The sequence below is a fragment of the Nuphar pumila genome, chromosome 5, assembly GCF_984573655.1.
Source record: "Nuphar pumila chromosome 5, dmNupPumi1.hap1.1, whole genome shotgun sequence".
Classification (NCBI taxonomy): Eukaryota; Viridiplantae; Streptophyta; class Magnoliopsida; order Nymphaeales; family Nymphaeaceae; genus Nuphar; species Nuphar pumila.
Window position 1 is genome coordinate 321,782 of NC_143253.1, and position 144,179 is coordinate 465,960.

General features: G+C 35.6%; 3 protein-coding genes across 5 annotated transcripts; 2 read left to right on the forward strand and 1 right to left on the reverse strand.

Moving 5' to 3' along the window:
• The first annotated feature begins 34,016 nt into the window (after nt 1-34,016).
• On the forward strand, nt 34,017-35,970 carry LOC149836377 (uncharacterized). The gene is made up of 3 exons (XM_090006972.1): nt 34,017-34,677; nt 34,805-35,260; nt 35,412-35,970. Exons 1-3 carry the CDS (start codon nt 34,017-34,019, stop codon nt 35,648-35,650), a joined length of 1,356 nt encoding a protein of 451 aa, XP_089863098.1. The 3' UTR covers nt 35,651-35,970.
• A 17,595-nt stretch (nt 35,971-53,565) lies between these two features.
• On the forward strand, nt 53,566-79,853 carry LOC149836378 (uncharacterized). 3 transcript variants are annotated; one of them, XM_090005296.1, is made up of 3 exons: nt 53,566-54,134; nt 56,781-56,889; nt 79,111-79,853. In XM_090005296.1, the coding sequence occupies exons 1-3, from the start codon at nt 53,620-53,622 to the stop codon at nt 79,180-79,182; spliced, it is 696 nt and encodes a 231-aa protein (XP_089861422.1). In that variant the 5' UTR covers nt 53,566-53,619; the 3' UTR covers nt 79,183-79,853. The 3 variants fall into 3 exon arrangements, 1 of the variants encoding a protein (XP_089861422.1); XR_016431786.1 differs by lacking the exons at nt 53,566-54,134; nt 56,781-56,889 and adding an exon at nt 77,209-77,355; XR_016431785.1 differs by lacking the exons at nt 53,566-54,134; nt 56,781-56,889; nt 79,111-79,853 and adding exons at nt 77,209-77,355; nt 77,494-78,166.
• Nucleotides 79,854-91,799: 11,946 nt separating this feature from the next.
• On the reverse strand, nt 91,800-95,767 carry LOC149836379 (cyclic dof factor 2-like). The gene is made up of 2 exons (XM_090005297.1): nt 95,198-95,767; nt 91,800-93,769 (listed from the first exon to the last, which is right to left on the reverse strand). Exons 1-2 carry the CDS (start codon nt 95,471-95,473, stop codon nt 92,363-92,365), a joined length of 1,683 nt encoding a protein of 560 aa, XP_089861423.1. The 5' UTR covers nt 95,474-95,767; the 3' UTR covers nt 91,800-92,362.
• Nucleotides 95,768-144,179: the final 48,412 nt, after the last annotated feature.

Consider the following 144,179-nt stretch of genomic DNA (forward strand, 5'->3'; position numbering starts at 1 on the left):
ACAGGTCCCATCACGGTCGCCAAACCTGTTATCATCGCAAAAATGTTCCCCCTCTCTTGCGAGAGAGAAATGAATTTTGCGAGTCAAACTCGACCAAAGTTTTGAAAATGGTTTTTGAAAATTAACTCGCCTCCGTTTTGAAAATTTGCGGGAAAATTTCGTGGAATGGGATCTGCCTGTCGGTACGAGGTTCAACCGTTTCTGGCACCTTTACCAGGGGTAATTGAACCAAGGATCAATTACGTGCTTTAACTTGACTCAAATATCTAAATTATGCTCTATTTTTCCTAGAATGCACAGAAAATCGGGCTTGTGATATGAAATTTTGAAAATAATGCAAGTTTGAGAAACATGATGTTTGCTTTGGAAAATTGAAATGCATTTGGAAAATGACTGGAAAATGCTTGAAAATTGAATTCCTGGGAAAATCATTAAAGTTCATTGGAAATAAAAAATTTGCATTGGAAAATGAATACTCAGGAAAACTAGAATTCTGAGAAGATGGATTTCAGAAAACTTGGGATTTTGAAATTTGAGAATTTTAAAGCATAGGAAAATCTTGATTTGAACTTGGGAAATGCTTTGAAATGTCATTTGAAAACTTAAGATTTTGAGAAAATCAGATCCTGAGAAAGACTTGGAAATTCTTGAGAAAACTGAATTTTTTGAAATTGAAATTAGAAAATGAATTTGAAAATAATGCAATTTGAATGATATGAATGAATGAATATGAATTTGAAAAGGGAATTTCATTGAGGAATTGAGAAATCCTTTTGAAGTTTTGAAAAATGCAGTGCATTTTTGAAGTTAGCCTAAGTGTGTAGGTTGAATGTGGCTAATATGAAGATCATAAATCTTGGTTTTCTTCGTATTCTGACTATGGCCATAAATACGAATCCCACCGAGTTTATAAACTCCATAAGAGCTTGTGCACGTGCCATTCATATAAACCATAGTGAATTTGAAATAAATATGCATGAATGATACATTCAGATATTGAAATTTTGCAGAAATTAAACTATATGCAATGCAGCCCTATTCTAAGCAGAAAAGTAACTCTTATTCCAAATATTACATTGATTTTTACATTGAATTAAATAAAAATAAAGAAATAAAATAACTAAGTCTTCTTCTTGAATATTCCTGCAAAACTAGAAAACAAGGTTAGCACAAAAATGTAGGTTCTTCTGAATTTATCCGAAAATATGGGAAATTATCGGATATTATTCAGATATAAACCCAAATTCATACCTCCTTTGATATAAACATGATAAATAATGAATAAATTTCGAAAATAAACTTGAAAATTCGAAATTGGTGTCAAAATGACCAAAATACCCCGGATGACCTTGAAATCAGGGTTTTCTGAAAGAATTTTTGTAAATTTTGGAATGTTAAAAATCAGATGAAATAAATCAAACATAATATGATAAAATATGATGATATGCATGAAATTTTGGAGAATTAGAAATTGAAATTTCGAAATTTAGGTCAAAATGACCAAAATACCTCCGATAACAAGACTATGGCCTTGAAACCAGGGTTTTCTGAAATAAATTTTGTAAATTTGGAAAATCTGAACTGCAAATGACATTGAAATTAACCCTAATATGATTCTACATGCTAATTTACATGACAAAAACCTTAAAAAGGCAAAAATATCATAAAACATCAAATTTAACCTGATTTTCGCTTCTAAATTTAAAGATAAACTAACATATGACTCAAATGAACTTGGAATTAAACCAAATTTGGCATGGACACCTAAATTAACCCTAAAAACAAAATGGAGCTCGAAAATCTATTTTTTTGTATTTTAAAATATGAAAATTCAAATAAAAACCCTAAATTTTTTTATTTTTGCCTAAAATGTTGATTCTAAAGGAGATTTAGGATATCAAACTTCCATAAAAATTTCCCAAATTTTATGGGGTGACAAAGGACAGTAAGGAAAGGATTTGTGCCTTTTACACTTTCTGGTTTTGACTTATGGTCGGAGCTGTGCCACTCCGGCAAGTCGGATCAGAATCCAACGACTCTAGGATTTAAGGGAAACAGACAGGTTTCGGTAGAAAATGTGGAAAAAATAGTAAACAGATGAGAAAAAGTCTAAAATTATGGTAAAATATCCCTGACAAATAGGTAAAAGTTTTATCTTTTGACACAATTGGGATTCAAGTTACAGTTTGGAAAAGGGCACGCTGTTATCAGAGACCTAAATCTCTGGAATTTCGGGATATTGAAATCTGTCAGACAGAAAGTAAAATTTCGGGAAAAATACTGACACAGTTCCAAAAATTTCTAAATTTTGGTAAATGACAGAAATACATGTTGGGAATAAAATTTGTGTTGAAAGTTTTTGCAGACAGGCTACATATTGGGTGGACTCAGTGCATTAGAGTTTGTCTATACCCTGACAAAGGAAAATCAAGATTTTCACAGGGGTCTGAGAAATATGATTTTTGACAGAAGTCAAAACTAACTGAAAAAACCTCAAAATTTTCAGATCATCAGTAGATTCGATTATGAATCCACTGTGATTTTTGAAGGACAATATGAATCACTCACAAGGGTGGTGTCAGAGGTTTTTGTCTGCAAAAACTGGACTTGAAATTTTGGGAGTATGAAAAACCCGATTTTTGTTTTGATTTTTAAAATAAGGTTAAAAACTCAAATTGATCTGGGGTTTTGACAGGGAATCAAGGATAAATGAAATCACTCATAAACAATTTTTTTAACATTTATTGACAAATAAGTAGACCTAAAATAATGACTAGAATTGTGTATAAAATCAAAACCTACAAACTAAAGCAAAATACTTATAAAACAATGAAATTATCTTAATAAAACATCTAAAATGCATATTTAACCACGAAAATAAAATAAATGCAGGGAGGTACGAATCATATGTTATTTCTTTGGCTATGAGAAGGGAAGATCCGGTCCATTGATTGGACGAATCCTTTTCTTTCAATAGCAAATGTATGATATATACATATATATAAATGAAAACAAACATGTAGTATAGAATGAAGATCTTGATGTAATGGGGAATCTCACCTTGGGAGGGGTCTGCTAGGGTGTCACCAAGGAGGGGTTGTGTTGTGGAGATGGTCTGCCTTGGCGAGTTGGAGTTACCGTGGTGGAGGAGAAGGAGTTGATGATGCACCGCATGGTATGCTGCTGAAGGAGGCTGCAACTGGATGTGGCTGCACTTAGTGAAGGTGGAAGATGGCTGCAATGAGGTGGCTGAAGAGAAGTTGATGGCTGCCAAAAAGCTGTGGCAGCAATGGAGGTGTGGCTGGAATAATGGCCTGCGGTGGTGCTAAGTGAGAGGAGTGGCTGCTGAGTGAGAGGAGTGGCTGCTGGCTGGTGCTCCCCTCTGGTGGCTGCTGCCTTGGCTGGAAGAAGATGGAGGGTTGCCTTGGATAGAAGAAGATGACCTTCATGTGGCTGGAATGGTTGTTGAAGATTTACTGCAACTTGATGAGGTAGCTGCTTCAATGTTGGAGGAGAAGAGCTGCTATGTTGTGGAGCTGCAATGGCTGGGACATGTTGGCTGGGTATGCAAGAGAGAGAGAGAGAGAGAGATGGGAAGAGGCAGCCGTAGTTTTTTTTTTGTGCTTCTTTTCTTTTTTTGTTGGACTTAGGGCTTAATTCCATCCAATACTTAGGTCTTTTTAGGTTTAATGAAAAGAAAGCCCAAAAAAAGTTTACGTGAATGGCTGGGCAAGAGGGAAAGGAAGGGAGGAAGGAAGGGAAGAAGGAAAGAAGGAAGGGAAGGGAAAAAGAAAGGAAAGAAAGAAAAGGGAAAAAGAAAGAAAAGGGAAAAAGAAAGGAAAGAAAGAAAAGGAGGGGAAAAGGAAAAGAGAAAGAAAAAAAATGGAAAGTGGGGCTGGAGGTTTGGGTGACCACCTTGTGGGTCCCACCTCTCTAAAATGCAAAATAAATAATAAAAAAAACAAAAATGAACAAATAAAAGAAAATTGAAAGGAATAAAAGAATATTTTTTTTAATAAAACAGAATTGTAAATGAGTGGGCCATCTCAGAGCGGGTCCAAATTCCACTTTTGAAATTCATTTTGACGATTAGAAGGGTAAAATAGTCTTTTCAGAAAATTTCTACACGAAACGAGCTATTTTTGGCAGTTTTTGAAGCGAGCTCGGATTTTGAAGTTCAATACCCCGTTGCGAAGCAAATCCAATGTAGAATTTGAAAATATAATTTTGAAAGAAATCCATATTGTTTTTCTCGAGAAAATGCTTCCAACTCTATTTTCAAACAAAACGAGCTATTTTTGGCAGTTTTTGAAACGAGCTCGAATTTTGAAGTTCAATACCTCGTTGCAAAGCAAATCCAATGTAGAATTTGAAAATTTGATTTTGAAAGAAATCCAGATTGTTTTTCTCGAGAAAATATTTCCAAATGAAACGAGCTATTTTTGGCAGTTTTTGAAACGATCTCGAATTTTGAAGTTCAATACCCCGTTGCGAAGCAAATCCAGTGTAGAATTTGAAAATTTGTGTTTGAAATAAATCCAGATTGTTTTTCTGAAGAAAATATTTCCAAATTTAGAATCTCAGGGGTAAAAATGTCAATTTTGGAAACCCGAGGTTTGAAATTGATTTCTGAAAACTTTTAAAACTCAATCTGGATTGAAATTTATAAAACTGGAGTTCTGGACTTCGAAAATGAAATGAAATGTGATGAAATGCTTAGAAATGATATGAAATGATGAGAAATGACATGCGAAATGCAGACTCTGAATGAAAAATTTTGGATGTTAGACCCTGATTGACACTTGTATTAGTTTAAAAGGTGTTAAAATTGACAAAATTTGCAAAAAATGGTTAAAGAAATGATTTTCGAGCTCTACCAAGCTAGAGTGACACTGGAAATTAGGGTTTGAGCTGGATTAAACTGAAATGAGCTGGATTGAGCTGGATTTTAGAGTTTCAAAACTCAAATGAACTGACCAGACACTGACTCAACTGACCTTTCCGACTGAATTTTCAAGAAAAGCTGCCATTTTTAGAGAAATAGTACGAAATGGTAACTGAAATGAAGTGAATTACGAACTTGAGCTGGCTTTGAGCTAAAAAAAGGTCAATAATACTGACATGAACTAAAATCGAAGCTCGAACACTAGCTCACTTGGCTGAACTCAGCTCAATTTCAGCTGAAAGAGCTGAAATGGACTAAAATGAGCTCCTGAACACTTGGAAATGGTTTTGAACTGAAACTGGAGCACTTGAACAACTGGTGAGCTCAAGTTAGACTTTGGGGAATATGACTGACTGTAAATGACTGACTCGGAGACAATTGGCTTGGATTTGAGTGAGAAATGAGCTCATTTCTGAAGAAATGATCCCATTTTGGCAGGAATTGTCAGAAATGAAAATGATCTGTTCATTGTGAGCTCAGATGAGCTTGGAATGACTGATATTCTAAATGTTCTGAACTGACCAGTGAGCTTTGTTGACTCCGACTGACTGAGGTTCGGGATGACCTAGGGGTAAAATGGTAATTTTCCTAATAAAAATAGGTAAAATGGTGATTTTCTAAAACTGACTCGGGGTTTGACTCCTACACTGACCTAATAGGGCACTACACGAGGAGGGTTGTTTGAGAATGGATGAGAAAAATTTGGGGTGTTTACACCCCCCCTTTTCTCTGCTTCTTGCTGGTGGGTTCTCATCGAAAGGGTTTTCCCTTTCTGAATCATCAAAAACAGTAAGTAACCAACACCTTCTCCTTTTGCCTTCGATGAGATTTCCTTTCTTCACAGTTTTATTTTCTCTTATATTTTGTTTACCATAAAGCCTCCAAGGTGTGATCGACCTACAGATAGCAGGACCGATCCACCCGTGGCTACAGTAATGGAGTAGCCCCGATTTGGCACATTTCCTTCCATTTTCTTTTATATTTTGTATTTTCATACGATTTCTAATCTGTAGTTTATTTACTTGTTGGTTTCCTCTTAGTATTTACTACAGTTTCCCATTTGTATATGATTTTTTATGCTGCTATTTTGGTTCAATTTGAGTTTTCTTAACGCGACGCATTCTGGTTCCTCTGTCAGGATTGCCTTCCATTTTTTTTTATCGTTTCCCTTCATTTTTTTCATTTTCTTTCTCTCCAACCATCAACGCATCCTCTGCAAACTCGATTTGCATATAGCAATTCGAGTTGCAGACAAGCAATATACAAAGAACAATCATGTTCTAACATTTCTCTTCGTATTTTGGTTTATTTGTTTTATGATTTCATTTTTTTATTATTGTTTATTTTTTTATTCGACCATTGCACTTGGATCTTGCTAATATTGTAGTTCCCTCTGTATCTATCATGTGATGCAATGAATGAAGGGCTTCTCTACAAAACAGGCATTTCAGGATACCTCTCTGTTATCTTAATTAAGGACGATATTTGTTTCACAGAACCCCTTTCTAACCTCGCTGGCTTCCCTGCTATTTTAGACTTCTCTAGCAGGAAAGCATTCCTACTATTTCTTAGAACCTGCCTTCATTTATTTGTTTTGATCAGGCTTCTTGCAGTAAGTTGTGAGCTGCGAGGCTGCATTTCTTCTAGATGATATCATCATAGGTGCATTTATGCCTGGACATATGATGCTGATAGAGCTTTCAGGACATTGTCTTTGGATGTTCAATTGGTCCAACAACTATATAATGCTCAATATCCTCTGAAAGCATACAAGTCTGTGATTCAGACACCAGCAGTCTATGCCCTATGCGTCATGACATCCAAAATCTATGTTGCTCTAATTCATTTGTTTGTTTATCTTTTTCTTGGTTGTCTACATCATGGTGAGATTGTTGAGTCTTGATTGTTGATAACATTCAAATCAATATGTAAATCATACTGCAAAACGCTATATACCTTCTCATTTTCACACCTGCCTGTATTGATCTCTTAAGAAGTGGTTATTTGTCGCCATGAAAGACCTTGGTTCACTGGTTGGAGATCGTATTTGCCTTGAAAACCCATGGATTCAGAGATGAAATTTTGGGTTTGCTATGAGATATCCACTTGGTCGCCATAAGATTTTGCTTCGACTGGCTGGTGAAGCATGCAATCTGATGGTTTGAGAGCAGAGGCCTAGTTGGTCTAAAGCCAAGCTTCCAAAATCATTGACTGCCCTGGGACAATTTTGCTTCTGAAGCCTACAAAGGTGCCAAATGTGATTAGGATATCTATCAATTTGGCTTATGAAGTCATTGACTTGAATGGTCGCCTTTGGAATCAAGTCGGCAATCAATTTATCCCAATTGTATGCAACCTACATATCTATTTCAGGTACTGAGTTCCCCTCTCTGAATAGTGTCTTTTGTTAATATATGCATATCAAGGTAAAGTATTGCAACATGCTTATTATGTCATAAATTTCATAGTATAACACTGAAAATTATGCATTACCCTTATTTGCTCTGTTGTATCTTATACTTATTTTTTTTCTTCTTCTCTGTCATTGTATCTACCTTACTGTGATTGTTATCATTGAAAATTTTTTACTTTTGCAAATCAAACTGACCTTTGAAAAAGATTTTGAAAATAACTCGCCTCCGTTTTTAAAATGCGGGATAATTCCGAAGAATGGGACTCGCCTGTCGGTACGAGGTTCAACCGTTTCTGCCACCTTTAACAGGGGTAATTGAACCAAGGATCAATCTACTGCTCTGCTCTATTCAACTTATCTAAACCATATTCTAATTCCTAAATGCACAAAGAATCAGGCATGTGCTATGAATTTTTTGAAAATGCATATTTGAAAACATGATGTTTGCTTTGAATAACTGAAGTACTTGGAAAATAAACTCTTTGAAAATCATGAATCATGAATCATGATTGAGATACTGTATTTCAGAAAGTGAAAATCGATTTCTGAAGAAATATAAGGATTTTGTGAAAATCGATTTTAAGAAATGTGAAATTACTTTGGAAGACTTGATTTCTTTGAATTTAACTTTGAAATTGAAAATATGACTTAGAAAATTGAATTTGGAACTTGGGAAATACTTGAAATATCATTGGCAAATTCATATTTTGAGAAAATCGATTTTTGAATAAGACTTAGGAGATTTTGAGGAATTCAATTTTCTTGACTTGGATTTTGAATTGGAGTGGGCAAATGAAATGAATGAATATGAATTTGAGGATTTGAGAAATACTTTTTTGTATTTTTGAGAAATGCAGTGCATTTTGAAGTTAGCCTAATAGTGTAGGCTGAATGTGGCTAATGTGAAGATCATAAATCTAGATATCCTTCATATTTTGACTATGGCCATAAATACGAATTCCACCAAGTTTATAAACTTCATAAAAGCTAGTGTATGTGCCATTAGTGTAGACCATAGTGAATTGATAAAAATGTGCATGAATGATACATTCATCAGACATTTAATATTTGCAGAATTAAACTATATGCAATGCAATCCTAGTCTAAGCTGAAATTTAAATTCTTATTCCAAATTTAATTTAATTTACATCACTATTGAATTTAAATACATGAAAAATAAAGTCTTCAATGTACCTGCAAAACTAGAAAACTTGGTTAATGAAAATATGTTGGCTTTTCTAGATTTATCCAGCAATATCTGGAAATTGTTGGATTTTGCTAGATATAAGCCTTTTCCATGATTCTCTTAAATAAAAATTGATAAAATATGAAATAAGATTGAATAAATATGAAAATGGAATTTGAAATTTCGAAATTGGGGTCAAAATGACCAAAATACCCCTAATAACAAGACTATGGCCTTGAAATTAGGGTTTTCAGAAAGATATTTTGATAAAATGCAAGTTTTGAAATTCAAATGAAAATAAATCAAACTAGATATGATGTGACATGATTAAAATATGAAATTTAGGGTCAGGGATTTCGAAATTTAGGTCAAATGACCAAATTGCCCCCGATAGCAAGATTATGGCCTTGAAATCAGGGTTTTCTGAAATAGATTTTGGTAAAAACTTGGGTTTTATGCCCTAAATGAAATCAAATAACTACAAAATTAAACCTAAAGTATCCTAAGATGCTTATGAACATAATTAAACCCTAAAACGATATGCTTATGCACGAAAATTCAATAATATCACAAAAAATATGGTTTTAACAGTGTTTTTGGATCTTTCAGGTATCCTGTTTTGCAATTTTATTAATTCAGACATCAAATGGATTCCAAAATCCATAAAAATTGGTATCTGTACTTGTTATAACCTTAGTTTTGACTTAGAATTATAAAAATAATTTTTTGACATTAAATTAACCCGAAAATTGCATCAAACCCTAAAAATATGCTATTTTTTACCTAATTCATCAACCAGTTTCAGTCCAGGACCCGAACCAGGGGTCAATATTTCATGAAAATCTATGAAATTTTACAAAGACAAACTAGGAATAAAAACAGAGATTTCCCAATTTACAGATCAGAAAAATCATCTCCGGTTAGGGAGAAACCCTTCCGGCAATCTGAGCTAAAATATATCACTTTTAACAGGGATTAAAACGGCTACTTCAGATTAAAAATACAGACATAAATAGAAATCCTAAACAAAAATCTCTGAAATTTTAGTGGTGAATAGTAGACAGAAAAATAGCAATACTCACTTTTTACAGATCATGAATCAGATCTGTATTTTAGGATTTATGAATAACACAAGTCTAGTTAGGGTTTTGGAAAACCCTAACGAGTTTTAAATTGAAAATCAGAGTCTCTGATAGAGGAAAAATACTAAACAGTAATAAAAAATTCTGAAAATTTCACAGTAGATATATTTAATCAACATAAATCCATAGCATTTTACAGATCTAAAATCGGATATAAGATGAGAAAAATATCATCACAGCAAGTTACCTTCTTGATTTTAACAATGATTTTAAAGTTTTAAAAACTCGACTTGATGTCTGGTTTTTCTGATAGGGTTCCCGAGATCCAAAACCTCTGATTTTTCTACAGTAACTCAATAACTCATTCATGCATCACATATAAAAAAATCAGAAATAAACAATGAGTACTTCAATCCGAAATAACATTATCTTTACTGTTCTAAACCTAAAACACACAGAAATTTAAGAAACTTGAAAAACCATGCATTAACTAATGTAAATCAATAAAATAAACCATAAAACAGTAAATAAAAATTATTTCTATGCTATAGAACGTAAAACAAACATGAATAAACCATGAAAATAAAATAAAAATAGGGAATCAATGGCTGGAATTTGATATCACCTTTAAAACATAGATTTAACCCATTAAAAGGGTAAATCATATATTTTATTGGTTAATAATGTAAAGAATCATATTAAAATCAATTCTAATGGATTAAAATCCCTGTAAATCACCCAAAACAGGGTTAGATCACCTTCTTGGATCATTCTTGCTGATTCTTGATGGTTCTTGAGGTGAAACCATGGTTGAATCCATGAAATAGGAGGTATTAATGGCTAAAATTGATTTAAAACTATTAAAAACATGAAATAAAAGCTAAAAATTAAACAAAATAATTACCTTGAGGTGGCTGCAATGGAGGAAGGGCTGGAGAGGAGAGAGAATCTCCAAGAATCCCAAGGAGAGCAAGTTGGAAAAATCGACCCCCCTATGGAGACTATTTATAGATTTTTTTTAGGTTTAAAAATTGGGAATTTTGAATTTTTTGGACTCTAACAAGGGGGGGCGATTTTTGGGTGGAAAGACCTAACTACCCCTAGCCTAAATTATCCAAACTAGTGCCTAATTAACCCTTAGACTTTCCTAAAAAATCCCCAAATGTAATGCCACTTGGCATTTTCTACATTTGGCTTTTTAAAACACCTTTAAAAACCTTTAAAAACACTAGTTTTAAAAACTAACTTTCAAAAATGAGTTTTTCAAAATGGTTTTGACTCTTCTAAACCTCTAACACTAACCAAGACATCAACTAACCTTAGTCTAGCCCTGACTGACTCGAATATGGCACCACCCCGAGTGGGCCCTACTTGAGTTTTTCAAAAAGCGATTTTAAAACTTGAAATTGAAGGAGTTTTCAAAAGGATTTTCAAAGACAAACTTCAAAGTTATAATTTTTGAAATGGCATAGGGTCCTAACTAGGTTAGAACTCCTCTGGATATGGTGCCAACTGAGTAGGCCCACATCGAATTTTAAATTTTTTTGAAATAAACACTGAAAATGGCTTTGAAAAAGGGTTAAAATCGATATTTGAAATTCAAGATCTTTGAAAATAGGGTCTCAAGCGAACTGGAACTCCGAGTTAGAGTCCTGAACTCTTAGGACTCTGAGATTTTAAATTTTAGAATTCAAATGTAAAATTTTTTGAAAGATTTTACCAAGAAATGATGAAATAAGTCAGAAAACACAGTCAGGGTTAGACTCCTAACTCGACCGAACTCTAAAATAGAGTTTTAAACTAACTAGACTCTGTAAAATGACCTAAATTTTGACAATAATTGAAAAAGACTAAAAATGGAAGTAAAACAGATTTCAAAACAGACTCCTGACTGGATTAGGACTCTGGGATAGAGTCCTGATCGGACTGAAACTTTCAAAACTTTGAGAAATTTGATGAATAGAGGAATTCAGAAGCGACACCACCTCAATGGGTCTCATCTCTGAATTGAAATCGATTAAAATTTGAATTTGAAATGAAACCAGATTGTTTCCTTGAGAAAATATTTCGAAATATAAAGTCCTGGGGTTGGAAAATGACAGAGTATTGAATAAAAACCCAGGTTTTAAAAATTGATTTTGAAATAAAAGCTTTAAAATTCAAATCTGGATTGAATGTTTTGAAATAGGAGTGCTGGATCTCGAAAATGAAATGCAATGACATGCAATGCTATGCAATGCGATGGAATGATATGCAGAATACATGTAATGATATGCAATGACACATGAAATGGACAAACACTTGATGAGGGTGAAAATTTGGGGTGTTTACAGTGATGCACCTCATTTTGACACCATCAAATATGTCATATTGCACCCACTCAACCACCCACTTCTTGAATATTATTCTGATCTTCTTTTTGAGATATTACACAGACCATTTGAATGATTGACTTCCATAGTTCAATTTATGTCATGATCTCATGCTGCACTGAATATTTCAAGTTGGGGTCATTTCTTTCAAATCTCGAGTTTTGTCAAATAAGATGTTTTGTTGTGCTCGTCGAACAGATGGAAAATTCAATTCGCAAGTTTCTGAATCACATGGATCCCAAAACTAGAAGATACTCTGTGGATTGTTGTGCCAATTGCTATGATAAGCAGAACTTGTCTCTTGTCCCTCCATACATCACGGTAAGGCTAGACATCTGATGAAGGAAAGAGTTTTGGATAGGTATTTAAAGTCATTTGTTAGGCTTGTGGCTGACCTTATTTGAATTAAAAAGAAAAAAAGCAAAAAAAATGATGCCATTATTGCTTTCTTTCTTTCACTATATCCTGATTCATCATAAAATATTTTGTTCACCTCACTCTAAATGAGGTCTCTGATTTACTGCAAAATCATGATTTGTTGGGCTGAAAGTAAATGCATTGGTCTTGGTTCCTGATTTACCTTGAGACCTTGATTAGTTGAGTTGAAACCAAGCATGCGGTTGTGTTCCTGGCAGTGCTTTTGGCCATAGCCAGCTGGATTCAATTCCATCATCCTCCAGCAGTCTGATATGAATATGACATGCAGCATCTGTAGCTTCATTTTTTCTGTATAAAAGTAGTCAAACTGGAGGTGGTAACAGGAGTTGCTGGTAGTTAGTCTGGCCAAATCAGCAATGCAGATAAAAGCAAGAGTTCAGTGGAACATCCATTAGCCTGCTCCTGCTTGGAAAAAGGGAAACTCTCTGGCTTATTGACACGGTCCTGGCATGCCATAAAAGGGTAAGTTGAGTTATTTTAGCCATTGAATTCTCTGTTGTAAGATTGCATGTACATTCCCATAGTCATGTTCATTTGCAACCTCTTCTATTATCTTTTTACAAAAACATTTTTTTTACTGTATCTCTATCCCTCATTAGTTCATAAATATCATTCTGAGGCATGTTTTGTCATTTATATAAGATTTTCATTGGCATGCATGAGTATTTCATCAATTGCATCTTAAGATTAAAGTGATATTATATAAAGTACTTCCTATACATATCATGTACTAACTCAACTTTAGCAGGAAGTAGGTGAAAAATATTAGTTTCTTTCTTAGTTTAAAAAGTTGTATATTCCCTTTCAACAATGTAATAGTCAGATCATGATGAGAAATTTACATTCATTGCTCTAGATTAGAATGTAGGAGCATTTAAAATCATGAATTATGTGTTTCATGACATTTTCCTCTTTTATATCAAAAATTCGTGAATGGGAACATGAATGACACGTGCACCATTCTAATAAAAGGTGATTAAATCCTAAGTTGACTATTTATATCAATGGCCATAGTCAGGGTGTGAACAAAACTTATGATTTTTATCTTTTATAGAATAACATTGGATCCCCACTGGATCTTTTTCAAAAATCATCATTTCTTCTAAATATTTTCTCCCTTTATCAGAGTTTAACTTAAAATTAACCCAGAATATATATCAATGGCCATAGTCAGGATATATTCAGAGTTAATTTCATTTTAAACTTTATAAAGGCACAAAATGTGTTTCGTTCTTCACCTGAATCTAAATATGATTATTATATAATATGTTCAATGACCATAGTCAGGAATGTATTATATCTTCAATCTTATTTCAATTCACTTAAAGAATGAAATATGTTTTTTCAATATCCAATTTTCAAAATTCTTTTATTCATTTCATCATTTAGAATAGAATTATATCATATTTTCAAAATTCTGTTTCAAAATCAAGTGATTTTGAGACAATTCTTCAAATATCCTCTTAATTTCTTATTTATAAATTCAAACTCATCTTCACAATTCTATCTTAAATTCAAGATTCAATTTCAAAGTCCAATTTGACTTTGAAATTTCAAAATTCCATCTCCAATTCAAATCAAATTTCAAAGTTCAATTCAACTTTGAAATTCCAAATTCATTTCCAGGATTCAATTCCAAATTCAATTTAACATTTCAAATCAAATTTCAAAGTTTCAAATTAACTTTGAAATTCCTGATTCATCTTCTAATTTCAAATTCAAACTTCAAAATCAAACTTATTCTTCATCTTCAAAGTGCTATCTAAAGATTGAGTCTTGATTCTCAATTCGAAATCAAGGTTTTGAGATTGATTTTGAATCTCAAAATCTGATTTTCCCTAAAGTTTAAAAGCCCACTTTTTCAAATCAGGATTTTAAAAATCCAGATCCATCTCCAAAGTCCCATTTTGGATCTTCAAAAATCCAAATTCCATCTTGGGTTCTAAATTTAGAACCCAATTCCACTTTGGATTCAGATCTTCAAAAACCAATCTCATCTTAGATTCCAGACTTTGGATCAAATTCCATTTAGGATTCCAGACTTCAGATCCAACTCCATCTTGGATCTCAGATTTCAGATCCAATTCCATTTTAGGATTCGAGACTTCGAATCCAACCCCATCTTGGGTCTCAGATTTCGGATCCAACTTCATTTAGGATTCCAGATTCCGAATTCAATTCCATTTTGGATTCCAGACTTCGGATCCAAATCCATTTAGGATTTCAGATTTCAAATCCAATTCTATCTTGATTTCCATATTTCAAAACCAATTCCATTTTCAGATCCCATCTAGATTTCTTAAACTCAATTCTATTTTCAAACTCCATTTGGATTTCTCAAATCCAAATTCTAGCCTGATTCCAAAATCTGGAATTCAAATCCATTTCAAATTTCATCTCCTCTCCTAAATCCAGGTTCAAAATTCAAATTCAAAGTCCATTTTTTTGACTTTGAAACTTCATTTCTTTTTTTCTTTTCTTTCATATCTCAGCTTCAAATCATTCTTTTCAATTCAAGATTTATTTTTCCAACTCTGATTATTTCAAGACTTAGAACTTCAAATATCTTTTCAGATCTATTTCAAGTTCTAAGTTAGATTCAATTTTCAAAAATCATTTCTTCACTCTATTATCATATTTATTTCAGAATCACTTGGAAAATCTCAAATTTCCAAAAGTGTTTTCTGAAAAAGCATACATTTCTGCATTTGTATTACACAAGCATGATTCTTTGTGCATCCTTAGACTTAGAATAAATTCTTAGATAATATTTAGGCAAAGCAAAAAGGCATAAATTCGATCCTTGGTTCGATTACCCCTCGTAAAGGCGTCAGGAACGGTCGAACCTCCTACCGACGAGCGAATCCCGTCTCTCCATTTTTTTCGCAAATTTTCGAAACGGAGGCTAGTAATTTTTCTAAATATTTTCAAAATTAAGGTCAAGTGAGACCTTCGCAAAAGAGTTCCTCTCACTCTTCTTTTTTTTGCCTCATTCTCTCTTCTTTTTATGTCTTTTATTCCCCTTCAAAAAGGAAAATAGAGGCTAGAAAGGAAAAAGAGGAGGAAAAGAGAAAAGGAAACACAAGAGGAAAATTTTTGTGATGATCACAGGTACTTTTCTGAAACAACTCTCCAAATTTTGAGATCCATGGATTATAGGAATATTATCATTCTTACTTTCCAATATCAATAGTTTATTTTGTCGAAGAGAGGAGGATGAAAAGAGGAGCATCCTTCTTTGTGCTGAGATGATGTTGTTGTCATGCTAAATGATGGTCAAATAAAAAAAATAGCAAAGCTACTCTGATACCAAATGAAAGTGCTATAAGATCGAGGCAACGAGCACTAGAGGGGGGGTGAATAGTGCTTTATATATCGTCTCTGAAATTTTAAAGAATTTTGAGATTCGCAAAGCAATCACACAAAGAACACAAGAATTTATCTTGGTTTGTTTTTCCAGACCTACATCTAGTCCCCAAGCAAAACCCGCTTGAGATTTTCACTATCAACCTTGTGTAACTACAAGATCATACAGACCAAATCTGATCTCACTTTCAATAACAAACCTACTAAAAGCAAACAACTTCTTTAAACTAAGAAGTCCTTTCTTTTTACAGAAAAAATGAAATAATCAACTTACAATCAACCTACGAGCCCTTCTTATGAATGCAAATAGAATGCAATTGGCTTTTAAGGTTGTTGAAAAACTCAACTCATGAATTCACTGTCTCTCAAAAGAATTTGAGTGAAAAACTGGAGTGAAAATATCAAGTGAGTGAAAAAATAAATACTTGAATGAGTAGGAGTGAAAAGCGAAGAATTCAATCTTTGTAATTTAATGTAATTCGATACGATTCGATGTTTTTTAGTGTGGAATGCACTCATATTTATATTTGAAAAAATCCATACGTTGAGGGTATGAAAGGGTGTCAAAACAATCCATTTTGAATGATCAAAATGTTTGAAAAATGAAAAGACACGCCTTTTAAAAGTTACAAAAAAACAGCAAAATTAGTCGACTAGAACATTAGTTAGTCGACTGAAATTAAATATTAGCAGACTGACAGTTATCGTCGGCTGACTAATGTGTTTATCATAGCCATTTAAAAATCTGAAGTTTTGAAACTTAGTCGACTAAAGAAAAAGTTAGTCGACTGATAATATCATCAGTAGACTGAAAAATCTTTCAGTCGACTACTGCTAAATTTTTCTAAAAATACACATTCTGTCCAGTCCACTGATAAAATCTTCAGTCGACTGATGCTAAATTTTTCAGAAAACAGACATTTTGTCTGGTCGACTGATAAAACCTTCAGTCGATTAATTTTACAAAAATGATGTTTTTGCTTAGAAAATTTGGCGTGAAAAGGTTGATCGACTGATGAATCTGTTGGTCGACTAATAAACATGAAAAATTAAGTAAAGAGTTTTCTAAAATGATTTTCATGAAGGGTTCTTTTAGAAAAGTTTTTCGAAAGACTTTTTATGTGAAATGTAATCAAAATATGCACTCTAAGTAAAGCTCTTACAAGAATCTAAGACATTTAATGAATTTTACATTTGCACACTAGTCTTCAAAGATTCTTCATTGAATTCTTCAATTCTTGTCATCTTTCTTCATTGCCTTAGCTGAAATGAAATTGATTCACTTGTTCATCGTCAAAACCTTGTACTTGAAGTATCGTGTACGACTTCATTATCGTAACAAGTATATCAACGGGTGTCATTCTTGCATTAGGACAACTCCTATTCCAATGTCACAAGCATTGGTCTCTAAGACAAAGACTTTATCAAAGTCAGGCAAACCAAGAATTGGCACTTCTACCATCATTTGCTTAAGCTTTTGGAAAGCTTGGTCGGCTTCACTATTCCAACCCCATGAGTTCTTTTTCAACAAGGAAGCAAGAGGTTGAGCAATAATGACATAGTGTCGAATGAACCGACGACAGTACCCTGTGAGACCCAAGAATCCTCTCAATGCTTTGATGGTGCACGGAGTAGGCCAACTAGACATTGCTTCAATCTTGTCCAGATCGGCACTCACACCTTGGCTTCTACTATGTATTCAAGATAAGACATACTCTCTTGACCAAAGCTACATTTACTTTGCTTGGCAAAGAGGGTATGTTCTCTTAACACATTCAACACAAGTCGCATATGCTTGAGATGATCCTCCCAATTAGAACTATAGACTAATATGTTATCAAAGAATACCAACACAAACTTTCTCAACATAGGTATAAAGATGTCATTCATAGTTCTTTGGAAGGTAGTCTGCGCATTGGTCAAACCAAATGGCATAACCAAGAATTCATAGTGACCATCATGTGTGCGAAAAGTGGTCTTTTCTATATCCTCCTTAGCCATTCGGATTTAGTGATATCCGGCTCTTAAATCAAGCTTGAAAAAATACTTAGCACTGAACAACTCATCCAATAACTCATCAATTACTGAAACCTTGAATGTCACCTCGTTCAATGCCCTATAGTCGACACAAAACCGCCAAGTATTATCCTTCTTGCTTACAAGAAGAATCGGCGAGGAGTAGGCACTTGAATTTGGGTAAATGATGTCACTTGCAAGCATTTCTTGCACTAATTTTTCAATTTTACTCTTTTATGCAAAAGCATACCAATATAGTCTTGCACTAATAAGCCCTTGCCCCAGAATAAGAGGTATGTGATGGTCTTGAGTGCGTGAAGGAGGTAACCCTTTGGGTTCTCCAAAAACATTCCTATATGACTCAATCCATTCATTCATGTTCGGTGGAACAATGTCTTCCAACTTGGATTCCTCTTTTAGCGCCATAGGTTGTGCCACACATAAGAAAGCCATATGAGTAGCTCAAAAAATATTAATGGCCTCTTGGCTATCAACCACCTCGTCATCTTGTGTAGAATTGGCTCTTAAAACCATCGATGGGCCCGCTTTAGCAAATGACATTTCCATATTGGTGAAGTTCCATGTGACACTTCCTAAAGAGCAAAGCCAACATATTCCTAACACGATGTTGACATCGTGCATAGGCAATACAAACAAGTCAAGCTTGAAATGTGACCCTTGAAGATTAGTCTCCACGTTGGTACGTAATTGGCTACATTTGAGATGACTTTCATTTCTCACCATAACATCAAACTTTGGATGCTCATGTGAACAAAATTTGAACTTAGACACTAAGTCCTCTCTCACAAAGTTGTGGGTAGACCTCGTGTCTATCGAAATATCCACTTTTTTGTCAGATAAAGTGTCGAAGACTCGCATGAAATTAGGAGTTGATTTACTTTCTAAAGCATAACATTGGTCAATTGGTTCTTGAATTACTTCAATGTCCTCTTTGTCCAACTCTTCCATGATCTCTCCTTCTTTTGACTCATAGTTATCTTCATTGTCGGTTACTATCAAACACTTTAATGATTTGCATTTGTGACTCAACATTCAATTGCTCTTGCAATTGAAACATAAGCCTTTTCTTCACAATTCATCCATCTTCTCCCTAGAGATATGCTCCACTTTAGGGTGATTAGGACCCCAGAATTTAACCCATTTGTTTGGTGTAGGCCTCGGTATGGACTTGGAGTTGTGATTGCCATTCATGAAGCTTTTACGAAAACCATGCATTCTCTTGTATTTTTCTTCTATGATACAAGCTTGCCGATAGCACTCCTCAAGTGTATGCGGATTTTGAGCTAAGAGCTCATAACGGATATCATCTTTTAACCCACCAAGGAATGTGCTCAAAAGTGCATCATCATTCCATTCTCCACATAGAGAAAATAAATCTTCAAATTGCGCTTGGTACTCTTGGACGGATCCTACTTTGAGAAGTTGTTTCATTTCTACCTCATGATTAGTATATGGAGTTGGGCCAAATCGCTTGAGAAGCTCATGCTCAAGTATATCCCAAGTAGGATACCCGTGTTATTGGTCAAACCAACAAAACCAATGAAGAGTTTAGATTCAAAGCTCATAATTGTGCATCGAACCATGTGCTCAAGCCTCACATTATGACTTATAAAAAATTATCGCAACTTATACACCCACTCTATGGGATCTTTTTCGAAGAAGGTTGAGAATGGTAGTTTAATTGATCTAGGTAAATTATTCGCCATAGGTTCGACATCCCATCTCACGCTCAGGCGTGAACTTGTACCCATGTATCTCGTCACTTTGTTTGAGAACATCATCAAATTGGTCACGCATTGGAGTAAACACCCCAGTTCTGTCACCGCGTGCATAGCCAGGAATACCACACGCAGTGTGCGTGCATGACACCCTGTCACTCGTGTGGCACGTATGGTTGCCTGCCCAGACAATGCCGCACACACCATGCATCATGGCATAGCGTGTGTGCACTTTTGCTTGGTGCATCATGCACAAGTGCGTAGTGCCACTATGCACTTGTGCTAGGTGCATCGCACACTAAGGCGTTAGTGCCAGCAAGTGATCTGTCATGTGTATGTTGTCGCACACCCTGAAAGGGCCCGCTGCAGGCTCGATGTCACTAGGCAGTTATGCATCAGGCATGCGCCTGTTGGCAGAAAAGTTTGATTGTTCTAGCTTCTTACCCTTTGCCTTACACTACGATTTCAAATCCGCAAACAAGTCAGTGAGGTTATGTTGCAACGAGGCTATCTGCAGTTTGAGGCCTGTCATCCGGTCGTCTACCAGCTCCAGCTTGCCTTCTAATGAAGCGGATCGGGCCGAGCTCTTCTCAAGGCGTTCGTTAACTCGTTGTTGCAGTTGATCAAACACGATCTCCTTGAGTGGTGTTGCTTTCAGCAACATGGCTTTGATACCAATTATTGCACAGCACCCGAGATGCTCTCACTACACTCACTAAACTGTTGTGCTTTACACCAAGTGTTCTCAGTATTCTGCACACACAAGCGCACTAAGGCAAAAGCGCGCATAGGTGTTGTTGTGTATACGCATGCATAGGCGTTGTTCATGATTCACACACGTATGTAGGCGGTCATATACCCTAGCGCATGCATGTGCTTTGTGAAGGCTGGCACATGTAGGTGCGGATGCGATGGATCTATGCACTAGTCATGCGACTTGAGGATCCTGTAAACTCTCTTGTGCACAATAGTTCACACACTCTTCTCACAGATATGGATTGCTTCTGTTGTAGTTTGACATAAATTACCTAAGATCAAACACATAACAGCCTGCGGCATTATCTATGTTATTTGATTAAGCAAAGTTTAGGAAGTTGCTAATGCACTTAGCTCGAGCCACGGTTTCAGTGCATTGAGCAAATGCTCAGTGTCACTGAAAGCTTGCGCAGGTTCGTTCTGCTTGAATCAACTAAAGTGCAAACCGGTCTATGTCATGATCTGTAGCATTCTGGTTGCATTCGCAAGTCCTAACGTTCGTTCCTGTATGTGCATTCATATGTACTGAAGATACGAAATAACTAGAATTGAGATGGATAAACAAAGTTATTACACTCAGCTGAATTAGAGAGATCGACGATTAAGAGCTTGGTTGATGCTCTTAGATGCATTGGAAGCAAATTGAAGATCGATCAGTTGTGTGATGATCTTCGCACATCTCCTTGATCAGCGTCTTGCATACTCCGATCACCAGATCCATAGCTTAATTGAGAGAATGATAGGAAGGAAGATGAAAGGTGAAATCTTCTCAAGAAATCTAAAGATCTCTCAAGGAGCCGAATCCTCAATCATGAAGCCAATCTCCTAAGTAGGAGCCAAACAAATCAATTCTTATTTCACAAAAATTCTGATTACATGATTATTGATATTATAAAAGTTGGACTACTTATAGCATTGACTCTAGACTTTAGCGCTATGGCTTGGGCGGCCCAAGCTTCAAACCCCATTACTGACACTCCTAATCTGGTGGCTGACACCATGCCAACCATAAGTACTCTGGTAAGTTGTCCCTCTTGAACTATGCACTATTTGTCCTGTCCACTGAACCTTTGCCTGACCCATACTGCTATCGCCCTTTGTCCGGTGCTGATCACCCTGTCCAGCTCACTAGGTTGGCCGAATACTACTGCTACACACTCATATGACCGCGTGGATGTGAACATATACTCAACCAGACTCAGTCACGTTCCTTTTCCTTGCACCTCGGCCGGACTCTCTGACATTAATAGTTGGGTTTTCTCTTAGGTTTGCATCAACAATGTTCATGAGAGAATGGTGCATGTCTCTACTGTGGGAAGATGAGACACTTTATCAAGGAGTGTCGCAAGAAGTAAGCTAATGAAGCGAGGTGTGCGACTGGAGTACCGCAACAGCAGTAACAACCACAAGTAGCATAGAAGAAGGTGGCTAACAAAGTTTATGCAACCTCTATAGAACAACTAAAAAATGATGACTTGGTGCAAGGTATGGTGTTTGTCTCTGGTCGGGCGGATTTAGTTTTATTTGACTGCGGTGTAACTCACTCTTTTATAGCTATAAATTTTGCTAAACAATTGAAGGTACCTGCCGAGTCACTGAAACAAGAATTAGTAGTGTATAATCTGATTGGTGTTAACAAGATCATGCCTTATTCTTTTCAATAGTCCATATTTATAGCTTTATGTAAACTATATGCTGAATGTAGACATATAACTAGGAGAACAAAGTTTACCTGCTAATCTGGCCCTACTTGACATGACTGAGTATGATGTCATATTGGGCATAGACTAGCTATTTGAACATTATGCTAGGGTTCTTTATAGAGAAGGAAATGTTATCTTGTCTCGACCTGGTATGTTGAAGGTCAAATTCAGACTTTCTAGACCAGTTCTCAAACACTAGGTAATCTCTGCCCTTAAAGCTCAGAAGTACCTGCAGAGAGGAGACATTGCATTCCTAGTTAGCGTAACGGGAATGAAAACCAAACTAATATCAATCCAAGATCTGGATATCATTCATGATTTTTTAGATGTATTGCTGGAGGAATTTTCAGGACTCCCTCCACACCGTGAGGTAGAATTCAGGATCGAGTTGGTGCTGGAAATAACACTGATTTCTAGGATACCTTATCGTATGACACCAGCAGAGCTTGATGAGCTAAAGAACCAGATACAACAGTTGATGGAACAAGGATTCATGCAACCAAGTGTATCACCTTGGGAAGGACCGGTATTATTCATCAAAAGGATGGGTCCATAAGGTTAAGCATCGAATAAAAAATGCTTAACCAAGTTATTGTTAAGAACATATATCTCTTGCCCCATATAGAAGACTTATTAGAACAGTTGCAGAAGGCCAGGTCTTTTCAAATATTGACCTAAGATCCAGATACCATCAGCTTAGGATCTATGATGAAGAGATTCTGAAGACGGTGTTTTGAACGAGGTACGGGCATTACGAATTCATGGTGATGTCGTTCGAACTCACAAACGCCTCAGTTGCTTTCATGGATCTGATTAATCAGGTATTCAGGCCTTATCTGGATACATTTGTGATTATTTTTATTGATGACATCTTGTTGTACTTCGAGAATATAGAGCAGCATTAGGAACATTTGAAGATTGCCTTGGGAACCCTCCAAGCGCATAGGTTGTACGCTAAATTCTCAAATTATGAATTTTGGTTCTATGAGGTCATGCTCTTAGGACATGTCATCTCGAATAATGGAGTCTTAGTAGATCCAACAAAGGTGATTGACTAACCCTACTGAAAGTTTTCTTTTCTATTTCATCACCTTAATAAATCCTAATAGATAGATTTCAAATATTTTAATAGGTTGAAGCGATAAAGAATTGGGTACAACCGAAGAGCGTAAGTGAAATCAAAAGTTTTTTCAGCCTGACAGGGTATTACAGGCGATTTATACAAGACTTCTCTCCGATCGGTATGCCTAAGACGAAACTCCTAAGAAAGGGAGTAAAATTTGAATGAAATGAGAAATGTGAAGACATTTTTCATAATCTGAAGGTGAAGCTTACTACGGAACCAATACTGACCTTGCCATTAGGTAGTGGTGGATTTATAGTCTATACATATGCATCTAGTACTAGCCTGGGTTGTGTATTAATGCAACATGGGAAAGTTATTACCTATACGTCATGATAGTTGAAAATTCATAAAAGAAATTATTCAACTCATGACCTGGAATTAGTGGCAGTGGTATTTGCCCTAAAGATATAAAGACATTATCTGTACGGAGAATAATTTGAAGTGTTCACGGATCACAAAAGTTTGAAGTATTTGTTCTCACAAAGAGAACTGAATATGTGGCAAAGAAGATGGCTACAAATCATAAATAATTATGAGCTCACCATTTCCTATCACCCAGGGAAGGCGAATGTGGTAGTTGATGCCCTTAGCTGCAAGGTTGATTAGCTAGTCGGGTGAGTATAGGGTGGAAACTATTAGCGGACTTTGTTGAGTGAAAGTTGTTTTCAAGCAACCAAGGTGCGATAAGATTAACAGGTCTGATAGCTCGACCAAAAATCCAAGTAAGGACAATTGCTAAACAGAAAGAAGACCCACAGTATGAAAAATTGAAGGCACTTACCCAGCAGGAGAATACCTCTTTCTGACCCAAAGATGATGGAAACATATGGATGCGAGAGCGACTTTGGATGCCAAATGACTTTGAATTAAGAGAAGAGTTAGAAGAGACACACAAGAGTAAGTACACCATCCACCCAAGTAGTACCAAGATGTTTAAGGATCTACAATACGGGTACTGGTGGAATGGCATGAAACGGGATGTCGCTAAGTAAGTTGATTTTTGGATTAATTGTATAGTGATTAAGAAGTTCATTGTCTTCTTGACTCAAAATAACCGTATAAATCTTGAATTATACTTTTAGATATGTCTCAAAATGCTTGACTTGTCAACAAATCAAGATAAGAAAAAAATTTAGAACTATTATGGCAATTGATAAATCAATAGACCACTCACGATTATAGGAAAGAGATTTAACTAGGTGTTTTCAAATCAAAGAGTATGGAGGACAAGTTTTGGTAAGTGAAAAATAAACCACATGTTTTTGAAAGATGACTCATATTGAGAGGAAATAATAAAAAATCTAATCAACTAAGTAAATTGTATGGGTCCTAATGAGTTAAGGTAATTAAGGGAGCATAATAGTAAATATTAGCTAAGCTAAGATGACCCTTAGATAAGATGCCTATTCTCCCTCTTTCATTCCCCTTAGAAGAACCCCATCAATAGAACTGTTGTAACTATTGTAAGTATTGTTATAGCCACGACTTGAAGGACCAGAAACAATGATTCCTTTCGACAACCAAACCCTTGCACAGTTCCAGCTTCAGATTCTGGTATTCTAATGATTTTTGAGGTAGGTACATACAAGCCCTATGTGTGTACATCATGCTGAGTCAGAAATATGTAGTATGAAAATGTATATATATATATAAATCCATAAATCCAAAAAGATTTTGGTTAAAATTGGGTTTTGAAAAAAATCAAAGGAATCAAGCTTATTTGACAAAAAACCTTGTAGTGGTTTGATTTTACCCTGGATACGATGTTTCTATCTGTGATCTACACTTATGGAATGCAGGACTGTATTAATAATAAAAAATGTAGGCATTTAAAATTGGTTCATGATGTGTTTAAGTGCACTTTAGTTTGGTGTGTATGCATGGTACTAAGAGGTTGATACATGTTGTGGCAAGAACCCCATATGTGTAGCCATTGCACATATCAGCCATGCAAGGGCTGATATGATATGGATCTTGGTAGATGGATCTCTAAGATCATGTTCTTGGAAAAAAAAATCGATGTGGAGAAAACCCATGTCTAGGTTTTTGGAAAAACGTTTTGGTGTTTATATACTTATGTAAAAGTTCATGATCTGATTTGGTTTAGGAAGTAGATCCATATGTAAGTGGTTCTTGATTTTGATGCTCCTTTTCAAGGAATCGGTTCATGCTAGTATTCGTGTAGGCTATAAAACAAAACATATATATATATATATATATATATATATATATATTGATAAATTGGTTGTTGCCTTCGTATATGGTTTTTGTGGATTGTGGATAGATCGTGTGATATAGACAATTTCATTTATTTATTTAAATTTCAAGCCTATTCAGATATTTGTGGTTTCTATTTGTTCTCTATTTTATAGAATTAAGTGTTAGTGATGGCGAATTTAGTCTACCACTCTCATAGATTTACGAGTGTAGTTTTGTTTGTCCTTTGTTTATGTCAGTGCATAACACCCTGTTGGGACGTTGCATATAGGGGTTTGTCCGACCCTAGCCTATTTTATTTTCTTTGAGGTGAACAGCTAGTGCACGTCACCCTGTTGGGACGTTGTAGGTAGGGGTCTGTCCGACCCCAGTCTATGTTATTTTGGGTCGTGCAGCTAGTGCACGTCACCTTATTGGGACGTTACAGGTCTAAAACCCAGTGGTATATGGTATCTAGTAGGGGTCTGTCTAGTTGCAGCATGTTTTAGTTTTTGAGAAAAAAAAAGCAACAAAAGGGAGTTGAGTCAGGTCTAAAATCGCCCATAACTGGTGTTCACCCAATGGCAAGTCAGAAACAACACCATCATATTCACCACTCGCTATTTATTAAGGGTGATAGATATCGGCGGCCTGCTCCAATGAGATTGCAACAATCAGTCCTAACACAATTCAGGATAGCTTGCTTCACTTGGAGATCCGTGGACTAATGTGGCTTTGGTTTCTATGCACGTAATGCTCTGCCCATGATGTCACACATATGATGTATCACTACAAGAAAACCGTGGATTAGCGACGGCCTCTATCCATCGCTAATCCGTCACTAAGCCGTCGCTAAACTGTTTAGCGACGGCTTAGCGACGGATTAGCGATGGATAGAGGCCATCGCGATTTTTTGCTCGCTAATTAGCGAAAAAAATTATCTGTCGTTAATTCCGTCGCTAATTTGCGACAGATTAGCGATGGACATTATCCGTCGCTAATCTGTCGCTAAATTTTAAAAAAAAATAAAAAAAAATTGATCCTTGTCGGGCGGTATTCCGGCAGCACTAAGCCGGACTTATACCGCACCCGACAGGCATTGCATGCACATAACGATCGGTCTGCCTCATCGCGAACCGGCGTCGCCGTCCTCCATGAACCGGTGCTCTCCGGCGTCGCCGTCCTCCATGAACTGGCACCGTCATCTTCCGTGAACCGGCGTCGCCGTCATCCTCTGTGGACCGGCGTCATCGTCCTCCATGAACCGGCGCCAACGTCCTCCAGCGATCGCCGACCGTCCTCCGTGAATCGACGTTGTTGTCCTCCGTGAACCGGCGCCGACATCATCCAACGATTGCCGACCGTCCTCCGGCGTCGCCGTCCTCCGTGAATCAGCATTGTCGTCCTCCGTCAACCGGCGCCGACGTCCTCCAGCGATCGCCGACTGTCCTCCGGCGTCACCGTCCTCCACTCTCATGTACATGCTCTCCAATAAGCTCTCCGACGTCGCTCGGTTTAAATCGAGCGCGGTCGATTTAAATCGAGCGCGGTCGATTTAAATTTCAAATAGGGAGAGAGGGAAAATTTCGCGCTTGGTTTAAATCGAAAATTAGCGACGGAAATTTTCCCTCGCTAATCCGTCGCTAATTAGCGACGGATTAGCGACGGAAAATTTCCCTCGCTAAATCCCTCGCTAAAATGTTTTTCTTGTATTGAGAATTAGCGACGAAATACTTGTTGTCGTTAATTCGTCGCTAATTAGCGACGGATTAGCGATGAAACAACTTTCATCGCTAATCCGTCGCTACTTAGCGACGGATTCATTAAGAAAGTTTTCTCTAGCTAATCTGTCGCTAATTTGCGACGGAAAAAATTCGTCGCAAATTTCCGTCGCTAATTAACATTTTTCTTGTAGTGTATATATGTCTTTGTTATGCATTTCACTTTTCTTACACATGATGTCGATGTTATGTTGTTATTATTCTTGTATACAATGATGATGTTACGTATGATACATATGTTAAAGATGAGAGGTTGATAATGTTACATACCTACGTATTGAATATACAATTAAGAAATGCATGTGAATGTCATGCTCATGACAAGGGTATGGTCCACCAGATGATGGGTGCATGTCCTTGATACAATGCACGATAATGAAAAATGCAATATAATGTCAATACATGTGTCAACTTGAAATTAGCTTGCGATTCAAAAGAACCCTTGTGGTGCCATATGAGCACTCATGATGTGATATGTACGTGGCATGTTATGATTGTTCCGTAATGCATTGGTATGATGCGTGAAGATAGATCACTTTGGGTTTGGGCTTGGGGTTGCGATAATCCCTTGAGGTGTTATGACTCACACCAAGAAATAATCAGATTAATACATGCACACATAACCTAAGTTTCTGGATTTTGAGTATACCTGAAAGATGCTATATGTTACCGATTTTCCTAGGTTTTGGGTATACCTAAAAGACGTTATATGTTACCAGACCTATGATTTACCTTAGAGAGGGTAGATGGTACAAAATTTCGTGGAACATTTTTTTTTGTGAGAGCTAGGCATCTCATCCGACCTTCAGTCTTCGGAGTAAGGATGGTCAAGACTACCAATGTGTCCTAGGTGGTAGATCCATGTCTTCTGCAGAAGTCTCGGGTTGCATCATATTCTAGTTTAGCTATTGGAGAGTACTCTTTTGGTCACTGACCATCCCTTTTGGATATCTGTACAACTAGTCACTCGGGTTATTCAATAAAAGTATAACAAACTCTCGTGTGGTCGTGATCCGCTACGATGTCTCATTCTGTGCATACCCACAGAAAAGGTTAATAAGAGAAACTAAATAATTTCTTTTGTGAAATTAGATGTGTGTTTGGATAATATGGGTGATGTATTTTATTTCTGAAATATATATGAGAAATGCTTTGTTAAATGAATTAATAATTCTAATTGTATGTCCTATATACAAATTCCATGTCTTGTATAAGAATTGCATGTATCCATGATTGAATGCATTTATTGTATACTAGAATGATGAATATGTTGCGTACACTTGACATGATGAATATACATATTGCTTGTGTGTTTCTTACTCAGATTGGTTGTAGTCTGACCTCTCTAAATTATCATTTTTCAAGTAGCGATTTAAAAACCATAGAGCAATTGTGGGCATCACTGCGGGTGGTGCCATGAGACCATATCTTTCTTTTGATGTCCTATGGACTATGATAGAAATTGTTATTTCTATTATTTATGACTTTACATGGCTTATAATAATTCCGAACAATGTTTCAATTATTTTGCCTATTGGATGAAATTTACCATCAAACGTATGTAACTCGCTCAAGATGTTTACTCAAATTTTTAGTAAGCAATTCCGCTGTAAAAAAAATCCCTGTAATTTTTTTAGTTAAATATTTTGGGCATTACGTTTTTTCTTAATCAATATCGTCGGGTACTCGGGTATAATCCTCACATCTGATGAGGTCACGATAGGTGTTTATTATGCTACATGAATCTTTTTTTCAAAGTGCCTAACAGATCGGATATCCAAAGCGGGTGACCCATGGCAGAGAGAATTCCCACAAAGGCTAGATGTTCAATAAGAATTGCAATCTAAGACTATCTATAGTAGGGATATCCTTTCATTAAAAATGCCCATAAAAAACTACTAACATGTTGGAGTTGGTCTATTCAGATGTCTGTGGACCCATAAATGTGACCTCTAAAGGTGGAGCTTAATATTTTGTCACATTTATTGATGATGCTTTTAGGAAGGTGTGAGCTTTTGTAATGAAAAACAAAAGCGAAGTTAGTGATATCTTCAAGGCCTTTCACGCAGTAGTTGAGCATGAGATAGGTAATAAGATGAAGAGACTATGTACAGATAATGGTGGTGAGTATAATGCATTATCACTAAGAGAGTATTGTATAAATCATGAGATCAGACATGAGAAGATGGCTCCCTATACTCCACAGCAGAATGGAGTTGCAGAAAGGATGAACAAGACGATTGTTGAGAAAATTAGAAGTATGCTTTCTAACTCCAAGTTGCCCAAGTCCTTTTAGGGGGAAGTCATGCACTCTGCAGTTTATTTGATCAATAAATCTCTTTTAGTGCCACTAGATGGAGATATTCCACAGAAGGTTTGGTCAGGTAAAGAGGTAACATACGACCATTTGAGAGTCTTTGGGTGCAAGGCCTTTATGAATGTACCTAAAGAACAAAAAACTAAATTAGGCGATAAAGTTGTTCCACTAATATTTCTTGGCTATGTAGATAATGAGTTTGGATACAAGTTATGGGATTCAAAGAATGACAAGGTTCACAGGAGTCGTGATGTTGTCTTCAAGGAGGATCGGACAATTGAAGATATCATGGAAGCTTGACAACCAAATGTTAGTGAAGGTGGTGCTAATGCGCTAGCCTTTGTAGAACCTCGGCCACAGTCATTTGATTATGATGAGACTGATGAGAAACCTAAGGAAGATGAAATAGATGTAGAGGAGCAGAGTGACTCTTTCGTGCAGGATTAGGCTGATCAAGGGCATGATTTGGAGGGGGAGCTTCTTTCTCAAGTAGAACCAGTTGTAGAGCCAGTTGATGAGCAGTATAGGAGAGGTAAGAGGACTCGTATTCCATCCACTAGATATCCTATTAATGAATATGTGATGTTTATAGATAGTGGGAAGCCAAAATCCTATGAAGAGGTACAAGCAGATGTACATAGGGATGAATGAATGTGAGTCATGCAGGAGGAGATGAATTCTCTACATAAGAATCACACCTATGACCTAATCACACCTATGACCTGGTGGAGCTACCAAAAGGTAGAAAGGTGCTACAAAATAAGTGGGTTTTCAAGCTTAAGAATGAAGGCCAAGGCAAATTGAGATATAAGGATAGATTAGTGGTGAAAGGCTTTAAGCAGGAGAAAGGCATTGACTTTGATGAGATCTTCTCACATGTAGTAAAAATGTCATCTATTAGGGTGATACTTGGTTTGATGGCATATCTAGATTTAGAGTTAGGGCAATTAGATGTCAAGATTGTCTTCCTTCATGGAGATCTAGATAAAGAAATCTACATGGCACAACTAGAAGGTTTTGAAGTTGCTAGGAAGAAGCATATGGTTTGCAAGCTGAGGAAAAGCTTATATGGACTCAAGCAGGCACCTAGGCAATGGTACAGGAAGTTTGATGCATTCATGATGGATCAAAAGTATCACAGATCAGTTGTAGATCATTGTGTTTATATCAAGGAGTTCTCGACAAGTAATTTCATTATCCTATTATTGCATGTAGATGATATGTTGATTGTTGGGCAGGATAATCACTTGATTGGCCAATTAAAGAAGGATATGAGCAAGTTCTTTGACATGAAGGACTTGGGTCTAGCACAACAATTGTTAGGCATGAGAATGACTCGTGACAGGAAAGCCAAGAAGTTGTAATTATCGCAGAAGAAATATGTTGAAAAATTGCTCAGAAAATTCAACATGAAAGATGTCAAGCCAGTTGACACTCCTTTAGCAGATCATTTCAGATTGAGCAATGAGCAATGTCCATCCTCAGCAGATAAGCAGGAGAGAATGGAGAAGATTCCATATACTTCTGTAGTAGGGAGTCTTATATATGCCATGGTTTGTACCCGCCCAGACTTAGCTTATGCAGTTGGTGTGGTGAGCATGTACTTGTCAAATCTTGGCAAAGAGCACTGGGCAGCCGTGAAGTGGATCCTCATGTATTTAAAGGGTACTTCTAGTTATTGTTTATGTTTTGGTAAATCTAACCCAGAGATACAAGGATTTGTTGATGCAGACATGGCAGGAGATTTGAATTCCAGAAAATCTATTTCTGGTTATGTGTTTACTTTTTCATTGGGAGCTGTATCTTGGCAGTCTAGATTGCAAAAGTGTGTGACTCTCTCTACCACAAAGGCATAATACATTGCAGTGACAGAAGCCTGCAAGGAGATGTTATGGACGAAGAGTTTTCTTCAGGATATAGGTCTTAGCCAGAAGGTCTATATGTTGCATTGTGATAGCCAAAGTGCCATACACTTGGCGAAAAATTCAACTTATCACTCAAGGACCAAGTATGTTGATGTTAGGTATCATTGGATACGAGTGGTGCTTGAACAGAAGTTGATGAAGTTAGAGATGATTCATACAGAGAAGAACCATGCAGACATGATGACGACGTCTCTACCAAAGGAGAAGCATGACAGGCACAAAGACTTGGTAGGGATGACTGCCTTTCAGGTAGGGCCCTATGTTGTTTCTCCATTACAGGTGTGATCCCTCTCTTGATGTTGGAGGAGGAGTTTGTTGGGTTGCTTCCAGCCTCAATAGAGGACCTGACCCTCACTATCTTAAGTGAGGCGAGAAAAAGGAGGGCAGCGGTATGCTCTATTTCATTCTTTACAAAACAAAAGGAAGCTTCATGGTGAGGTCGAACTGAGAGAAGAGGAAGAGTGAATCGGCAAAGGGGAGCATGCTGCATCGTTGTGGCATGAAAGAAGGTCATTAGCAGAACAAGAAAGAGAGAGAGAGAAGAAGAAGAAAAGACAGAGAGAGGGTTGCATACTTGGGTGATCTTTTTTCTCATTTTTTGAAAGTTTTTTCTCCTAAATAGATAGAGGTGGTTATTTTCACCTCCTATGATTATCTTTTTTTGCAGAAAACAGCAATACACAAGTTTACTTTGCCCATGGTTTTTTACCCCAAGATTGGGGTTTTTTTTCATGTAAACCTATGCCACTCATTTTCTGTTATATTTTTGCAATATTTTTGCTTTATATAGAAATTATAGCTTGATATCAATTGTTGTCTATTTTCAGTAGCACCTTGTAAGTTTCTTCATCAAATCAGTTTGTTTAAGTTGTTGTTTTTATGCTCTATGTTGTCTCATATATATAATTTCATTTGCATATATTTGTGATGTTACGGAACATTAATATGCAGTTGTAAGTGAGAACAAAACAGATTTTTATAGACTTCATAAATTTTTGTTGAAATTGATAAATCTGATTTGATGAGTTTTTGCATAATTGGGTTGTATATTGCAAGTGTTTCGACACAGGATGTAATGATTTCTCATTAGAGATGTATGTAATAAAATTTTGTGCAAGTTTTCTACTATACTACAAAAAATGACAAAGATCTAATGGAAACTATTTGGGGAAAAAAAGGATCTAGCGAAAAGCCTCTACCAGCTACTTGCAGTTCACAACCTCTTGGAATCAAATAATCATAAGAATTTCATGTTGAACAAGATCACAAAAATTAGTTGAAGAGAAAAAAAAATTGCTCAAAAAACAAAATGGTAATGCTGCTGGTTGGTTAACGTTGAAATTTAATATTGCCTGGTAACTAATAAGACTTGTCTGCCTACCAAATTAAAAAGAAAAAAAAAAGTAAGATCTTATGTATCACGTAAGTGGATGTCTAGCAATTAGGCCAAAGATGATGAAATGGGCTAGAAAGTCTAAAAGAGGGGGACAATGAAAGGAATTCTGTTGGTTTGTTCTTGATGGTCATGTTTTTCTATTTTCCCTTGTTTTGGTAGAACAAGAGAAAAGAAGGGTTTGTTAACAGAACTAGTAAATTATAAATGCGAACCTGCAAGCTCGTGGGCTTAATTTGTCAATAGGCACGGTAAAAAAAGGAAGCAGATCAGGTCATGCTGAAAATGAGCGTATTTGCTCATGCGGACATCGTGGCCGTCTGTTTGCATTTTGGATGAATGCCACGTGGTTTTGCTGACTTTTGAGCTTTTTAAATGCAAATTGGATGGCCACGATGTCAGCATGAGCAAAAACGCTCATTTTCAGCGTGACCTGATCTGCTTCCGTAAAAAAAGGGGGGTCAACAAAGTAGACGGTGGTGTGCGATTCACATAGTGATGACTGATGATTTCGCTAGTCAAAACTCAGTATGTCATTCTGTTTAACTGAACCTCTCTTATCAGAATAAAACATACGTCAACAACTGAAATGTTTTTGCATCAAGCAATAAACAAATACCTGAGACAATTTTCCGATGAGAAAGGCTTCAAAGTCACGTTGATTAGTGCGGTTTGTGAAGTAGTTAAGTTTTGTTTTGTTTTCATCTCGAAGACCTATGCAGAGGTGAAGTGAGGGCAACTCTTTTTTAATCGAATGGCACGACAGGTGGGGTGGTTTTTGGCTCCCTTTCCTCAAATCCTTTGTTTTGAAAAGCAGAGAGGGTTACGGTTCGCAAGAAGACAAGCAAAGTGGTTTTTTGGGTCGAGAGAGATGCCGATTTAAGGAGGCACATCATACACGAGCGTTTTGCTCTGTGCTTGCGTTTTATGTGGAAAAGAGAAGAGAAAGGGGAGAAACCATTGATCAGTCTCAATTTCGGGAACTATCTGACTCAAAAAGGAGGGCTTTCTGTTTACCAGAACAAGCCGTGTGGGTTTCTGCAACTCTGTATGCCCTCCTCTTTTTTCTTTTTCTTATCTTCTCCCTACCACCCATCTCCAAACACACAAAAAGAAGTAACAGATACCCATAAAAGAGACTTTCTTTTCACTTCCGTTTCCTCCTCTCCTTTCTTCCCCAGAAAGAAGAAGACAACCCAAAAAGAAAACTCAGTTTTGTCTTTCCAGTTCTTTTTCTCGATTGAGCATTGAAACTTTTGAAGATGAATCACAAACCGTTACAGGCGAGAGTTTTAAGTCGTGGGGAAGAGGGTGACGGGTTGGGAATCAACACTGGTCTGAGCTTTCTTCAGCCTGGTAGGGTTCTTTATGATCACTCTTATTCATATTCCTCCTCAAAGGTGAGTAAACTTCATGAGAGTATCGTCGATAACCACCCTCCTTTATCCTCTCTGTCCTTAAACCCGAGTCCTCTTCCTGCTGCCGCTCCTGATCTTCTTTATGGATTTGGGTTACCCGGTTATTCGTCGGGGGAGAGCCCGTGCAAGAGTGAGATAGCCCTTCAGGTATTAAACCCACCAGACAGGAGGAGAGAGTGGAGCCTGGAGTCCATGGAGGCTGGTGGCACAAGTTTCAAGAGCAGCAGTAACCAGGAGACTACCCTTTTCATGGGGGCGGATGCAGCTGGTACCGAAGGTTATAATAAGGATAATGAGAATAATGACAATGGGGGAAGGTGCTCCACCGATGAGGATGAGGGTCTGTCTGAGAATTGCCTAGGGAAAGATTCTGACAGTGGGCAGTCTAGGCTCTGCGCACGGGGACATTGGAGACCCGCTGAAGACACCAAACTCAAGGAGCTTGTTGCTCAGTATGGCCCCCAAAACTGGAATCTGATAGCCGAAAAGCTCCAAGGCAGATCGGGTATGCCTTGAAACGACGAACCAAATTAAAACCAAAGTGGACCTTTTTTTTTCTTCTTTGGTTCCATATCTATAGATTTGATATTGATGAGTTTTTTTTTAATGATCTTTTTGGACTTTGATACCAGGTAAGAGTTGCAGATTAAGATGGTTCAACCAGTTGGATCCAAGGATTAACAGAAGCGCTTTCAGTGAAGAAGAAGAGGAGAGGCTCCTTGCTGCTCATGGACTATATGGGAACAAGTGGGCGATGATTGCCAGGCTTTTCCCTGGCAGGACTGATAACGCTGTGAAGAATCACTGGCATGTTATCATGGCGAGGAAGCACAGGGAACAATCGAGTGCCTGCAGGGGAAGGAAGTCAGCTAACACTCCTCGTCCTAAGAAGATGTATATGAACAATGCATGTAGCGAGTCCACCATGACCTACATCAGAGATGAGTCTTCGTCATCCTATACCGGCCTCTCTCTCCATTCTTCAGCTGCCAGGTTGCTCCCTGGCTTCCACCCGACATTTGGTGCTACGCAGTACCATGTTCATAACCAGAATCAAATTCCGAATCAACCCTGTGAATACCTCCTAGGTTTGTCTTTCTGTTTCTTGTAGTTCTCTACTTCTCTGTTTCTTTTTTATTTCTTTTCTCCATTTCCAAATCATGGCGTGCCTCGTTTTCTTTCCGTTAGCTTTTCCTATATAACGGGTTTCCCTGTTTTTGTATGTTCTTGCTTTTGCAGGCTGTGATGAGAAGATGAGAGTCGTTGGCCAAGATGTCTTGAAATGCGATGGTTCCAACGCTGGCGATCATCGTCATATGCAGATGATGATGATGGTGGTGGTGAATTCAAATGGACAGATCTCACAGACAGAATCAGTGGCTAACAGAAGGACGAGTTGGCATTACAGGGAGATGAATCATGGCAGCGAGAAGATCGATCTGCCCTTCATTGATTTCCTTGGAGTCGGAGCAACATAGGGACAAAACAGGAAAACGGTAACTGGTGAAACGAGAAAAAGAAAAGAAAACCAGAGGAGGCTCCCTGGGAGATTTCACTTTGCTGTGTATGCAAAACAAGAGGAAAAGCAAAATGATAGGGCGGAGCGAAACGGAAAGCAACAAAGGTAGATTTGCAAGGAAGGGGGAGATTTTGCTTCCTTAGTTGGCACAAAAAAGAGAAGAAAACAAATAATTTTTTCCTGTAATAAACTTTAAATTTTCTTTCTTTTTTACTTTTCCCGTTTCTACCTTCTTTTTGTGCTTATTTCCATCCGAGCGAATCAAGAAGAATGTGTCTTAGTTGTTTTTGAATTTTGCATCGTGTACATCAATGCGGCAATGCCCCTGTGAAAAGCGTTTTTCTTTCTTTTTCTTTTGCGAATTTGGAGAAACAGTGGCAGGTTTGGATCATGAGAACCTTTAGGGCGATGCAGTCTGCACACATACTTTCAAAAGAGGCACTATGAAGAGAGGTGCAAAAATTAACAAAGTGGTAAAATTTTATTAAGCAAAAACAAATGAGAGAGGGAGAGAGAGTGTGTGTGTGTGTGTGTTCTTGTTGTGGTTGTGGTTGATGGGAATGAAAATCCATCGCCGTCGCCATCGATATGAGTGGGAATTTGTATATTCTTTTGTTCTTTTGTCTGTGCACGCTGCGTTCGTGATGAAGTTGTTGAAGAAAATAAAGTAAAAACAAGGGAGAGCCCGCATTTTGGTTTTTTTTTGTTTGCTTCTGCCACTGTGTTTCTTTTTCTCCTCCAACCCAACATCCGACCAACCCCTGCATTCATGTTTACATGCGTGTTGTGATGCTGGTTGTTGCCGATGCCTCCATTCGCATGTGCCTTTCGTGGTTCAACAACCACTTTCAACCCTCAGATTAGTTCTAGGCGATTGTAGATTATAGCTAGCTCATCCATGTGTTTACATGGATTTCCCTTACGACCCTGGCATGCATAGTTGAATTACAAGTGTATCGTCATTCGTCAGAAAAGCACACTACATAATATAAGAAGTGTGCATCTTTCAAATGAGAAGCTAGTTTTTCTGTGCTTTAATTCGTCTTTGAAGAAGTGTGATGATACTTCCTGTTTTTAAAAAAGACTGCACTTCTTTCCCTCAGAAAGTTCTTCCGGTAACCAGGGGCGTAGCTAGGGGGGGGGGCAGGACTGGGCTGTAGCCCAGTCCTGACTCCCGAAACAGTTAAAAAAAATATTTTTTTTTTTAAAGCCCAGTCCTTGCCCAGCCCCGATTCCATATGAAATAGATTTTTATCCATTTTTGTAGCCCAGCCCAGTCCTAGCCCAACCCTGACTGCAGCAAATAGTTTGATTTGATTTGTTCATATGAAATAGATTTTTATTAATAATTGTAGCCATTTTTTATTTTATCTCAAAAAAAAAATTCGGGGGTGCTGCCCCCGAACCCCCGACTATGGCACAAATAATTTTTTTTTCCTACACCCCAGTTTGCCCCCCCCCCCCCCCCTCACATGAATCCTAGCTACACCCCTACCGGTAACTATGGCACAGTCAACAGCAAAATATGACGGTGAACCTTCACCACAGGGACGTATATGATTGAACAGCATCGGGTACATAATTGATCATGGATTCAATTTTCTTTTGCACGATTTGCCTTTTAAGGACTGAACAAAGTTCGTGGTTTCCTGAGAGACGTATGAAATTGTCGAGTGAGATATATATTAAAATGACAATAAAAAGGACTCAACTTGAAGACAGTTGAAAATTCATACAACTTATGGCATTACTCCCTAGTAGAAAGTCATTGATGCCTTTACATTTACTCAATCCGACCCCTAAAAGTGTTTGCTATGATTTGTTTTCTAAGAAACATAATGATGGTGTTTTTTGTTACGGGATCTTGTTTGCATGTAGGATGTTGACATTTAGATTCCTTAGAAACCTGTCTACAAGTTAGAACCTGTAGATAAAGGGCATGTCACTTTATTGTAATCATTGCAAAATTTTACTTTTGCAAGTCAAACTGACCTTTGAAAAAGATTTTGAAAATAACTCACCTCCATTTAAAAATGCGGGATAATTCTGAAAAATAGAACTCGTTTGTCGGTACGAAGTTCAACCGTTCCTGACACCTTTATCAGGGGTAATTGAACCAAGGATCAATCATGTGCTTTACTTTGCTCAATTTGTCTAAATCGATGTTTTATTCCTAAATGCATAAAGAATCAGGCATGTGTTATGAATTTCTGAAAATGCAGGTTTGAAAACATGATGTTTGCTTCAAATTTTAGAGAATACTTGGAAAAGGAACACTTAGAAAATCGTGACCCATGTTGAGAGAACATTTCTAAGGAAAATAAAAATCGATTTTTAAAGAAATCTTGAAGTTTTTGAAGAAAATCGATTTCTAATAAAACTCAAAATGACTTAGAGAAAGCTGATTTCTCTAAATTTGAACTTTTGAAAATGAGAATATAACTTGAAAAAATAGGAATTAGGATTAGAAAATACATGAGAAAACTTTGAAAAACCAAAGGTTTTTGAGAAATCGATTTTGAGGAAAATCAGGGCAAATTTAAGAAAATTGATTTTCTGTGATGGAATTTGGAAAATACATCAAAAGGATGGGCGTGTGGCCCTGTGAAATATGTTAATGATGCAATCTAAACCTAGATGATGCATGAATATGACTTTGAGAAAAGATTTCTAAAGATTTCTGAGAAAATTGTTTGAAAAGAAATTTTTGTGCCTTTTAGAATTTCCATGAATCAAATTCTCTACATATCCCTGACTATGGCCACAGATATGGATTGAATATAACCCACTTGATTCTAAAAAGACAAAAACATTTATAAAAGATTGAAATATGCTATGGTTTTTTAAAATAGCCTAAGAGTGTAGGCTAATTATGGCTTAAAAGAAGATGGTAAATCTGGATTTCATTCGTATTCTGACTATGGCCATAAATACAAACTCGATCGAGTTTACCAACTCCCTAAAAGCTAGTGCATGTGCCATTTGTGTAGACCATGGTGAGTTTCAACATGCATGAATCATCATTCATCACACATTAACATTATTATAAAATTAAACTATATGCACATGAAACCCAAATCTAAGCAGGAATTTAAATTTTTATTCCAAATTTATTTATAATTTACATCACTAATTGAATTTAAATAAAGAAAAATAAATGAGATACAACCTTGAATGTCCCTGCAAAACTAGAAAACTTGTTAGTGAAGATATGTTAGTTTTCTAGATTTATTCAGTAATATCTGAAAATTACTGAATTTACCTAGATATAAGCCTTTTTTTATATTTTTCATGATATAAACATAATGAAATATGATGTAAAATTGAAAAAATAATAAAAATAAATAACTTTGAAATTTAAAATTTGGGAAAAATTAACAAAAATACCCCTGAAAACAAGACTATGGCCTTGAAATCAGGGTTTTCAGAAAATATTTTGGTAAAATTTTGGATTTAGGGTTCAAAAAGACTCAAATCAAAGCCAAATCGAATATGCAATGTCCTAACATGATTCCAAACATGCACAAACCCTAAAAACATAAACTTTTATGAATAAAATAAAAAATATCACAAAAAACATGATTATGCCAGTGTTTCGGGATCCTACGGGCACCCTGTTTTACAATATAATCAATTCGAGCATCAAATGAATTCTAAAATCACTAAAAATCGACACATGCACTTTTGATAACTTTAAAATTAAACTGGAATTATAAAAAACTATTTTTGACATTATTCCAATTCAAAAATTACACAAAACCCTAAAATATGCTATTTTTACCTGCGAGAACGTACCTGTCCTATTGTCAGACCCGAATCAGAGATCAATTCACCATGGAAAATCATAAAATTTGATAGAGAACTAATAGACGGAAAAACTGAGATTCTCTTTTTTACAAATTGGAAAAATCATCTTCGGTTAGAGAGATCTCATTCTGGCAATCTGTACTTGAATTTAACAAATATAAAATCTATCAAAATAGATACTTCTAGTTTTAAATGCAGGGAAAAACAACAAGTCACATCATAAAATTCTAAAATTTTATCAGTAGATATAAAATAAGCAGACAAAGAACTCCACTTTTTACAAATCATTAATCGGATCTTAGGTTAGAGACATATGATCAACACAAGTTGACTTAGGGTTTGAATAAAGTATAACGAGTTCTAAGAAGTTAATCCTACTTTATGACAAAGGAAAAATAACAAACAGTGACATTAAATTATGAGAAATTTACAGTAAATAATAGACATTAATATAAAGCTTCTGCATCTTACGGATCATGAATCAGATCTTAGATGATAGAAATATCGCATCTGCAATTTACACCTGAATATTAATAGCGATTTTATGTAACAGAAATCACGATCTGACTTTATATTTTTCTAACAGGGTTCCCGAACCCAAAAGCCTCTGACTTTTTTACAGAGACTTACTGACAAATCCATGGACAACTCATAAAAAAATCATAATTTTACAATAAAAATTTAAACATAAAATAATATGATTTCTACAGACCTAGAATCAAAACACACGAAAATCTAAGAAAATACTAAAAACTATGATTTAAACATAGAAAAAGATAAAAAATACATAAACAACATAACAAAATTTAATTTAATGTTAAAATATATGAAATAAACATTAATATGACAAGAAAATAAAAAAAATGCGGGGAATCTATGGTCGAAATTGATTTACCCTTTGAAAATATGAATTTAGCCCATTTAACAGGTAAATCGCATATTTCATTGGTTAAGAACATAAAAAATAGCAATATAAATGATTCTAATGGATTAGAATCCTGAAAAACATCCCCAAACTGAGTTAGATTATCTTTTTGATTTGTTTTGGGGTTCTTGGATGAGATCCATGGTTAAAAACCATGAACACAAGGGACACCCATGGTGAAATCCATTGAAAAAAAAACTAATAAAACTAATGAAATAATATTAAGTAACTCACTTTGTGGCTGCAGCTGCAATGGAGGAAGGAGGAGGTGCTGGAGAGGAGAGAGAAGCCACGAAATTGGGAGAGAAAAAGAGCTTAGGGATTGACCCCCCTTTGGCTTCTATTCATAGAAATAAATTAGGTTTTCTAAAAGAGTCCTAAAAAAACAATTTGGTTTTGCTAGGGGGGGGGGGATTTTTCCTAATTGGTTTTGACTCTTAAACTTTCTTAATTGGGCCCTAACTAACCTAAGACTCCTAATCTTATTAAAATAACTCCAAATGTGGTGCCACCCTCTATGGGCCCACACTTGGTTTTTAAAACTTCAATTAATAACTTTAAAAACTAATAGTTAAAAACCAAAGTAAAAATGAATTTTTAAAATTGATTTAGACTCTTCTAAACCCCTAATTTAACTAGGACACTGACTAACCCTAGTCTAACCCTGACTTCTGCAAATGTGGCGCCACCTCGAGTGGGCCCTACTTGAATTTTAAAAAAGATTTTTAAAACTTGAAAATGAGAGGTTTTTCAAAAGATATTCAAAAGTAGACTTGGAATTGAAAGATTTGAAATGACACAGAGTCCTAACTGAGTCAGAACTCCTCTGGATATGACACCAACTAAGTGGGCTCCACATCAAGGTTTTGAAAATTTTGAAATAAAGACTAAAAATGGCTTTGAAAAGGGGTTAAAATCGACAGATGAAATTCAAAGGTTTTGAAAACAGAACACTAAGTGAACTAAAACTCTAGACCAGAGTCTTGAACCAATTAGGACTCTGAGATTTTAGATTTTTGAAAGCCAAATAAAGAAGTTTTTGAAATATTTCATTAGAACTGATAAAATAAGTCAGAAAATATAGTCAGAGTTAGAGTCCTAACTCAATCGAAACTCTGAAATAGAGTCTTGAATCAACCAGGACTCTCCAAAATGACCTAATTTTTGAAAAACAAATAAAAATGAATAAAAATGGAAGTAAAAACAAACTTCAGAATAGACTCCGAACTGGATTAGAACTCTGGGACAGAGTCCTGATCGGACTAAAACTCTAGATTTTTTTGGTATTTTCTGAAAAACAGATGAAATAATTTGTGAAAATAATGAAAATAACAACAAGTATTGAAATCAAAATAGAGTTCTGATCCAATTGGGATTCTGGGGACAGAGTCCTAATTGGACTAAGACTCTCAGAATTTTAGATTTTCTGATAAAACAAATGAGAGAATCTTGAAAAATAGGTGAAAATAAGATAAAATTGAAGTCCGATTTAGAGTCCTGATTCGACTAGAACTCTGAGAAAGAGTCCTAATTTGACTAGGATTCTGAGAAATTTTGGTTTTCTAGAAAACAAATAATGAGACTTTAAAAGGAACTTTTGAAAACCAGTGAAAATGAAGTGAGAAAATGAACTCAGGATAGAGTCCTGATTCGATCAGGACTCTAGGATAAAATCCTAGAATTTTGAATCTCTGTGATAGAAATGCAACAACTTTGAAATTTGGAAAGATAAATGAAGAGATTTTGGAAGGATTCTCTCAAAATTGAAATAAGGGTTAGAGTCCTGATCCAACTGGGACTCTTCGAACAGAGTCTTGATCCAACTAAAACTCTGAGTTTTTTACTTCTCTTTGAAAGATTTGGTTAAAAACAGGCATAATAGCGATGAAAGATAGAATCTTAATCCGACTAAAACTCTGGAAAAGAGTCCTGATCCAGTTAGAACTCTAGAATTTTGACTAAAATAAAAGATTTTAAAAATTAGATGAGAAAGTTTTGAAAATTAGTGAAGAACGGGAGTAAAGAGTGAAATCAGGATAGAGTCCTGATTCGATTAGGATTCTGAGAAAAGAGTTCTAATTCGACTGAAACTCTAGAATTTTGGCCAAAATGAAGGTTTTTAAAAGATTTTCTCAAAAATAGGTAAAGATAGTAGTAAAAGGTAGAATTCTGATCCGACTGAGACTTTAAAAAAAGAGTCATGATCCAACTAAGACTCTGAAAAAAGAGTCTTGCTTGGACAGAGATTCTAAGATTTTTTTCAAAAATGACAAAAATGGGCAAGAGATATGACTACATCTGGTTTAGAATCAAAATGAAGTTTTGAAAAGATTCAAAAAAATGAAAAGACAGAGTCCTGATCCAACTAGAACTCTGAAATTTTTGAGAAATTTGATAAATTTGATAAATAAAGAAATCCAGAGGCGACACCACCTAGATGAGTCTCATCTGAGAATTGAAATCAATTGAGATTGAGTTCAAAACGAATCCAGATTATTTTATGAGAAAAATATTTTGAAATATAAGATCCTGGGGGTTGGTAAATGACAAAATATTAATTTAAAACCCAGGTATTTGAAATTGATTTAAAAAAAAAGGTTTTAAACTCGAATCTGGATTCAATATTTTGAAAACAAGAGTATTGGATCTCGATGATGAGATAAAATGCAATGCAATGAAATGATATGTCAAATGCATGCAGTGACATATGAAATGCAAACACTAAATAAAAGTGAAAATTTGAGGTATTTACATCCACTCAAAAGGCCATGAAGGTCACATTTTTCTTTTGTCTCGTTCTCGTTTAGCATGATCACTTTCGAACATGACTAACTCACGCTGAACATCGGACATACACTTTAGTCTTTTTATCGCTAAAAGGTGTTATTTGATGTAAACTTACGTTGAGTGTCCATCGCATGCACGAGTTCGTTCCTATCATGTGCGATATATATAAAAGGAGGTGGAGGAGGTGAGACGATGTACGTAGACATGAGGATGGGATGCATAGCATCGATCTATCAGTTATCATGTGAGAGCACCCTTTTAAATCACACCTTGTGTCACACAAACAGCTAACGTGGGTATCATTAGGGCAAGGTACAACAAGGCTTAACAATAACATTGACCTGCTTGATACGGTGAATTTTTTGCTTCATGAATCGTAAGGAACCAAAATGCATGTGTAGGTGAGCAGAGGCGTCATGAGCAGAGCAGCAGCTGAGGTGAGAAACAGTGAATTGAACGTATGGGCACAACCATGGTCGTACTCGTACCGACACACACACGTCTGTCTGTCTGTCTTGTCTTCTCAATCGAGCAGAGGGAGGGATTCCTTTCGTTTGTATTCATCCGGAGAAGGGCAAAAGGGCATGGCCAGAAAAAATAATAATAATAAAGAAACGCATGAAAAGACTTTTAAATGTGTGCGCTTATTCGTCTTCTAGCGCCTTCGTCGCTTATTTTTTATAATTTAATTCGCATGTACTTGACTTGGAGACGTCAGCAAACTTAACGGGTAACCAAACGATCGTGCGTGATCTGCCACATATGTAGTTCAACCAACCATCGCGATATGGTCGAACAAACTCGAGAGACGAAAAGATTGCCTTGTCCATCATTTTTGGCTTTCCTGCTTTTTGTTAATCAGCCAAACACCAAGGCTGCTCGCTTTTGACAAACAAAAAAGTTGGCTTCTGACAAACAAAAAAGTTGTGAGGCAATCAGCCTGCATGATGCATGATGAGCAGTCGAGAGAGAAGTAAAGATTAAAAACGAATGCATCACCGACGTCGATTCTTCTTGTAAGATCCGCCACTAAAAATTAACTCATGTATTTGTTTGAAGTTGATTTGGCTGTGATTTAGTAAAATGGTCAAAAGGCAAGGATCAGAGGGCTCCACTTACGTCAAAGCTGTCTTGGATGCTGTGAACAAGTCGCCATTTGTTTTAAACAATTCGGATGCGTTCAGCAGAACGAATAACATTTAAAAAAAAAATGGAGCCCATCCAAGTGATGGACATCCCATTTGTACAGTAGTTTTTGGATGTGGTTGATCATCTTGATATTAGCTGCATCCAAAAGTGCTCTGACGGCAGACCGTTGATCTCATCCCGTCTCAAAGGCAAGTATCAATTATAATAACTGACAAGAAGGTGACCCGAACCCGTAAGAGGAGTGACAATTTTCACATCTTGCAGTGCAAACACTGACAACTTTCCGTCATGCGGAGCAAAGTATGCGAAATGTTTAGTGCATGCGATGGCGGATCATCCTCCATCTCAGGGACAGATCCTGTCAGTTGTGGGGCCCAAGGCCTGATGGAGGGTAATCAGGTGCTTAATGCACCATGTGATTGCACCGATCGGGACTCATGGCGGATGAGCAACATAAATCATGTCCAAGAAAATATTAAATTTCTTTGGACTCAACGTCCTGGTCTTTTTCATCCACTGACATTGCTTACACAACGAGGAAAAGGAAATAAAAAATAAAAAAATAGCGGTGAAGGCCAACGAAGCAACAGTATGCATGACATTTCACAAATCGTTTTATTAAGAAGAAAAAATAACATCAGGCAGCCATGGGGAAAAAACAATATTGCTTTCTTTAAAAGATTTATATTTAATCCAAGAGGGACATCTTAAGATAAAATATCAGAGGAAGCTCTCAATCTCATAACAAAAAGCTCAAAATCTATAGAATAATAATTTCTCTCCTACTCAAAATACACAGCTCATACACATACACATACAGGGCACGACACGTTACGTTTTAAAGTGGGAAAGATGTAGGAAAAGTAATACAAAATTAAAAACCTGTACTATTTTTTTTACTCTTCTAAACGAGAAAAAAAATTTATGTGTAAAATTTTCTAAAAAATACACCTTTTGATAGAAAGCATTCCTCTATAAAAAAAGGTGGAGGAATGTTTTCTACCAAGGAAAGAAGGTGAAGTTCACTCTCTACCACCCATATCACCACCACCACCCTTTCAAAAAACCTCCCTCCTCACGATGATTTTCAATTATCCATCACCACCATCCATTTGACCACTACCATCCACCAACACCCACCTCTCAAAAAATTGCCCTCTCCACCATCCATCTCACCACTACCCACCATCACCCACCTCATGAAAAATCGCCCGGCCCACCATCCATCACCAAAACCATCACCCACATCCTGAAAAACGGCATCGGAAAAGCTCAACTACCACCACGATAATTTTTCATCACCCACCATCACCCATCTCCCGTAAAACTTCATCGAAAAAGCTCCACCACCACCCCTCCTCCTCTCTCACATTTTTTTAAGATTTTTTATTTTATTTTTCTCATGCTACCCAAACAAGCGAAACAAATTTATTTTAGAAAAATTATCATATTAAAACTTCTCATAAGCAACATTTTATTTTCCTATGAGAGTTTTTCTTGCTTCCAAAGATGCCCATAGAGTTGGGACTCCTTCCTCCACACCTCTCATACATAAATGATATTTTTTGAACTCTCTTTTATGAACTTCATCTTTAAATATGAATTTTCATCTTAATAACTACTAATGACATGCACCACTATAACCCCTACTTGCATGTTTTAACTCACATAACTTACAACTCATGACTTATATAACTTGTCTTTACACTTTTCACATGTCTCATGATCCACTACATTCAATAGATGACTTAAAGTTACCCACTATGTGCATGAATAACCTAATAATAAACTCACATTAACACTTTTTTTATGTTCATGATGACCATATTACATTATACAAATGCCAACTTTACTCATAAAATCTATGTAATTCACACATTGACAAAAAGTAACCATACTTACCAACGGGAGGTCGATAGGAGCAGCTAGTGCACATCACCTTATGTTGGGACATTGTAGGTTCAAAATCTAATGGTATAGTTGTATAACTAGTAAGGGTTTGCCTAACCCCAGCTTGCCTTTCAAAAAAAAAGTAACTATAACTTTTAATTACATGACAAATTCAATACTTGACTTTGATGCACAGCTCAAAATGGTTTTACAATTTCAATAACCCTCCTTAAATCCATTTTGAAAAGCTATTCATTCCAAGAAGCATTCGTATATGACAAAAAGTCTTTGTTCTCAATGGCTTTGGGAAGATAGATGCTACTTGCTCCTCCGAGTTGCAATACACCAACTCAATTTCAGTGTTCTTCGTGTGCTCACGAATAAAATGAACCAAATATCATTATGTTTGCTCATCTCATAGAATATCAGGTTTTTTGCTAAAAGCAATTGTTGACTTATTGTTCACCATAATTATAGTAGGGTCGTCTTGAAAAATTTGCAAATTCTTCAAGAAATTAGGCAACCAAATAGCATGAAAAAATATGAAAATGTCACATATTTTACTTCAGAAGCACACAATGTCATAAAAGGTTGCATCTTTGCACAAAATGTAAATGTCATAGAACCAATATAAAATACATAAGTGGTGGTACTTTTTCTATCTTCAACATCTCTACCCCACTCACTATCACAATATCCAATGAGTTTGAATTTATTAGATAATGAATAAAACAATTCAAAATCAAGTTTTTCATTCAAGTATCAAAAAATTCTTTTGGCTACCTTCAATTGAGTTTGATTTGGATTCTCCATAGATCTACTTAACAAGCCAACACTATACAAAATGTTTGGCTTTGTGCCAAGTGAGATAGCGCAAGCTTCCCACTATGCTTTTGAAATAAGTAGGATCTTTGGATCCTCTTTAATTTTGAAAAACAAAAAACAAGAGTTTTTCTCACTTCAAATTTTGTTTTACGTGGGTCCAAAAAACCAGATATGAATTTGAGAAAGTGTGGGGGTAAATTCTTCAAGATAAAGAGTCTTTCCTCCTCAGATGATGAGAGGTCAACCTAACCAAAACTCTCGATCATTGTATCTGGAGCGACAGTGTTGCGGTGATTTGTACCTTTTCATGAATCCTATAAAAAAGGTGAGTTTTGTTATGGGAATCACCGAAACTAGAGAAGAACACGAGACAAATAATATACTAAACATTAAATAAACCAAAACATAATTAAATGCATTAAATGACTAAGATAAATATCAAAATAAGAAACAAATATCACATTGGGCTTATTTAGCCCTTTATACGTTTGACGAGCGCAGGTGAGCTCAGACGACAATTCAGCTAAGCGCAGTCTCTAAAAGATTAATGAGATAAGGATTTGGGTCCTAGACTAGGCTGATCTAGGCAAAGGTGGACTAAGTTATGTTCTGACTGGATTCTGGCAGAGTAATGCTGCTAAGGGACTCAAAGACCATATGCTAAAATAGGGAGGGATACATCCTTATTTATAGTTTTTTAGGCAGATCCATATATGTTTTCTGTGTATCCGTCATCCATCTAGATGAATGGTTTGTTAGATGAATGTATTTGAATGAATGATTGAGATTTTTCTAAGGTTTATTGCCTTAGATGGGTGCTCTATGAAAGAAAAGTGGATTTGGGAGAGGGTGGCTTTATATTTCATTTTTGAAAGGTTGAGAGGACAAATCTCACTCAAGAGGCATGCTAAAAAAAGATGACAAAGCATTAACAACAACTTGCATTAATGATAACACAATGCTAACGGCAACTTAGATTGTCGTTAGCAAGTGTTAATGACAATGGAAGGCTGGTAAGACAAATATGACAATTGAACTGGTGCTAAGGATAACTCAAGTTGTCATTAGGGGTGGATGACGTTACCTTCCAAAAAGGAGGAGTCTCCTCTAATGACAACTCAAAGTCGGTGGTGACAAGTAAAAAGTATTGATGACAATTGTTAAGCTCTGACGACAATTCTCGAAGGGCTGATGATAACTTGTGTTGTCGTTAGAGACAGTAAATAGTATTTTGGCCATAACTTTTCACTCCAATCTCAGATTGAAATAATTTTTGATGCGTTGAAAAGTTAAGAGTGTCCTCTACAACTTTTATGTTGATGAAAAATATAGGTCATTTTAGAGGGACAAAATTAGATTCAAAATGGTAAAATATGAATTTTCTATAAAAAAATATCTCGGCCAATAATTGGGTGTCTACAGGATCAACATAAGATTCGTCATATTTATGACAGATCTTACACCCAACCAGTGTGCAAACCAATTTGCAATTCTCTGTTTGAAATTTTTTAAGAATTTCTTTGCCATATCTACTTTGAAAAATAAAAAATTTGTCATAAAATTACTTCACTTCAATGCCAAAATAATAATTCATGAGCCCAATATTCATCCTTTCTAACTCATTAGTCATGGACATTTTGAATTCATTTATCTTGGTAAAATTATTATCAATAAATATCAAGTCATAAACATAGAGGCATGCTAGATATCACCACCATAATTTATTTTCAAGTATAATGAATAATCATAATGAACCCTACCATTCTTGGGTTTTTCATCATCAAATCATTCAAATAGGCAAGAAGTTTGTTGAATGAGTCTTCATATGAACCATATTCCTTAGTGTGTTCACGTCCATGCCATGTTTGTTTGTAATTAATCTCTATACCTTCTTCGCAACTAATGCCATTGATAATTTTTTTTAGAGTAATCTTCGGGTTATCGTGCAAGCATTTACGAATAACACCTACAATGCATGCGACAAACACTTTTTTTTACTTGAGGGTTGCTTAATGATCCACCAGATATATGCTATATTTCATACTTCTTGACTTGAAAGAATATTGCTTTGTGCACCTTTGTGCAATGGATCTTTCAAGGGGCAATCACCCATAGTTTGTGGGTTATTTTTCGTGCATACGATAGTCAGTCTATTATTATCGCTCCTCACAAATTTTGATTAATAGTTATTCATGATCACATAAGTTTTCAAAAAGTCATGACAATACTTTAGGTCATTAAATATTTGCCCGACAGTAATGTCTCAATCATTTGAGCATGTTGTTAGCCATTGAAAAGTGTCTCGATCATTAAGTTTTTCGTTATGTAATGCATCAATCAACTGAGATGTCTTCGATTCAATTATTTTTAATTGATTTTCATTGTATGAAAATTTATTAAACGGGAACATATTCAACCATGTCCCATTAGTATAAAAACATAAAATAATTCTACTATCTAATAAATGCTCATATAACTTATACAACATACCAAGAGTTTGACTTTCTAATTATCATTTGTGCATCATTTACATCCACCATTAATTGTCACATGTCATCAATGTTTTAGTCCTCTCTTGTCCTTTCTGAGTCATCCTCATCTGACATGGTATATTTATTGTCATAATTTGATTCTCTAATGTCAATGTGATCATTGTTACGACTAATTGATTGTTCAGATGCACAAACTAAATAAAAAATCATCATATTTATTACTCTTTTTTCTTTCATGCATACAACATTTATGCATTTTCAAATTTTGCAATTAACCATAAGAATAACACTTTTATTATCACTTACATCTCAAGCATAAATTACAAACTCCAACAACTTATACCTAGCTATGTCAGTTGCACTAAAACGCTAAATGTTATCAAAATTACTGCAATGAAAATCAATAGCATTGATTTGTTGAAATAGTTTCATATCCTTTACAGTGATCATCTAATTGTATACAACATCAATTGTTTGTGAATGTTCTTCATTGTATGCATGTCGAACATCTATATCCTTAATTTATTTGGAAAACTGCATGCCCTCCGCATGTTGTCAGTTGGATGTTCAACAAAAGATTGAGTTTAATAGATGATGCATGAGATAGATGAATATTCTTTACATGATTCTCATCATCAACTTCTTCTTGTACATCACTTTCAATTATTTTTTGTTTAGATACAAAATCAATTGCTTCTTATTTAACTTTGCAAGCTTTCAAGTAAACATCACCACTAAATAACATCGATTCTATACCACCATCATCCAAAACATCTATTCATATTTGTTAGTTGTCTATGTATGGAGAATAACTATACCAAAGTCTCAATAACTTTTTCACATATCCGATTTTGTGAGAGATCAATGCCATAAATTTTTTAAATTTATTGTTTTTAGAGACTACTATAGATCTTTAATTAGTGTGATCATTGCTACAATACTATACTTTAACTCTTTGAGAAGTCATCATTAATTGTTTATACCAATCATACAACATATCATTCATCTAATTAAGATAAGATGTGACAACAAGGTCATACATATATCATTCATACATTCAATTAACAAAACTACCTACAACAACCATTATAAAAACTAACTACCTAAAAAAAACTTAATGTCTATTGAATGTTTGTGAATAATCATTCCTAACCCTACCACACTAATTGAATGCTTGTGTACAATCAACCCTAGCCCATTACCCTATAACAAAACTATCAAATATTAAATAAAAGACAAGAAAACAAACATAAATAATCTACAATACCAACATATATATATATATATATATACATACTTATGAAAAAAACTTAAAAATAGTAAACCCTAAATAAAAAATTTGATGCTACGTATAAAATAAAACATAGAAAAACATACATAAATATTTTACAACAACAAACACAAATACTACAAGGTCGTATTAAATGTATATCTAAAAAAAAACTTAAGAATGCAAAAAAATGATATATATATATATATATATATATATATATATATATATGTATATATGAAACTCACTTTAAGACGTAACCAAAAGATGGAGAAATTGACCAAAAGGATGTTGCAACCTCATTTGAATGCTATAAGATAATTTCATAGGAATCGTCACAAATGTGAGATGAGAAGAGGAAAAAGGGTTAAGGTTCTAAAGGGAAAAGGGTTAGGGTTCCAATGAGAAACAAACAAACAAATAAAAAAAATACTATAATGACTTTATATATGAATTAACAAGCATGCAAAAGTCAAGAACATTAGCAACATACATTTGTGAATGTCAGTAGTCATTTGTGGACCTCCTCGATGAGTATTTACTTAAAAAAGGTTAGCAAGTTATATTCATAAACATCATACTGTATTTGCGAATATCATATTATATTTGCAGAGGTCTAATCAATGTGAACATTAAGGACATCCACAACATGTGATTATGAATGTCACACACATTAGAAGATATCCTTGAGAAGTATTTACTTAAGTGAGGTATGCAGGTTATATTCGTGAAGGTCATACTGTATTTGCGCATGTTCGCATGGTCGCCTTTTTATTGAAAGATTGTGAACTTCCTACAATATACTTATATATCTCACGAACCTCAGTAAGTTCACATGTGCAAAGAGAAAAATATTCTAAAAAAGTCGAGCATCGACTATTTTGATTATGTGAGGGATTTTGTTAAATTGCTAGGTATTTTAGGAAGTGTGCCATTGTGCAAGGACAATACGACAATTTTCTATTACTTAAATCTAACCATACAGATGTGTTCAACATGACTAATTTACTAAGAAATGATACTTGGATCGTGTTTTTCAATAAAAAAACTTGATTTGTAAGCCTTGCATATGTAGAAAAATCTTAACCATCATTTTTTTAAAAATATTATAAAAACCTATATGCGTATCAAAATTGGATGATCCAAGAGTCAATTCTTATAAAATAAATCATATAAAACGCATCTATATGGCCATATTTAAAGAAAATATGAAAAATACCTTAAAAAGCTCGATTAGCATGACAAATAGCTAAAAATGTTGTTAGTAGCTACCTCATCCTCTAGCCAACCATCGTGCTAAGTGGGCTTTCAAAGGGGTTTTCCCATGTATTACTTAAATATGACCCTATAGATGTTTTCGACATAATCGATTTATTAGGAAACAATACTTAGATCATGTTTTTTGATGAAAAATATGTTTTTTTAAGCTTGAAATACTTAGAAAAATCTTAGACCATCATTTTTTTAAACCTTATGAAAACATATCTGCATATCATAATCAGATGACCTAAGAGTCGGTTCCCATACAATCAAGCATGTGGAACACATCTCTATGGTTAAGTTTAAGAAAAAACGGAAAACTCCTTTGAAAGCCTAGTTAGCATAGTGGTTAGATAGAAAAGTGGTTATAGCAGAACTGCTAACCACACTTTTCTAGCTAATTGAGCTTTCAAACATTTTTTCCCATGTATTACTTAAATATGAACGCGCAGATGCATTCACTACGATTGATTTACTAGGAAATGACACTTAGATAATGTTTTTGTGATGAAAAACATTGTTTTTAAGCCTTAAATATTTAAGAAAATCTTAGACCATCATTTTTTTAAACCTTATAAAAAACTATGTGCTTATCAGAATCAGATGATCCAATAATTCCTAAACATCAAGTATCTAAAACACATCTGTACAGCCAGATTTAAGGAAAGCATGAAAACCCCTTTCAAAAGGATGGTTAGCACGACAGTTAGCTAGAAAATCACTTTTTTAACTAAACGCTGTGCTAACCAGGCTTTTGAAAAGTTGTTCTCATGTATTACTTAAATCTGACTATACATGTGTTCAGCATAAACGATTTACTAGGAAACAACAATTGGATCATATTTTTTAGATAAAAAATATGATTTTTTAAAGCGTTGAATATTTTAAAAAAATTAGACCATCAATTTTTTAAACTTTGTAAAAACCGAGGAAGAGCTTTTAAATCAGTACGGTTAAGAGTGTTTGTTGAGGAAGAGCTTTTAAATCTGTATTCTAAGTATCCATGTCCAAAATTCAAATTCCTTTTATCTTTACTAAATCTCATCCGATCTCAAATGAAAAATTGGAACATGTGGTATTCAGGTTGGTTCGTAGTTGATACGAGTTTAGATCGAACTTTCTAAAGTAGTAGATCCATATTCAGATTTATATCTGAAGTGGTAGATTGGGTCCAAACCCGGTATTTGTATGGTAAATTTTAGGTTTGTAGAATTGGTGGGGCACAATGATATGGATCAGATGCAAGAGAGAAAAAAAGGCCGGTCTTATTCCAATTCTGGAAAATGGTTTGATTAATCCAAATCCAAATCCAAATTCAAACCCAAATCCAAATCATCCAAATCCAAATCCAAATCCAATCCGAATACGCAAACGGATCTTCTTGTATTCTGTAAAAGATGATCTGGTGCCCCTGCGCCTCCGCCCTCCCCCACGCTCTCCCACCTACAATCTCATCAACAAAACCCTGACTCGCGGAGTTCTCTCTCCGACTGAGGTTGGAGGGGAGATTGGTTGTTGATGCGATGGTGGGTGGTGCGTCCAAGTTCTTCATGTTACTGGGCTCCCCATCCGCCTCCGCCTCCTCTGCCAACCTCAGGCTCCTCTCTTCCTCCTCCTTTGCTCTCAGGCGCTTTCCTCTCCCTCGACACCCCTGCTTCGTTATCAGACCCTTCGCTGCCTTCTCTTCCTCCTCATCCTCTTTCTTTTTCCGCAGTCCCATCCTTCCCCGCTCCTCCTCCTCCTCTCTTGGGTTTACAGCCAGGGCGTCCGAAGGCTTTCACACTGAGCCTGCTCTCAAGGACGAGTTGGGTGGTGAGAAACCGAGGAACTGGAACGGTCTTGTCCATTCTTCCAATCCTCCATGGTCAGAATGGGCAAAACTACTCGACAATTTGAGGGCCAGGGGTTACTTGGATCGGTCGCCTGGTCGTAAGTTAGAAGAAGATGTTCTCTTGCTCCCTGAGCAGTTTCCCGGAGATTTTGTTGTGGCCGCTCGTGCCTGCCTCTCATTCGCTCGCGACCATGCCGATGCATTGAGGTTAAGCACCTTGGCCTGCCATCATTACACTTTTTCTTATTTATGCGTGGTTTTGTTTGCTTTTACCGTGATAATAGGTTGAAAAGAGAAAAAAAGTTCCATAGGTAGGTTTAATTCCTTCTGACTTAGCCGTTGCTCTTTGTGCTTCATTTTTGAGTCCCAAGCTTTCTATGCAATGCTTGCTTCTGTTCTGTCCCAATACACATTTAGCTGCTGTGTTGGCCTGTTGTAGATCGGCTACTATTTCAACATGGTGTGATGAATCCTGACGGTTTTACTTTCATTCCACCAGGGCCATCGTGTTGTGTTGTCTATGACATTTTGTTGCTTGTGGCTGGGCGTTTCTAGCCAACAAGGTTTTTACTATGAAAATTGAGACTGCATGCTTTTTGCTCCCGAATTTTGAGTAACACTCTTAGATACAATCGTAGAGAGTTTTGGCTTGTGCAAAAGAATATTATTCACCACTGAAGATCTTCCCTTTTGATTTCGCCAGCCTTTGGTGAGAACACTATTGAGAGTCTTTTTGTGCATCTTACAGGATTACATTTAGAACTGTTTAGGTGCTTTGCAACTCGCATTCATAAAGGTACCTTGATTGGCCAATAATGATTACTATGTCTTTGAATAGAACAAGAGTATGATATTTAACAGTCTTGTAAATGATCATGTTTCAACATACTGAGACAGTGTAAAAGAAATGAAAAATATATTCGTACGAAGAAAAAAAACTGGTAACATGAGGATTCATTTTGGTGTATCATTGGTTAAAAAAGAAAATAGCTTCAATAAACCTGCAGTTGCTTCATGTGGTTGAGTCGTGCATGTGAATGATCTATGCTGGATAATGCCTTTCAAGTGCCTTACCTAGCTGTTTGTTGTTCTTCTCTTGCAATGCAATGTAATAGTACAAGCCAAATCAAATTGGAGTCCATGATCTAAATGCAATTAGAGGCTCGAGAGGTGACATAATTCAAAGGGAAATTTGATGAAGTCACAATTCATTCTATCATTTAAAAAGTATAATTAAAATAGTTTGGGGAGAAGGGAACAATTTTGGGGAACATAGACAAATTGAACTGTAATTTTATGATATTTTTGTGTTTCCTTGCTTTTTATTTTCTTCCTTTTTTTTAAGTTCTTGTGAAATGGGATCCCCTTGGCAGATGCCTCAGTATTGTAGTATCTCTTTCCCAGGAAACCATTGTCGAGCATTGAAAACAAGGCGGTGGTGATGCACAACATGGTCTTCTCAACCTAGTCATCATGAAAGCCTATCAATTTTAGTGCTTGCTGAAGGAAGTCTCAATCAACATGATACTAAGCTTTGGCTAGGTCCGTTTAAAGCACACCTAAAGGATTCTGTATGAAAATGAACTGGTCCAAAACCTTGTGAGCAAGTGACTTTCTGAATGTTCCTGCCTCATAGCAAATCACTTAGGTGGTGAGAAATAACCTGAATAAGACTACCCCTTATTTCATTAACCATCTCCTAGGTGATGATTTGTACAAGAAATTGCATAGAACAATTGGTCTAAAGTCATTGGAAATCCTAGTTAGGAGCCTTTAAAAACAAGAACTAAATCCATGGCATTCACCCTTCTCACTAACTTGCATTTTGAGAAAAAAAAATCTTTTATTGCTCTGCTACTATTCTTCCCCACAATGTCCTAGTAAGTTTGGTAAAAGCCTATGAGAACTAATAAGGGCCATGAGATTTATCCCCATTCAGTTGAATCACAATAATAAGGATTTTTTTCCTTAGTAATAGGAGACGAGAGGAAAGGACTAAAGAGCATCTTCTTTGTTAACATTAGGCCCTCCAACAATGTTAGGAAACATACCTCCACAATGCAAGTCCTTGGATAGGAGGTTCTTGAAGAAAATAGGACTCAGCTGGAATGTGGTCAAATTCATGCTGGAGCAATCCTTCATATTCTATGCTATGGATGGTATTTCTCTGTCTATTACCCTGTACCGTAACATGGAAAAAAACAATATTTGTGTCTCCCTTGCATAACCAAGAGATCTAAAAATCTTACTAATTCACTTCTTAAATTCTTCGTTGTCACTTCTCGCTTTATGCTTCATATGTACTTATAAATTCCTTGTTTCATGTTTCCACTTTCTGCATCATTTTTCAATTCCACTTCCCTCTTTGGCAACCTTGCTGTCAACTCATGATTGACCATTATGCCACATGACATCTTGGTATAGATTGCTAAGGTTTCACCCTCTTTTGATGTGGATAAGAGGTAAAATTGTAATCACTGTGTGGAATTATGCTAATACCTTGTGGAATTATGCTAATACCTTTTTTGTAGTTTTGGAATTTGTGCCTTTCTATTCATGTTAACCAACTAGACTGGAAACAACATGGACTTGGTATTGTAAAATCCATGCCATGACTCAAACCTTTTTAGTTTCGCGAATTTCCTTTATGTAGTTTTCCATGTTAGCTTCACCGTGAGCAACACCTTTTCTCAATCACTTTTTAGGTGGTTTAAATTTCATTGAACACAAAGAGCTTGCCTTTGAGAATTTGGGTCATTATTTTTTTTTTCAGATGAGTGTTTTTTGAAGTTCTGTGACATTTTTTTAGTGTGATCTTGAATTTGGTTCCCAACTTTGCTGTTGTTCTTGCAGGTCATTTTCTAAGAAGGACATCGAGATTGTTGTAGAAAGTGTACCGCCCTTGTTGTTCGAGAATATTGTAAACTCAACTGGACGGATCCATGCTTTCTTAAACAGTGAGGTAAGTTTGTGAAGACTATTTTCTAATGCAGTTCTCAGTTTTCTGTTGCTTGCTACTAGTGTAATAATTTTTAACAGCATCCAGATCCAGATACATATGTTAGTATGAACACACACACATGCAACACACACACACACACACATAATATACATAGTCACAGATATCGTCGATATATTTTCAAAATATTGTGATATTATTACTGTATTTTCAGCGAACAATATTATAGGTAAAATATTACGATAGTTTAAAAATATTTCTAATTTGATTATATCATAATATTCTCGTGATAATATCGTGATATTATCAATTATTTTTACTGTATTTATTTATTTTCTACATCTTAAATATGTTTTTCTTCTTTCTTTTACATTTTTTACTTATTTCTTTTATTATATATGTATTTTATAGACTAAACATGATATTCTTATACTTATTTTTGTTATTTTCATATTTTTTAAGCCCCGAGTTTTTCCCGAGATTTATCACCAAACCTATCATATCGCAAAAAATAGCCTCGCCGGGATATAGCCGGCACCAATATTTGTAACTATGATAATATCAGCAAGTTTTTCTTTAAGGAAAATCTCAAGAAATCTGAGCACATTTTTGAAAAATAAAAATAAAAATAGAAAATGGAAAAATTGAAAATTTAAAAATTTGAAAAGATAGTGTTTTTGAGAGTGACAACCAACATGGTACAGAAATTCACATTTCATATTAACAATGGCTTAATAGTAAGTAACTTTAAGAAGATGGAGGCAGTAAATTAACATATGCTCGTTGATGACAATAAATGAATTTAGCAGAATTCTACTATATTTTTTAAACTACAAAAAGAATAGATAATTTTTGGAATCACACTTCCCATTTGAATCTCAATTCACAGGTATTTTGATGACAGTAAACAAATTTACCAGAATTCTAGGATATTTTTGGAACTATAAAAAGAGTGGATAATTTTCGGAATCATGCTTCCCATGTTTGTGAATCTCAATTCACAGGGATTAGGGGATCACATCTTTTAGTTTAAGATTGCGCTTCTAATTTCTTGGTAATCTTTCCCCATAAAAAAGATAAAAAAATAATTTTCCCCAAATGTTTTAGAAGCGAGATGCTTCCTGCTTTCAAACTGCATTTCCCACTGTGCTATGATGCTTCTGATAACTCTGTGAGAGACCAAAGGTTAATATATTGCTAGTACTTTTTCCTTAATTATTTATTCAATGGTTCACATAAAACAGTAAATATAATTTTTTTCGAGACTAAATCATCAATATGTACTTTAGAAATAAAGCAAGTTAACCACAAAAACTATGGTTCAATGCTCAAATAGAAAAGAAAAGTCTAAGTAATATTCACAAAAAAACATTTAGTGATGTTTGTAATTGTTGGGCACTTGTATGGAACTGTTGTGATTAATACTCCATGAACTACAATGGGAGAATTTGAAAGTGCTCAAAGATCTGATTTTCCTGAGAATCCTTTTCCATTTCCAAAGTCATTTTCCAATGAACTTGATTTTCTCAGAATTCTCAAATCCACTTTAGAAATCGATTTTCTCAGAAAAGCAATCCAAATCTCAAAATCAATTTTCTCAAAGTAAGTTTTCTTGAGAATCCATTTTCCATTCAAAAGTCATTCTTCAATGAAATTCATGATTTTCCCAAAATTATCACTTTTTCCAAGTATTTCTCAAGCATTTTTCAAGCACATTTCAATTTTCCAAGCAAACATCATATTTCTCAAACTTGCATTTTTTTCAAAATTCCATAGCACATGCCTGATTCTCTGTGCATTTTAGGAAAATAGAGCATAATTTAGATATTTGAGTCAAGTTAAAGCGCACAATTGATCATTGGTTTGATTACCCCTGGTAAAGGTGTCAGGAACGGTCGAACCTCGTACCGACAAACGAATCCCATTCCACGGAATTTTTTCGCAAATTTTCAAAACATAGGCGAGTAATTTTCAAAACCAATTTTCAAAACTTTGGTCGAGTTTGACTCGCATAATCGTTTATCTCTCTCGCAGAGGGAGGAATTTTTTTTTGCGATGATAATAAATCCATACTCATTCATTACAATCATTTCAAAATAATCATATGCTTTCAATGCAATTCAGAGAAATTGATTTTCTCAAGATTTTTCTAAGTCTTTCTTAGGAATTGACTTTCTCAACAATTCTGGGTTTTCAAATGAGATTCCAAATATTTTCCAAGTTCAAATCATGATTTCCCATGATTTTCACATTCTCAATTTTATTTTCAAATCCCAAAATCGATTTTCCTAAAGTCCTTGAATTACTTATGAAATTGTTTTTTCTCAGAATTCTCAAGTCCATTTTAGAAATCAATTTTCTCAGAAAAGTAGTCCAAATCTCAAAATCGATTTTCTTAAAGTTCAAGTTTTCCTGAGAATCCATTTTTCATTCAAGATTCATTTTCCAATGCAATTCCTGATTTTCCAATGAAATCCATGATTTTCCCAGAATCAACACTTTTCCAAAGTATTTTCCAAGCACATTTCAAGTTTTCAAGCAAACATCATACTTTTCAAAATTACATCTTTTCAAATTTCCATAGCACATGCCTGATTCTCTGTGCATTTTAGGAAAATAGAACATGATTTAGATATTTGAGTCAAGTTAAAGCACATAATTGATCCTTGATTCGATTACCCTTGGTAAAAGTGCCAGAAACGGTTGAACCTCGTACCGATAGGCGGATCCCATTCCACAGATTTTTTTCGCAAATTTTAAAAAACGGAGGCGAGTAATTTTCAAAATCGATTTTCAAAACTTTGGTCGAGTTTGACTCGCATAATCGTTTCTCTCTCTCTCACAGAGGGAGGACAAAAATTTTGTAATGATAACAATCCCTCAAAAAAATTTCACAAATATCTTCATAATTGTGCATTCATCCATTTAAGTTAGCTCGCATCATGAAATCATATGCTTTTTTTTTTGGTAGTATCCTTTTCAAGAAAATCGATTCCTCAAAGATACCCTAAAATTTCTTCAAAATTCGATTTCCTCAAAGATTTAACTTTTTCATTCTTAAAAGGGTTTTCCAAGAATTCTCAACTATTTTCCAAAGTTTAAAATCGATTTTCAAAGTGGGAAGTCTCAGAAAACATATATTCTCAAGGATATTTAGAAATCAATTTCTCAAAATCCCTTTCAATTTTCCAAGAACTTTCAAGAATTTTCCAAACCCAATTCATGAGTTTTCAAATTACATTTCGATCTCGAATTCCAAGATTAGGAAAATCGATTTTCCTTAAATGCTTAAGGTTTTCTCAAGGTTATTTTCATCAAAATCATTTTATTAGGGTTTCTTTAGGAAATTGATTCTTCTTTCTTTCTCGGAAATATTTTCCATCATTTTTCAAGATATTTTCAATGCATACATCATGTTTTCCAATGTGCATTTTACAAAAGTTTCATAGCACATGCCTGATTCTCTGTGCATTTAGGATAAAACATCAATTTTGATAATTTAGCTAAGCTAAGCACTCTTTGATCCTTGGTTCGACTACCCCTAGTAAAGGCAGTAGGAACGGTTGAACCTCGTATCGACAGACGAGCACCATCCTATGGATTTTCTCGCTATTTTCAAAATGGAGCCGAGTATTTTCGAAATCATTTTCAAACTTTGGTCGAGTTTGACTCGCGGAATGTTTCCCCTCTCTCCCGCAGGGAAGAAAAAATTTTTGCGACGATAACACGTGTCCTTTCAGGGAAAATCAGAACATCGCCAAGTTGAAGGTCGATGCAATGAAATTCTCGTCAAATCCCAAGAAAGCTTACTTTTCATGTCTCAAAAGAGCGTAAAAGATTACCAAGAGATTTCAATTAAAGAGACAATATTATCAATACAATTCCCGGGACCAATGAAGACTCGAAATCATCTCCAAGTTGAAGGAGTATGTGACGTGTCCTTCTAGAAAATCAGAACATCACCAAGTTGAAGGTTGATGCGATAAAATTCTCACTAAACCCCAAGAAGCTCAATCTCTATGTCTCAAAAGAGTGAAAAAAATCATGGGTAAACCTTGGATATCAAAACTGCCAATATGCCAAGATCTATCTTTATTCATGTGAAATACTTTTATCAATATCCTTTCATTAATTGCTTTTATGATACTGAGAGCGAATTCCTTTCTTTTCATATCAAGAAAATGGATAGCTTCCTTGAAGAAACTCAACAACAATAATTTAATTTTGATTCTGGATTCTACAGAGTTAACCTAGTTGGAGGCTATGTCACATGAGTGCGGGTGCGACACGGGTGCAGCGCGATTTTAAATTTTTTGGACACGGGGACTCGGCTATAAATATATATTTATAAAAAAAGTGCAAAGACAGCATAATCACAATCTGTGACTGTGCACAGGACTGTGCTGTGTGCACATCACAAACTGTGACTGTGCACAACACAGACTGTGACTGTGTGCACAGCACAGTCCACTGTGCAGCCCCCCCCCCCCCAAGATTTTTTTTTTAAATCTGTAGCCCAGATTTTTTTTTAAAAAAAAAAATTCCAACAAATGGACCAAAATGACCCTGTGTGCGTTGACCGCACCCAGGGTTAGGTTGACCGAGTCCGAGCCGCACCCGTGTCGGTGCGTGTCGTTGTGGGTGCGTCGACCTTGGAGCCGAGTCCGTGTGACATAGGTTGGAGGTAGTATTCTAAGTAGAAGAGGGAATATATCTTCATACAAATTTGCTTACTTTCAATCATTTTTGGAATCAACTACAATTTTTATCTTATTGGCAATATTTTTAAGCTATTCTGACATGAAGTGAGAGCGCGATGTCCATTTTGATATATCCTAGCATTATTTTTATCCCTTTTTAGGATATTATAACACGAGTTTTCAAGATCCCTCCCTTCTGTTTTTAATCTGAGCGCCTAGGGTCTCAAATTCACACACTTTTCTGTGTTCCTCACTGTCCCACCATAAACAGTTCCTGTTCAGGGTAAGGGTTAAACCTGAATTGTTTTTGCAAAAAGTTATTATTTTAAAAGCCATTCAGTCTCAGCAATGAGATGTCCAAGATCAACCCCTTTTCAAGCTTTATGGAACCTCATTTTCATTTTTTTGCAAACCTCTCTCGGATTTATTGTGCAAAATCCGAAGGTTCTATCATGGTTTCCTCTCTCGAGGACTCCGTTCATCCCCTTTCAGGATAAAGGTCAAGCCCGAACCTCATTTTTCCATTAGATATTTTTTTCGTTCAGGTTAAGGGTCAAGCCTGAACCTCATTCTTTCACGAGGTATTTTTCATCCCATCCAGGTTAAGGGTCAAGCCTAAACCTCGTTCTTCCACGAGGCATTCACCCCATTCAGATCAAGGGCTAAGCCTAAGCCTCATTTTGATGAGGTGAATTTTCTTTTTCATTCCCCATCTCATACCTACCACTATCATCCAAGACAATTCTTTCATACCTTGTCAGATTCTTCTAATTGGGGCATTCTTATAACCCAAATTTGGTGTGTTTTCCTTTGCCACTAAGCTCGGCTTTCAACCAGCTTAGTAGCAAAGAGGGGCATCTCTAAACACCCCAAATTTTTTACCTTCGCTTACAAACCCTTTTCTCCTGCTACGGGGACCCGCTGTCCGAAGCCTTCAGAGAACCAACTGGTCGACACTCGAGCCAGAGCTATTCAAAGCCAAAATTTTACATCAAAATCCAAATATTTCATCTTGCAATCAAAATTCAATCTCCATTTTAGCCAAATCACAATCATCAAGACTTGTCTTCAGACAGGAATTTTCAAATTCTTGTCTCTCCCAGGGGTCTGGGACTTCAATTCCCTCATCCCGGGTCTCCATTTTGCATATAATTTCATGTCATCTCATATCATTCCATATCATTTTCTGTCATTTTATCATATTCCATGTCATTACATATCATTTCGAGATCTAGCATTCTAGTTTTTCAAAATCTTTCAATACATATTCGAGTTTTAAAACTTTTCTTTCAAAATCAATTTAAAAAACCTGGGTTTTTAGATCAATATTTGCCTTTTGTTAACCCCCATAATCTTATATTTCAAAATATTTCCTTTAGAAAGCGATTTAGATTTATTTTAAACTCAATTTTAACTGATCTCAATTCTCTGATGAGACCCATCTAGGTGTTGTCGCTTTTGGATCACTTCTTTCATCTGGATTTCTCAAAATTTTAGAGTCCTAGTCGGATTAGGACTCTTACTTTTTAACTTTTTGAACATTTTCAAAATTTCATTTTGATTTCAAATCAGAGGTAGTCTTATCCCTCGTCCATTTCTTTCATTCTGACTAAAATCCCAGGGTTTCAGTCGGACTTGGACTCTATCCCAGAGTTTCAGTCGTACTAAGACTCTATCCCGATTTCATTCTTTATTCTTGTTTTTCACTTATTTTCAAAAACCTGCTCATCTCATTTTAAAAAAAAGGCCAAAATCTTAGAGTTTTAAAATTCTAGGACTCTTTCCCGGAGTTCCAGTTAGATTAGGACTTTATCTTTCATTGTTATTTTCACCTGTTTTCAAGAAAATCTTTTAAAATCTTTCAAAAGAAGTCAAAGTTTTAGAGTTCCAAAAATTTAGGACTCTGTTTAAGAGTTTCAAAATTTCAGGACTTTAACCCTGACTTCATTTTTGAGAAAATCTTTTAAAAAATTACCTCATTACCTTTCAAAAAAATAAAATTTAAAATTTCAGGACTTCGTCGTAGAGTTTCGAAATTTTAGGACTCTGTCCTAGAGTTTCAGTCAATTCAAAACTCTACTCTGATGTCATCTTTTATCCCTGTTTTACTTGTTTTGCGAAAATAGACCCCATTCTTAGAGTTTCAAAAATTTAGGACTCTATCTTAGAGTTTCAAAATTTCAGGACTCTGTCCCAGATTCCCCGGTCGGTTCAGAACTCTACTCTGATTTCACCTTTTTACTTTTATTTCACTTGTTTTTCGAAAACAGATTCAGTTTTAAGAGTTTCAAAATTCCAGGACTCTATCACAGAGTCTCAGTCGATTAGGACTCTGACCCTGGTCTCGTATTTTGTTCATTTTTACCAATTTCTGAAAAGATCTTTCAAAGCCTCTTCATTTTCTTTCAAAAAACCCAAATTTTAAGAGTTTCAAAATTTTAGGACTTTAGTCCACAGTTTCAGTTAGTTTAGGACTCTGTTTTCAAAACTCCTGATTTTTATCTGGTGATTTCAACTTTGTTTCAAAACCCTTTTCAGTCTTTATTTTCAACTTTTTCAAAACCCTGATGTGAGGCCCACACAGTTGGCGCCACATCTGAAAGAGTTTCAATCCATTTAGGACTCTAGTTGATTTAAAATTTCAGTTTTGTTTTCAAACTTTCCTTTAATTTTTTTTCTTAAAATCCTTTATTTCTTAAACTTGATTTTCAAATCAGTTTTCAACTTTCTTCGAGCAGGACCTACCTTGCAGGGGTGTAAAACCCTAATTTTCAATTTCATTTCATTTTACATCTTTCATATTTCAAAAATACAAAAAAATATTAATTAGCTTAGATGTCCTTTTGAAGTTTCTGAGAAAAAAATCGTTTTGACCCTTTATTTTAAAAATTTCAAAATCGTTTCCTGAAAAACAAGTAGGGCCCACATTGGGTGGCACCACATTTCAAAAAATTTCGGTTAGTTTAGGATTAATCAGTGTCTTAATTAGGTTAGGGGTTTGAAAAAATCAAAATTGATTTCAAAATCTAACCTTTATTTTCACTTTTTAAAACCTTGTTTTTAAAAAAAACTTGAAATTAGAGCCTTTAAAATCAAATGTAGGCCCACAATAGCTGGCGCCACATTTAAATTTTGTTTTAGTTCAATTAGGACTTAATTAAGCCAATTAAGAGGGTTGAAAAGTCAAACCAAAACCGCCTCCCCCCCCTTAATTAATGCAATTAAGGAAATTCCAAGCCAACTAAAACTCTCCCTAATTAATACTTGAAAATCTATTTAAAGGGGTCCAAGGGGGGGGGGGTAGACCCATGCTCTCTCTCATTGCTTTCTTGCTCTCTCTCTCTCTCTCTCCCCTCCAGCAGCCTTCCTTCCTCCATTGCTACATTAGTACCAAGGTAAGCTTTATTTATTTTATTTCATGCTTTTTTTATTAATTTTATTATTTGTTTTAGAGTATTTTGGCTCTTGTCGCCCTTTTGGTATTGGATTTGAGCCTCGTTTTCGTTCAAATCCTGTGAGGATGATTCAAGAAAGCGATCTAATGTTGTGTGAGGGTGATCTACATATTTTTGCTCCATTAAAATCGTTGTTGATTGGTAAGATGCTAAACGCCCGAAAAAAATCGAGATTCGACCGTTCGATGGTTGAATCCCTCTTTTAGAAGTTAAATCAAATTCCAACCATGCTTTTCCCTGATTTTTTATTATTATTTCATCATGCTTATATTTATTTTATTCAGTCAACCCTCAAATCTGAATTCATTATATTATTTATTACTTTTTCTTTGTTATTTCTCATGTTTAGATTAAGTTATTTATGCTTTATCGTTAATCTGTGAATCTCGATCCCGGGCACGCGGGAATAGCATTATTTCATGTTTGATTTTCTATAAAAAAATATGATTTTTTTAGGGCTGATCCATGCGTTTGTCAGTGATTTCTTATAAAAAAATCAAATTATTTTGGGTTTTATAACCCTGTCAAAAAAATTAGAAACCAAACTATATTTTTTGAACCGGGAAAACGCTATGTTGATTCGGGGACGGCTTGTCGAGGTGATATCTCCCTCATCGAAGATCCGATCGCTGATCCGTAAAAGCAGTGGATTTGTCATGATGTCTAGTATATTCAGTGAAATTTTCAGATTTTTCCAAGACTGTTTTTTATTTTCCTCTGTCAAAAATCAGAATCTGTTTCTGTCAAGCCATTATGCATTTTTCGAACCCTAGGTCAACTTGCGTGAATCGTACCGCCCTAACCGGAGATTCGATTGATGATCCGTAAATAGTCTCTGATTCAGAAGCATGTCTAGTTATATCAGTCTGATTTTTGTAATTTTTGAATGTTGTTTGATATTTTTAATTAAACTGAAATCAACACTGCCTATTTTTGAGCCGTTATGCATTCGCTAGAATTTAGCGCATATTTTCGGAGTGATATCTCCCTAACTGGAGATAATTTTTCAGATCTGTAAAAAGAGATTTTTTTGTTAATCTGTCTAGTTTCTCTGCGTAAAATTTTACAAATTTCTATGGTGGTTTGATACCCGATTCAGGTCTGACACTGTGACATGTTTGTGACCACAGGTAAAATCACTTATTTTTCTCATTTTTATTCAATTTTCGTATTAGAATAATCTTAAATTTTTTGTTTTTTAATTTCAGTTTAATTTTAGGGTTATTAGAAGTGCATATGCCAATTTTTGTTAATTTTAGATTTCTTTTGAGGCTTTATTTGATTAAATTGCAAAAATAGGATGCCCACGGAGTCCCGATTCGAGCAAAACACTGGCAAAATTTGCTATTTTTATGATATTTCGATGTTTTGTATAAATCATTTTATATTTTTAGGGTTTTATCATGTTTATAATTATGCTAGGGGGCTCCATGTTCGATTTGGCATTGATTTGAATCCGTTTGATCCTTAAATCAAGTATTTTACAAAAATCTTTTTTGAAAACCCTGATTTCATGGCCAGTCTTGTTTTAAGAGGCATTTTGGTATTTTTTCTCAAAATTCTGAATTTCAAAGTTGTTTATCTTTATTATTTATTCAAATTTATATCATTTTTTATTATGTTTACCTTACGAAAACATAGGAAAAGACTTATATCTGGATAAATCCCTCAATTTCAGATATTGTTGGATAAATCCAGAAAAGCCGACATATTTTCACTAACAAGTTCGCTAGTTTTGCAGGGATATTTAGGATTAGATTTCCTTTTATTTCAATTCAATTAGTGATGTAAATTAAATATAAATTTGGAATAAGAATTTGCTTTTCCTGCTTAGAATAGGGCTGCATTGCATATAATTTATTTTTCAAATAATGTTAATGTGTGATGAATGATGATTCATGCATATTCAAATTCACCATGGTCTACACAAATGACACATGCACTAGTTTTTAAGGAGTTGATAAACTTGATGAGTTTCGTATTTGTGGCCATAATAAGAATACGAACAAAATTCAGATTTATCATCTTTTTTTAAGCCACAAATGACCTACACTTTTAGGCATTTTTAGAAATCATAGCATGTTTTCAAAAAATTTTCTAAGTATTTCTCCTTTTAGAATCAAATGGGTTATATTCAATTCATATCTGCTGCCATAATCAGGGATATGAGGCGAATTTATTCCATTGAAATTTTATAAGACACAAAAATTTCTTTTTCAAAGATTTTCCTCAAATTCTTCAGAAAATATCTTTACAAATTGCATTCATGCATCATTTAGGTTAGACTGCATCATGAAAAGGATTTCCTAGGGCCACATGCCCATCCCTGATGATTCACTTCAAAGTTCAATCCATAAAAAAATGATTTTCTAAAAAATCTCCAAAGTTTTCTCAGAATTCGATTTTCTCAAAACCTCTCGATTTCTTCCAAAATCGATGTTCTCTCAATATGATTCACGATTTTCCAACCACTCATTTTGTAAGTATTTTCAAGATTTTGAAGCAAACATCATATTTTCAATCAAAATTTTTCTAAGTCATAGCACATGCCTGATTCTTTGTGCATTTAGAAAATAGAACATTGATTTAGACAGTTGAGCAAAGAAAAACATATGATTAATCCTTGGTTCGATTACCTCTGGTTATGGTGTCAGGAACGGTTGAACCTCATACCGACAGACGAGTCCCATTCTTCAGAATTATCCTGCATTTTAAAACGGAGGCGAGTTATTTTCAAAATCTTTTTCAAAGGTCAGTTTGACTTGTAAAAGTAAAATTTTGCAGTGATAACAATAGGACAACTTCTGTCAAAAAATTTTAAATAATTTTTGGTTTTTTAAAAAAAAATTAAAGCAAGTGTTGCTCATAATCTCAAAAAAACTTATGGACTTTATTACATAGAGACAACATAGATGCTATTTAAACCTCTAAATAAATTTTGAAATATTAGATTTTAAACTAGGTTAAATGCCGCTTGATTTTTTGTAACAACACGATAATTTGATTTCTATCAGAATTTCTGAAGCACCCTAAATTATGATCATTTTGCTTTACCTCAATTTGTGAGTTCTCGACGCAATCACATTTTATCAAATCACATAAAGATCAAAGTAAGCTATAATACCAAAAACTTATAATTTATAATGTTAAATCTATTCTAAATACTTGCATTAGAATTGTAGACGTGGGTTTATGTTAGCATGAACAGTTGCTTACCCTAACCCATGTTTGTTATAAAGATTGAGACCCCACAGACTTTTAATTAAAATGCCTTGTTGTTTATGAAATAAATTATCATGGTCAGGCTATGGCCAAGGTTCGAGCAACTTTTATTGTCGTGGAGCATGTTGATAAATATGTAGCATCTAATTATTGTTGACAAGTATCATTGTGCTGAAATTTTTCTTATATATTAGTTTGTGTTACTCAAATCATGAGGTGCAAAAAGGGCACCAGTTGTTAAATGAATCATGCTTACACATAAACTTAAAGTGCTTTTTTGCCTTCACAAGCGAAATGCTTGTATATATAGAGCAATATTGAATGAGTTGAGTACACATGACCGTAATTGTTACCTTATGGAGACACATGAAATGATTAATTCTATTAAAAAGACAACCCTTATACTCATTCACAATAGTCCTACCTTGGAGAGGATAGGTAGTACAAGCCTCAAGTGACATGAATATTTTTTGAAGCATGGTATCCCATGGGTCATCAATAACTCAGAGGTTTTGGAGATCAGGGTGAGAGATCTCCCCAACTTTTGTAGTAAGTTCAGGATGCATCTGAATCAATGTTTAGTGGCCTTTGAGAAATTTTCTCTCGGTTACAATCTGTTCACCTTGGGATCCATTCACCTAGTCATTTGAGATAATTAAAATATACATAACATAATAAACCTTTGAATGGTCTCGGTTGGTACGATGACTAGTGGCTCTGTGAGTACCCATAGGAAAAATAAATATTAAGACAAAAGCTCTTATATTTGAATAGCTACTTTGCAAAAAAATAGTCAATGACATTATTATTAAATGCATGAGTGATTATTTGTATTAAATACATGAGTGATTATTTGCATTATATAAAATGCTTAAGTAGATATTTGTATCATGCTGAATACATGAGTGGTCATTTGTTAAATGCATAAGTAATTAATTATGTTATGCTGAAATTATATTAGTAGTATCTTTATGCTTATTTTTGCAGATACCAAGAATCAAATGATAAGCTTGATATAGTCTGAATCTGAATTGCACAACTAGAGTTAATTTATGATTCCTGAATATGTTTTGATATTTTAAGTTACCTTGAATTGATATTACTTACCAGGTTGTTACAAGTCTGACTCTTTGTTATGGAAAAATACAGGTTCAGGTACATAACACCTTGCATGACAGTGGATGTTAGACAGGAGTGGCATTGATCAAGCATAATTTCATACATTTTCATGCATGCTCATGTGCGATAAATGCTTGTTTGTGAAGGTTTTTATAGTTTTTCATTAAATTGTAATTTAAGTAAATTGAACCTCTTCAGAGTATTTCGGAGAAAATAATTAAGTTTTTAGAAATTACTGTTTGAAAGAGAAGTCTTTTAAAAATAGTGATTTTTTTGGACCCTTTTTGAAATAATCTCTAAAAAACTAATTAGCTAATATAAATAGGTGCTTTTGAGAAGAGGGGGACGTTTTTCCCCTTCGGTGTTCACGCCCCCCCTCCTTTGCCTCTCTCTCTCTCTTCTCTTCTATCTCTCCTCCCTCTTGTTCTCTCCCCCTCTCTCTCTCCACCAGTTTTCCTCTTCTAATTTTCTTTTCTCCTTCTCCTCTTTTCTTCTTCTATCCCCTATCTTCGCCGGTGCTCTCGTATCTTTTCATCAAGGAGGCATGTGCGACAAGTGGAAAGACCATCTTCTTCTCAACCCCTCCGTCGGAAGCGGCTGCAAGGTTCGTTTCTTCTCTCCCATTTCTTTCTTTTTATGCATTTAGTTTAGATTTGTTTATTTTCGTGGATGCATAAAATCATGTTTTAGGTTCAAATGCAGCGAAGATTAATATTTGTTGCATCATTACATGGAGTATAGCATAAGGCATATTGATTAGTTCATGTTTTAGCATAGAATAGGGTGTGTTATTATTATCATTAATTTTTTTTTTAAGAAGTATGTATTGCTGTCCTCCCTTTTTGCGTGAAATCGGGCTCAGATCTGTCTGTGTTGACAGGTCTGATCGCTCACTTGATAGGCATGGAGCAGGTTTAATTGAATCCCAATCACATTTGCTACGTGATCTAGCTGTTTTTCGGGTCGGGTTGTGTACGCTCTGCAGTTTAGGGCTATTGATCACCGAGTATTGAAGATCACATATTTCAGCGTGATTAGCAATACTAACGTGAACAGAAGATCACATTTGATTTTGTTACGCTGCAGAACATCTAGCCAACACTGATCTGTATACACGTCTGATCTGGTGCATCACTTGATCACGCAATACATGCGTGTTTGAACGTGAACAGTCCACAATTATTGACGTCAATCATGCATAGTGTGGTTGACGTTAATAAAAGTGTTTATTCTCTTTTCAGCATGCGTGCACTGATTAAATAGTTCAGCATAAGTTTTTAATATGGTTCAATAGTTTTAATAATTTTTTTGCTAATTAGTATTTGACTCGGTAGATAGTTAATATTCTGAGAGTTTTTTTTTTTTGTAAGCAGTAGTTTTTACTTTCGTTAGGCAATAGTTCTTATTTAAAGTGAGTTTGATCAGGTAGTGTCCATCATAAATCAATTAGGTTGTCTGCATGTTCGTTCAATAGCTGTTGTAGTCGTTAATTAGCATACTTCAAGTTACTGCATTAGTAGTTAGATGTGTTCTTATTAATCAGTTGGTTGGTTCATTTATTTTAATTTCTGTTAAGGCTAAGTTGTTGATTCAAGGGTCAATAGTCAATTAGTTAGGAGTTTCAACATTTTCTTGAATTATTTTTTTAGTTGATATTTTACAATTAGTTAGATATTGTTAAAATGTATCATTCAACATTTGTAATATTATATATATTTTATATATAAAGGATAATACATATTCATATATGGTATATATGCATATGTATTATCCTAATTATATATATAAAATATATATTTCTCTATTTATAGGCATAGGGGTAGTTTAGACATTTCACAGTTTTACGCATATTCCATTCGGAATATGTTTGTAATTTAATTTAATTTTTTCTTTTGTTATTTTTCTCCTTTTTTTGGGTTTGCGCCACCTAGGGAGGCTCCCCAAAGGAGTCGTTGGGGAGCCCCCAACGGTCACAAATGTGACCGTTGGGGGCTCCCAACGACTCCTTTGGGAGCCCCCTTTGTGGCTCCTCTCTTGTGTTATAAATAGGGGTCTCTCCCTTGTATTTCTTTACTCCTTGGAGGAGCTTATGCTCCATTGTATAGGGTTTTTACCCTCTTTCTTCAACAATATTCAACTTATGACTTTATGTCATATTTACCCCTTTTATGGGTTTATGTATTAGCACATGATGTGCTTGTGTTGTTCCCTTGAGTGGGTTTATTCGCACTTAATGTGCATGTGTATGGGTTCATTATCGAACCTAAAGTATTCAAAGTCACTTTCTAACATGGTATCAGAGCATGGTCACGATGGGGTTGTCCTTTGATGCAACGGAAAGCGTGTTGATCAAGAAATGGTGAAGTATTCATTGTCCTTCTCTTTTTTCTTAAGTTTTCGGTATGTATCTCTTTTCTTAACATATTATGCATTATGAAATTATTTTTTGCATATGAAGTGTTTATAATAGTTGAATCACCTCTTTTCATATTTCGCATGTTCAAATTTTTTTAAAAATATCTCCTTTTAAATTTAGTAAAGTTGTTTTGCTATTCAAATATATAAATTCTTGTTTATATGTTTATTGATTACTCATCACATATAAATAGTAATTTATGTTCTTTCTTAAAATTGTCTTCAATTATGTGGGATTTATGATGATTACATAAGTATTTCATAAATTAACTTTTAAAGATTATATATGATCTCTTGATTAATGATCTTTGTTTAAAAAATCTTTTCTCTCATATAAAGGCTAATTGGTTTTGAGTTCTTCTCTTGTTTATGGATTTTAGTGCATTTTTTGAAAAATCTTGATATAATTCTTGTATAAGAATCTCTCACATCTAAATCTTTGTTATGAATCCTAAGTAGTTCTTATCAATGATGTTTCAATGGTTTTGGTTTAGTTAAAGGATTTTGAAAAATTATTTGTGATAAATATGTTGTATGAACCATTGTGTTCATTAGGAAAGATCTTTTAAAATCTTCTCACACTATATAGAATGCATAGTGTATCTATTGCATCCTTTGGTATAAAAGACTTCATTCATTTTTGAGTTTTCGTCTAATGATACAACTTTATAAACATGTTTGTTTGTATTTTTCATATAAAGTTTCAAAACCTCTTGATTGTATCTCTAAGGATGCCTACATTGGCCATAATATGGTCTTCTTTGTCTTAAATTGCATTTATCAAGCATATAATTACATAATTAAAGCTTGAGAGACTCAAGCATTTGCTTCCATTTTATGAAATACATGCATTATCACATGTTTATTATTTATACGCTTTTTTGTATTTTGTTCAAGTGTTGTGTGAGTGCTTTCGTGCACTTCTTCTATAAAGTATTTATGCTTGTATGTGTATTGTCTCTTCGTAGACATTTTCACATGATACTCTCTTTTCAATAAAGAGATGTTTTTTCCTTTAGGGCTTGTGTTTATTTTTTATGAACTTGTAAGATTGTTTCTTTTATTATTATGAATGCTTCCGCAATATCTTGGTACATGTTGTCCTAAATTTACACATTTAAGATTATTGCCATTTTACATCTTGGTATACATATAATTGCAAATTATAAAGGCTTGATTTGTTTCTTGGATGATTCCAATTCCTTTCTCACACATGAGATAGCTTAAGTATTTCATGTTGTGTTTATTGAGTCTTTTGATAATGATCATGATGTTGCTTAATATGTCATAAATTGTGTTAGTTGCATAATAAGTCTTTTTGTATAAATGACTTCTTTTGAAGATTAAGCATAATTCATATTTATGCAAAATTGTTGTTATAAAGCATATTATTGTGATTGATTATATTGGCCTTTGATTCAATTTTTAATCGGTCCTCTTTTCTTTGAAAAATGATTCCTAAAGTGTTTATTGCCTTTTTGTGGCATTTATATTTGCCCATCACATGTTATTTAATGCATCATTTATTTGACCTTATTATTGTTTTACTAGAGATGTTTGTTGAGGTGAGTTATGGGCACCTCGTGTTATATCATTCTAGATTGTCCACTTGCCATATTATAGATGGTGATTGAGGTGAGTTATGGGCACCTTAGGACTCTAGAATGATTTGGTATATGATCTCTAATTATGAGTGTGTCACTCACTGTTATGTCATTTTAGTTTGTCCACTTACCATATTATAGATGGTGGTTGAGGTGAGTTATGGGCACCTTGGGACTCTAGAATGATTTGGTATATGAGTGTGTCACTTGTTTAATGTTGGCCATTGATCTTATGAATGCTCTTATTTATAAATGTGATGGATATATGATGTTTAAAACCTTAAATGTTTTAAGGTATATTGAAATCAAGGTTTTGGGGTTATTGCCCAACCTTTTATTGTTTATGAATCATATGAGTTCATTTGCACATTTATGTTTTGTGCTTTTGTGCACAAGTGTTCTTGGTGTCTGTATATTCACACATTTTATTTCAAAATGATATTGTTATGGGTATTCTTTTTTGAAGAATATTGTTTCAAGGTTTTATTTATATGTTTGTCATTACAAGTCTTATTGCCTCAAAAGTCTTCTCCTTTTATGCCTCTTATTTAAGTGTCATCATATGTAGACAAGAATTTTATTACACCTTCGTGTGTTGGTAGCCCTTTGTTGGCTTTTGCTCTCTTGGTCTAGTAGCTGAACACACTTGTATTGAGTGTTATTTTATGTAGACAAGGCACGTTGATTCACAACATGGTATGTGATTTTAGTCCATGTTGGCGTTTGTGTCATTGTTCTAGTCGCTGATATGTATGCCCATGGTTGGCTTATTTCACTCATTTCAAGTGCCATCTTATGTAGACAAGAGATGTATTGTGTTTTAGCCCATGGTTGACATTGTTACTCTTGTTCTAGTAGCTGAACATACTTGGTTTTGAGTGTATTTTTACGTAGACAAGAGATGCTTTTGGTCCATGTTGGCGTGTATTCTCTTGTTCTTGTCGTAGATGCACTCATTTCAAGTATTATTATATGTAGACAAGAGGTTCTTTTGCACACCTTTGTGTGTGTCTTTGGCCTTTAATGACATTATATTTATATTTTTGATCTAGTAGCTTATACACTTGATTTATGGGTTTTGGAGGACTAATGAGGTAGTGGCTTGTAATGGATGAACTATTGTTGAAATTTGCAAAATTTCATTTATGACTTGTGTTTTAAGATATTCAAGTGAATCATATTTTTGATATGCATATTTTAAAATCAAGTTGATTTTTTTGGCATTTAATCTATATATTAAGTGCTTATGATTCTTTGGCCACTTTTGTATGCAAAATGTGTTTTTTGTCAATTGAGTGAGATTTTCCTAAATGGGTAAGATTCTCTATTCAAATAACACTCTTCGTTTTGCCTCGTAAATGAATTTAAAACCTTGTGAACTCTTGTGTTTATTTTGTCTAAAGTATGCTTGGAGACTTCGTTTATCTTGTTTGACACTTCATTACATGTTTGAAGCATGATTCATTAATGATTCCTTTAAGTATTAATTCATTTCATGATAATATATGCATATGCTCTTTAAGGCCTTTTAGGATCTCATTCAATAAAGCATATGTAACTTATGCCTCTTCGTAGGCTTACTGTGGTGTCCCTTAGGGGACCATTGTGTTTTTCCCCATTATGGGGTTATGTTTGTCCAATGATGGACCTTATGAATGCATTATGCATTCTTGCAATTCATTTCCATATAATTTGCTTCCGCTCACTCTTTAACATGATATTTGATTTTTGAAACTTTGGTCTTCTAAATTTTCTTTTCATGCTAAAGTAATTATCCTATTATGCATAAATTTTGCACCTTGTTAGGAATGTTCCATTTTGAGTAAAGTGCAAAGATATTTTTTACTTGTTCTTTGTTGTTGTTCCTCAGGATCTTGAAGATAAGAGGAAAAGAAGTACCTTGGATAGATCATGGAAGGTGTTCATCGTTAAAGACGTTCGAGGAAAACATTTGCAATGGCATTCGTACTGATGGCTCTTGAAGACCTTGAGATTCTTCCTCTTGCTTTCTTCAATCTTTTCGTTCCCCCACGCAAAGCTTGAGGGGGGGTGTTAAAATGTATCATTCAACATTTGTAATATTATATACATTTTATATATAAAGGATAATACATATTCATATATGGTATATATGCATATGTATTATCTTAATTATATATATAAAATATATATTTCTCTATTTATAGGCATAGGGGTAGTTTAGACATTTCACAGTTTTACGCATATTCCATTCGGAATATGTTTGTAATTTAATTTTATTTTTTTTTTGTTATTTTTCTCCTTTTTTTGGGTTTGCGCCACCTAGGGAGGATCCCCAAAGAGTCGTTGAGGAGCCCCCAACGGTCACAAATGTGATCGTTGGGGGCTCCCAACGACTCCTTTGGGAGCCCCCTTTGTGACTCCTCTCTTGTGTTATAAATAGGGGTCTCCCCCTTGTATTTCTTTACTCCTTGGAGGAGCTTATGCTCCATTGTATAAGGTTTTTACCCTCTTTCTTCAATAATATTCAACTTATGAGTTTATGTCATATTTACCCCTTTTATGGGTTTATGTATTAGCACATGACGGGCTTGTGTTGTTCCCTTGAGTGGGTTTATTCGCACTTAATGTGCATGTGTATGGGTTCATTATCGAACCTAAAGTATTCAAAGTCACTTTCTAACAGATATATTGTTTTCATTTGTATTTAGTTAATTAGAATTGTTAATTTGTTAGATAATTAGATTAGGTTTACTTATTTCATAATTTTAATTAGGTTAAGTTCACATTTTCCGGTTTGAATTTAGTTAGTTGTTTAGTTTGTTTCAAGATTAATTAGGTTGTTATCAAGTTGTTACATAGATTGGTAGTTAGTTAGTTTTCTATTTTGTCTTTTAGTATAGTAGTTTGTTTCATGTTAGTTTTTTGTTTTTATGATTTTTTTGCTTTAACTAACATTAGATTTTTGTGTAGTTTTTTTTTGTGTGTTTTGTGATTTTTTTGTTTTGCAGGGAAACGGTTAGACGTGCGGTGAGCCCTCAAAAGTAGCCTAGTATAGCCCTCTGAGGTTCCGAAAAGGTCTCCTCAAAAGGCCCTTCAGGCCCCTCAGGGAGCCCTTAGGGTATGTTTGATGCACTGTTCCAGCGTGATTGGGACAAAAATCTCACTGGGAACGGTGATTTCCGACAAATGTTGGACGCGGCGAACGGCATTCTGCGCGTCTGCCGCGTCCTTATACCTATGATCTTTTCGTTCCACCCTCCCCCCCGTTACAAAAGTTACAGGAACGAGAAGAACGAAAATTTCTCGACGGGCATGGCTCTCTCGCCCGAAATTTTCGAGTACGCACCGATGGTCGGCAGAGGGGGAGGCGAAGACAGTAGTTAGAGGAGGAGGGTGCTGGACGGCCGGCGGAGTGGGAGGCGAGGATTTGTTTTTCCGTTTTTCCCGTCCATCTCTTTTCCGTCGTTCCCTTCATTTTCCTGCGAATCTTCTCCCTCTTTCTCTCTGTCTCTTTTCTCTCCATTGGGAAATTAGAGTTAGGGTTTTGCACAGAGGGAGCAAACTCTCTCTCTCTCTCTCGATTGCGATAGAGTTATTTCCTTTTTGGTTTACAAAGGGAGAGAGATGAAGGAATTCAAGGGCATCGATCTGTTCATATAGTCTTCAGTGCCCTTTTGTCACTTTTTTGATGGTGTAATGAGAAAAGAAAGAGCGAAAAAGAAGAATGCAACTTGAAGTTTTTATATCTATGGTGCTCTGTTTTTTGCTTTGCAATTGGGAAATTTCATTCATATGACGATCTTCGTCTCCAGGTTCGTTATCGGGTTTACCACGGTATGGCAGCTCGCGTTCGTGACTCTTGCGGTAGTCCCTTTGATTGCTATCATCGGTGCTATTCACACAATTACGCTCGCCAAGCTTTCCACCAAGAGCCAAGATTCTCTGTCTGGAGCAGGAAACATTGCTGAGCAGGTACACACAAAATCAATACACAATAAAGAGACAAATTCCCTTCTGTTTTTGTTTGTTTTGGAGAATGAAATTCTCTATCTGAAAGTAGTTATTCCCAGAGAAGAAATGGATCCCTAACATTCCTGTTATAAGTTACAGATTTGCTGGCATGCCACCGGCATTGCCGACCAACATTGGTAGCTGGTTGATCACTGGCACCATATTCAATTTCTTTGTTTTCCAGTATCGGAAGAGGTGGTGGCAGCGCTACAACTATGTGTTGTCGGCTGCACTTGATGCAGGGACTGCATTCATGGGTATGCTGCTATACTTTGCTTTGCAGATAGGCAATAGGAACGTCAAGTGGTGGGGGACTGAACTGGATCACTGTCCCTTGTCTTCATGTCCTACAACTCCTGGAATTATTGTTAAAGGGTGCCCTGTTTTTTAGCTTGTCTTTCTTCTTTTTTGTTTTTCTTGTATATAAAGGCTTCCTTGTGCTGTACTCTAGGAATTAGAATGGCCTGTGAGCGAGACGGGTAATCTAAAATCAATTGAGAGACAATGTGCGGAACTGTGTGTGTGTGCAAGAGAAAGCTGAGTTATTCCAAGTTGACCTAACTTGTGAGTTAACTCTGTTGAGTCCCTGGTTGCAACCAAATGACAACCTCGACCAATTCGATCAAGCAAAATAACCAGTAGGTTCATAGGAAAAAATGAAAGAGACTAGGGGTCAAATTAGATAGTTGGATGGCTAAGTCTTAGTATCATAACCGAAGAGTCTTGGGTTTAAATCCCACACAGATAATCCCCCAACATGCCTATCAAAAAGAAAAAATGGAGGTTAGATTATTTTTTTTAACCCACAAGCACATTGGAGCTCAATAGTGGTTGCTGTTTGTTACATTCGAGCCAAGTTTGAGATCATAAAGAGCTAAACAAGCTGAGCTCGAGCTGGCTTGTTTACAATTGTTTCATAGCTAGAATTAATGGGGTTTCAAACAAATATGTTGTTTGAGAGATGAAAGCAATAAAATCTTATCTTTAAACCTATATCTTGCAAAACCAAATACTTTGATCATTTGTTTTACAACATATTATCTGATGTAAAATGTATCTAATATATATTACCATTTAAAGAGGTTAATTATATGAACTGAGCTTAGCCGAACACCTGCTGTTCATGTTCAGCTTCCATGCTGAGGTTATTTTATGAATTTGAATGAGTTCTTTACAAGCCAAACATGAGTTGGGCAATGAGCAACTTAGCTTGTTTCTCAGCCCTACTTGTGCATGATATTGTTGTGCAGGATCCTTAAAAAAGAAAAAAAGGAAAAAAGAAAAAAAGAAAAAGAAAAGATCAATAATTGGCCTATGCCTATCACAATCATTGAACTTTTGCTAGAGGATTGGGATTAGGAGCCACATATTACGTTACAGTCCTGTTCTTCTGCACTGAAAGTAGTTCAAAGGCTTGGATATAAGAGTGGCTTTGCTAGAAGATTGGGATTAGGAGCCATATATTTCATTGTTTTTTGTTGCTATGCACCTCTTCTTCTCTGCTTTCATGCACTTTGTTTGCTTTTCTTTCGTTTCATGTTGATTGTGTTTTTCTTTCAGCTTGATGCAATTTGTTATATTGATGATTTTTGGTTCCTTATGCTACAATGTCACAAGGTGCTACTGATCAAGTTTCCATTGCACCTGCTGAGGATGCTACTATCACAAGGTGCTACTGATCAAGTTGTTACATTGACGATTTCTGGTTTCTTTCAGGTTGTGTTTTTGAGGTTGCAGGGATTTACTGTTTTGAGTTCTTGGAGGAGCGAAATTTTGGGAAATTTGTAACTTCTTTTGGTGTCTCCAATTCGTTTTCTGGCATTGAGCTTGAAGGGAAAAGTGGGTTTCACTTTGTTTCATGTTGCAGTATGTATTTGGCTTAGTTAATGCATGTTGGGAGGGGGGGCTATTGTGACTGATTTGGATTGATGATTTTGGTCTGTAATTTGTGCATTCTTGTAGCGTTCATTCTGATGGATTCTTGTACACTATATGTTAATGATGGTTGTAATGCGAACTGTGTACATATGAGTAATATGATTGATGGGCTCAATAGTTGTTGACCATTACCTGAAATTATTGACAAAGGCTCTTACAAGAGTAAAATCTCATGGTTGAGTCATTTTTCACTTCATCAAGGTATATATTTTTCATAGCTCTCAGGGGGACTTTGATGGTGCTCTCTCATTAGAGGGAGGGACAAGTAGACAGCACGGGTTAGTTACAGGAAGTTGCATGGGCAACATTGAAGGCTGGGTTCAACCAAATGGCCTCTTGCCCAATAGCCTTTTACTGAATGTTGCAACAAGTGTAATTTTGCATCATGTTTCAATTACGTTGATTCTTTGGATACCATCCACTCTACTCATCAATGATGCCGAAATGTATATTTTGGAAACGTGTGTATGTGCCTTTTGAATTTGTAAATGCTATATTTGAAAATCAAAGTTGTTACCATGCTGTTCCTTTGTAATGCTATATTTGAAAATCAAAGTTGTTACCACTCCGCTTCTTCGAAGCAACCTCCATTTTTCATGACTGTTCAAAAGGAAAAAAATTCATGATTTTAGACATAATTTAGTAATCGATTCATATTCGGGCAAAAAACTATAATAAACTTCTTAAAACATGTAAAATGGTGGATGGATTGGGTCATATGATCCAAAATGAAGTAATTTGTCCCATTATTCATGATTGTCCAAGTTGTCCACACATCGTCATCAAACAATGGACATTTAGAACATAACATATGAGTGCAGTCTAAACAAACGTTGGACTTGGAACAATTGTTACGGAATGAACAGAACCAATGTTCTGTTCTATTCTTTTTGTTCATTTCGTTCAACCCTGGACAAGCCATCAAACATACCCTTATAGATTAGTAAAGGAGAAGTAGAAAGATCACACATCAAACATACCCTTATAGATTAGTAAAGGAGAAGTAGAAAGATCACAATCACTGTCAAATAAGGGACAAGAAGCTCAAGCACTGAAGAACTTTACTTTTTAGCTTAGGCGTTTATTTTATTTGATTCAATTAATTTGGGTTTGTAATAAGGCACTTATTATTATTTTTATTTTGTTTAAGCCCTCCGTAGAGGGCCGTATTTTCTTGTTTAGATTAATTAATTAATTGTTTCTATATTATTTGGCAATAAAGAGTAGTTTAGTTATTTATGGAATACAAAGTATTTCTCCCGTTCCCTAAGATTGACCCGAACTCCATCACTCGTGCGAGCTAATTTTTATTATTTGGTGTCTAGCTTTCACATTGTTTTTACATAAAATATTATTTTAAAAATCTATTTCATAAAACTCACACCAAGCATCAAGGATCAGAACTTCTAGAATCCAAGGCAGATCTTACGATTTTTGTTTTTAAATCCTAAGCTTTTAACTATCTGAATATTTTGTAAAGGATTTTGTGTATATAATGCACAATTCGGTTTCATACTCTGATTTGTACACTATAGTTCCTAAAATGTAACCCGCCCAAGGTTTTAAACCCCAGTTTTAAAATTTTCTTCTGCTTATTTAAAAAGAAAAGAAAAGATTTAAAATTTTACACATTTTTCAAGGGCTAAAAATCCTGAGGTGTTTACACCAAGCCCTGCCATCACTTTGTTCCAAAGCCATCGAAGAACCATCGTACCTAAGGGGAGGTGCTGACGGACGAAAATGAACATAAAAGCTAAACGGGCGCTCAAGTCCAAAAAAAGTACTTTTCAGATCAATTTGTCTCTTTTTATTTATTTATTTATTTACTTAGTTCTTTATTCATTTCAATAGATTTGGACTTTCCTCATATTTTTTATTTTATTTCAATCTGTGTTTCTCGGTGGTGTGATTCACGCTACAAAAATTGAGAAACTGGTTTAGACTTTACCTTTCTTTTGAGCAAAGGACAATCAAGACTTGCATACGACGTTCCCACATCTTTCAAAAGGATTTTGCAAATTCGGGTAAGTCAAATCTTTTCCAACATATATATATATTTTTCAACAAGGCATATAATGGCCAAAATTTTCGCTGATAAGTCACAAAAAAATTGGCCTTTGTTAAGTAATAACAATGACATTTATAGCTCGCCGTTAAAGGGTGAACCAATACCAGTGAAAAATCTAGTCTAAACTGGGAGCACCAATAATGGTGTGGCAATCTTTAACGGTAAGGTTGTTTTAACGATGAGATAGGATATAACGACGAGATCCATTATAGGCTACCTATAAGTTATAGCAGCGAGATTCTCTCGCTCTTATAGGCTATAACAGTGAGATCCCTATCTTATCGTTATACATTATAATGATGAGAGTATCTCGCTGTTATAGGCTATAACGAGGAGACAAGGATCTCACCTATAACAACTAGACAAGGATCTCGCCATTATAGGTGATAAACCTGCAAACGAAAAACCAAAAATCAGTTTTTAATTTTTTTACATTCTAATATTCACATAAACAAGTAAACAAAGTTTAGAAATTCTAAAAACAAACACACTTCAAATACATACTCCCTACATCAATTCCAAGCCTGAAAAAATATACACTTCTAATATTCATATAAACAAGTAAACAAAAAGAGTTTAGAAATTGTATACATTCATCACAGAAGAATCAAAATAATTAAATCATAAACAAGTAAACAAAGATAGTTTAAAAATTATAAACAAAGAGAGTTTAGATATGGATACACATGCATGCACAAGAAAGACCAAGAAAACAAAAAAAAAACATCCAAGTCATACTAAAATGTCATAAGTTATAACTAAACTACTATGAGTTCATGATAACTAAAATCAAAATAAATAACCTAAATTTGAAAAAATTATAGATTTATGCATATAAAAAAATAAAATAAACCCTAAATTATAGATTTACACATATGCAAATGGACCATGATAAATACATTTGAAGTGTTGGTTTTTGAAAAAAAGGTGTCAAAATGCCTAGTTCACACTCCAGTTTGCATATTTCTAGTTGACATATTTTAGCGGCCATATATATATATATATATATATATATATATATATATATATATATATATATATATATATATATATATATATATATATATATATATATATATATATATATAGAGAGAGAGAGAGAGAGAGAGAGAGAGAGAGAGAGAGAGAGAGAGAGAGAGAGTCCAAGCCAAAGGAGATCCACACTTTCCAACCTTAGGTTGCTTATCCTCCTTCCCAGTTTCAACAACCAACTTTTATTATTTAGCTAGAGTTTCTTAATTTATATGTCCTTCCACAATTGCATATGGTAAATGAGCATATATTTGAATACTTTGAAAAAAAAATATAAAACTTCTAAAATTTTAACCAACATCAAACATGCATTCATGGAATTATGTTTAATGTTTGAAAACATACAAAAAATGCCTAATATATACTCATGGCATTTAAGAAACCAAATAAAAAACTTAAATTCTAACAAAAATCAAAGATTTAAGGGTTTGATAAGTAATAACCAAAATCATGCATTTATTAATGAAATCTTTCTTAATGGTATATAAATTCAAAAATTATAATTAAACATTTGCATCATTTAGAAAAATGCAAACCAATACCCAAATCTCTAAAAAATCATGGATTTACATTCATTAAAAAAACATTAATATTCTAACTAAAATCAAACACTCATTACATGCCTAATGCTAATTAAAAAACATACAAAAACCTTAAAACTCTAATTAAATATTTATGCTTTCAAGACTTGTAATGTTTTCTCTTCTCATCAATGAATGAGTAGTGGTTTGCCTAACCCCAACTTCACTATAAAAAATAGCTTCGAATCAAAATTGGTTGATTCACCTGAATAGTTTTAAAAAATGATTGAAAGTCGGGTATGGCATTACCAACAATGGGCTGATTCACCTAAATATTAATATTCTAAGTAAAATCAAGCAGTCATTATTCATGAATTCATGTTTAATAGTAATAAAAAAACACAAAAAACTAAAACCATAGCTCAACATTTATGTCATAAAAAACAAATTAAATTCTTAAATCCTAACAAACATCACTCATAGATATAATAATAAAAAAAATAAACCCTAAAATTCTAACTAAAATCAAGCATGAAATCATGGAATCATGTTTAATGTTGATTGAGAAAGAAATACAAAAAATTACTAATAAAGGTAGTCCGACAGGTGGAGGGTTAGAGAGAGAGAGAGAGGGATTCAGGTGAGGGAGGGAGCAAACCAAAGGGAGGGGATGGGCGGTGGCGGCTCCATGGAGGGTGCCTGAAATTCGACATCGGGTGTAGGTGGCCAGCCATTCGGCGGGTGGAGAGTTAGAGAGAGAGAAATTAGAAAGAGAGAAAGATCAGAGAAAGAGAAATATGAAAAGGGCCTATCAAAGCCCTTTTATAAACTCTACAACAATGACATAACTGTCACCATTATAGAATAAAAGACTATAACATTATTGATCTATAATAATGAGATCTTTTAGCCGTTAAATATAGCCATAAAGTATTTAACGACAATATCTAACAGCCAGGTAATCTCACTGTTATTTATAAGCTCTATAACAGTGACATAACTGTCATAAAAACTCTATAACGATGATATAATTATGGTTGTGTTATCATGCAAAATTTTACTTTCGCTTTCAAACTGACATTTTGAAAAGTTTTAAGAAAAACTCGTTTCCGTTTTGAAAATATGAGAAATTGAGAGAGAATGAGGCTCTTCTGTCGGTACAAGGTTCAATCATTCCTGACGCCATAACCAGAGGTAATCGAACAAAGGATCGAATACTTTGCCTTACTTTGTTTAACTGTTTGAAAAATTATTCTAAGTCCTAGAATGCACAAAGAATCATACATGTGCTATGATTTTTAAAAAATATTGATTGAAATCATGATGCATGCTTAAAATTATTGGAAAATACTTTCGAAAAGGATATATTTTGAGGAAATCAATTTTTCTGAAGAAGGACTGGGCGTGTGACCTTAGTCTAAATGATGCAATATTATTCTAAGTGGTGCATGAATGCTATTTTATCAAAACTCTTTTTTGGAAAAATATTTGAGAAAAATCATTGAGAAATCTCTCTTTGTTTCAAAAATTTATTTTGTATAAAAGGGGTTTTGTGCTTTATAGAATTTGAATGAAATAAATTCACTGCATATCCCTGACTATGACCACAAATATGCTTTGAATATATCCCATTAAATCCTAAAAGGAAGGTTTTGAAAAATACTCGAAAGATTTAAAAAAATATGCAATGAGTTTTGAAGATAGCCTAAGAGTGTAGGCTATTTGTAACTTAAAAGAAATTAATAAATCTGAGTTTCATTCGTATTCTGATTATGACCACAAATACGAACTCCATTAAGTTTATTAACTTCTTAGAAAAAGATACATATATCATTCATGTTGACCATTGTAGAATTTGAAAATGCATATGAATCATCAACCATTGCAATTAATACTAAGAAAATAAACTATATACAAATGCAACCCTAATCTATGCAGAAAAGGGAATTTTTACTATTTTTGATATTTGATTACAATTTACATTGAATAATAAAATAAAGAAAAATAAAGAAAAATAAAGAAAATAACTTCTTGGACTTTCCTGCAATATTAGCAAGAATGTTAGTAAAAATATGTAGGCTTTTCGAGATTTATCCAACAAAATCTAGAAATTGAGGGATATTTGTTCGTAATAAGCCTTTTCCCATGCATTCATAAAATAATTTTTTTAAACAAACTAAATAAACATGCATGATTTAATAAAATATGAAACTAAACTGATTATAAAATTAGAAATTCAGAATTGAGAGAAAATGACCAAAATACCCTTGAAAATTGATGTTAATTATAAAACAAGGTTAAAAATAAAGGTTTTTTAGAAAAGATCTTTGAAATATGCTTAATTCGAAGACCAAATGAATTTGAAACGATGTCAAATCGGGTGAAGAGCACCCTAACATAATAAAAAATATGATCAAAGTCTAAAACCATGAAAACAATTCATGAAAATAATGAAATAAATGAAAAAATTAAATTTGCCTGTATTTCAGCAAAACAGGACTCTACGAGAATCTAGTTTTTGAGAAACAACTAAACAAAATATCAAATGACTTCTAAAAAACATGAAAATTGACATGAACACTGTTAACAATTTTAAAAATAGCATACAATTGAGAAATAAATTTTTATGATTATTCAAGAAATAGATATTAAATAAAAAAGAAGAAAACATGCTATTGAACATGCTATTTTGTACCTGTCACGGTGTCAGATCAGAATACAATATCAAAAGGAAATGAAAATTTATGAAATTTGACAAGAATAAACTAGACATGATGACAGAGAAACTTTTTTTTACAGATCAGAAAAATCATCTCCGGTTAGGGAGATATGATTTCGGCAAGACGGTCTTGATTCTGGCCAACGCCTAATGATCCAAGAAAAACATATTCTGGTTCTTGGTTAAAATAAAATAGCAAATGACCTGCAAAAATTACCAAAATCACAAAGAAAAAACTAGACATATAAATAGAGAGATCACTTTTTACGGACCAGAGAGATCATCTCCAGTTAGAGAGAAATCACTCCGGCAAGATGATCCTGGATCTTAGCAATGTCTGGCGATTCAAGAAAAGTAGATTCTGGTTTTGAGTTTCAATAAAATAGCAAACGATGGTAAAAAATAACACCACATAAAGTGGACATTTAACAAATTGGTCACTTTTTATGAATTAAAAATATGATTTCTGGTTAGGGAGATATCACTCCGGCAAGATGAACCTGGATCTGAACCATGCCTGACGATTCAAGAAAAATAGGTTTTGATGTTGAATGAAAATAAAATAATAAAGTCAAAAATCACAAAAATCACACAGAAGAAACTGAACATGCAGACAAAGATGCTACTTTTTACGGATCTGAAATATGATCTTGGGTTAGGGAGATACGATTCCGGCAAGTTGCTCCTGATTTTGCACAACATTTTGACGGTGCAGAAAACATGTTTTGGTTCTTGAATTTATAAATGGGTCATCAAATCCCCAAAAAGTGTGAAATTTTGCAAGATTCATGAAAATATATCAATATAACTTTCATAAAAAGTTCAGATCAATACGACAAAAAAATGCACATAAAATGATGTTGTTAACGCATGGCCAGAATCAAGATTCATGCAGGTCTGTTAAAGAAAATTCAAGAACTTGATCTACTATGCATAAAACGTAAAAAAGAGCCTAGATGAAATATTTTTCAATTTTTTATAGATAAAATAATGTAAAACTAAATCTAATATGCATAAAAAATGAAGAAAAATACAGAAAACAAAAACGGCATGGGATTTGCTTTGATGTAGCCGTCTGAAAGAAGGATTCGATCTATGGAAGATCGAACCTTCTTCTTTCTTGTTGCTAAAATAAAAATGATATCCAAACATCAAAAATATGAAAGAAAGCATGAAGAACAAGGGTTTACCTGCTGCTGGATTGGTCATGGATGCTATCACACGAAAAACACAATAAAAAAGGAAGAAGGAAAGAAAAAGAGGAGGGCGGCAACATAGAAAAAGAAAAGAAAGCAAAAAAAAAAAAAAAAACAAGAGGGAAGGAGAGGGATTTACCTTGGGCTGAGGAGGAGCTAAGGCTAACAGAGAGGGGGGAAATATGAGATGGGCCGGACGTCCAACCCTTAGGGGTATTTATAATAAAAATTTTGGTCCAACCCATAGGGGTATTTATAATATTTTTTTTGGGTTGGGGATAAGGCTTCTAAAGAGTTTTGAATTTTCTAACTAATTGGTAATTAACAAGTTTTAATAACTTTGGAAACTAAAGGGGCAATTTTCCTATAGGAGTCCTAAGTGAAACCTGTTTTGACCTTTTGACTTTTTGACTTTACAACTAATTGAAACTCTAAACAAAAGCCCCAAATGTGGCGCCACCTAGGTGGGCCCCACATTTGGTTTTTAAAACAATAAATAAAGATTTTGAAAAGGTTAAAAACAAAGTTAAAATCAAAAGATAAAAATCAAAAGTTAAAAACGAAAATGGAGTCCTGAATCTACTAGACTTCTAAAATATCAAAAATAAAAAAAAAACAAAATGAAAGGATAATTCAAAATTGACGCCACCTAGGTGGGTCTTTTGGATTTGGACTGGATCTAAGATCCATTTTGAAATTCGAGTTTGATAAAATCCTCATCAAAAATTTGATTCGGATCCAGATCTGTCATTGAAAAAGATATTTTTCTGAAAAGTATTTTAAAACATCAAATGTAAAGCACTGGGTTTTAGATTTAAAAGATCAATTTTGAATCTCAGGTTTGAAATTAGCAAAAGATTTAAATTCGGATCTGGATCTAAAGTTTTAAAATGACAAATGGATCTGGATCTCGAGCCATGAGCTTGATCCATGTTTGAAAATGATGAAAGATCCTGGAAAAGAGATAGAACACTTAGAATGGGTCTCGGATAAAAAATAAACTGGATCCTGGATAAAAAATAAAACACTTAGAATGTGGATCCAGATCAAGATAGAATTGGATCATGGATATGGATCCGAAATGACAAATAATTGGATCCTGGATATCTGATGAGATAATCCAGGTTCAGAAAGCAAATTGGATACTGGATATAAGTAATAGAATGAATTAAATAAAAGATCCAGGTTTGGAATAGAGAATGGATATCAGATCCGGTATTGGATCCGATGTATGAATTGAAATGTGAATTGGATCGCGGATATAGATAAAATATTGGATAAAGGAATTGATCTGAGTCCAGATTGAAAATCACCCTGGCTTAGAAATAGACAGAACTAGTGTTATGAAAGGAAATGACCGAGAAATAATTTTTGCCCTGCAGGGCGAAGAGTAACATTGGACTGAACTGGTTTAAACTGGATTGAACTAGGTTCTAGGGTTTCTAAATTCATATGAACTAAAATGACACTGACTCAACTAGATTCCTAGACCAAGTGATCGAAAACAGACACAATTCTCAGTGAAATGATGAGAATTTCACTGTAGAGTGAAGTGAGCAACAAGAATGTGTTGAATGTGAGCTGAAATGAAGGTCAGTTATACTGAGGTGAACTAAATCAGGAGCTTAAACACTAGCTAGGCTGACTGAGGTTAGCCCAATTTTAGCGGAATTGAGCTAAAATAGACTCCAACAATGTGGGAAACAACTTTAAACTGGAATTGGACCACTTGAACTCACGGTGAGCTCAAGTTAGACACAGAAAAATAGGGTCGACTAGACTTAACTGACTCGAAGATAATTGGTTGAAATTCGAATTAGAAATTAGCTCATTTCTCAGGAAATGAACTAAATTTAGCTGAAATGAAACAACACTACTTATCGTGAACTTAGGGGAGCTAGAAATGACTGACATTCTAACTCTTTTGAACTTGAAATGAGATTGGCTGGGTTTAACTGATAAGGATATAAGGTGACCTAGGGGTAAAATAGTAATTTTGTAGGTTAAATGAGGGGGGGGGGGGGGGTAAAATGACCTCTAAACTGGAATAGACCTAGAGGTTAGACTCCTACATTGTATTACAGGGTCGACATCTGTTGAAAGGGAAGTGTCTGAAATGGACCTGAAAATTTTGAGGTGTTTATAAGTTGTTGTAGAGTAAAACTTATAACGATAAGATGTGTGAAGGGGCAAGGCATTTCAAGGGATATCTAGCTCGCCGTTATTGATAAAATAATAACGGCAAGATTCATGACCCCAGTAGAGTAGTAATGACAAAATATTTATATCCCTGCTATTACCTATCAATTAGCGGTGACAAAAATCTCACTGTTATTTCTTTATCAATAGCACGAGATTTTGTCTCGTTGAAAAAGACTCACCGCTATTGACCCTCATCCTTGTAGTGATTAATATTTTGAGATACATGTTTTTAATAAAATAGTAAAATATCTGATTTTCAATTTGTATATATATATATATATATATTATTTATCATAAAAATTTAACATAAACATGATCTATGGACGAGCCGTTAGTATATCCTAAATGACCATTACTGGTTTACCTATGCTTGGCAGCAGACGTCAACCACATGACCAGAAAGGAGTTTGTTCTACTCGTTATGATGCAAATGTCTCCTTCCTTTTCTTGGAAACTGGCCCAAGGACATTAGGCCCCCGTTTCACTCATCCCCTATGTTATCTCCAATCTTAATACCTCTTAGATCTTTAAATCTTATTGTTCCAGTTGTTTCGATCAAATCTGACCTTATAGATGGATTCAGCATGCTTGGTTTAATAAGAATCGACATTTGGATTATATTTTTTTGATGAAAAAGTATGATTTTCTAAATCATAAAATTCTGTATTTCATCAGCCATTGATTTTTGAATCACTAAAAAAATCCAGCACACACATCAGATTTTGGCGGTTTAAATGTCGATCTTAACTAAGGGAATGTTGTAGATCATATCTATGGAATCCGATTTGACCAGAACAACTTGCATCAATGAAATCCAAGTAGTATGAAGATGGGGATGACATGGGGGATGAGTGAAACTGATTTGGCGCAAGCCAGCATTAATGACAGGAGGGCGCATGCGTCGCTATACATCTTGATGCCAGTGGCTGCAGGTTCATCTCTCCACCTTTAACAAAAAAACCAAGAATCAAAGAGTTGCGGTAGAGATTAAGACGTGAAAGTCCACGGCCGTGGGGGGGGGAGGGGCAGCTCTCATGATACAATGGGAACGCACATTCTAGTTGGCACTCCTACCCAATGTTGTATCGGTATCGGCCCTGTACGATTTATTATGTGTCAATCATAACGTGACACGTGTTTAAACCATTAAAATAATATTAAAAAATTTATTTTTTGATATTTTATATTTATTAAAAAATAGCAGATTCAGGCTTTTTTCAGGACGACGCTCACCGATACTAATGACATTGCTTCTACCACGGGCCTACTGTCTGTATGGACATCGCCATGCTTTCATCTGGAGAAAAAAAAAGAAAAACCCGATGCTGTTGCTGGTTCCTGTCTGGTAAGGCAGAATGAGGTGATGTGTGTAAGGAGCGTCGCCTCCTCTCCTACATAACAAACGCACGTGTCCACATTGTGTGCACACATCTAGACTTTGTATAATAACTTGAAGACCAATCACAAATCCCATGTCTTCTATTCTGCATTTACTCGCAGTAACACCATCCTCTAAGGATACAAACAAATGGATCAGATCTTTTTAAAGTGAATATGTTAAAGAGTTGCACTACCACTCTTCTCTCTGGGAACAGAGATATGCATGGGGCTATGCCTAAAACTCACGCCACCAAATGTCCCTAAGATTTGAACACGGTGAACACAACTCCTACGATGGACCCCAACTGAAACCAGAGTCAAGGCCCCGAACCCACTAGCAATCTCACACGCAGGAGACGGTCTGACCAGAGGATTTCAACCTAGCTATAACTAAAACCTCCTTAGACTGAGCGCACCCAAAACGACCTGATCCACAGCATCTTGAACCTGCTGTCCTCCTTGAGCTGATTTGACCTACCAAGTTCAACAGGCACTTTGTTGGATAGGGCGACATGTCTTTTTTTGGAATCACCGCACCACCAAGAAGGGGCATGAGACATTTGTTTTTTTCTTTTCGCTCGATAGGTGAGAAGGAATCATAATACAACTCCGTTTCTTGGTGGTGGCAACTGGCAACAATGAGCCCTTGTGATCATACAGGATGTCCTGTCCTCGCTTTCTCAGCTTACCCAACAAAAGTATATTCCCCACATTGATTGTTTGGTAATTGTTGCTCCCTTTCTTTCCATATGTGATGTGGTTTATTCAGCCCTATGTGTTCCTGTATCTGTATGTGGCTCCTGTTCCTAAGCTCTCAAGCCGTTGCATCTAATGAAATATGTGAAAAGTACTCCCTAAAGGGCTCGGATGGATTGGATAGCAAACAAAATGAAAGTGCCATCGCATGTGGCATTTTCTACTAGTAAAGATCCACTCATCTTTGGACCCACCAACTCCATCTGTCCGTGCTAAATTAGCTCCATTTAAATCCCAAAAACTCCATCTAATCTAATGAGAAGACGAGGGAAATCAGCTCCCATGTGGCTCGAAACAAATAATACCACACATTGTAGCCTCGAGGTAGGAAAAACCATTGCAACAGCTCCATTATAGAATGCTGACATTTAATTCCCTTGAAGATATTAACGAAATGTGACCCCACAGGATCACATGCAGAGAAACAGAAGCAAATAACAGGCACAACAAACCAGCATTTCTTTCAGCAACTTATGTCTGAGACTATCACGAATATATTTTATTCCTTTATCCAAACCATATTCACAATGTGATATATTTAAAATATCTTGATTTTATCATGATATGACAAAAAGCCGCACTAGAATCACTACCGCAATATTAACACGTCTGAAATATTTATATTAAAAACATATGCTTTTATACATTTTCTGAGAGTTTTCAAATCTACACACACCAGAAGTTTCCCACGATTTTCCTGGAAACACAGATAGATCCAAAAAACTTAAACTGTCAAAACTCAGTCGCAGCCTCACTTATCTCAGATATTCAACAATTCAGACATTATATATGCATAGAATATAAAGTAAAATTTAGAAAACAACAACAACAGCATCACCACTCTCTCTCTCTAATGCTTCTCTACTATGTACACTAACAGTTAAAAGAGGAAAAGATTCGTCGTTTTTAGGTTCATTGGAAGTCTGGACACAGCTACAATGTAGCTCAAGTCTCTCATATAACTGGATCTTCATCAAGTTTCAAACTCCATAGCATCATTGAGGATGACAAAGATGGAACTATCCCAATAACCTTTTCACAAGAGAAGAGAGCATCATATTGTGGCGATAAACCATGAAACTGAAGAGGTGTTTCTCAAGAAACAGATCAATGGAAGCCACCTTCCCCGAGAAACAGATCTGCAGAGACAAACCTCTTACGTGCTCTCGTGGAATGCCTGAGATCGTGATAATGCTGCAGGGTTAGCATAAAAGACTGGAGACGCATCAGGTGTAGGGCCCTTGCTTCCTGTTTTGGGTTGAAAAGCTTTAAAGATTCCCTCTTTTCTGATGGTTTCACCACGCTCATGTTTGATACCTAGAGTAGCCCATATAGAGCTTTTAGCAGCTTCATCTGGATCAACAATTCTTAGGGTCTTGGGTACCCAGAGACACCTCTCTGATTTATCTTCACCCGGCGTGTTTCCACCCCTAGAGTGCTTCCCTAAAGTTGGAGAACCATTTCCCAAACAGCCACCATTACTGGTGGATGAAGAAGGTGACAAACCGGCAGCAGACCCCACCAATGGCAGGTTCCATGTTCCACCAGACCAGCCAGGCATATAACCCCAATATGACGCTGGCACAAATGGAAAAGGAACAGTTGGAGCACAGAAAGCAGGGGCAGCAACTATAGGTGGTGTGGTCCATTGAACTGAACTAGAATTACAATTTTCTGGTCCACAGGCCAATTCAGAAGAGCAACGTCCACCTGCCACGGCAGCAACATTATTCCAACCAAGGTTCCACGGGTATGGCCATGGAGCTCCCAAATAGAATTGAAGATGAGGTGCAGGGCCTTTACACTGTTCTGCATTTCCTCCTTGGTGCATCTTAACCAACTTCTCTTGCAATTCGTTTTCCATGCAAGTTGGAGCTGTTACTGAAGACCCACAAGACGGCTCTTCTCCATTTTCTGCACATGTTGCAGAGCCCATCTCAACACTGCCTTTAGCCACAGCCTGGTCCGTCGTTGCCATGGATTCACAGAGTCGTACTTCAGGTCCAAACTTGAGCACAGTGCCGTTACTCTTCAGCCCCCTTGCAGTTGGTGAAAGACCACAAGGGATAACCTGATGATGGGTGTCATCTGTTGAGTCCACCCTGGCTGTGGGCATGCCCTCAGACAACATTATATGCTGGTAATGAGATGCAGAATGCTTATTCTTACGCCGTCCAGCACCAACTGGCACATTTCTCATCGTCCCACCGGCTGTCCAGTATCTCTGGCAATTCTTACAGAAGTGTCTTGGTTGATTAACATTGTAATTGTTATAGTAACAGAACTTGGTGTCAAGACTGTTGCAGCGGGGACAGGGGAGAACTTTGTCTGGTTTCTTTAGAACTTTCTCATTTCCACTTTCATTCTGGACTTCTTCGGCTGCTGTAGCTGGCTTTGTATATGTAGACACTTTGTTAGTGTCCAGGTTGGCAGCATCCTTTACCGTCTCTTCTTCTTCTTCATTGGGATCATCCAAATCCAAACCCCAAGAAGTAGTGGGCTTGCAGGGCTCTTCCAGGCAAGCCACTGTCGGATTATCAGAACTTGTTTTCTTGTGTACATCCTGAAAATTTGAAACCAAGTCCACCGTGCTTAGAGTAAAGGCACATTTGGAAGCTAAAAATGGTAAGAAAAATGCAAGTAGAAAAGAAAAAATGACAACTTTTCCAACCATTCCGAACTAGAGAATTTTTGAAAGGAAAGTTTTTCTAAAAAAGTGAATGTTCATAGGAAAAATCCTTCACCTGGGGGTGGAGGAATTTTTTTTATCAAAAATTCTTTTTGATTAGGGCAACCATTCACCCACAACACATCTCATCCAATGGGATGCCATAAGAAGGGCTTTCTCCATCTTCATCTTCCTCCCACTCACCACCATTTTCAGGTCTCTCTCTTTGAGAGGAGGCTGATCGAAGACCCCCCCCCCTCCACACACACACACACACACACACACACACACATTTTTTATTCCAGTTTTTCATGCTACACAAACAAGTGAAATTTTTTAGTTTAGAAAAGTTATCCTAACAAAACTTCTCATAGGCAAAATTCTTTTCTTGTAAAAATTTTTCTTGCTTCCAAATGTCAGGCATGGAAAAAAGTATCAACAATTTTCAGCGGCTACCAACAACACGAGTTTCTTCCAAACAAGGATCAGCTACATCCCACAATAAAAGGTTTAGCTGCTACCACAATGACGTCTTCCGAGGAGCTCAATCATTATGGCATACAAAAATTGAGAACAATCTAATTCGTGCAAGAAATGGCATAACCATGGCATCGGTTATATGCAGGAACTTTACAATCATAAAGATACCAAAAGAATTAGAATATAAAATACTGCAAGAGACCAACAAAACGAATAAACGCAAATCCTGAAACCCGTACCGGTGATGGAGCTTCACGAAAATGGAAATATTTCTCTTCTGGGGAAACAAACCCAAAACGGAAACAGGGAAGGTTAAAATATACATCCGGAATATGGTTGAAAGCTTAAAATTCCAAATATTCCCACAAAAAGAATGAAAAAGGTAGGATCGAAAGATGTCCCTGAAAAAGACAAAGCCCCAAATTCAAATCCTTTTTCTTTGGAGTGAAGAAGAGTGTTTATGGTCTCTGAGGATTTAAAAAAAAAAATCCCACCGGTTATTGACAAAAAATATGAAAAGGAAATCCATTAAGAGCACATGTTCCTCCTAAACGATTCCAGTACATTCTATTTCAAACGTCCAGGCGTTATTAGGGGACTTACTATTTGCTGGGGTCGAACAGAAGCCCCTCGGGGATCCAATTCTAAAGAAACCGCGAGAGGCTTCTCAAACCCTGAGAAGGAAGAAGACACAAAAGAGGAGGGAACAATTATGAATTGGAACCCCGTCCATCTTCACAAACTCAGAGAGGAGACTCATCTCACCCAACAAACCCCAAGATCCAAAATTTTACCCAAGGGAAAAACAGAGAGAGAGAGAGAGAGAGAGAAAGAGGAAATTACCTTGTCATCGGCGGAGGGTGGTGGTTCTGGAGGCGCATCGGGCAGGTAGTCAACTACGTCCCCGGTCGAGGAGTCGGACTTGGTGTGCTGGAGCGGGATGGTCTTGCCGAACAGCTTGATGGCCGGATCCCTGGTATCTGACATCTCCCTCCCAACCTTCCCCGAATTCCCAGCCGTCGATCGAAAGAGGGGAATGATCGGGATTGTGCTTGGACAGGAAGAGGATGTGAGGAAAGAGGAGCACTCGTCGTCGTCGTTGCCGCCGCTTCTGCTCATGGCGTCCTTATTCTTCTCCTTCTCCTTCTTCTCTCACACAAGAGGCAGCGTAAACTAGGAAAGTATCAACGAAGGTTAAAAAGATTAAGTTGAATAGGCGGCAGGGGAGAAATTGCCTTGCCTCCCAAAGCCAAAAGTCAGATAAAGCAGCAAGCAGCAAGCAGCAAGCAGCAAGCAGCTGGGTCTCGTACGATTTTGCTAAAAAGGCAGAGAGAGAGAGAGAGAGAGAGAGAGAGAGAGAGAGAGAGAGAAGCAGGAGGGTTAAACTATAAAGAGAAGAGCCCTCTCACACGCGGGGTTAAAGTTTAAAAAAAAAAAAATTAAACACAAGGGAGTGGGGGTGTGGGGCCCCATCGTGTCAGCCTAGTCAGCACCCCTCGGCCACCCTCAGCCATGAGTTCTTGTGGCTCCGGATTAAAGAATTTCTGATGCCAATGCCCCCACTGCCACCACTAGGAAGCTGACCCGCTTTTTGGAAGCCCGACATTTACACGGGAAGGGCAACAAACCTAATTCTTAAATAAATAAAAATCTTGCAAGGCAATCATTTTAACACAGATCAACAAAATTGTATAACTAATCGTAAAGAAAGGAGATAATTTAAAAAATAAATAATAAAAGAAAAGGGTGTGACGAAAAGGCCCTCTCTCTCTCTTTTGTTTGTCGTGTTATTGAGTTTTCAAAGTAACGACGCATATGGAAAGCAAGCATTAAACAATGCTCCTAACGACAATTTTATAACGCCACTGCCACAGACATTATGAATTTATCATTTCAAAATATTGGGCTGGTTTTTTAGCCATAACCCTTTTTTTTTTTTGACAGAGAAAGCTGGGGTTAGCATTTGGGGTATGAACTTGCAACATCCCAACACAAAGTGACATGCACCAACTGGTCTTACTGGACAAGCAGAGCCCCAGTTGGTTATAAAGCTTTTCAGTAGAATACTTGCAAAGCGAAAGCCAAAAAAAAAAAGCTAATCAAAAAGAAAAAAAAAATCAAAGTTCCCTAAGAATATTTAGTGTTGGAATTGGTTAAGAGGGCACATTCGTAAATCATATGTAGGAGGGTGAGGTTGGTTGGCTTCCTCTTTTACAAACTCAACCGGATGCAATATGATTTGCACAAAAATTTGTGCATTATGCACTCGATCGCCCTCAAAGACAGGCCCTGTCTCCAAGATGGAGGCTTAATGCACAAATATTTGCGCAATCATATTGCACTGGATCTTTTCACCAACCGAGAGTTGCACTGCTTCATGCACCACACGTCATCTTCCGGTCACATCATCCGTGGGTCCCATCTGCATAAACCAAAACGGACAGCTCCCCTGTTGCCGTCGTACTTTTCCCAGGTCGCTTTCATTTTCAATTTTCTTTTTCTTTCTTCCATTATGGTCCCTTCCATTTCCCCATTTTCCTCCTTCTCTTCTACAGCGAACGATCGCCAAGTGTCCTCTTCCATCGTGCTGGCTTTATGCTTTGCGCTCAAATCCATGAAGGCTCGACCTCCACGTGTCAATCGAGCTAAGGCGGTACTACTTTGCAGATTCTAGGGTCGGATAAGAACGAAAAGGCCATTTTCCCTTTTCTTTTTCTCTTCCCTTTTTTTAACGTAAAAAGCATTGAGTGCTTCCCGTCTGCAAGAAGAATTCCTTTATGCAATGAAGTATTGAAGGTGTCTTACTTCTTTTTCTTTTATCCACACTGCTCACCCAAGAATTTGCAGCTGAGTTAGGTTTAAGAACTAATTAATAAATGAGTGATGTTGACGGTTGACTTTCCCTCCACGGACAAAAGCATGTGCACCCACCCTCCCAAGACCATTAAAATTGCTGTGGGCATTACCACTTTGTCAATTTGGGTGAGGACAACTTCTTTATGAAAAATGCAAACGGGCTAGGACCCCACAGTCCAACAACACCCAACAACCAATTGTTATAAACTTGTGTGCTGAGGAAAATGAATCAAAAGCTTTAATATGTCTCTATGAAACTTCTGCACCACATGAAACTGCTGCACCACTGCCACCAAATATATGGTGAGATTTACATAGAATTCATGAAAAAGTATCAATATTATGGCCATAGCTAAAAATACCACTACAATTGTGCCATTTATTTATTTATTTTTAAATATTTTTAATCCTTACTACTTTCCTTAATATTTCTTGTAAGCTTAATTTCCATTATGCTGGATTTCCTTTCAAACCCAATGGAAAGAAAATTCTACAACCTCCATCGAATGTTGTGGTAAGTACATTGCCGTTGTAAAATTTTCTCACTGTCCCCACTACCATACGAAGATGCTTTACCATAACTGCAATGTTTATTTTAATTTATTTTCTTTCATTTACGTTAGTTTCCTAAAGTTTTATACTTCTAAAGTTTGCTGCGTAGCTTTCAGAATCAGGAGTATTCAACTAATACAAATTATAAATCACCTTTCAGCAATGATTTACATTGCTATTTTTGCATAACACTAACACCCTTTTTAAAACAATGTAATAGACAAATCAAGGAAGAGAAATGAAAATCAGAAACAAGACTTTCTAAAGTTCATGTGATACGGGAAACTTTATATATAGATGTGTGTGGAGAAAAAGTGCAAATGTTCACAATATGCGTGAAGAATAGTAATCATTGTTTTTCTGCTAATATTAAGATAAATAGTAAGAATTAATACATTTTCTATTAAAATATATGATTACATTGATCATACAAGATATAAAAGGGTATTCGATACCAAAATTTTGATCCTTTAACATCTTTTTTCAAATGACTCATGCCATGTTCTTTTGGTATGTATGAATTTGTCAAAACATTTGTATTTTTTCTACCAAAAACTAAGTGCTACTTACATGGTACTTGTGTAATTTTTTCAAACCAAACTTGAATAATAAAGATTGCCCTCTCTCTCTCTCTCCTAATAGGTTGCTTAGGTAAATATTTTTCCCAAAAAAAAGCTAAATTAGTTAAGTAACTTAGACAACTTTATCTCCCTCTAAATAGGTAATTAGATTTTTTTTAGATAGGTAAGCTAGGGTTCGGCACAATGTTATTAGTATCGGAATCAGACTGTGTATCGTTTGGCCAACAATTCAAGTTAATCGGCCCATACTGATTCTCAAGTGAGTTGTTCTGAATCAGCCAAAAAAATAATTAAAAAATATTATGGGTCAATCAAAATGTGTCACATATTAAAGCTATTAAATTAATATTAAAAAATTAAATGTAAGCTATTTTTTACATTTATTAGAAAACAACCGATACAGGTTAGTATCATATCGATTTTCTAGCGATACAATACACCAATACACGCCGATACTGACAACACAACTTCATTAAAAGAAAAAACAAATTACATTATCTTCCTAGAGGAAGCTAAGCCATAGAATACAAAGAATTATTCTCAAGATATAATAGTTTTATGTTAGGTAACTCTCACTCTTTCTCTCTCTCTCTCTCTATATATATATATTCCTTTATTTCCTTCATACTTTTTGAGGGAAGGCTTGTGTATTTTTGTTGAGTTGTATCTTCACACATTAAAGGTAAAATATCTAAAAATTGCTCAAAAAATAGGTTATCTTATTTTTATGTGCTTTTTTTGTAATGCCCCAGATCTACAACTTGATTTTTTTTGAGAATTTATTTTATAAAAACTCAGTGAAAACTTTCAATCGGGATTGCCATAGTTGTCCTACCAAACCATTCACTAATCAAACCACAATAAGGGCTAAAGAAAAAGAAACCATCATGCATTGAATGAAATTAAATCATCCATAATGGGCCAGATTTGGAACCACCACTAAACATCATGTTCAAGCCAATCAAAACAGTACCTCAAGTAAGGAAACAAAATGACCACCTCGACTGGTAGCAAGCAAGTCTACATCACATCTACGCAGAAGAGAATCAATCGACCTCTCCAAAACTTAAAATTGTTAAATTAATGGAGTCAGACAACTTGGGTCTGAGTAAGAAATAAACATACTTGAATCCATGAACAATATCCACATGAATTAAGACATAGCCTCGCTGAGAATACATCTAACATACCAAAGTAAAAAATGCATATTTCTTAGCAGTCAATAATCATGCAACATGCTAGAAATTAAAAATCTCATAACATCAAGATATATTCATGCACACTCATTTTATGCTATGGTTTGCAACATTGCATCAAAATCATACTTATGTATGAACATTTATATAATGCATGAACTTACCATTTTGGTTGTACGAGTTCTCCATGCATGGATAAATTTTTATCTTCAATTATTATTTTTATTCTTAAATGATGCATGCAATATTTAACTATATACAATTCACATACTTGTTTCGTTTTACCAATCCTCTGTGGGTACAATACAGAGTTACCTAGTTTGAAGGTACGATCAGATTTGTTCATTTATACAATTGTGACTTATTAACCTGCATTATACCCCCAACACTTTCATAATTCTGGAGAATGGATGGTGACTTCGAGAGAGTTCCCAAACTCTACAACCTGATATATTAGTTTTTTCATGGGTTTATGAATCTTGCAAAAATAATGGTCGAAAAAGTCTTGCAAATAGGACAAAAACTCTGTGTTTTGTGCAACAAACTTTTTTCCCTCATAACTGATCCAAACGGAGTTAAACAAAGTTCTAAAATCAAGCCTCGGATCTTTAAAACATCACAATATTTTTTGTTTATTTTTTTTAATACGGATTCTTGGAGAAACAATTTTTTTTTAAACTGATCGGGTAAAAATGTGAATGGTAGGTTTGTGAATTTCAGGCTTGTATTTAACATAGAACACCTCCATGAAACACATTCATACTTGCATAAAAATGATTTTTGGAGAGACAATCACATGATAACTCAATGTCTAAAAGCATAAACTACCTTAAACATGATATTAAAGTGCTGGATTCATTGATTTGCATGCACAATATGCAAAAACTACTGATTTATGCATTGATCTATAACACATTCCTATCAATCGATTTCAAGATCTATAAAAACTATAATATAGTATGAAAAACATCACATTATGCATCTTTACGTGCTGATAAATATTAAATACATTGGTATCTTACATGCTTGCACACATATTATATTTTTCTTCCAAATCTAATTTTAGGAAAAACCTTTAATTTCTTAAAATCAAATCTCCAAAATCAAGTTTTGGGTTTTTGAAACATGCTTTCATGCTAATCCATAGCCACAAGTGCTTCTAGGCTAGGTTGCATGTTGATCTAAGCCATGGATTAGTATAGGGTATGTCAATGCATCCAAATATCAAATTACAAACAGAAGCAAGAAGATATCCTACCTTTTTTGCCGGTTTTCTTGAGTTTGTTGTCCTCTCTCAAGCCTCTTTCAATGGAGGTTTTGCTCTAACAATGGTGGAGAAGAGAAAGAAGGTAAGAAAGAGAGAGATGAAAGAGGGACTAGGGAAAGGAATTGAGAAAGGGGAGTAGGAGAGAAAATGTCAAAACTGTGTGCCCCTCTCCCTCTTCCTTTTCTTTATAACGTAGTTGGGTTTCATTAGAAAACCCAACCTCAATTAAGCCTTGGCCATATAGCAAGGCCATGACCTCATTTAATTAGAAACCCAAAAAATATTTTCTCCTTCTCTATGTCTAATTTGTTTCTAAAACAAAAAGAATCTAGTCCAATGTTTCCTTTTTATTTTTATTTTCTTATTCTTTTCAAATTTTGACCTTTCTCAAAACTTACCAATTCCTTTTTGGAATCCATATGAGATTCCTTGATTTGGGATCTTATCCATATGGGACACCCCTCTCTTAGTGGATTTGAATTCTAAATTCAATCACATCTTAAATAGTCTTTCTAATTATTTATTCTTGAGTTATCAATTTAATTAAAACTATGAAATTAATGTTACTAAATTAATAACCTAAGCTAATTATGCCATGTGGGTTGTCCCTTAGGTTTGTCTCACATTCTAGATGAGTGACAAGTGGCACCCATCCCACTGGGTCACCCCCTCCTATGGATCCCATGAGCTACCTCACCTATAAGAGGTCCCACTTAGGTCTAGGCAAAATTCATAATTTATCTCGAATTTATATTTTTATTTTGAAAGCAAATTTAACTTCAATGTAACTCTAAAAAGTGAAATTCAACTATAAATACTCTTTAAATGCAATTGGATAACATTAAAATAACTCATAAATTCATTTTTATTTAAATAAAAATATCGACAAAAATCCTCATATGTTACATCCTCCCCCCCTTAAAAGGAATTTTGTCCACGAAATTAATTAGAAATACTAATTAAATAATTCAGGGTCCTTTGCTTTCATTGCTTTTTCTGGTTCTCAAGTGCACTCTTCGATCCCATGGTGTTGTCAACAAACTTTCACCAACACTTATTCTCGTCGGTCTGGAATCTCTATCGAACACTCCTCAATCGTGAGATCATTTTGTACTTTGAAATCCTCGTACTGAATGATGTGTGTCAAGTCAAGCACATACTTCCTCAGCATCAACACATGAAACAATTATGGATACTCGAGAACTGAGAAGAAAGTGTCAATATGTATGTTGCTCCTTTGATCTTTTTGAGAACCAAAAAGGGTCCAATATACCTCGGGCTAAGCTTGCCTTTCTTACCGAATCGAAATACGCTCTTAATTGGCGAAACCTTGACAAATACATGATCCCCAACTTAAAAAATATGCCCACGTTGCTTTGGATCTGCATAACTTTTCTGATGACTCTAAGCGATCAGAAGCCTCTTACGAATCAATTATATTTGATCAGTATAATGTTGTAGCACTATTGACGATTCAACAAACCGATCACCAACCTCAGTCCAACAAATAGGTGATCTATAGGGTTACCCATACAATGCCTCATATAGAACCATACTGATGCTTGAATGATAACTATTGTTGTAGGCAAACTCTGCTAATTTCAAGTACTTACTCCAATCATCATTCTAATCTAGTGCACAAGTATGCAACATGTCCTCTAGTGTTTGGATCGTCCTCTCTGACTGTCCATCTGTCTAAGGGTAAAAGATCATACTAAACTTTAACTTTGTCCCCAAAGCCTTTTGCAACTGTCCCCAGAACTTCGACGTGAATCTCAGATCTCTGTCAGAAATTATCGATACGGGTATCCCATATAACCTGATGATCTCATCTACGTAAAAATTTGTGAGACTCTCCAAGGTCTGATTTTCCCTAGTCGGTAAGAAATATGCCGACTTCGTAAAGCGATTCATAATTACCCATATAACATTGTATTAATGCCTAGTCTTGGGCACACCTACCATAAAGTCCATGGTGATGTCTTTCTACTTTCATTGAGGTATCTCTAAGGTTTGCATCCATCCTCCAGGTTTTTGATGCTCTATCTTGACCTATTGGTATACCAAGCACCTCAAAGCATACTCAGTAATCTCTCATTTCATTATGTTCTACCAAAAATTTCTTTGTATGTCTTTGAACATCTTGGTACTGCCATGATGAATAGTATACTTGGACCTATGTGATTCATCTAATAACTCTTTCCTCAACTTTGGATCTTCCAGTACCCATAATCTTTGTTTGTACCATATGTTGCCATCCACTTTTAGATATAGGATTTACTCATCTTGTTGGCAAGCCGCTACCATCTTGTTAAATTGGGGATCGTCCCTCTGTTTAGCTATGATGTGACCCACAATGTTGGTCCAAAAAAGCATGCTAGCAATCTCGATCTTGCCCTACTCAGATTTGAAAGGACTTCATTGGATGAAGTCTTCTAAAAGCTTTCACTCGATGTAAATGAGACATGACATACTACTCTCCTTTCTACTTAGGGCATTAACAACTACATTAGTCTGTCCCAGGTGATAAAAAATAGATAAGTTATAATCCTTTAAAAGTTCTAACAACCTGCATTGCCTCATGTTGAGCTTTTTTTGAAAAAATATGTATTGTAATACCTACAAATTCGATTCATTTTAACTTTTAAATTTGAGCAAAATTCAAGTTAAAAGCAGGCAAAATTCAAGAGTTTAAATTGAATTAGGACTCTAGTTAGATCCATTATGAGCCGTAGATCTAGTAGAAGAATATTTGATGATTTTGGCTATGGGTTGGTTTAGAAAATGTGATTTTTAAAATTGATCAACCTCCATTTTAGATTTTTCAACTTAGATAAGGTTCAAAATTTGGTTGTTTAAAATTGATCAGGCTATGTTTTAGACTCAAACCAGGTCCTTATGAGACCTAGAGGGTCACACCCATCCCAATGGGGTGCCATGTACCTACGTGATGGCCCACAAAGGTCCAGGAGTGACAATGGATTCTATGAATCTTGGATGAGTCATATTTAGAACCAAATCTTATTATTTTGATCCAATATTGATTTGGACTTTATTTATGGATATGGGCCTTTAATTTAAGTATTGGATCTGAAGTTAATGTATGGCACCTGGATCCAATCCAACTAGGATTGGATACGATTCAAGGTTTTTGAATTCAGATCACTTGGATTGGACCCAAGTGGCGTGCCACCTAGGTGGGGCCCACTTTATATTCTAGAGACCTCATGGAAGAGGATCTTTAAGTAACTTAAGTGGGTTCTAGAGAGGGCAGGACACTTTCCTAGTGGACTCCACATTTAGTTAAAGATTGAAATTTTATTTTTGAAAAACTCTTAAGATACCTAGAGGGTTAAAATTCTTTTAAAGAAGGAATTTGAGTGGAGTTGGAAGACACACCTAGAGGAGCCTTCTAGGTGGGACGTCCCACTTAGTGGGGCTCACCTATAGGTAGTTGGAGATAGATTTCTGTCTCTAGAAGGAAAAGGAAGACCCAATAGGAGGGGATAACCCCCCCCCCCGCCCCCTATTGTGATTATTTAACCTCTCTCTCTCTCAATTGAAGTGCATCTTTCTTTCTCTTCTTCCTCACATATCATTCTTCATTCTGACCTTAGAGGTGGTCTAGACATCCATTAAAGACGTGCAACCAACTTGGAGAAGAGATAAATCATCTCAAAATAAGGTGTGTGTAGAGGGAAAAGTGAAGATTTTATTATGGGGAAAACATTTTTGAGGTAGGGGATTTCTACTTATATGGTGTTCGAATTCGAGATGCATTGGCATACTCTCTTTTGGTCTAGAGCTTGGATCTACATGTGATATATGCCTAAAACCATCTATGGCTAATGGATCTACATAAAAAAGACTTTCAAAAACCCAAAATAGTGTTTTGGTAAATCGATTTTGAGAAAATGTTTTTGAAGAAAGCTAGTTTCGAAACCCTAAAAGAAAAAATCATTGTGAATGTTTAGATCTATATTTTATTGGTTTGTTCAGTATGTATAATGTGTATATGATGACATGTTTGAGTGTTTTCATAAATCATAATGTTGTAAATCTGGTTCTTGCCTATATCTATGTTTAAAATACACAAAATTTATTTTATAGATTAGAAAAGGTAAAATCAATTTTAGAAGATTGGTTTTCTTATTTGAATCAGTTTTTTGTGAGCATGTTAGTAGATTATGCCATGTTAGAAAAGTAAATAATGATGTTATCATGTCTGCAATAATCTAGAAAATCATGATTTAATTTATTCATCATGTGATTAGTGTTGAATATGAATTAAAGATTATATCTATATTGTATTATGCTTTACCAATTGAATTTATTATTTTTTTATGGTAGGTCAGCATGAAAAAGGGCTAAATATTGATATGTATTTATTGTATTCATGTTATAACATCATCTATTATGGTAAATCATGATTTAATACCATGTTTAGCCTATGATTTATGATTTCATCAAGAGTTATGATAACCCTATACTATTGTTTTCGTTTGTGACTCGACCAGGTTTCAAAATAATTTCGTTTCTCTTAGAATATAGATAAAAAAATACATAAAAATATTATGATATTTTACACATTTGGGGCTTAATTCTAGCATGTTATTTTGTTTGATTTGAGTCTATTTTAAGGGAGAAACGTCCACTGTAACTGAGCATAGTTTTTTTGGCTCTAGTTACAAAGCTATTCTGATTGAATATTTTAAAACTCCCGAAAACTATTCGAACCAGATCATTTAAAATCACAAAAAAATTATGATAGATCCAACATATAGTAGAAGATACTGTAAAAAGGATTTTGTATAAAAGAGTTACTAATAAATCCTTAGAAAATCCCCAAGTTGACAATTTTTTTTGCAGATTACAAGAATTGGTCTGTTTTTTTTCTAGAATAGTTTGTGGTTACAAATTTTTTATAATTTATGTATAGCTGATTTTCAAGATCTATTTCTTGGATTGTTTTCCTAACATATTAAAGCGTACTTGATAAAAAAATGATAGTCGAATCTATTTTCTATGATTTCTGGTTGATTTTACAAAAATAGGCAAACAGAGGTCTGAAATTACCTCACTTGTTCATTCAAATGCCTAAGTCTTTTCCAGTTGGCAATTCAAGTTAAGCATTACATCAAACATATGTTGTGATATTGGATGCAAGTAATCGGATTATGCAGCAAGCATAATGAGGCATGATATTGGCAATGTTTAAATGTATTTGTGTTACATGTAAAGGCATTATCATATGGAATTTGCAATTGAATGTTTGCACATAATGATACATGATATGCTTATGTGATAGCATGATCTGAAAATGCATAAGTTGCATACATGAAATGAATTGCAAATCAATGCCGTGTTTGAATTGTGTATGCATAAATATGAATAATTAGCCTACTCTGACTCTGTAAATGCATGTTGATTGCATTACTTGTATAATTTTTGTGGTAGAGACTAATCAAGCATATGCATATGGTTCCATGAATATTATTACATATGAACCAAGAATGTGATTGCATATTTGCATTGACACACTTAACAAGAGAGTTAGTTAAGAAATCAAAATAAAATTAATTCTCTTTTGGCTTATTGAGGCAGTACGCATGGTATAGCTATTGACTCTGTGGGGATGTTGCTTATGCACAAAAAGTTGTATTGTACCCCATCTATAGAGTTGGTGTTAGGGAAACTATCATGACTTGTCTGTGATGTGATAAGTAAGACTCATGAGAAAATACTGATATATCAGGTTGTAGGAGTTTGGTAACTCTCTCAAATTTATTGTTCCTCTCCAGAGATATGACCAGTGTTGAGGTGTCACGCAGGTTGATAAAACATAATTGCATGAATATACAAGCCTGGGCCATACCTTCAAACTTAAGAGACTCTGTGTTGTACCCATAAATATGTAATTAGCAAGTGAAACAAGAATGTGAAATGCATGTAGATAGACCATTACGTGCATCATTTAAGCAAGAAAATGATAATTAAAGATAAGAACCTACTCATGCATGAAGGACTCCATCGCTGAAATAGTAAGTTCATGCATCTTGTATATGTTCATGCATTCCTATAAATGTTTATGCATGTGCATGATTTGTTGCATTATTGCAAATCTTAGCATGAATGAGTATGCACTAAGTTGTCTTGCTATTTTGTTATTTAGCATGATTTTATGTTTATTGCCTACTAAGTCATGTGTTGTATGATTAATATGCGAGGCACTGCTTGAATGTATTATGATATCATGCATTTGTTGCAAGTATATTATTTTCTACTCAGACTCGGGTTGTCTGACCCCACTACTTGAACAATTTTTAGGTTATGAAGAGGTCAAGTGACCTTATACTTGCTTAGTTGTTCATAGACTTTGCTTCCTACCTATTGAGGTTGTGGTTTGATTTCTTGTGTTAGGAGGATTTGGTTTTAGCTTGGACATTTTGTTCGAGAGTAGTTTTGAATTTGGACTATTATGGATGATTTAAACTTTTATTCCATTTATAATGATGTACTTTCATTTCTATAATTTAGTTAGTAAATGGTTTAGTACAACAACTGTGACAATCTCGATTTGTATGTTTTTGCTGAGTTTGAAAAAATTTGCACAAAAAAATTGAGTTATAAATTAGGGTAGTACAACAACTGTGACAATCTCGATTTATATGGTTTTGCCGAGTTTAAAAAAAATTGCACAAAAAATTGAGTTATAAATTAGGGTCCTTATATGTACTTGAGGCTCTTGTGATCCGATAAGACCTCAAATTGTTTCCCGTACAAATAATGTCTCTATATTTTTAAAGCAAAAACTACCACTACTAACTTAGGATCATGCATAGAGCAATTTCACTCATGAACCTTCAATTGGTGAGACACATATGTTATTACCTTCTTATACTGCATCAGAACACATCTCATATCTATGCCTGAACCATCACTGTAAATGACAATGGCTGAAGCATCACTGTATACGACAAAACCTCTGTGTCTTGATGGAAGCATAAGCACCGGAGTTGTGGTAAGCCTTCTCTTAAGTTCCTAAAATCTTTCCTTGTACTATTGCATTCATATGAACTTTATACTCTTCCAAAGTATCTTGGTCATCATTATTGCAATCTTAGAGAAATCTTGGATAAATCTTTTATAGTATCCAACGAGTCTTAAGAAACTTTGAATGTCTGAGACACTCTTCGATTGCTTCCAATTCAATATAGTTTCTACCTTAGCCGGATTCACTGATATTCCATCCTTTGAGATTACATGGCCCAAAAATATAAATCTATGCAACCAAAATTCACACTTAGAGAATTTAGCATATAATTTTTGCTCTCTTAGGATCTCTGAAACAATTTAGAGATGTTCATGGTGATCTTCCTCACTCTCTGAATAAATCAGGATGTCATCAATAAATAAATCATGAAGAGATCCACATATGGTAGAAAGATTTTGTTCATTAAATCTATGAAGGTTGTTGGTGCATTGGTCAATCCAAAGAGCATAACCAAAAACTTGTAATGACTGTATCGAATCCAGAATGATGTCTTCTGAATGTCAAACTCCTTCATCCTTAACTGATGATAGCCTAATCTGAGATCTATCTTAGAAATTACCTTCAAACAAATTACAAAATTAAATTAGAATTTCTTCTACATGATTTGTTCAATATTAGATCCAAATCTCAAGGTACGAATTCAAATTATCAATCTAACCATTTTCAAATCAGTATTTACCTTGGTTGCCCTCAGCTGATCAAATGAGTCGTCGATGTGTGGTAGGGGGCATTGGTTCTTGATTGTCGCTTGGTTCAACATCCGATAGCCAATGCATAGGCGCATTGATCTGTCCTTCTTTACGAAAAGAACAGGCGCACCCCATGGTGACACACTGGGTCAAATAAACCCTTTGTTCATCAATTCTTGAAGTTGCTTCTTTAATTTCTCCAACTCTACTAACACCATCCGATATGAAGCTTTAGATATTAGAGTCATTTTAAGCACCAAATCTATCGCAAAATCGATTTTCCACATAGGGGGATTCCCGATAGCTCATATGAAAACACATCTGGGAATCCTTTCACTACATTGAGGTCCTCCAAAGAAATTACTTCAGGCTTCGCTAGGGACACACTAGCCAAAAAGGCTTCACATCCCTTTTTTACAAGGCATTGAGCCTTTAAAGCTTAAATCATCCTCGCTTTCTTTTTAGCTTTACCGACTTGGTACTCCAACATATGTTGGTCTGGATGATTAAAACCAATGAGCCGTGCATGACATTCTACATAGGCATGGTGGTCATAAAGCTAACCATACCCAAGATAACATTATACCTGATCATATCAAACACAATCGAATTGGCAGAAAGGTTCTGCCCCATAATCATGACTTCTACCTCTGGTAGATAGGTGTGAGCGAGAGTTCTATCGCTCGAAGGTATAACTATCTCTAGAATGTATCCCAAGGTAACAGGGGGTGATGCAATCATATCAACAAAATGAGTAGCCACAAAAGAATGTGTGGCTCCAGTATCAAATAGTACTCTAAAATTAAATCCCACGATAGAAATTGTATCTTCGATGACATCAACATCATGCTCAAGCTCGACAATCATAGTAGCCTAGACTCATCCCATGGCTCTTATCTGACCTTGTTGTGGTTGTTGTTATTGTTGTTGTTGCGCTCTAGGTGCACCATTCTGCGCCACCCGCATAGGATAATCCATGATGTAGTGTTTCATCTTGCCATAGTGCAAACATGCCCCTATCTCATATTTTCATTGGCCCTTCTCATGCAATCTCCTGCATCTAGTGCATACATCTCCTTTACGTTGCTGGCTCACATCAGGGTCCCCTTTGCCTGTGAATGATGAAGGATCCATGTCCAAAAAGCGCTTGAAGCTAACTCCCTCTCTAGGGTTTCTGTTGTGGTTACCCCCATTGTTCCCATGTTTGTTTTCATTCCAGCCAATACCAACAAGGTTCTGACATGTCTAGGTTAGAGTGTTAAGAGCTCCCATCATGAAGTCTCTTTGCGCTGCCCGACCCTAAGGCTGACGTCCGACCATCTATAAAAATTAAAATTATGAATATCGTTTAATCTATAGATCCCTAACTGTGTACTGGACTTTAGCTCACTTTATTGGCTTGGCATTGATCAGTTTAGTGTGGCTCTAAGGCCAAACCTGTAATGCCCCTGAATTACAATATGATTTTTTTTGAGAATTTTTTTTATAGAAACTCAATAGAAATATTCAATCAGGATTGCCACAGTTGTCGTACCAAACCATTCACTAATCAAACCAAAATAAGAGATAAAGGAAAAGAGATCATCATGCATTGAATGAAATTAAATCATCCATAATAGTTCAATTCATCTATAATGATTCATATTCAGAACCATCACTAAACATCATGTCCAAGCCAATCAAAATAGTTCCTCAAGTAAGAAAACAAAATGACCACCTCGACAGGTAGCAACCAAGTCCATGTCACAGCTACATAGAAGAGAATCAATCGGCCTTCCCAGAACCTAAAATTGTTAAATTAATGAGGTAAGACAACCTGAGTCTGAGTAGGAAATAAACATACTTGCATCCATGAACAATACCAGCATACATTAAGACATAGCCTCATTGAGAATACATCCAACATACCAAAGTAAATCATGCATATTTCTTAGCAGTCAATAATCATGCAACATACTATAAATTAGAAATCTCATAACATTAAGATATATTCATGCACACTCATTTTATGCTATGGTTTGCAACATTGCATCAAAATCATACTTATGTATGAGCATTTATATAATGCATGAACTTACCATTTTGGTTGTATGAGTCCTCCATGGATAAATTCTTATCTTTAATTATTATTTTCTTTCTTAAATAATGCATGCAATGTTCTAACTACATACAATCCATGTAGTTGTTTCACTTTACCAATCCTCTGTGGGTACAACATAGAGTTGCTCAGTTTGGAGGTATGGTCAAACTTGTTTATTTATACAATTATGACTTGTTAACCTGCATTACGCCCCAACACTGGTCATAATTCTAGAGAAGGGATGGTGACTTCAAGTGAGTTCCCAAACTCTGCAACCTGATATATCAGTTTTTTCATGGGTTTATGAGCCTCACAAAAATATTAGTCGAAACAGTCTTGCAGACATGACCAAAACTTTGTATTTTGTTGCAACAAACTTTTCTCTTTGATCTAAACGGAGTGAAACAAAATTCTAAAATTAAGCCCTGAATGTTTAGAACATCACAATGTTTTTTGTTTATTTTTTTTAAATATAGATTCTTGGAGAAACAAAAAAATTTCTAAAACTGATTGGGTAAAAACATGAATAGTAGGTTCATGAATTATAAATTTGTATTTAACATAGAACACCTCCATGAAACTCATTCATACTTGCATAAAAATTATTTTTGCAGAGACAATCACATGATAATTCAATGTTTAAAGGATAAATTACCTTAAACATGATATTAAATCTTCAAATTCATTGATTTGCATGCATAATATACAAAAGCTACTAATTTATGCATTGATCTATAACACATTCTTATCAATCGATTTCAAGATCTATAAAAACTATAATATGGTATGCAAAATATTACATTATGCATCTTTACATGCTGATAAATATTAAATACATTGGTATATTACATGTTTGCCCACATGTTCTATTTTTCTTCCAAATCCGATTTTAGGAAAAACCTCTAATTTCTTAAAATCAAATCTTCAAAACTAAGTTTTGGGTTTTCAAAACATGCTTTCATGCTAAACCATAATTAACCATAGGTGCTTCTTGGCTCGGTTGCATGCTGATCCATTCCTTGGATCAATAGAGGGTATGCCAATGCATCCCAATATCGAATCACGAACACAAGCAAGAAGATCCCCTACCGCTTTTGCCGCTTTTCTCAAGTTCATTGTCCTCTCTCAAGCCTCCTTCAATGGAGTTTTTGCTCAAACAATGGTGAAGAAAAGAAAGAAGGTAAGAAAGAGAGAGATGAAAGAGGTAATAAGGAAAGGAATTGAGAAAGGGGAATGGGAGAGAAAATGCCAAAATCATGTGGCCTTCTCCCTCTTCCTTTTCTTTATAATGTGGTTGGGTTTCATTAGGAAACCCAACCCCAATTAAGCCTTGGCCATATAGCAAGGCCATGACCTCATTTAAAAACCCAAAAAATGTTTTCTCCTTTCCTATGTCTAATTTGTTTCTAAAACAAAAAGAATTCAGTCCAATGTTTCCTTTTTATTTATTTTTCTTATTCTTTTTAAATTTTGATTTTTCTCAAAACTTGCCAATTCTTTTTTGGAATCCATACGAGATTCTTTGACTTGGGATCTTATCCATATGGGATGCCCCGCTATTAGTGGATTTGAATTCTAAATTCAATCACATCTTAGATAGCCTTTCTAATTATTTATTCTTGAGTTATCAATTTAATTAAAACTATGAAATTAATGTTACTAAATTAATAACCTAAGCTAATTACCATCCCCTAGGTTTGTCTCACATTCTAGATGAGTGATAAGTGGCACCCATCCCACTCGGTTGCCCCCTCCCATGGGTCCCATGAGTCACCTCACCCGTAAGAGGTCCCACTTAGGTCTAGGAAAAAATTGTAATTTATCTTGAATTTACATTTTCATTTTAAAAGCGAATTTCACTTTAATGTAACTCTAAAAAGTGAAATGGTATCCTCTGAAATTCGTTGTAGACCAAGCCTCTTTTTTTTTTTTAATATTTTTTTGACTTACGTAGTTTCCTTATTAAACGTTATCTATCAGTTTGAGATGCGTTTACATTGCATTGAGGTTACTGTATTGTGATGACCCATGCCCGCAATACATTATGTTCATTGTCTTTCAGTTTGAGATGTTTTTATATTGCCTTGAGGTTGGTGTAAAACCGCGAGATACGTTGTGATGACCTATGGGTTTTTTTTCATATGACGTTGTGATGACCCATGTTGCCTCAATACATTATGTTTGATGACAATGTTAGTACTCCTAGCTGGGATCATAGTGACAACTCGTTCTTTTTCGTTAAATATTGGCAGTCAAAATTTTGTAAAATTTTAAACTATTTTATATATCTCATGTTTTTTTTTGTAAAAAAGGAAAAAACATTGAATTAAAAATAAAAATTCAATTTAAATTATTTTTGCAAAACTAAAAATAAATTTAAAGTTTAAAAATCAAATATAAATTGCTATATATATATAGGGATAAAGTTTGCTATCCTCATAGGTATGGAACCCTTAGTAAAAAAATGTAATATTATTATTTTTTTAGTGTTTTTTTTATATCTGATCTTCCAATGTGATCTATATATTAAGTTTGGTAGAAATTGACGTTTGAATTATGTTTTTCTAATGTATATGTCAGATTTTACCAGAGTTAAAGTCAACTGCCTACAATGTACCAAATTTCTAAACCTCAAAAAAACATGATTTTATGTCAAAAACTCTGATTCAATTTTTTTTTTTTTTAAAGAAAAGATTCAAGAATTGATTCATACTATTTTATTTTGACCGTGCTAAACACATCCATGAAGTCAGATTTTGTCAAAACAACCTCTTTATATGAGTTCTAACTAGGGGCTCCTTACCCATGAGGGTGGGACACCCAAACAGTGAACGAAAGGATCAGACGAACCTTTTTTTTTTCTGCTGAAATGGCGTTTAGCGGCTGTAACGACCACCACTAAAGGGCTTTACAACATAACTGTGGACGGTCACACCCAAACAGTGGATCATTTGCGCTTCCGACGATGGCTGGTGCCTCAGGAGGGTGGCTGGTAGACATATATGGGCCCAGACAGACCAATGGGGGCAGGTGGCTCTACCAGGTCATCACCTCCATTCTTTTTTATAAACTGGACCTCCACTACCGGACAAACTACACGTGGTGATTATCAACAGAGCCCCACGGTAGGCTGGAAGCCTTTTGGTACAAAAAGTGAAGGTGGTCATCCCTCTTGTTAGGGACCAATTTTGACGCCTTCACTTTCCGACGACCATCCCTCTTGTTAGCGATCAAACCCCTATAGGGTAAGGGCCGATTAAGACCGGGTTTCAGATTGGAAGGTCTGATTAATACATGGATTTGGGTATAGTTTGTAAAATTTTATATTAGATTGAGGCTCCATCCAAGTTCTGATTAAGACTTGCAATTTTTCAATGTAAAAATGATAAAAAATATCATTTTATTGAGTATGATCCAGGTCTGGTTCATGTAGTTTTTATCGGGTTTGGATATAATTTCTTTTATAATAGACCCGATTAGACTCAGGTTGGAATCTGATACCATAACCAAAAATTGAATCCAAGTCTGGTTTCACCTAGGTCCGAATCAAACCGGACCCATTGACACCCGCCATTGTCAGTGCAGGAGGTGACGTGGTATGGTGGCGATTAAAAGATCTGGGTGCGGGTCCCACTGCGTGAGCTCCCAGCCACACAATGAATATCTCCTTTGTGTAATCTGGCCAATCTGTTGGGAAAGTGGGCTCACGTGGGTGCAAGGATAAGACATGACTCAAAGTTGGGATTGTTCTGTCGTTGAGTGGCCAGCTGGTGCCCTTATCCAAGCCAAATTCCTGAGAAATAAATAAATAAATAAAAGTATGTGGCTAAGGGGGCATCCCTTGTTTTTTTCTTCATTTTTTCTACACCTTTTTTTTATGTGGTCAAAATTTGCTGATGTCTGGAAAAAAAAATTCGGGCACGTGTGGGCCCACAACAGCTGTGGACCGAGCAGAGCAACTACAACCACATACTTTGAGGACCCTAAACAAAGTGGGTCCTTCCTTCCTCGCTCGTGCTCAGCTGCCATCCCACCATTATCATCCCTTCTACCCACTCTCTCATTGGTGCTCGCTTTCCCAGAGCAGAAAGACGTGTTGCAAGTTCAAATTTGAACCAAAAAAAAAAGAGCCCCGACCCATGGGGCTTTACCGGTTTAGAAAATTAGATCCTCATCAGAAGTCAGCCAGGGTGATATATATCCAAGCCAGGTGAGAGGATAAAGGGGGCCTACGTACTCCCCCAGCTTATTCATCGGAAAAAAAAGAAAAGCTAGGTGAGAGGATAACCCCCGTTGGATTCGAACAACCTCATCATCCACCCATCTCATTCGATGCCTTTGTACTTGCAGTTTTGTTTCTTATGTGTTGGATAATATTCCAAGAATTTGCCTATGATGGATGAAATGATAGCACATTTTTTTTCGATGAGAACCATAGAAAACCACCCCGAGTAAGAGACCTGACCGCACCGCACTGGTCAACCTTGACAGCTTACAGTCGCTTCTCCGACCGTGAAAAAACAGGGTGCACTCATCGCCCCCAGGGAGTCACCATGCTTTCTGCAAAGGAGACAATGCCCATGAGAATAGAACCCCTGACCTCCCGTCTAATGGCCAAGTTTAACAGGGGGATTCGGTGAGCTGCATGCCCACGGCAAGGCAACAATGGGGCAGCTTTTGCAGTCCTATGATGCGCTGCGCACCCGCAGCAAGTGGTGACATGAACGTTGCCATGACCCCTCCGAAAGAGGTGAACCACGCATCCGCAAAAAGTTGTAGCGAGGATCAGGCTACAACAAAGTGGCAGAGTCACACGCTCTTCACGAAGTAGCACATTGCGACGTGTTGAGATAACCTTAGTCCCTTCAAAAGATAAAGAAGCTCTCAAGGCTTAAGTACTTAAAGTCTATGATAGAACTTGGCCGTGTTGCCTAAGCAACATACTTGGTTGAGCAACACAAAGAAGCTAAGTGCACAGGTCAAGCCTGAGGCTGGCAAGCTGAGGGCAACATGCATAGCTCTCCTATTTTTTTAATTTCATATGATCAACCTCTTATTGTAATCATAACTAAAGTACTTGTCATTGAACATCATACCTTATGATTCACACTTTCACATGATCCTGTTGAACAGGACACCAAGTATACATCAACATACATATCTATTTTAGGAGTAGTTTTGTCTTTCTACCCCGTCACTCTGTACTCATGGTATTTATATATTTCTGAAAATGTTGGAGTCGAAAGTCTCACTCAATTCACACTACCAAATTAAAATATGCTCAAAACCAACATGTGTCATGTTGTTAGAGTTTCATTGATTATAACTAACATAACATTGTGTCTTGTCACACACCGTTTCACATTTCGTCGATAGAACATTGTGTCTTGTCATACACAATTTTATATTTCGTCTTGTTAAAGATGATATCATGAATACCCTATCATTGTTTTCCAACATAGAGGTTTGTTTATTGCTTGACACATAGTACTACACTTCTTAATTTTCCCTTCTCTCCTTGCAAGGGTATGAAGGGATCCTTATATAGAGTCCTATATACACATCTTGTATAAGCAATCCACACCAAGTGGCACTAAGCCTTACAACGGATGGCAACTAGCCAACCCACTTAGGCCACCCCCATGCAGTAGCGTACTGCATGCACAAAGGTCACACCACCTACCTTAGCCACAAACCAGGCTAAGAAAAAAATATAGTCGTGTAACACCAAGCCCCCACCCCACTGCACCAACCCCCAGTGCATAGCCCATCTAAAACCACAAGTTACGATGCCATGGTGTCGAAATTTCTTGCATCCACATGCAATTTGCCTATGATTGAAGAGAACTTGTTAGAATCTGAAGAAACTCTGCTTTAGTTTTTCTTTTCTAGTGGTTAAGACATGTATAGGCTATGTAGTGTAAATGTCCATGTTTAGACTTCAGAAAAAATCCTATCCATGACCAACTTGGCTAAGTTTATGTGCAAATATAGCTATAGTTGCACCATATTTTTTTTTATAAAAACAAATGCAGACTTTTTTAGTATAATCATTGAAAAATATATAATCCTTCATTTTTTTTAATATGAAGGGCACCAACCGTCATGGGCTTAGAAGCGAAGGCCCCCGCAATAGCACCTCGGTCAATCTTCAACACTGAAAGCAAGTCTTTTAAGCACACAAGCAAACTCTCAGCACACGTGCAGGAACAAAAGCAAAAGTACGTGCATGCACAAACACAAAGAACAAGGAGGCAAGCATGCATAAAAATTTTTTTATAGCAAACTAAAGCAAAGTACATAAAGAGAGGGGGTGAGGGGGGAAGAGGCCCATTACCATAGTATATGGGGTTTTTAGGCCAAAGGTCATTTACTAGCATTGGAGAGTGCTACAGAGGTATATACATCAGATGCAAAAGTAAAAAACATGGCAGTCCAGAACATGCTTTTTCACCTAAGTTGCATCGTCCTCGATGCCAATCATTCATGGTAATCCTCCATAAGTTGATGGTAGTGCAACATGCGGGTAGATTTTTCCCAAGTGGCTTCACTCTGTAGTAGACATTTTCACTGCACAAGGTACTTGACTTCGTCGATGTAGTTGTTGGAGTGGTTGAGGATGACTTCTGGTTTTCTGCCTAGGATGTTGACTATTGATGGCATGCGCTCTAGGATGGGAGCATGTTAAGGCATGCACCGTTGAGGGTCTCCTTCAGCTTCATGGAATGACTTCAAGTTGTATACATGGAAGACTGGATGCACTTAAAAATTTGATGGTAAGTCATATCTATACGTCAATTTTCAATGCGCTTGGTGATGGTGAAGGAGCCATCATATTTGTCAATGAGGCATCAGTGGTGACCCCAAAAGATAGTTGTGTAGTCATGAAAGAGCTTTGTCAATACCCTATCTCTCACACAAAACTCTAATGGCCGACACTTCTCATCCGCCCGTTTCTTCATGCACTTGGTCGCTTTGTTCATATATGCTTTGCCAACTCTATCTGATCCTACCAGATTATGACAAACTGGTATGCATAATGTGTGGTAAGGGAGTGCAAAATATGTGGTTGTTGTCCTGTTGCAACTTCAGAAAGACTATGGCCGAATGACTCACTCTTCTAGATCCAAACACACGTATCGCGTGTTTTAAAAATCAATCCCTATTTTCGAATCTAATGCTAGGCTCCAAATGTTTATCAACATGGATCTCTTTTGGATCCAAGTTGATTTAAGGTTGGATCCATCTAATTGGATCCAGACTTATATCTTAATGGTTTCAAGTGATCCGGATCTCTCCAGAGTTTCATTTTTCTGAAATACTCTAAACCCAGACTGGGTCCACTAAATGAATTAGAGTCCTTATTATACGACTCTATAAGCTCGGATCCATATTGGATCCAAACATGATAAACTAAGAGATTTAGTGAATCTCACAAGTGTCAAATATACCATTGGAATTGGGTTTCATAGATGTTGATCCGTGTGGATCTTCTATCAAGATCCAAATCTATAATGAGTTTGATTAAGCTCTATACCCTTTTAGCATCCAAAATTTCATTGATTTATTCATGGTCGATGAATTTTTCATAAAATACTGGAGATAAACTTTGAAAATTTGTAGACTTTATATCCTATCCCTTTAAAAAGAATTTTATCATTGAAATTTTCATTCAAGGGCTATTCATATAGATCGTGGTCTAAGCTAATTAGAGTCAACTGAGATGAACACACTATGTGCAAATCCAAATGCATATAAGCCCTTATAATGATCAAGATAACTTACAATGAGTTTCTGGGAAAAGTTTTTGGGCTAGCCACTTGGTTATACAAAATTTATACATGATTTCATTGATTTAATTTTGTTAGCAAAATTCGCAATTTTACCATATCACAAAAAGTCTTAACATATGACTATCAAAGTATTTATTCTCTATCTTTCACTTGTTCGGTTATGGTGGCATAGACACGGTCTGCCATCGCTTTTTGCGGTTGTTGTTGCGGTTATTGTCGGCCTTCTCCTTTGGTTCTCCTTTACCAATTTGCTGCCTTTTAGTGACATTCTCGGGCGTAATGGCCCATTTTTTGCAATAGAGATAGCCTCCCATGTCACGGGGGCATGGTTATCCAAGATAAACATAGTTGCATTTCGAGCATATTTGATTTGGCCATTGTTGTGGTATGTTGTCTACATCTTGTTTTTGTTTCTTGAATGGTAGTATCTGTATTTTGCTATCAGCAAGCTGCCGCTTGTTGGCCTCACCATTCTCTGTAAGCTTCTTATCGTGTTATCTCCTAGGTCGCTTCCACTCATCGCTCAGTAGGGTTGTTGCTGCTATAGCGCTAGGGAAGGCCAAGGGCATGCTAGTTATTACTTGGTAGCAGAGGCCTTCTTTAAGTCCCTGCACAAACTTATTTATCATTTCTCGATCATCGACGAAGAGATTTGAGCAATATTGCTCCAAGTTTTAAAATTTGGTGGTGTAATCCACCAAACTCATGTTTCCTTAGCATAACTCCAGGAATTTGATTTTCTTTTTATCACGAACGTGTAGGGGAAATTAATTTTCTAGGAAGGATCACCAGAATGCTTTCCAAGGGATGACTTCCACTCCGGGGAAATAGACTCCTCAAGTCATGTCTGACTACTTTCGAACATTATCCTTTAACCAGTACGTGCTAAAGTCGGTCTTTTTCTCTTTCATCACAAACAATACTCAGAATGCTTGTTTAGTCTCTTCAATCTAGCTCTCAACGAGCTCTAGATCGGCCTTTCTTGTGAAGGTGAGGAATCTAGTTTTAAGAATTTCTCGTATGTGACCATGCTTTGGTGATAGTTCATCCCTGCAGGTGCAACATGTTCCTGTTGGGCACATACTTGGCTCTTTATAGTTGTGGCCAAACTGTTGAGGGTTTCCATAACGAATCCTCATTATTCTGCCCATTCGTCAAGTGATTCTCCATTCATTTAGTGAGTCATCTTTTTTAAAAGAAATTTTATCAAAGATAGATACAAAAATGTTTAAGCAAAAATATTTACAGTATGATGTGGATGTTGGATGATCAAGAACCATTGTATTCTCTATCGCTCTGATACCAAAGTTGTAATGCTCCAAAATCTTGAACTTGTAAATTTTAAGAAAATTTTAAAATTTTAATAACCAATCTTTTTTCAGAGTTAAAAATGATAGTTCAGCGAAAACAATATTTGAAAAGAACAAGTTTGCAAACCTTAGACGGATTACAGGCGAAATTTCCAACCAACAAATTGGGTACCCAAATATCTTGGATTTGGGTTCGCATTTTTATACATTCATTCAAAACCATGAAGATTTAAAACAAGGTTTTAGATAAAAATAGTGTTATATAAAAGTCCTTATACAAAATTACTAAACATGCTCATGAGCAAACAACAGAGAGAGTGGATTCTTGATATCATCACATCATCACACCATTGCCAGCAACATCCGTCTATTCATCATATGTGTCTCAAAATGGGTCAGACTTATGAAAACCTGATAGTTGCAATGACATTAGATAAGAGAACAAGACTAACATATGCATTATCATATTTCACAACACTTGGTTTTGAAAAAATAGAGTAAACATCATAATCTTGTTACGATAATTATCAACCAGTGGGTTCTCACAGGACAAAATGCAAAAATAATTGAGACCATTCGGGGATTTATTATTTTATATAAATTTATAACCCAAACGACTAGTTGAGTCTGCTCTAATGGGGACAGTTTCAGAGACTGAGAGAGAATTCTTGAGAGGCAAAAGGAAATAAGGGATACATCTAAACTTCTACAAAAGTTTATGGGATCTATCACCTAGGATAATATTTGGCAGCCCTATCTCCTAACTCCAATGATCGGGGATGCCAAGCCATTGTCACTCGATGAGTGTGGTTATTAACAATATTGTCCATCAAAGTGTGTACCTCTTATCCTCTCTCTTGACAAAACTAAAGGATTAATGAGTATGTTAGTACTTTTTTTATTAAACAACTCATTCAATATGCTTTGGTCTTTTAAACCAAATCGAGCATCTTGCCAGTGAAGGTGATCATGTATATTTACATGATTTTCTTATAATATGGTGCATTATCGCACAACAAGGTTTGTTGTAAACCTTAAAACCACTCATCGGATACGAGCATGTTGTGCATGTCTGATAGTACTTCAACGATGAGAAAAATATTAGTTTCTTAGAAAGAACACCAATCGCAACTCTGAAAATTCATGGTTTCCCGCACCTTAGGCAGGGGATATATCCAAGGCATTCCGAATATTGAATGGAAGGACCTGACATAAGTACAACTGAAGTCTACGTAGTCAAAGTCTTTGTGTTTTATTGGTTCAAAGAGAAGACTCAGTTGTGAATGCATGAGTCATGCCAATCTCAACTTATTTTAAAGTTCAAACCAAGTTGGAATGGTGTTTCAAAGAACACTCCAACACTTGAGAATTCTCTGATCAAAATGGATGTAATAGCTTTAATACATGCGAGCCTTATTTTGTTTATAGGATAAGCGGCACATATGTATGCCGAATATCATGAACGTGAAACACTTGTTTTATTTTATCAAACATTGAGCGTATGCGAACTTAAAATCTTGCATGAAAACTCTTTTAAAATTGAATTAAAGTAGAGGAGCGTAAATTTGCAACTATAAATAAATACTCACATAATTTAAAGTAAGCAGGAGTACGCAAAATTGCGTACTCTAAATAAATGTGTGTATAATCAAAATAGTGTAAGAGTACACAAAACTACATAATTTGAATAACTACATATGTATATATAATACATATATATTAAAGCAGCGTCGGCCAAAAGGCCATCGTAAATAAAGCGAAAGTACGTGAAACCACACACTTGAAATAAATTATAATTTAAATAGGACAAGAATATAAAAAATTGTGTATTCTAAGTAGTTATATACGTATGTATAATACCTATATATTAAAGCAGTGTATGCCAAAAGGCCATCATATATAAGGCAAAAGTATACAAAACCACATACTTGAAATAAATCATAATTTAAATAAGATAAAAATACGCAAAAATATATCCTTGAGTTAAATGCATAATTTAAATGAGACAAGAATATGCAAAATTGTGTCCTTGAGTTAAATGTGTACACACACACATAAATATATGTATGTAAATATATGTTTGTATATATATATATATATATATATATATATATATATATTAACATTATATTTTTTTGATATAAATATAAACACATATATATCAAAAATGTTCAATCACCGTCATCGTATGAAACTTTCTCTTACCTCAAAGATGGTCCAAATCTTTGACAATTCTGAGCATAGGTTTTTAACTTGTTCTTGCCTCTGTTTGAGTGTCAGAGATATGAAGTCTCGTCTATTGTGTTGATGTGGTGTACTAAAAGGTTTGTGTCACAATGTATAAAGAACGAGCTTAAATTCTCATATTTTGTGGAGGAGGCGACAATTGCATCTCACGGGTCGAACCCGAATCTAGTTTGAGCCGATCGGACCGAGTTGAACCCAACGTGGTTACTTTGAGCGACCTGGTTAAAGGAATAATCGAGTTGGCTTAATCACGATCACAAGCCAATACATGGTTTGGCTAAGGCATAACTGATTCGGGTTCACGAGATCGAACCGAGCTATGGTTCGGCTAGGGTCTATCAGAACCATGGTTGGAGAGTATGATCGAGTTGGGATCGGTGTGACTAAGTTGGGCTTGGTTTGACTGAGTTGGGTTCGATGTCCTAAGAAGGGATCGAGCAAAGATTGAACTTAGCTCGACTAAGCTAATCAAGAGGCATCCTCCTCATTGAACTGAGCTCAGACCAAGGGTGAACCGAGATAGGCTCAATGCTAGTCGAGCTAGGCTCGGTGCCAGCTGAGCTCAACTTGGCTATGGCTGACCAGGCAGGCCAAGGGAGGGGCTGACCCGTTATCATCACAAAATTTTACTTTTGCAAGTCAAACTGACATTTGAAAAAGATTTTGAAAATAACTCACCTCTGTTTTTAAAATGCGGGATAATTTCGATGAATGGAACTCTCCTGTGGTACAAGATTCAACCGTTCTTGACGCCTTTACCAGAGGTAATCGAACCAAGAATCAAAAGTGTGCTTAGCTTTGCTCAATTTGTCTAAATTGTGTTCTATTTCCTAAATGCATAAAGAATCATACATGTGCTATGGATTTTCTGAAAATGCAGATTTAAAAACATGATGTTTGCTTCTGAGATTTGAAATACTTGGAATTTTTTTTGGAAAAGATGTCACTTGGAAAATCGTGAATCATGGTGAAAGAATATTTCTGAGGAAAATGAAAATCGATTTATGAAGAAATACAAGTGTTTTGTGAAAATTGATTTCTGAGGAATTTCAAGTAAATTTGGAAAACTTTATTTTTCTGAATTCAAACTTTGAAATTAAATATATAACTTGAAAATTGAATTTTGAACTTTGAAAAATACTTGAAATACCATTTGAAAGCTCAGAGTTTTGAGAAAATCAATTTCTGAGTAAGACTTAGAAATATTTTGAGAAAATCGATTTCTCTAGATTGGAATTGGAATTTGCAAATTGAATGAAATGAATGGATATGGATTTGAAAGACATGGTTTTGAAGAATTGAGAAAATCTTTTTATATTTTTTTTTGAGAAATGCAGTGCATTTTGAAGTTAGCCTATGAGTGTAGGCTAAATGTCACCAATATGAAGATCACAAATCTGGGTCTCATTCGTATTCTGACTATGACCATAAATACGAATTCCATCGATTTTGTCAACTCCCTAAGAGCTTGTGCACGTGCCGTTCGTGTATACCATAGTGGATTTCTAGAAATATGCATATGAATGATAAGCATAACAGTTATATATCAAAGTTTAAACTATATGCAATGCAAATAAAAAAAATTAAAGGAAAGTAAGGTCTTCAATATCTCTGCAAAACTAGAAAACTTGTTAGTAAAGATATGTTGGTTTTTCTAGATTTATCCAGCAATATCTAGAAATTACTAGATTTTGCTAGATATAAGCCTTTTCCATAATTACCTAAGATAAACATAATGAAATAGGAAATAAAATTGAAGAAATATGAAAATGAGATTTGAAAATTCAAAATTGGGGTCAAAATGACCAAAATACCCCTGATAGCAAGACTATGGCCTTGAAACCAGGGTTTTTCAGAAAGATATTTTGTAAAAATGCAAAATTTGAAATTCAAATGAGAATAAATCAAACATAAGGTGAAGTGGTATGATTAAAAATAAGAAAATACAAGTTAGGAATTTCGAAAATAAGGTCAAATGACCAAAATGCCCCCGATAGCAAGACTATGGCCTTGAAATCAGGGTTTTTCAAAAAATATTTTGGTAAGAACTTTGGGTTTAGGGTTTAATTAAAATTAAATCACAAGCAAATCGATCATGAAGTGTCCGAACATGATTATAAACATGAACAAACCCAAAAAACATAAACTTATATACGAAAATTCAGAAATATCATTAAAATCATGATTTTCTTAGTGTTTTAGGATCCTGTGGGCACTCTGTTTTGCAATTTAATCCATTTAAGCAACAAATAAGATCCAAAATTGACAAAAATCGATATATGAACTTATTATAACCCTAAAATTAGATTGGAATCAGAAAAAGGTATTTTTAACATTATTCCACTTCAAAAATTGCATTAAAACCCTAAAATATGTCATTTTTACCCACGGGCATGTACTAGTCATAGTGTTAGACCCGAATCAAGGGCCAATTCACCATGTAAATTTCTGAAATTTTACAGAGATAAAATAGACAGAAAAAAAAGAATCTCCTTTTTACAGATTGAAAAAATCATCTTCGGTTGGGGAGATATCGTTCTGACAACCTGTACTTGAATTTAACAAATATAAAATTGATTAAAACAAGTATTTCTAGCTGAAAATATAGGAAAAATAGCAGACTTCATCAAAAAATTCTGAAATTTTGGCAGTGAATAAAATACATATAAATCATGAAATTCCTTTTTTATAAATCATGAATCAAATCTACGGTTAAGGATCTATGATCAACACAAGTTGAATTAGGGTTTTAGTAAATCATAACGAGATCTAAAATATGGATCTGACTTTCTGACATAGGAAAAATATCAAAAAGTGACAAAAAATTATGAAACTTTTAAAGTAAATAGGCGACATTAACATGAAGCCACTGTAATTTACGGATCTCAAATTAAATATAGGATGAAAGAAATATCATATCTACAAGTTATACTTGAATTTGAACAACGATTTTAATCAACAAAAATCCCGATTCGACTTTGTATTTTTCTAACAAAGTTCTTGAATTCCAAAACTTATGCCTTTTTTACAGTGACTCACTGACACATCTATGAACTACATATAAAAAAACCAGAAATTTTAAACATATATTTAAATACAAAACAACATGATTTCTACAAATCTAGAATCACACACATGAAAATCTAAGAAAACTCTAAAAAAAACATGATTTAACAATGAAAAACAATAAAAAAACACCTAAACAGCAAAACGAAATCTATTTTAACATTGAAACATATAAAATAAACATTAATATGCTAAAAAATAAAAAGAAAATAGGGAATCCATGGCTGGAATTGATTTTACCTTTGAAATGATGGATTTAGCCCATTTAACGGGTAAATCACATGTTTCGTCGGTTAAGAACATAAAAGATGTACCTCTCATCGAGTGTAATGAATTAGCATCCTGGAAATCACCCTCAAACTAAGTTAGATCATCTTCTCGGGTCGTTTTTGAGGTTTTTGGATGGATTCTATGGTTAAATCCATGAAACAAGAGGCTCCCATGGTGAAATCTATTGAAAAATCATAAAAAAAAACTAATAAAAAAACACAAAATAAAGTCACTTATATAGGTTTTCAAAAAAGTCACTTAATTAGGGTTAATTAAGAGGTTTTTCTTTTTTCCAGAACTCTTTCTAATAAATCCACTAAGGAGCAACGATTTTCCTAGAGGATTCTAACCTAACTATAACCCTAATTAACTAACCCTAATTGACTCTTAATTAGACTCTAAAAACCCTAATTTAAAAAAACCCTAATTTAAAACTTTAAAATCAAGGTTAAAATCTAAAGTAAAAAAATATGACTTTTAAAATCAAGTTTGGACTCTTCTAGATTCCTAACCTAAGTAGGACATTCACTAACCCTAGTCTAACCCTGACTTTATCAAATGTGGCGCCACCCCGAGTGGGCCCCACTTGAATTTTAAAAAACGATTTTAAAACTTGAAAATGAGCAGCTTTTCAAAAGAGTTTCAAAAGTAAACTTGGAATTAAAAGTTTTGAAATGGCACAGAGTTCTAACTGAGTCAGAACTCCTCCAGATGTGGCGCCAACTGGGTGGGCCTCACATCGAAATTTTGAAAATTTTGAAATAAAGACTGAAAATGACTTTGAAAAGGAGTTAAAATCAATAAATAAAATTCAAAGGTTTGAAAATAGAGTCCGAAGTAAACTGAAACTCTAGACCAGAGTCCTAAACCAATTAGGACTCTGAGGTTTTAGATTTTAAAAGCCAAATGAAGAAGTTTTTGAAAGCTTTTATTAGAACTGGTAAAAACAAGTTGAAAAATGCAGTCAGAGAGTCTTAACTCAATCGAAAATCTGAAATAGAGTTCTGAATCAACTGAGACTCTATAAAATGACCTAATTTTTAAAAAATAAATGGAAATGAATGACAATGAAAGTGAAAACAAACTTCAGAATAGACTCCTAACTGGATTAGGACTCTGGGACAGAGTCCTGATCAGACTAAAACTCTAGATTTTTTTGGTATTTTCTGAAAAACAAACGAGAGAATTTGCAAAAACAGTAAAAATAACGACAAGTATTGAAATCAAACAGACTTCTGATCCAACTGGGACTCTGAAGACAAAGTCCTAATTGGACTAAGACTCTCAGAATTTTAGATTTTTTGATAAACAAATGATGAGATTTAAAAAGTCTTTGAAAACCAGTGAAAATGAAGTGAGAAAACAAACTTTGGATAGAGTCCTGATTCGATCAGAACTCTGGGATAAAATCCCAAAATGTTGAAATTCCATGATAAAGGTATAACAATTTTGCTTCTTGAAGAGATAAATAGAAGGATTTTTGAAAGATTCTCTCAAAATTGAAATCAGGGTCAGAGTCCTGATCCAACTAGAACTCTTTGAACAGAGTCCTGGTTTAACTAAAACTCTGAGTTTTTTACTTATTTTGAAAGATTTTAAAAAAATTTGATTAAAAATAGGCAGAATACCAACGAAAGATAGAGTCCTGATTCGATTAGGACTCCGAGAAAGAGTCCTATTCCGGTTAGAACTCTAGAATTTTGGCTAAAATGAAAGATTTTGAAAATCAGATGAGAAGGTTTTGAAAACAAGTGAAGAATAGGAGTAACGAATGAAATTAGGATAGAGTCCTGACTCAATTATGACTCTGAGAAAAAGAACTAATTCGACTAGGACTCTAGAATTTTGGCCAAAAACAAAGGATTTTGATAGGTTTTCTCAAAGACAGGTAAAAAGGGTAGTAAAAGGTAGAGTTCTGATCTGACTAGGATTCTGAAAAAAGAGTCTTGATCCAACTAGGACTCTAACATTTTGACCAAAATGATAGAAATATGCAAGGATATGACCACAACTGTTTTAAAATCAGAATGGAGTTTTAAAAAGATTCAAAAAGATGAAAATACAAAGTCTTGATCAGACTAGGACTCTGAATTTTTTAAGTTTTTTGATAAATAAAGGGATCCAAAAGCGACACCACCTAAATGGGTCTCATCTGAGAATTGAAATCAATTGAAATTGAGTTTAAAATGAATCCAGATTGTTTCCTGAGAAAAACACTTCAAAATATAAGATCCTGGGGGTTGACAAACGACAAAAATGTCAATTTAAAACCCAGGTTTTGAAATTGATTTTGAAAGAAAAGTTTTTAAAAACTCGAATCTGGATTTAATATTTTGAAAACGGGAATTCTGGATCTCGATAATAAGATTAAATGACATGCAATGCTATGCAATGCAATGAAATGATATGCCAAATGCATGCAGTGACCTATAGTGACACATGAAATGTAAACACTGGATGAGGGTGAAAATTTGAGGTGTTTACAGATGCCCCTCTTTGCTACTAAGCCGGTTTAGGGCCGAGCTTAGTGGCAAAGAAAAACACACCAAATTTAGACTATATACAAAAAAATACCCCAGTTAGAAGAATCTAACTGGATATGAAAGAATTTACTCTAATGAAAATGGTAGATATGGAATGAAGAATGAAAAAGAAATATTCATTTTGTAGAAATGAAGTTCAGGTTTTGCCCTTAACTTGGATGGGACGAAAAATACCTCATAGAAGAACGATGCTCATGTTTGATCCTTAACCTGGTCGGGAAATAGAAATGATGAAATCCTCGACTGAAGAAACCATGATGGGACCTTCGAACTTCCGCATGATAAATCTGATAAGGGTTTTGCAAAAGGATGGAAATTGGGATCTCTAAAGCTTGAAAATGGGTTGATTTTGGGTGCCTCATTGCTGAGACTAAATAACTTTTGAATTTGATGACCTTTTGCGAGAAAATAATAGGTGGCTTAACCTCAAGCCGAAATTGGACTGTCTATGGTGGGACTGTGGGGACACAGGGAAGTGTGCGAATCTGAGAGCACAGACGCTCAGATTATACCAAAGAAGGGAAGGAATCTTGGAAACTCTCGTTATCAAGTCCTAACAAAGGATAACAAATGGTGTCAAGATGCGCCAAAGATGAACCTCAAGCTCTTGCTTCACGCTAGGTTAGCTAGAAAATACTGTCAAAATGTTTAAAAATTGTTGTTGATTCAAAATAATTAAAAATGATGCACATTGATGAAAATATTCCCTATTTCTTACCTGAAGTATTACCTTCGATCGGGCTTAACTTCGTAGAATCAAGATTCAAATTTAAATTGCTTGCAGTTGACTTTCTTTCAAGGAAGCTATCAATTTTCTTGATATGAACGAAAAAGAAAGAATTCTTATTGTGAAAGCAATTGGTGAAAGAATATTGATAAAATAATCTCACAAAATTTAAAAAGAATTCTTAGCATATTTGGCAGTCTGATATCTTGGGATTCTTTTCTCATGATGATCTTTCTGCACTTTTTTTTTTGGCAGAATTGGAGCTCTCTTGGGTTTTTGGGGATTACATCATCCTTCATTTTGGAGATGTCTTAACTTCTCTCTCTCTCTCTCTTTTGGGAAGGGTACGTCACAAACTCCTTCATCTCAAAGATGTTTCGATCCTTCTTTGCCTCAGAGATTATCTTGACGATATTGGTTCTTTGGTTGAAAATCTCTTGATGATAGCAGAAATTAAATATCTTTTAGGGTTTGTCAGGAGGCTCATCGCAGTCGCCTTCATCTTGACGGTGCTCTGAACTTTCTTTGGAAGGATTCGTCACAAACACCTTCATCTTGGAGATGATCCAAATCTTCTTTGGCCCTGGGGGTCTAACTCGCATAATTCGTCTTCATCTTGACGACAATTGAGAGATCCCTTTTGCAGATATTTAATTGCAGCTTAAGTGAATGAGGAGGCACGAATTGAGTGGTTTTTTTTCCTATCTAGGATATTTTGACGGCCTTGTCTTTACAAGAATGATCTTTAAAAATGTGCCATTGACTGCGATCAATATCGATCACTTGTGGCTTTGGAACAATATTGAATTTCCTTTGCTGGCCATATCGAGGATTTATTCTTCATCCTTTTGGTTGACCAATAAAAAGATTTTGAATTTTAAATCTTTCTTCGTAAAAGCTTTGTCCTTTCGAAAGTAATACTGAAGGTATTTTGAGGTAATAAATTTTTTACAATAAAGATTTTGAAATCAACAAATATTTAATGACAAATTGGCAAAATGTTCTTGAAATCCTTTATAAAAGCGAGCATTTAAAGCGCAACTCAACGCATCCACTACAAAAAATTTCTTCTCCTTTCCCTAAAGGAGAGGCTCCACCAATTAAAATTTAAAGGAAAGAAGATTCAAGTCAAAATTCGAATGGGTTCAACCAAGAATATCATTGGTTCACTAAGAACAACATGGGTTCAGTAGGGATTCAGTCTAAGAACGACATTGGTTCAATTGAGAATGACATTGGTTCACTAGGAACGACATGGGTTCAATAGGGATTCAACCTAAGAACGACATTGGTTCAATTGAGAACGTCATTGGTTCACTGGGAACAACATGAGTTCGGTAGGGATTCGGCCTAAGAACGACATTGGTTCAATTGAGAACGACATTGGTTCACTGAGAACAACATGGGTTCAATAGGGATTCAGCCTAAGAACGACATTGGTTCAATTGAGAACGACATTGGTTCACTGAGAACGACATGGGTTCAATAGAGATTCAGCCTAAGAATGACATGGGTTCAATAGAGATTCAGCCTAAGAACGACATCGGTTCAATTGAGAACGTCATTGGTTCAATGGGAACAACATGGGTTCGGTAGGGATTTAGCCTAAGAACGACATTGGTTCAATTGAGAATGACATTGGTTCACTGGGAACAACCTGGGTTTGGTAGGGATTTAGCCTAAGAACGACATTGGTTCAATTGAGAACGACATTGGTTCACTGGGAACGACATGGGTTCAATAGGGATTCAGCCTAAGAACAACATTGGTTCAATTGAGAACGTCATTGGTTCACTGAGAACAACATGAGTTCGGTAGGGATTCAGCCTAAGAACGACATTGGTTCAATTGAGAGCGACATTGGTTCAATTGAGAACGACATTGGTTCACTGGGAACAACATGGGTTCGGTAGGAATTCAGCCTAAGAATGACATTGGTTCAATTCAGAACGACATTGGTTCACTGGGAACAACATGGGATCGGTAGGATTCAGCCTAAGAATGACATTGGTTCAATTAAGAACGACATTGGTTCACTGGGAACGACATGGGTTCAATAGGGATTCAACCTAAAAACCTGGATCAGGAGGACTTCAACCTACATATCACATTTTTTAAAAATACCAATCCAAAAAGGGTTTGACCAAAGGACTATAAAGAATATTGGATTAGGAGAACTTCAACCTACAGATCAAATTTTTGACAGTGAGATTAGTTCCAAAGAGGTTCAACCTAAGAACCGGGGTTGAGAAGGACTTTTGGTTCACAAAGAGGTTCAACCTAAGGACCATAATAGTTTGACAAGCGTTTAACATACAAATCATATTGGTTTAGCAGGGATTCGACTTATAAACTATCAATTTCATAGAGATTTAACCTAGGAATTACAGTTTAAGAAGGAAGGGTTCAACTTGTGGGCTTTGAATGAACTAGGTGCTAAACTGGGTTTAAAAGGACTAGGTGTTAAACTGGGTTTTGAAGGAAGGTTCAAATCTTCAAGGGAAAACTAAATGAATTGGGTTTTGAAAGAAAATTTGAGTCGAAACTTGGATCTTCTGGACCAATTACTAAATTGCATAAAAGTTTGAGTAGAAACTCAAACCTCTAAAGGAAAGCTAAGCGAATTGGATTTGGAAGAAAATTCGAGTCGGAACTATAATTTTCTAGACCGATTCTAGACATTTGAATTGAATTTGGAAGAAAATTTGAGTCGGAACTCTAATTTTCTAGATCGATTCTAGACATTTGAATTGGATTTGGAAGAAAATTCTAGTCGAAACTCTAATTTTTTAGACCAATTCTAGACATTTGAATTGGATTTGGAAGAAAATTCGAGTCGGATCTCTAATTTTTTAGACCAATTCTAGACATTTGAATTGGATTTTGAAGAAAAATCGAGTCAAAACTCTAATTTTCTAGATCAATTCTAAACATTTGAATTGGATTTGTGTTATCATTACAAAAATTTCCCCCCTTCCTCTGCGAGAGTGAGAGAAACGATTATGCGAGTCAAACTCGACCAAAGTTTTAAAAATTGGTTTTGAAAATTACTCGCCTTCATTTTGAAAATTTGTGAAAAAATTCTGTGGAATGGGATCCGCCTGTCGGTACGAGGTTCGACCGTTCCTAGCGCCTTTACCAAAGGTAATCGAACCAAGGATCAAATGTGTGCTTTAATTTGACTCAAATATCTAAATTATGCTCTATTTTCCTAAAATACACAAACAATCAGGCATGTGTTATGGAATTTTGAAAAGAATGCACATTTGAGAAATATGATGTTTGCTTTGGAAAATTGAGATGTACTTGGAAAATGACTGGAAAAAGTGCTTGAAAATGGAATTCTTGAAAAAATCATTGAAATTGATTAGAAATTAGAAATTTACATTGAAAAATGGATTCTGAGGAAAACTTGGACTTTGGGAAAATCGATTTTGAGATTTGATTTGCTTTTCTAAGGAAATGGATTTGAGAATCTTGAGAAAGTCACGAAGTTTATTGGAAAATGATTTTTGAAATAGAAAATGGGTTCTCGGGATAATCAGATCTTTGAGAGAATCGATTTTGGGATTTGAACATGAAATTGAGAATGTGGAAATCTTGGGAAATCATAATTTGAACTTGAAAAATACTTGGAATCTCATTTGAAAACCCAGAATTCTGAGAAAATCAAATCCTGAGAAAGACTTGAAAATTCTTGAAAAAAATGATTTTTCTGAAATAGAATTGGAACATGATTTCGAAAATAATGCAAATTGAATGAATGAATATGAATTTGAAAGATAATTCTTTGAGGAATTAGAAAATCTTTTTGAAATTTTGAGAAATGTAGTGCATTTTTTAAGTTAGCCTAAGTGTAGGCTGAATGTGGCTAATACGAAGATCAGAAATCTTGGTTTTCTTCGTATTCTGACTATGGCCATAAATATGAATCCCACCAAATTTATGAACTTTCTAAGAGCTTGTGCACGTGTCATTCGTGTCAACCTTAGTGATTTTTAAAAATGTGCATATGCATCATACATCAGATATTGGAAATTACAGAAATTAAACTATATGCAATGCAGTCCTATTCTATACAGAAAATGTAACTCTTATTTCAAATATTACATCTTGATATTACATTGAATTGAAATAAAAAAAAAGTCTTCTTCTTGGATATTCCTGCAAAACTAGAAAACATGTTAGCATAGAAATGTTGGTTTTTCTCAATTTATCAAAAAATATTAGAAATTATCGGATATTATTCAGATATAATCCCAAATTCATGCCCCTCTTGATATAAACATGAGAAATAAGAAATAAATTTCAAAAATAAACTTGAAAATTCGAAATTAGGGTCAAAATGACAAAATGCCCCTGATGACCTTGAAATCAGAGTTTTCTGAGAGAATTTTTATAAAATTTGGAAATTTGGAAATTTGAAAATCAAATGAAATAAAATCAAACATAATATGATGAAATATGATGAAATATGATGATATGCATGAAAATTTAGAAAATTGAAGTTTGGAATTTCAAAATTTAGGTCAAAATAACCAAAATGCCTCTGATAACAAGACTATGGCCTTGAAATCAGGGTTTTCTGAAATAAATTTTGCAAAAATGGGAAATATGAAATGCAAATGATATTGAAATTAACCATAATATAACATGACATGCTTATTTATATGATAAAAACCCTAAAATGACAAAAACATCACAAAATATCAAATTTGACTTGATTTTGCCTGATTTTCGCTCCTGAATTTAAAAGTAAACTGACAAACAAAGCAAATGAACTTGGAATTGAGTCAAATTTGGCATGGACACCTAGACTAACTCTTCGCTCGAAAATCTATTGTTTTTATGTGGAAAACAACTAAAAATCTTAAAAATCAAAATTTTGCCTAAAATGCTAATCTTAAATTGGATTTTGGATACTAAACTTCCATAAAAAAAATTCAAATTTTATGGGATGACAAAGGGCAGTTAGGCAAAGATTTTTTTATTTTACAGATTCTAGTTTTGACCTATGGTCGGAGCTTGACAGCTCTGGCAAGTCGAATCGGAATCCGACGACTCTAGGATTTAGAGCAGACAGACATGTTTCAGAAAAAATTATGAAAAAATAGCAGACAGATAAGAAAATGGCTGAAATTCTGGGAAAATGTCTCTGACAAACATAATAAGATTTCTTCTTTTCACATTTTTCGGATTTGGGTTATGGTTTGGGAGAAAGCAGAGGATTATCAAAGACTTAGATCTCTGGAATTCTCAGACATGAGAATTTGACAGTCAGAAACATTAATTCCAAGAAAAATACTTAGAGTATTTTAAAAATTCTCAAATTTTGGGAAAGAATAGAGGGAAAAGTTATAAACAACTTCTATGTTGGAATTTTTGGCATTCAACCAATGGGTTGAGCGGACACTGTGGGTTAGAGTCGGTCTAGACCCTGACAAGGAAAAAGTAAGATTTTCACAAAGGCCTCAGAAAATCATTTTTTATTAGAACCTAAATATTGCTGGAAAAAGCTAAAAATTTACTGAGAAACAATAGGTTCCAAGAGGGACCAACTGTATTTTTTTTGAGGAAAATTCAAATCGTCCATCTAGGAGATCTCGACGGTGCTTGTCTGCTAAAACAGAATATGGAAATTCCAGGAGAGTAAAATCCCAGTTTGGAATATGATTTTTTTTGGAGGGTTTCGAAACCCAAATCGATTCAAACTTTTGACAAGACATCACAAACAAGTAGAGAGATTCATAACTGGATTTTATGGGAATTTTGAACAAGAATACATGCATAAAATAATGACTAGATTCTGCATAAAAATGAAAATCTATGAAATATCGGTAAAGATATGTAAAATTAATGAGATGCATGATGAAACTAAATCTATATCCATATTTTTAATCATGAAACACAAAATTAAAATAAAAATCAATGGGAGTATGATTTGCTTTGTTTTTGGCATTCGAATGAAAGATCACATGTGACATTTGTTTAGAATTTCTTCTCTCTAAGATGTAAAAGAAATCATTAAATCATCTTGTGTTAAAATGCCTCCTTATTATTGATTTGTGTGTCAAATTTGCTTTCGTTCGTATGTTCCTTTTAGGGAGCCACTAGTTCTTATGTGAACATTGTGTTCTTAAAGATATTTGTAATACATGAAACCTTTTTCATCTTAAATACAAATTTCATAATTTTGTGTCTTTGTGCACTTGTGAGTGTTCCCCATTCACACACTTCTTACTTCCAAGTATTGATAAATTCCTTCGAGTACTTATTGGGCCCTTGTGCAAAATGATTTGTGGAAGTTGATGCACTTCATATACATTATTTTTCTTGAAGACTTTTTCACATAGTATTGAAATGATTAAGTAGTTTTTTAATTATCATGTTATGATCTTCATTTAGATATCCTTTTTTGGGATTTGTTTGAAATGTCTCTTAATAGACATATTTCATCGTAGTAAAACATGATTTACCGTCATCCTTAAGGAATGCTGCCTCTTATCTAATGTTTTGAAAAATTGTTACTATCTTGTTTAAAACCACTCTTGCTTTTCAATATATTATTGTTGCAATTCTTGGGTTAGAATATTTTATTTGTCTTGTATACTTTGAGTCTTCTCTTGGTTTGTTCTTTCTCTACAGGATCATTAAGATGTGGTGCCTTAGATACATCATGGATTCGATCAATGGAGTTACTATGGGGATGATCGCCAATAAAGACATTTTTTGAAGACTTACATTTGAAAGCATTTGTTGAGATGTCATAAAGATGAAGATTTTCCTTGAAGACTTTTGAAGAATTGGACTTCTTTTCAAGACTCTTTTTGTATTTCCAAACTTTTTGCTTTTTTCCCCGCAAAGTTTGAGGGAAGGTGTTAAAATATGTGTACTCGTATATATATATATATATATATATATGTGTGTGTGTGTGTGTGTGTGTGTGTGTGTGTGCAATACCCGATAGGGGTATTTCTGTCTTTTTGTATTAGCTACATAGTTGTTTTTTAGAAAACAACTATTTATTTGTTTTTAGAATTAGTTTATATTTTTTATTTTTTGTTTTTATTTCACACAAGTGGGGGCCCCACATAGATTCGATGGGGCCTCCAACGGTCACAAATGTGACTGTTGGGGGCTCCCAACGTCTCTATGGGGAGCCCCTTTTGGCCTCCCCTTTTCCTCTCTTCTTAGTGCATAAATAGGGGCTTTCCCCTTTGTATTTACTACTTTGAGGAGTTTTTGCTCCATTTAATGAGTGTTACACCCTTCTTCTCTTCAATAATATTAACTTATGCCTTATGGGCATTTTTGCCCCTTTCGTGAGTTTATGTGTTAACACATTATGTGCTTGTGTTTTCCCCTTTAGTGGGTATATCCGCACTTCATGTGCATGTCTATTGGTTCATTATTGAACCTAATGTATTCAAAACCATTTCCTTACACATCATGTCTGATGCATAATTTCTAAAGACAATTTAGAATGATCGATAAATGGAAAAAAAGAAAACCAAATCATTCCAGCTCCTTATATGAATGACCTGATATGAGTGTCCAGTCAGAAGGTTGAACTCTTCACTATTGCTTCAAGAGCAACAAACAGAGGTTCTGTTTGCGCAAGATAATGATGATAAGTTTCTAAAGAATTTCATAATCTATCACCTGCATTAACTGCCCACCTTTCTTGTACATCCATTGTGCTTTAATTCAACAAACAAAAGAAGAATGGCCCACCAAAACCGCATTTCAAAAGAATCAGAAACCTGTCCCTATATGTTATTTATAGCAGCACAAGATTATGATCAACATTTGGTCTTCACCAGAACCGCATTTCATGATCAATTCCATTAACATATAACCATCACAAAACTCGACAAATTCATAAAACTCAGTTCATATCACTCCAATCCTCTTCCCAAGCAAACCGAAAAATAAAGTAACCCAAATACCGATCAAACTAACAGCTCAAAACTTGACTGTCATGACCAAAGGAACGTGCATGGCATCCGTGTACACTACAATAATCACGAAAATGGTGGAAGATGAACAATTCAACGTAGCAAACCGACTATCAGAGTGAAATACTAGCAACAGTTGAATGACAATCAATTTTCATACACAACAAATCTGTAAGCAACTGTATCCGACCACCAATCTTCAGCAATCAAAACAAGCCAAACCGATAAAGAGACCAGTCGTTATACAAATTAAAACCCCAAGAAATTTGTAGAAAAAAAAAGGATGAAATAAAAAAATGGAAAATCAGCAATATGATACTTTCAACTTCAAGACCACAAACTTATGATTCATATACTCCAAAATAACAGGTATCTACCTAACTTCATCTGTTCATGCCACAGCTGACGATTAGAGCCAGAAAAACCTTACTTCATCTGTTCATGCCACGGCCAACGATTAAAATCTTAAATGTTTTATGAAAAGTAGTTGCATCCAGAAACAGAGAAATTCGGTCACAATGAAACAAATATAAGTTTGACATTTACTTCAATCATATATCTCCATTCAACCAAAATATGGCCCGAAATCTTTCCTCCCAAACGAGCCCTCGCTCTGTGGGTGACGACCTTGCCGGTATTGAACTCAGAGAGAGGGAGATGGGTTGCGACTTCTTCTTGCGGGAGGGCTTGGATGCGGCTGCGATGGAGAGCGAGGGGAACTCGGAGAGCGCCCCATCATCCAGGCCCTTCTTTTCTTCCTGGCGCCACTCCTGATGCATCCGTTTGAGCGCCTCGCCCTCTTCGGCCTAGAGCGCCCATGCCTCTGCCCTAAAATCAGATTTAGCAAACCTTCTTAACCCTAAAATCGGGTTAGGGTTTACGAGGGAGAGACGTCTACTCAGAGAGAGAGAGAGAGAGAGAGAGAGAGAGAGCACGCCGATGGTCTCGCCGGCCGACAGTGGCCTCTCCGCCGATGGTGTCGCCGGCTGCCAGTGGCCTCTTCGCTGGTGGGCTCGCCCGACCGATGCTTTTTTTTTTCGTCGTCTCTGTTCCTGTTCATTTTGTAACAAGGGGAAGGTGGATGGAAAATTAGACTGCTCAATGAACGCCGGGATGTGCAGAACGCCGTCAGCCGTGTCTAATGTTTGTTAACTATCTGCTTCTCGACATTTTTTTTTGTCCCGTACGATATACGGAACGAACCATCAAACATACTGTAAACCCCGGATGATCCGACAAGGCCTGTCAGGTGTGGAACCCAAGACCTGAAGGAAGATTATGGGGGTCCTTAATGCACAAATTTTTGTGCAATCATATTGCACTCGATCTGGACTTGGCAAAGATATTGATCTTATCTTGACGTAAGTTGTCGGACTCTATCCTCTAAATCGTTTTTTTTCAAAAAAAAAAAGGCTCTATCCATTAAAGCTGTTGCGATATCGTTTTCATTTCCTGGTCTCCTTTCTAAATCATTTGATCCTACTTGAGCTGGCTGGATTGAATTGGATCCGATCGATTTGGATCTACTGTCGACAATACTGCCCCTCAAACTTGGCATTGGTGAAAGCCACAAGCCGAGTTTGAGCCACAAGTGCTAGAAAACAAATTTAGTCAATGACTTGGTAAAAATATCTTGAGAATGAGAAGGAACAATCTTGGTGACCTGTTGACATTGGGTGACCTTATAAAATGATACAGCAACAATTACGCCTTCATCCCAAAACAATTGGGGTCAGCGATATGAACCAAAAAAGAAATTCATTTTGGGTCTTCCACATGAATCCTCTTCCTCCAATCATTTCTATCCAATGACATGTCCTCGGTGAGGTTCAAAGCATTCATATCCTTTCCTATCATCTCCATCCAAGTCTTCCTAGGCCTACCCTGACCTCTTTTAACTAATATATTTTCTTATTTCTCCAACCTTCTAACTGGAGCATCATTAGGCCTTCGCCGAATATGTCCAAGCTACCGTAAACGATTCTCTCGCATCTTATTTTCAATGGGTGCAACACCTACCTTCTTACGTATCTCCTCGTTCCGAATCTTATCTTTTATTGTATTTCCACACATCCATCTAAGCATCCGCATCTCAGGGTCTAATAGTCGTCCTATAAAACTTTTCCTTCAACCGCAATGGCATTTTACGATCGCACAGCACTCCAGTTGCACTTTTCCATTTCATCCACCCAACCTTTATCCTATGATTTACATCTCCATCAATTTCTCCATACTTTTGAATGATGGATCCCAAATATTTGAAATAATCATTCACCGGTATTTCTTGCTCACCAAGCTTCACTACACTCCCATCACTACTTCGTTGCTTACTAAACCGACATTCCATATATTCAGTCTTACTCTTACTCAACTTAAAACCTCTAGCTTCCAATGTTTGTCTCCATAATTCTAACTTAGCATTAACTCCATCTCTAGACTCATCAATCAAAACAATATCATCAGCAAACAACATACACCATGGTACCTTTTCTTGAATTGATCTCGTAAGTTCATCCATCACTATCGCAAATAGAAAAGGGCTTAAAGCAGATCCTTGATGTAACCCAACCGTTATCGAAAAATTGGTTGTCACCCCTCCACAAGTGCGAACATTGGTTACTACTTTTTCATACATATCTTTAATTATACTAATGTACTTGAGAGAAACACCTTTCTTCATCATTGTCCACCAGAGAATGTCCCTAGGTACTCTATCGTATGCCTTCTCTAAATCAATAAAAACCATATGCAAATCTTTGTTCCTCTCTCTATATCTTTCAATAAGTTGTCTAAGAAGATGTATAGCTTTCATAGTTGATCTTCCAGGCATAAAACCAAATTGATTCTCCGATATCATGACAACCTTCCTCAACCTAGACTCAATCACCCTCTCCCAAAGTTTCATAGTATGACTCATGAGTTTTATACCACGATAGTTTGTGCAATCTTGTATATCACCCTTATTCTTATATAAAGGCACCAAAGTACTTTTCCTTCACTCATTAGGCATCTTATTTGTTCGCCAAATCAAGTTAAAAAGATTTGTCAACCATTCTAAACCTTTCTCTCCCAAGCATTTCCAAACCTCGATAGGTATACCATCTAGGCCAACTGCCCTTCTTGATTTCATTTTCTTCAAAGCCTCTGCAATTTCTTTCTTTTGAATCTTGTGCATGAAGTCACGATTTATCTCATGAAAAGGAATGGAGAAGTCTCCAAGATCTTGAGCATGACTATCATTAAATAGCTTATCAAAATAATCTTTCCATCTCTCCTTAATCTCCTCATCTTTGACTAAAACCCTTTGCGTTTCATCTTTGATACATCTAACCATACCCAAATCCCTCGATTTCCTATCTCTCATCTTTGCAAGCCTATAAATATCCTTCTCGCCTTCTTTGGTATCCAACTTGTCATAAACCTCCTTATATACCTTAGCTCTCACGTTTCGAACTACTTTTTTAGCTTCCTTCTTTGCTATCATATACTTCTCCCAATTCTCATTATCACGACTCTTACTTAGATTTCTATAACACTCTCTTTTAACCTTAATAGTTAATTTGACATCCTCGTTCCACCATGATGTATCCTTACCTAGTGGTGCACCGCCTTTAGACTTACCCAATACCTCCTTAGCCACTTTTCTCATGCCACCCGCTATCTTATTCCACATTGATTTTGAATCCTCCTCGAGACACCAATCAACTTCCTTAACTACCTGCTCTACAAACATTCCTTGTTTAGCTCCTTTCAGTGCCCACCACTTAATTTTAGGATCTATCCTATGTCTATCCCTTTTGCGGCATTGTGTAATTCTAAGATCTAAAATTAAGACTCTATGTTGTGTATCTACACTTTCTCCCGGTATAACCTTACAATCGATGCAACAACCCCTATCTCTCTTTCTAAGTAGGAAAAAATCTATCTAACTCGTATTAACCCCACTTTTAAATGTTACTAGGTGAGACTCCCTCTTTCTAAACCAAAGTGTTTGCTAAGATCATATCATAGGACAAACAAAAATCTAAAATCTTTTCTCCACTTTCATTTCTTTCTCCTATACCATAGCCTCCATGGATACTCTCAAATCCATCCCTACTAATGCCTACATGTCCATTAAGGTCACCGCCGATGAAAAGCTTTTCTTCATAAGATATCCCTTGTACTACTCCATCTAAATCTTCCCAAAATTGATGCTTAATGGAATCATCTAAACCTACTTAAGGTGCATAAACACTAATAATATTAATAATATCCGTACCTAATACTAATTTAATAAGTAAAATTCTATCACCCTTCCTACGGACCTCAACTACATTATCTATAAACTGACGACTCATAACAATCCCTACGCCATTCCTATTCCTATTTATTCCTGTATACCAAATCTTATATCCCCAAGGTTCTATCACTTTTGCTTTCTCACCTAACCATTTGGTCTCTTGTAGACATAAAATATCAATCTTTCTCCTACACATAACATCTACTAACTCTACCAACTTACCAGTTAAAGACCCTATGTTCCAAGTGGCTAACCTAATTTTATGGTCTTGGACTAACTTCTTTACCCCCACCCGTCCAACAAAGTGAGGGAACCCTTGCCTATTTGACACCACACCCGGGCGCCGGTGTGACGCGTCGCTTCTGGGCGACGACCTAGCAACCCTTGCCCATTTATCACTGCCTCCGGGCCTAGAGAGTACAGCGCGTCGCTCAGTAGGGAACGCCCCAACGAAATTCTCATACTGGTTCATTTTCATAGGGTATGACTAAGTTTTTATGCTGGTTGTCACAGGCCTACCGCAACCCTCCTCCTTTATCCGGGCTTGAGACCGGCAGTGTATAACTAAACAGTTATACATAGGCGGAGTTTGACCTTATAAAATGATAGCTCAATATATTTAGATCGATTATAAAACACAGGGTTAACTATCATTTGAAGAGCTGGCATATTATCATAAAAATGTTGAATTTTAGCACTTCAAGGAACATATATGAGAGAGGCTCTTAGGTTTTGAAGGTTACAGGACAGTTATGAGATTTCATAATTATTCATTCATGCCCATTAAGAACCTCCACTAGTGTCCATTATGAACACATTATGAACCCATTATGGACATTCCTCAGATCTCCTTATAAATAGGAGAGATTCATGATAGCTTGATGATGGCTACCATGAGAGCATATGTGGTTGTTGAGTGTCACATTAGTACTGCATACGTGTGTGATTTCTCTTACTGGGTTCAAAGGGTACTACTCACCTTTCAACATTCTAGATTGGGCTTATTGAGGGCGTCAATTGGTTGAGGAGAACGTCCACCACATGCATCCACTGAACCGTCGTTCGGATCGTTCAAGGCTGCATATAATAAGTGACTCTTCCGCGATCCATTTTTAGTCAACATTGGGTTATGGTCCGACACCACACTTCTGCTGAGTGCATTCAGGGTGTGGGTGCAGTAGCATTCATGCAACACTCGTCGAAAATTTTATCGGTGTTGTACTCCCTCGTCTGACTCCGTTTGGCTTTGCGAAGTCGGATGACGACGAATAAGCATTGGCTAGAGACCCACCGCTTGTGTATTGACAGCAAGTGTTTTCCCCCATGAAGGTCAGCGGTGGTCACCTCCGGTGAGCAAGGATGCCAGATTTTATTCTCAATCGGGTTCTTGGAGACCTTTATTGTATATCCTAAAATTTTGGTCATTTTCGACGAAGGATCGACAATCCGCTAGTGGATCTAAGTTCATTGGCATGTGAGGATCATGTTTGAGTAATTTGAGCATTATCAAAGTTGTATGGAGGGATTCTAGTGTGTTTTTCGGTGGCTCTACAGAATTCTGGCTAAAATCTATCCAAGCATAGTCTGGTGCCTTGATTTGCATTTTTTGGTGAACTGGCATGGAATTCGGCAACGGTGTCAAAAAAAAGTATTCTGTAATTAAATTTTGAGCAACTTTTGTTCAGTCTTCGTCAGCATTTAAGATTTATAGCAGGTTGTACTTGGGGAAGGGTATTCTCGGACCCATTAGAGGGTTTTCGGGTAGACTGGGTTCACCCAACCCAGCAAGACTGATCCGAACCCGGTCCCATTGGCAGGATTGGGTTTGTGCCTGACTCGGCAAGACTCGATCCAGACTGAGACCCATAGGAGGGATCGTGTGGATAGGGCATTCTCAGACCCATTCTAGGGTATCCAGGTTCACCCGACCTGGTGGGACCGATTCAGACCCGATCCCATTGGTAGGACCGGTTGGATAGGGTTTGTACCCGACTCGGTGGGACCTGATCTAGAGACAAACCCAGACTTGTTGGGGGTTTTGGGTCTAATTCTGACCTGGTCGGACCTAAAATTTGACCTGGTTGAACCCGATCTGAGACCTGGACTTGTTGGGACCGAGTGGACAAGGTCTGGATCCATAGTATCTGACCCAGGATCCATTTAGACCGAGTATCGATCTAAACCAGGTCAGGATTGTTGGATCCGACCCATATACAGTTTCAGGTCGGATCAGGTTTGAAACAAAATTTGCCACTGTATGACCCCTTTAAGGTGTAGAACCGGTTTGATGGATTTGGAGACTGGTTTCAGAGCCATTTTTTACCAGTTTTTAAGTTTTTTCACTCATTCCTGCAAGAGGAGACCCAATTTTCTTGTATCTAAGAAAGAATATGGATTTTCTCATTCAATTTTAAGGGTTTAGAGGCTTTTCTGACTTTTTAAGGACCGATTTGATCCTTCTAGGACCGGTTCAATGGTTTATGAAATTAGTTTGGGCCTCCTGTGATCGATTTTGGGGTTTTTCCTGCAAGGATTAGTGGTTTTTTGGACCAGTTCAGAGTTGTTGTGACTGGTTCAGAGCTTTTAGTGACCAGTTCAGGGTCTTTAAGGACCTGTTTAGGTAGTTTTAAGATCTCAATCACGTGTATGACTCGTAAATGCATGTCTTTGTCATTGATTTCATACTTTTTGGTAACTTTAATATGATATAAGGTGTGTTTCATGTTATTTTTTTAGTTATCCTTGATTATTTAAGCATGAGATTATAAATGCATGCACTTTATTTGTGTTATGACATGCTTTACATGAATTTGCGATAAAAGATTTCGATCAACTCACTTTGGTTATCACCAAAGTGATCCGAGTTTTGTTGATTGAGGTTTTCTTGGATCGTGTTGAGATTGAAATTCGATATTGAGATTTTGTGTGACTTTATAAAATATTGATTCTACCTAAAGGTAAGTCATTGTATTCCAAATTCATACAGGGTGTAATAGTAGATGTGTACATTAGCCCATAAAGCATATTTGTACTCAAAGGTACAGTGCCAAATTGCCTCTAGTTACATGATCTACTACTTTCACTAATTGAAATCAATTCCTTAAGAATTGAGGAGGCGAAACAATTCTGAGTGTTATTATTTTCATGAATGTTGAACGATAATAGCTATGTTGTGCTTGCCTTGGAAAAGGTAAATAGTAAACGATCTCATATTTACTTTTTCGATATGAATCTCATATAGAGAAATCTCTCAATCATACAGAGAATAGAACAACTGATATAAAGGTTGTCTATAAGAAGTGGTAGTGCTCAGAAGGCAGTTTATGAGAAGTCAGAGTGCTCAAATAATCTTAG

Coding starts and splice junctions, on each gene's coding strand:
- LOC149836377 (XM_090006972.1), top strand. CDS start 34,017: ATGAATCACAAACCGTTACAGGCGAGAGTTTTAAGTCGTGGGGAAGAG. Junction 34,678..34,804: donor AAAGCTCCAAGGCAGATCGG/GTATGCCTTGAA, acceptor CTTTGATACCAG/GTAAGAGTTGCAGATTAAGA. Junction 35,261..35,411: donor ACCCTGTGAATACCTCCTAG/GTTTGTCTTTCT, acceptor TTGCTTTTGCAG/GCTGTGATGAGAAGATGAGA.
- LOC149836379 (XM_090005297.1), bottom strand. CDS start 95,473: ATGAGCAGAAGCGGCGGCAACGACGACGACGAGTGCTCCTCTTTCCTC. Junction 93,770..95,197: donor CACCCTCCGCCGATGACAAG/GTAATTTCCTCT, acceptor TCAAATTTTCAG/GATGTACACAAGAAAACAAG.
- LOC149836378 (XM_090005296.1), top strand. CDS start 53,620: ATGGTGGGTGGTGCGTCCAAGTTCTTCATGTTACTGGGCTCCCCATCC. Junction 54,135..56,780: donor GACCATGCCGATGCATTGAG/GTTAAGCACCTT, acceptor TTGTTCTTGCAG/GTCATTTTCTAAGAAGGACA. Junction 56,890..79,110: donor ATGCTTTCTTAAACAGTGAG/GTAAGTTTGTGA, acceptor GGTTTCTTTCAG/GTTGTGTTTTTGAGGTTGCA.